This window comes from Sus scrofa, chromosome 3, assembly GCF_000003025.6.
Source record: "Sus scrofa isolate TJ Tabasco breed Duroc chromosome 3, Sscrofa11.1, whole genome shotgun sequence".
Taxonomy (NCBI): domain Eukaryota; kingdom Metazoa; phylum Chordata; class Mammalia; order Artiodactyla; family Suidae; genus Sus; species Sus scrofa.
Window position 1 is genome coordinate 132,630,031 of NC_010445.4, and position 118,400 is coordinate 132,748,430.

Genomic DNA, 118,400 nt, shown 5'->3' on the forward strand with positions numbered 1-118,400 from the left:
GGGTTCTTAGACCCTGGGAGTGAGTCGGGCAGTCTGTGCCCACTGAGCCTGCATCCTCTGCCGATGTAAGGTCTCTACACACGCCTGTGCTGTGTGTGTATCAGAGGTCCTGGCCTCTTTACTGCTGAGTCGCATCCATGGAATGATTGTGTCATACTTTTAAAATCTCTTTTCCTGTTGGTGGGTATTTGGAGTGCTCCCAGCAAAGCTGGTCCTTGAACGAGTCTTTTGTGGACAGATTCTTTTCACATATCCTGGGTGGACCCCAGGTTGTTGTCCCTAAGTCACAGCCAGATGCATTTCACCTGGTCAGGGGCTGCCAAATTTCTCCAAGGTGGCTGAGCCACCCCACCTTCAGCACAAGTGAAAATTTAAGCTGCTGCCCAGCCACCTACACATTTCATTGGGTTTTTCATATTAGCAAAGGGGTATCACACTGTGACATTAATCTATATTCCTTGAAATCTTATTTTTTGAGCACTTTTTCATTGGCCATTCAAACATATATTCTTTGGTGGAATGTCTAAGTCACTGAATCATCTTTACTTGATTATATTTATGGGTTGGTTACTCTGTTCACAAGTCCTTTGGAAAATCTATGTACTACAAATATTTCCTGCCAGTCTATGACTTGGATGTTCTTAATGATATGTTTCAAAGTTACTTTAAAATGTTGATGCCGTTAGAGCTTCTGGTTTGTTCTTCGCAGTTTAGTGCCTCTTTCATACACCTTCGTCTCTTCCTAGGTTGGCAGCAAACCCTGCAGCATTTTCTTCTAGGACTTTATGGTTTTAGCTTGTTTCTGGTATAGGAACCATATTTGGTGCAGTGAGAGGCAGAGATAGGGGTTGTTTTTTCCACATGTTTATTCTGTTTTTCCAGAATAAAAAACACTTTGATAAACCTTTAGCCAGATTCATCAAGAAAAAAAAAGGGGGGGAGATGGCTCAAATCCATAAAATGAGAAATGAAAAAGAATTTACAACCAACACCACAGAAATACAAGCAACTATAGGCCAAAATAATGGACACTCTCAAAGAAATGAAAAAAATCTTATAAAGGTACAATCTCCTGTATTTTTTCCAGGAAGAAACAGAGAAAAAAATAGACCAATTAACAGTGCCGAAATTGAATCAGTAATTTAAAAACCCTCAACGAGCAAAAGTCCAGGAACAGATGGCTTCACGGGTGAATTCTACCAAACACTTAGAGAAGAGCTAACACCTGTCCTTCTGAAACTATTCCAAAAGATTGCAGAAGAAGGAACACTTCTGAACTCATTCCATGAGGCCACCATCACAATGGCACCAAAATCAGACAAAGGTTAAAAAAAGAAGGAAAGAAAGAAAATTACAGGCCAATGTCACTGATGCAGACGCAAAAATCCTCAACAAAATACTAGCAAACCAACTCTAACAATACATTAAAAGAATTACGTGCCATAATTAAGTGAGATTTATCCCAGCAATGCAAGGATTTTTTCAATATCTGTAAATCATTCGACATGCTACACCACATTAACAAACCGAAGAATAAAAATCATATGATCATCTCAATAGATACAGAAAAAATTTTTGATAAAATGCAATGTCATTTCATAATAAAAACTCACCAGAAAGGGGGCAGAGAGGGAACCTACCTCAACATAATAAAGGCCCTAGATAACAAACTCACATCTAGCACCACACTCAGTGATGACAAAGTGTAAAGCATTTCCTCTAAGACAGAGATGCCCACTTTCTCCATTTTCAGTCAGCATAGTTTTGGAAGTCCTAGCCACAGAATCAGAGGAGAGAAAGAAATAAAAGGAACCCAGATTGGAAAAGAAGTAAAACTTTCATTGTTTGTGCGTGACATGATGCTATACATGGAAAACCCTGAAGAAGCTACCAGAAAATTACTAGAGCTCAACAATGAATTCGGTAAAGTTGCCTGATAAAAAATTAATGCACCGAAATCTGATGGATCTAGAGGTGAGCATATTCAGTGGTGTCAGACAAAGATACATCTCATATGATAGCACTTACATGTGGAATCTGAAATGTGGTACAAATGAAAATTCCCTGCTGCAGTGGGTTAAGGGTCTGGCATTGCCACAGCTGCGGTGCAGCCTGCAACTGTGGCCCAGATTCGATCCCTGACCTGGGAAGGTTCACAGGCCGTGAGAGTGGCCAAAAAATAAATAAAATATGGTATAAATGACAGAGATGGACACACAGACGTAGAAAACAAGCTTATAGTTACCGAAGGGAATGGTGGGCAGGAGGAGAAGGATAAATTAGAAGGCGGGGTTTGGCATGCACGCGCCACTCTGCACGAAATAAACGACAGCGACCTACTGCACAGCACGGGGAACCGTGCCCACTGTCTTGTAGTACGTACAACGGAGAAGAGTCCAAAAAATATATAAATATATGTGTTTAAAAACAGTTTCTCCATTTAATTTCTTTAGAACTTTTGTAAAAAATCAATTTACTGTCCACATGTCTATTTCTGCACTGTCTGCTTGTTGCATTGAGGAAATTGCCTGTGTGTGTCAACACCGCTTGTCTTTGTTAATGTAACTTTAGAACAAGTCTGGGATTAGAAAGGACGGATCCTCTTTCTTCTTTCTCGCGAGAAGTAAGTGGGGAGTCCCTGTTGTGGCGTCAGGAACCTGACTAGTATCCGTGAGGAGTCCGGCTCCATTCCCGGCCCTGCTGGGCGGGTTAAGGAGCCTGCGCTGCTTTGGCTGTGATACCGGCCGGCAGCTGCAGCTCCGAGGAGACCCTGGCCCGGGCGCTTCCACATGCTGCGGAGGGTTGGAAAAAGGGGAAGCAGCAGCAGCAGCATCCGGGCTACTCCGGGTCCTTAAGGTTTCCACATCGATTTTAGAACTCACTCCCACATTTTCAGGAAAACAAGTCTGTTGGTATTTTGGGTGGGGTTGTGTTGGATTAATTTGTGGATATTTGAATTCTTAACAAAATAGAGACTCTCCATTAATGAACGTCGGGTTTCTCTCCATTTTCTTGGCCTTCTTTACTTTCACTGCTCTACGCCAGCCCTTTGCTTATGAAAAGTCCTCTTGAATGTTTTATATTCCTTCTTGACTATTATGAATAAATTTTTACCTTACTTTCCACTTGGCCAATGCTAGTACATAGCAGTACAATTAATTTTTATATTTATTTTGTGTCTTATGGCCTTGCTTGATTCCCTGGTTGTTTCTAGCAGTTATCTGCAAATTCCTTAGAATTTTCTACGTAAACAACTGTGCTATATGTAAATTAAAAGTTTTCATTTTTTTTTCCATTTTCTTTGCCTTTTTATCTCTTCTTCTGACTTGAATGCACTTGAATACTCTAGTGAAGAGTTGAATTGAAAGAGCATCCTTGTTTTGTTCCTGATTTTAGGAGAAAAGCCTCCAGTATTTCATTATTCCGTGATCTGCAGGTTTTTCATAGATGCCCTTTATCCGTTTGAGGAAATTGCATTTGCTATCATGAATGAATGTTTAATTTTGTCAAATATTTTTCTGCACTTTTGAAATGATCATATTATTTCCCCTTTATTTGGTTCATGTTTGTAAATTTATGGTTTTTCAAATGTTAAATTCATCTTTCATTCCTCGGATATATCCCTCTTTTCACTTCCAACATTTTGTTATGTTTAGGATTGCGTCCATGAGGAATACTTGTGTATGTGTGTGCACACATCTGCACACACATACATACACGCACACGTGCACGCACACACACACATGTACTGTGTCTTGTCATGTTTTGGCGTCAGGGTGGTGTGGATTCAGAAAGCATTTGGGGACGTGTTCTGTTTTCCCTACTCTCTGTGAGGGTTTGTGTAAATTTCCATTATTTCGTCCATCGTTCCAGAATTCACCATCTGGGCTCAATGTTACTTTCATGTTAAGGTTTTTTGATAACCTTCAATACAAAAGTTCAAATTTTTTTATTAGATACATGGCTTTTCAGATTTTCAATTTCTTTTTGTCTTTTTAGGGCTGCGCCTGTGACATACGGAGGATCCCAGGCTAGGGGTCTAATTGGAGCTGTAGCCGGCTGCCTATGCCACAGCCACAGCAACCTCAGATCCGAGCCTCGTCTGAAAACTATACCACAGCTCACGGCAACGCTGGATCCTCTACCCACTGAGCAAGGCCAGGGATTGAACCCACAACGTCATGGTTCCTAGATGGATTCGTTTTCTCTGCACCACAATGGGAACTCCGGATTTTTAGTATGTTTTTGAGTAAATTTTGGTAAGCTGTCTCTGTCAAAGACTTTGTTCATTTCATCTAAGTTCTCAAATTTATTGGAATAACTTTGCTTATGATGTTCCCTTATAATCTTTCTAAACTATGTAAAAACTGCGGTGATAACTGATCATTTGTATTTTCATTCGCCTCACTAGAGACATCAATTTATTATTCTTTTAAAGAAACAACTTATAGTATTTTTGTCTGTATTGTTCACGTTCCTCTATTTTACTTATTCCAGGTCATCTATTTATTTGGTTTAAACTTATCAATTTAATTTACATTGTTTTTCCTAGTTTCTTATGTGGACACATAGAACTAGTTTAAACCATTGGTCTTTCCTAATATCAGCATTAAAACTCTAAAGTTCCCTCTAAATTATATTGTTACTGCATCTATTTTCATAAAGGTCAAATATTTTCTATTTTTCTAGTGGTTTCATCCTTTATCAATGAGTTATTTAGAAGTATATTGTTTATATTCCAAGTGTTTGGGGCTTTTATAGATTTTTTCTCCAAATGTAGTTGATCTTTCATTTGATTCTGTTTTGATTGGAGAACAGAAATGGCAAGGTTTTATGCTCTCAAAAGTTATTGAGACTTAATATATGGCCCAGCATGTGGTCTGCCTGGGAGACTATTCCAGGTGTACTTAAAAAGTACATGAATACTCCAGTTGCTGTGTGGAGGGCTCTATAAAGGTAGAATTGGCCAAGGTGGTTGATAACTGTTCAAAATTTTCATACTCACTCTCCTTTTTTTTTTTGTTGTTGTTGTTGCTGTTTTTTGGTCTAGTTGTTCTATTACTAACAAGAAAGGGTGCCAAAAATCCCCAACTACTATGACTTTGGATTTGCCTATCTCCTTTTGGTTTTTTGTTAATGTACTTTTTATATTTAGATATGTTCACATTAATACTGTTACATCTTCCTGAAACCTGACCCTTTTATTCTGTCTCTGGTAATAGCTTCTGTCTTTAAGTCTACATTGTCCCGCACTAAGGTAGCCACGTCCGCTTTCCTACACTGACTGCGTGTACGTCTTTTTCCATTCTTTTACTTTCAGCATATGTCTTATTTTCTATTTAGTCACTTTGGGTAATCTCTGCATTTTAGGTGGAATATTTGACGCATTTACATTTAACATAATTGCAAGATCTAAGTTTGATGAGGCTAAGCTATCCTGATAAATGGAAAAACAGACGGAGAAGAACTTAAGAATCTCAGGTGAAAATCAGCTGGCCCTGCCAACTGTCCACAGATGAATGAGAGCCCTTTGGAGATCAGCGGGACTACCTCAAGCCAGAAGAACACCAGCTAAGCCACAGAACTATGAACTAAATAAACAGCTATGTTTAAACTGCTAAGTTTTGATTATAGAACCAAAACTAGCTAATACACTCTCTCACAGACCACTTTGAATTAATTCCCCTAACTGTCTCATCTCTAAAAGTTGGTCCAGATGTCTCTTTGCCTGTCTCATTTCCCATGTTATCTGCAGAAAATCTGTTAAGTCCACTTCTGGCTAACAAACAAACTTGTTTTAAACACTTTTTGTTTAAACACTTTTGCTAAATCTCATTCAGTAGATTGTTTCATTTGAGTATGTTCCATTGCTATGATCCCTGCCTATCTTCAAGTAATGGCATGTTTTTTCCCCAATCACCCACCTAATCAATATTCTAATCATTAGGAGCCTAATGTTTTTCTTTGATATGTTTACAGATTCTTGACCTTCCTCCCTCTTTCAAAAACAGAGAGATCCTCAATATTCCCTCAGTTAAAGCACTTTCTTTGGTCAGCTGAAAAATCTCGCCCATGTCTGTTTTTGAATGCTACTATCAAGTCAATATATAGGTGGGGCTATAATGTCCCTTTGAAAAATTAATGGTGCTAAAAATATAAATACATGCAATATCCTTGAACAATGAGGGGTTTAATCTGAGTATAATTTACAGTTGGCCTTTCATATCTGTGGTTCCTCCACATTTGAGGATTCAATCGCCAGCGCTCTATGCCGTACTGTAATATTTACTACGGAAAAATATCCAGGTGTTCATGGACTCAGGCAGTTCAAACCCATGTTATTCAATGGTCAGCTGTACGGTTGGTTGTACAGATGGTTATCCTGAGGTTGTTCCAGCAGAGAATGAACTGTCCCAAGGAAAGAAGGGGACCCTTCTTAAAAGTGTCACTAGTCATTAGCTCACAAATATTCTAAATATAATGAGTTTCTGTATATATCCCATGGGCACACCATCATCATTGCGTATCATTGATAGAATACATTAACTTCCAAGCTCACTTTATATTTATTTATTTATCTGTCTTTTGTCTTTTTAAGGCCACACCTGCGGCATATGGAGGTTCCCAGGCTAGGGGTCTAATCAGAGCTATAGCTGCCTGCCACAGCCACAGCAACGCCAGATCCAAGCCATGTCTGCAACCTGCACCACAGCTCACAGCAACGCCAGATCCTTAACCCACTGAGCAAGGCCAGGGATCAAACCCACAACCTCATGGTTCCTAGTTGGATTCGTTTCCGTTGTGCCATGATGGGAACTCCTCCAAGCTCACTTGAATCATACAACTGAATCAGAACATGAACGTGAACTATGCTACAGCTCGTGAGACGGTAATAAACCGGGGTCGTGTGTCACCAATACTTGTAGGAGTTCCGATGTGCTTACTGATCATGATATGGAACAAGATTTTGCACATAAATATTTTTAACACTTCATGTGCGAATAAAAAAGAAATGAAATTTTCAATCTAGTAACATTGTGGAGCCCCGGAATCATCTTCTAATATAAAATTCAGGATTCCAAAGAAACACCCCAGGAGACCAGAACATTAGGTACTGCTATTGGCTAAACTGTATTTGCTTTCCTGCCCTCACATTCTCAAAGCACAATGTTTTATTTATGGGAACTCTATATAAAACTTGGGAAATTGAACAAAAACAAACAGATATGGTTTTGCCTTTTTAGTCATGAGAGTTCAAAACTTACCAGTTCAACAATGTATTCACAGGACCTTCTAAAACCACACTGGAGACATGGCAAGGATGGGCAGCCTCGCCCCCCATCGACCCTTTGTGAGCCATGGATTTGTTGTCTTGGGCCTGACACAGTTGGAGTTCCAGGTTCAGCCAGAAGGAGGCACCCCAAGGGGGTGGAAAATAACATTTCTGTCTTCCAGGGCCAGGATCTACACACAGTGAGACTTGGGCTATCTGGCGGCTTGAGCGGCGCACTGCTGCAAGGTGGAAGTGGAGGAGCTGGTGCAGCGCGAGGAACTTTGCCAGGGGCCTGGATCTGGGAAGGGCGAGCTCGCCCACCTTCGACTCAGCTGCTGGCCTAACCTCAAGGCTCTAGCGCTTAGACCAGAATCAGCAACCCGAGGCTGGTTTTCACAGTCACCTTCGTGGAGGTCTGGAGACCTGCGTACAATGACCGAGGGGGTGACAACCTCCCGTGGGTGCAGAGTCCGTTACGCCATTTCCAGGCTTGTCCCAGGAGCAGGGGCCAAGCTGCCCAGCTCCTGCAGAACCGGACAACCTACGGTTAGGCAGCAAATACCAGAGAGAAGAAAGCTTAACCTAAAGCAAAGGCGCTGCCCAGGACAAGCCCCCTCTGGGCCAAGCTGTCACGTTCCGGCTGTTTTCTGCTCTCAGCCACAGGCTCCCCTTCTCTGAACACCCTGCCCTTCCTCGTCTGAGACTTAGGGGGAAACGCGACACAAGACACAAGTGGGGGCTACGGCAAACGCAGAGGATGGAAACAAAGCTCTCCTCTTTCACGTAAATCCCCACAAATTTCTGAAAGAAACTGGCTTTTCATAGCGGCTCCGCATGCCTGAGGCAAGGCTGCAGAAACAGCCCAGTTTCAGAGAGGGCTCCGGGCCAGGCAGGGGCAGAGCTCAGACCACAGTCTGCTTGCCACCACCTCCCGGTTCAGAGGAAGAGCCTGTGAGACATTAAGGTTAAGGTCTGAGGTCTCCTGTTGCCTGTGCCGCCCGGGGCCTCCCTTCTGGCACCCGCTGCCCTGCCGTCCAGCAGCTCTGCCAGCTTCGGAACCGACAGCAGCACCGTGGCTCCGGGGGAGGAGGCCCCAGCGGGCCCCCCCCCGCCCCCCGCTCAGGCTGTTCGCTGGGAAGAAGTGAGAGCTCGGACAGACGGAGACCCACAGGCCCGCAGGGTCCCCCTCTCAGGTGGCAGTGCCCTGCACCCCCGGCCCCCGGACGGCCCGTGGGAGAGACAAGCAGGTGCCTTGAGCAGGTTCCTCGAGCAGGTGCTTTGCGCACGCAACCCCGTGCTGCCTCCGCAGGGCGGACAACCTGCACCCCCAGCACACTTCCCCCCGCCGGCTCCCCGGAACAAACTGCGTCCTCCCTTTCTCCTGACCGTGAAATCAGGCAGCAGATTCCAGTCTTCTCCCCCGACCGGCCATGTCAGGACGCCGAGCACAGCCTGCGTGCACCCTGCCGGCTCCGAGATGTGACCACAGCGGCCGAGCCTCAAACTTCTTCCCATGAGCCAGCGGTCATGTCACCCCCACGGTCACACCACCCACCGCAATCGTGTCACCCGCCCATCAGGTCACCTCTGACAGTCACCACACCCCGCAGGGCCGTGGGGCGCCTCCTCCAGGTGCTGGAGGATAACGCACACCCTCTGACAGGGGCAGTTTTATTCTAATCTTATTTCAGATTCTATCTGTCCAAGTAACTGAAACCAAATTGTATTTAGATGTCACGCTGACACCCGCATGCACTGGTCTCAGTGCCGTGGCTTTGACTTGGGATCTCAGTTCCCAGAGCAGGGACGGAGCCCAGGCCACAGTGCAGAGTCGGAACCAGAGACTGGACCTGGGCCTCAGCGGTGAAAGTGCAGAGGCCAAAGCCCTGGACCACTGCGGAATTCCCAAGCTTGATATCTTTTTTTAAGGTGTTTTTCTGACTGTTCTTGGCCCGACTGAAAGGACCACACTGCCGGTCGTGCTGGGAAGGAGGAAGAGCCACAGACTGTTTTCGGCACACCAGACCCGTGTCCTCTCATCTCCCCCTGTGATAGGCGTGGTCCTGCCCCCAGCCCAGGAGGCTGGGAGTGCCAAGCTGGCCCGAGGCCACGCAGCCGTCCGCCGCCCTCCTCCTGCTCAGCCCTCAGGGACCGTCCACTCCCGCCCCTGCGCCGCCGTCTCCGACCTGCACGCAGAAGCCCCTGGTTGGCCCGGCCCCTCGGACCAAGGGAGAAGTGACCGCCCTGCAGCTGCCCTGCTCCTGGTCAGGACACCACGCCCATTTCCAGGTGCCCAGGGTGGAGGCAGCCCGGCGGAGAGCAGGCTGCTCTGTGATGTTTGCTGGCAGCCGAGCCAGGCCTTTCTGCCCCCGCCTCTGCGATCCCCCCTTCAGAGGGTCGGGGTCCACACTGGAGCAGAAAGCACTTTCTTCTGTAAAAGGGGTGAGTGTTTGCATGAACCGCATGAATGAAGCTTGCACACAGCTTCCTGTACCTGCTCTGTTTCAACAGTGACTGCAGATGAGAAAACGTCCCACCGAAAGCGTGAGTGAGACACCCGTGATCTTCCTCCTAGAGCTTCAGCCAGCAGCTCAGGCTCCGGAAGCTGTGGCCCGAGGAGGCCGCCCCCGCGGTGACCTGCCCAGCACAGAGCCAGCGAGGCCCACGTGCATCCTCAGCGGGTGGAACGTCTGCCCTCCAGACCCCCCTCGGCTCTGGCTTCCCCGCTCCGCCCCTCTCAGCACCGCGCGGGGTCTCCTGAGTGACCCGATTGACGGAGGACGTCATTGCTCCAAGACAGACGCAGGGGTGATAGCGCAGTGACAGGGCATCAGGGCAGCTGCTTCTTCCTACAAGTTTGACCGTGGTCCTTGTCGCGTCCTGCTCCCAGCATACGCGAGGAAAGAGGAAGAGCAGGCAAACGCTGACATTTCAAACTCAGCAGTTTTCACACCAGATTCCCTTCTGAAAGAGGTGTGTCCCAAAATAGCCCCAAGTGACCGGCATCCACTAGCTAGAGCCCATAGCAGGCGGCTGGCAGACGGGGCGGGAGGCCAGGTGAGTGTCCCGAGGCCAAGGCACCAGGGCCTGTGAAACCCGCACCCCGCCCCGGAAAACACCCAGGGGAGAGAGGGGACTTCAGGTCACCGTGTGAGGTCGGAGGAGGTGCTTATCCCCGGAAGGTACCTGCAGACCTTCTGGCCACCAGCAGACATGTTTTGCAGCAAAACAGGAAATGGAAAGAATCATTTTCTGCTTTGGCAAAGGAGAAAGAGCCTCCCAAGACCGTGGGCCTTCGATGGTATTCCCGCTGCTCAAGGATCTGTAAATTCTTTTCTCTTTCTCTTGTTAAAAAATTAATAAACGTTTAAAGCCAGCCCATGGAAGGGCGTTCGGAGTGGACCAGTGGTCAAGGGCCCAGCTCCTCCTCCCGGTCGGGCTGCCCCGCTGAGCCTGACTCCACGCGGCGCATCCCTCATACCTGCCCCCCAGCAAGCGAGTCAGGACCCCCAGGTCTGAGGGTGGAAACCACGCCTGCCTTTGATTAACAGTCAGCCCGCTGCTCAGTGCCCTTGGAGGACAAGCCGAGTGCAACCTAAAACGAAACCCCAGATGTAATCCCCTCGTAATTAGCACGTGCTGTGTTGATTGCATGTGTCCAGAAGCAGAGTGAGTCTGAAGAGCCCGAATTACACGAGGTCACAAGGAGCAGTGCCGGTCAGCGCGGGACGGGGGCTGGCCCCTCGCCAACCCCACTGCAAACACAGCGCAGGCTGTTTATATCTCCGAGCTTTTTCTGTCACTTGCTAAGCCACCACGGGGGAGATGAAAAATTTGGGTACTGGTGGTGCAAAGTACTTTGGCCCCGTGCCAAGGGTGGCCGGTGGCTGCCATGTGACGCTGATCGTGAAATTTTGCCTTTATTTGGTACCAGAGGAAGAAAGAAAATGAGCAAGTGAGACAAATTGAAGCCAAGAATATCTTCTTGGTGGAAAAACTCAGATTTCTTTTTGAATTTTGAGTTTGGGTGGCCAAGTGCCTTTTATCCGTACATTTTGATGCCAACGAAAGAAAACTCCTCGGCGTCCTGGTCCGTGTGTGTAGCACATTCGACAGACGTCTTGTATCAAGAACAGAATGCTTGCACAGCATTAAACAGGGACGTACGAGGGTGCCAGGCACACAGCTCCTCCTCCCCGGCGGCCACATGCCCTCAGGATGGCTCCCGCCCGGGCACGGACATAAGTGAGCCCGTCTGAGTCCTTCGCCGTGACGGCTGGTGTTTTCAGAAGGTGGGTGGAAATGAGCATTTTCTTATTTCTGCTCCTTGAAATGGGCTCCTTTTTTCCCTGACACCAGATTCCCTAGGCATCTGGTTGCTCTAGTGTGAAAACAATAAAAATAATTAGGATTCTTAATCTGGTTTTGCTCATATTATCACTAGTACAGCCATGACTTAGATTTCAAATTTATGCATTACTGAACCTGAAGGTTTTTCTCTTATAAAAAAAAAAGCTGATAAGTTGCAAGACAATGGGAAATCTAAATCTTAGAGTAGAAGAAGCCAAAAAATATTTTTTCCTTCAAAGATAGGATTAACTTTTTTGCCAAAATGACGGGGACAAGTTCTCCTGAAACCTGCATGGGCCTAGGGGCCAATCGGGTGCAATTCGCTCACGTCTCTGACTCATGAACCGATCAACCTTTCATTAAAAGAGTGATGAGAACTTGCTGGGAGCTGGGCTTGCGGCTCTGCCTAGGGCTGCCCCTCGGCTCAAAGGCTGCTCACCGCCCAAACCCTGGAGGCCCCGGGCAAGCAGGATACTGCCCGCTGGACTGATCCCGGGGCCCTCTGGCCTCAGGCCCCGGCCGAGGCAGGCTGAGGGGTCGCAGGAGTTTGCTGATCCCAAGCCCTCTCCGCGGCCCTGCCACAAGCAGACTCTGCTTTTCATTCCATCACAGTAAGTGTGCTAATTAGACCAAAGCCTCACCCTCGACTCCTGTGTGGGCTGACAGCTCTGACTGTACAACAGAAAGCGACTGAGATGAAAAGTGGAAAATGCCATTTACTTGGGTGAATGGTGAGTCATGAAATGAGACCGATGAAGCTGTAAAGAGCATGTGAACGGTCCTGGGGATCCTCTGCTTTCGGCAGCAGATGTCACATTCGAGGGCACAGAGGCCAAGCCCAGGGTCACAAGCTAGTGAGTGGTGGCTGGGACAGAAGCCTGTGCCGAGCGTGGCCCTGGCGGTCTCGGTCCCGCCCTCCTCTGCCAGAGCTCCGTCCCAGCACCACGCCTACCCGTCCCTCAGAACGAGCTCCCGCGCACTGTCCGGGGACCGACCCTAAGCTTTCTGGCAGTTGATTGTGACCCGTGCTTGGGAACACCTGGGGCCACTCAGCCGCTTAAGGTTACGTTGGCCACGCGCTGTCAGACCCGGCGGGCAGGAAAAGGACCCACTGCAGGGCACCTGCTCCTCCAGTTCTGCAACATCAGCAGAGACCCGCGCTCGTGCCCAAGGTAGCGTCAAAGCCTGTGCCGCAACTTAGGGTTAGGCATCCATGAGGTATTCATGTGGGCGGCGTTGCCTGGCAGGTATAACCAATACACGTCTATAAGGAACCTAAAGCATAGGTAATATAAAAATTCAGGGCAGAGCGTGCCTTCTTAGGAAGCACTTGCGACTGGTCCCAATCAAAGAGATGCTGCTTATCGGAATACTAACTGCTATGTTGATTAATGAGGACTTTTTGAACATTTTTTCTGTGGTGGCCCTTATAACTAACTCGATTTAAGAAGCTATTTTTGGGGAGTGCTTTCAATATCACCTACGCAAATGGTTTTGATTAGAAAAAAATGAAAAGCCTAAAATTTTCCATTCTTGTTCATTAAACCGAGTAAAGCATTGATTCTGTCACTCAGAAACATTTATGGAGGGTCTACTAGGTTTCAAATACTCAGCTGAGTGTGGCGTGGTCTGTAGGAAACAAAACAGGTACCTCCTTGTATAAACATGCCTGCGATGGGGACCGCTGGAGCCACTTCTAATCGTGTGCTCTCGCCAGAAGCCCAGCCTGTGGGCGTTTGTGTGGGCCTCCTGGTGCACTGCTGAACCCCAGCATAGACAAAGAGATGCTCTGAGGGCTTTGACCACCCCACCCCCCAGCCCAGAGGGTGGCTCCTGCCTTCAGAGATCCTGGCCAAGCCTCTCCCTTCTCAGGAAGGAGAACAGCAGGTGCACTGCCACCGCCTCTTCTGCTGCGTGTGGACCACAAGTTCATAGCTGCTTGGTCCAGAAACTTACAAGACAGCCGATTGAAGGCATTGGATAACTTCAGCCTGATGTGCGAAAAATAATAATTTTCCTTCTTTCTCCTGTTTTCAATTCAAAGACATTTTTTTCATAAAGCCCAAGTGAAAAAAAAAATCAAATAAATGTTGAACAAACACACTTAGGAATAAAAGCTAAAAACGGAAACCAAATCACCATCTCAGGCACAGCTCAGTGCTGGAGTGGCAGCCCCTTGGGTGCTCAGCCGGGGGGGGGCCTGCGCCCAGCAGGGCTGGGCCTGGGGCTGCAGGCGAACTCTCAATGTGTTTCCAATTGGGGGAGCAGAAACAACCATAAAAGCTGTAAATACTTACCGCTTGCCCTCCCCATGTCCCTGGACAGCTTTCCTGGCAGACAGAGGTGGTTTCAAGAGCTGTTAGGAGAGAAACAGGTTGGACCCTGGCTGCGGACCAGTGAGCTAATAGCCAGGAGACTTGGTCACCTGCACCTGGTGACAGGGGAGGTAAGGGGAGCCCTCGTAGCTCCTGTGCAGGCAGACATGTGAGAGAATCGAGCCCGGCTGTGCCCCAGTCCTGGGCCTCCGGCATGCCTCTGTCATCTTTCTGTTTTCCCTGGGCTCATGAGAGTGGGGGATCACTGCACATTTAGGAGCCACACTAAAGGCTATTTTCAAACTCTCCCACAAGAACAGATGAACAGATGCCACAAGCCAACCGGGGCCAAGCCCTGAAGCTGAATGGAGCCTAAATGCACACTGCCCTCCCCCAAATCTCTCTCGTCCATCTGAGCTGAATTCCAGATGTTGTCCAAGCCCAGGAGATCTGTGTTAACCTCTGGTCAGAGGGTGAGTAGTCCCTCCCGTGGCTGCAAACAGCACCCATTCGGGAAGCACTCGGAGCCGACCGTGTGAGCGCGGGCGCCCAGGAAGACCTTCGTGTAAAACTGGGCTCGCTGGAAGACGCGCTGGGAACATGAGCAGAGACACGGAGTGTGTCACCTCCCTTCTCTTCCTTGACAAATTCACCTCCTGTCTTTTCCTGCAATATTTTTATTTTTAAACACTCTGTTTCTTGTTAGACTCACAGGATTAAATTCCATTTCTGCCATTTACTCCTCGACGAGACATGGGGACTGTTCCTGGGGCTCTGAGACTGGGTTTCTGGTCTGCAAGTGGGGACAGTTGTGACACAGGCCTCAGGAGGCAAGGAGGGAGCGCCACGGGCCCTACTTCGCACCGCAGGCCCCTGCCATTGCTGGTCTTCTCCAGAGCGTTGCATCATCTGATGCACTATATATTTTATATTCGTCTGCTTATCATCATTCCCCTCTCATTAGAAATACGTCCCATGAGAACAGGGTTTTTCCCTATTTACACATTGCTCTATTCCCAGCTGCTAGTAGGGCGCCTGACACATACAGGTGCAGAGGTTTGCTGAATGAATGAACACGTGTTTCCAGCCCCTGGCAGCTACTAGCATGTCGGACACACCCTGCAAGTGTCAGCAGCCACGCTGCCGGCCCTGGAAGGCCGCCTGGAGAGGGTCTGCTCTCTTGATGACAACCAGCAACAAATAACAAAGCTTCTTCTTTTTTTTTTTTTTTTTTTTTTTTTTTTGCCTGAAATGGTCAACAAGTATTTACAGGGAGCTTCTGCACAGAAGGTTGGATGTTGTTCTGCGGAATGTGCTCTGGAACCGCCAGCATCGGATGAATTCAGGGAGCTCCAACACAGAGCATCTTTCTTCTTCTTTAACAAAAACAGGTTTTATTTCCATAATCAGAAGGTTCTAATAAAAATACTGTGATTATGCGCATGTATATGCATATGTACATGTATAGAGAGAGAGACCTCCAATTTACACCTGTTCCTACCCCTTTACCTCGTCTATACACAGGTCTGGCTGTCCATGCACACGTCCTGGGGTCTTCCTGCTGAATCTGAATTCACTGTTGACAGGAATGCTATCTCACTCTTTCACGGCATTCTTAGTTTACGTGGGGATCACTTGTTCAAGGAACACAGCACTCTGGGCCTCTCCCAGGTGCTTGGCTTCGGCAGCTCTGGGTTCACTCAGAAACCTGCCCTTTAAAACTCCCCAATTCATCTGAGGCTGGTGGTTACAGAGCACACTCTGCAGAATATGCTCCAATGTTCTGTGCAGAAGCTATCTATAAATACTTGTTGACTGCTTTGCCTAAAATTTTTTTTAAAAATCATTCTCTGTCCCTATTTACAAAAAAAAAAAAAAGAGAGAGAGAGAGAGAGAGAGAGAGCTGGATGTAGAGACTTTAGGCAGAAAAGTAACTCTTCGAAATGCGGAAGCTAGCGGAAATACATTCAAGAGCCACAGTCAGACCCTAAACCTTGGGTTGAGGGATCCCAGGGGCTCCCCTGAAAGGCGCTCCTGCTGCTGCCACGTGGTGTCTAGGAGGCTGGCCAGGTGCCAGAGGCTTCCCCCATCCCCCTCCCAGGTGGGTCACCAGGTCTGACTGAGAGCCAGCGTCACACACACCTGCAGTCTGCACCTGGAGCACCTGAGACAAGAGGGCATTCAAGATGCCTCCTGAGACAGGTGGCAGAGGTCCAGCACAGGCCTGCAGCAGTACCTCCCAGAGACCAGGAGGCACGGACTGCAGCTGAGCGCATTCCCAAGGACTCACGATGGTCCCTGCAGTCACTGCCTTCCTAAAAGGCGGGGTAGGCATCCCCATTCACAGTCAGAAATGCATCAGTCCAAAGACAGCCACCAGCCATAATCTTAAATGTGCACTGGAGCAATCAAAGAAAATAACAAGCCAAATAAACCATAGTAACTACTTGCTGCTAAATTATGGCAAAAGGTGTCTGTTTACTAAAACCACTGGCTACCTTCTTAGGATGATTAAAGTAAATAGAGCTGAATACTTTGGGGTGGTTAGAACTTTTATAAAAATGTAAAGAAATTTTAATCTTTTTTTTCTTTTTATGGCCACACCCATGGCATATGGAAATTCCCAGACTCGAGGTCGAATTGGAGCTGCAGGTACCAGCCTACGCCACAGCCACAGCAACGTGGGATCCTTAACCCACTGAGCAAGGCCAGGGGTTGAACCTGCATCCTCATAGACACTATGTCAGGTTCTTAACCTGCTGTGCCACAATGGGAGCTCCAAGAAATTTTTAAAATATATTTTGGGAGGCATATTTTCTTTCGTGGCTGTGACAACATTAGGTCATTAAAAGCTATGAGAATGATATTAAAAATAGGCAAATGTGTATAGCAAAGAGACTAAACAAAGTTGAATCCAGGTCACTTCAGAATACGGGAATCATCATTTAAAGTATATATGCCTTATATAGTCATTTGACACATTGCCTAGGTCGAGATTTTAAATTACAGGCCCAGCGGTTCCTGCTGTGCTCAGGGGGTTACAAATCTAACTAGTTTCCATGAGGATGTGGGTTCGATCTCTGGCCTTGCTCAGTGGTGGGTTAAGGACCTCGCCTTACTGTGGCTGTGGTGCAGGTTGGCAGCTGCAAATCTGATTCAACCTCTAGCCTGGGAAATTCAATATTCCACAGGGGCTGCCCTAAAAAAAAGCAAAAAATAAAAATAAAAAATACATAAAAAATAAATTACAGGCTCAAAATTTCCATGTTTGACCAATAATGCTGCTTGATGAATGCTTAGCAGATCAATTTTTGAGACGAACTTGGCTTGTCGCCAATCCATTTTGAGGAAGTCTTTCCATATTCTCTCATTATTTGGGGGAGGAGGGTAACGTTTCTGCTAAGAAGAACATGCTTTCTGTAACAACCGGCTCTCTGAAATGAAACTGGGGAGTAAAGCACGGCCTCATTCTTGGACCCCTGAACACTGTCAAGTTTCAATGCAGCACTGATTCCAAGGCAATCAACGCGCTGTGTCAAACCCACAGAACTGTACGGTCAGTTATTAGTGAAAGTAATTAATGTGTTTCCATTGGATTATTCCGAAATTCTTATGGACTTGCTTAAGGAAATGGTTTAGCGTCTCGTGGAGGGAAACTTGTACATCGGAGATACTTTCCTCAGCCAACAGTCACTGTCATTCGACATGGATTTCCAGTCTGAATGTCCCCACCTGCCAAGGAAAAGTACTGATCCCTGGATAAGCAAGAGATAACCAGGAGAAACCCTTGAGAAAATAAATGAGTTGCGTTTGATTTTTCGAAGTTATAAAAGATTCGGAGACAGAGAGAGAGCAGGAGATAGACAGAGAGCAAGACAGGAGGAGGCTGCATCCCCCCCTGCCCCCCGTTTCCATGCAGTGTGTCCAGACAACCTGGCAGGGCTCTCCAAACTGCACAGGGAGGCGAGCGGAGTGGGAGGGAGCGTCCTGGTTTACGCTGCGTAAATATAAACCCTGTCTTTCTTTTACAGAGAAAACATATTTGCATGTTCCTGGTGCTATTAACAAAACTAAAAAAAGAAATGCTCTATCATAGGACACTTTTATCTATGTATTATTCCTGAAAGTTAGCCATTGACACAGCACAATAACTATTTATACTATTTAAAAAAGGATTCAGGAGGCAGAAATGTCAGTAAGCAGAGGAATGAGTGGCTAGAAAATTCCCAGATTGAAGACCCTTGGTCAGCAGAAAGACTGAAATTGAATGCTTGTTAAAGCTCTGCTTACCAGGAAGGATAAATGAACAGAGTGGTTACCATAGCAACAAGGCGTCTAAGAGGATCACGGTCCCCACATCACAACAGGTAACATCACAGCGGATGCATCTCCGGAATACACTATCTCGATAATTCATTGCACTGACTCTCACCTGATGCATATCACCCTGTCTGGGAAAAACTGGGCCATGCAGGACCAATGTACTTTTCATAAATTACATGAAGAAATACACTAACAGAAAACACTCAATACATGTGACCAATGCCTTGTGTTGACCTCCGACGGGCGCTGAGATCTCCCAAACAGCCTCCGCTTGAAGAGGCATTCACTTCACCTAATGTCGGTGTCGAGGGGTCCCAAGCAAGCCCCGGGGCCTCGGGCGGCTTTGCGCCCATCAGCCTCCCAGCTTAGCCTCTCGGGGAGAGCGCGCGCTCCCCGGTCCTGGCGGCTTTGGCCTCCTCCTCTTCCTCCCGCCGCTTCAGAGAGGCGGCCCCCGCCCCTTGCATCTTGTACCCAGTTGGTCCCCAAGAGCAGCGGCATCTTGCTCTTTTTACACAATAGGCCTGTGTTTTGACTTTGTTTACATCGTTTTCTTTAAAAAGTTGGCATAAGGCACTAGGACCTAGTGGGAGGAGAACCGGCGTGAACAGGCGATGCCTTGATTCTGCCGCTCGATTCGCTGTGTGATCTGAAGAAACTTCACTTCTCTGGATGCGTTCCTACCAAGGTAAGAGCATGACCATGGAGAGTAATTTCCCACGTTTACGAGGCAGGGAAATATCACGCGGAAGCCCCATTTTAAAATCAGAGTTGGGTCATTCGAGGTGGAAGGGGCCTGGCAGCGAACACGCAGATGCCCCTGCGAGGCTCTCGGAGCTCTCGGAAAACTGGCCCTGGCTCCAGAGCACGTTGGTATGGCTGTGTCAACTCCACAAGGAGAAAAACGAATGCGAGTTTCCCACAAAGGCATGGCAGGCCCAGAAATCGCGCGGCCTGTAACGTGCCGGCGCCCCAGGGCTGGAGGAGAGCGGACCCCGGACGGGAACCTGGCCCAGGCCCGGGAGCTCGGGCGGGGAAGGTGCTCCGCATCCGGACAGCCCAGCTGAGACCGCCCCGAGATGCCCAAAACGCGACGGGCTGCTGGGCCTGACCAGCCCCGAAGTTCCGACCCGACCTCCGGGTGTGGGTGTAACACACACACACACACGCATGTGCTGCACATGTTGTACACGTATATTTTAAGCCACCTTTGCGTTTTCTGTTACTTAGGACCCAAATCCTTGCTAAATCATTCATTCCCAGCTTTGAGGTCAGCACAGCCAGAACGTGATGGACTGTTGGTGGCTGGGACAGAGCGTATGAGTCACCAAGTTTGAAAGGAAAAACCAGAGGCCAGATGCTGGGGTGGGGGAGGGGAAGAGGAAAAGGAATAAAATGCTTGTAGAGAAGCCGGTCCTGTATAGTATCCATAGGAGGTTAAGATTAAAGTGTACCTACTGGGAGTTCCCATTGTGGCTCAGCGGAAATGAATCTGACTGGTACCCATAAGGATGCAGGGTCGATCCCTGGTCTTGCTCAGTGGGTTGAGGTCCAGCGTTGCAGTGAGCTGAGGCATAGGTCACGGAGGCGGCTCGGATCTGGGGTTGCTGTGACTGTGGTGTAGAATGGTGGCTGCAGCTCTGATTCGACCCCTAGCCTGGGAACCTCCATATGCCACGGGTTTGGCCCTAAAAAGCAAAATAAATACATACATAAATAAAAGAAAGTGTACGTTCTGGGAAATTTCCAGGGAACCACGGAGAAATGACGGTGTTTGTTCTCAGACCCAGGAGGGAGAGTAGGTTGGAGGCAGAGCCTCAAGTCCCTACCCGCCCCCCCCCCGCCCCGACATCAAAGGACACCGTTTAAAATCCTCTCATGTCTTTAAAATAATGTCAATGAATGCTTTTCACCTTTAAGGGTGGGAGACTCAGCTGGGGTCTTACTCAAGGGCAGGCCCAGGTGGGGGGGGTCTGCGTCCCAGGGGGCGGGGCTGGCTGAGACAGCAGCAGGTTCCAGGGGCACCACTGGGTCTTGGAGTGGCTTCCAGAGCTGCGCCGTTGCCCGTGGAGAGGCATCAGGGCGGTGTTGGCTTTTTTCTGCTGGAGGCTCGATAACCTGATGGGACCCTCGTAAGTCCACACCTTCAGAAAGGACGGCGCACGTGAGAATGTGCAAGGGCCTGTCCTCGTCCTCAGTGAGGGAAGTTGTAGGAAGTCATGACGCAGCTGAAGAGCATGAGAAGAACCGGAAAAAGACGCAGCTGTCTTCACTGACACAAAGGAATTGCCGCGGGCTTTTACACGCTTTTCCAAATCCTTGCCCTCTTTCCGCAAACTCCGGTTGAGCCAGAGCCTGCTTAGAGGTGGTGAGGCCTGGCAGAGTCCCACAGCAGTTCGCTGCAAATATCAGTGTTCTTATGCAGCTTATTATAACTTAAATATTAGGATTAAAATAACTATGGTAAAAATGTAAAGAAATCAAAATAATTCTAAAGCTTTCAAGATTGTTTTAAAAATCTATTTCTATGTAGTGACATAAAGTTAAATTTACAAAAAAAATAATGAAAAGAGATTTTCCTTATGAAGTACATATTTGCTTTAAAAATAACCAGATTCTTTAAATAACAAACACTCTTAGCACATTTAGGATTCAATTCAACTTCAATTTCACCCATGTTCTCAGAGATATACATAAGTAATTACAAGCATATTCTCAGGGTCAGCTCTGCAAAAATACTTTCTACAAAATTGAGCTAGTTATTCAGATGGAATTTCTACAGATGCCAAACATTTGGAAGCATCTGAATGATTGATTCCATTTTTCAGTTTTCATCGGAATGTTTTTGCCTTTTGTAGAGTGGGTATATTGCCAAAGTATATATCAGTTTCTCAGAACTGAGTGCATTTTAAAAGATGGAAGAAATTGTAATTACCAAACCCCTACATACGGGACTCCTTTCACAAACCTGCTAATCACAAGGGTTCAAACAAACGGCAGAAATGAGAAGCGTTCTCTCACTTCTTGCACAGATTATATCAGGAAAAAGCTGGGCCTGATGAAAGCTACAACTTTGATATGAATTTGTTTCTACTATTTTCTATTACTCTGATTTTAAGGTGCTGACAATAAAAATGGCAGTTCTTCTCATTGTGGTGTGTATGTGAAATTCATCATCAGAAATAGTCAAGATTTGAGTAAGAAGGAGTTCCCATCGTGGCTCAGCGGAAATGAAGCTGACTAGTATCCAGGAGGACACAGGTTCAATCCCTGGCCTCGCTCAATGAGTTAAGAATCCAGCATTGCCATGAGCTGTGGTGTAGGTCACAGACGCGGCTCGGATCCCGTGTTGCTCTGGCTGTGGTGTAGGCCGGCAGCTACAGCTCCGATTCGCCCCCTAGCCTGGGAACCTCCATATGCCGTGGTGCAGCCCTAAAAGAGACCAAAAAAAAGATTTGACTAAGAAGACAATCAGGCAGTAAAAAGCACTGACAACCACTTTAAATATGACCTATCAATTAATTTTACCAAAAAATCCCTTGGAAACTGTTTCCTGCTAACTCTTCAACGAGAAATGCTTTTAAAAGGACACCGGTCATTCCAGGTTGTTTCAATACAGATCTCAACACAGATCAGTTCTGGCCTCTTTAACGTCAGGGTTTTTGGTGACATTTGCTCAGGGCCTACCTGAAGAAAGTTAGATACCCAGGATTCTGAATTTACTGTATTTACTTTCTGCTCTTTACGTCCAGCTACTACTTGATAACATAAATGCAACATAATGGGAAAACAAAACACCCCTTTTAAAGGCGCTCTCTCTCGTCAAACCTAAACGTTCCCAGTCTCTGGGAGAAAGTAATCCCCGCCCGCCCTCGGCTTAAACCCTGGTGTGCAAAAGATTGTTCACGCTGCCGCTGTGGCACCGAGGGACTAGGCTCGTTTACTTTTACTTTGATGATTTTGAACGGGTGTTTTTATAACATCGGCAAGGCTCGCGGCTACGACACGCGGGTTTCCAGTCGTGCCCAGCAGCACAGGCACTTGGAGCCCAGGGAAGGGCGTTGGGTCAAGAAATGATCCGGCGCCAGGGAGTCAGAGGGCGGACCCCGGCGACCTCAACCTCCTTAGTCTTTAAAGCCTCCGAAAAGGGTCCGTAACAGGCATGATGATTACAGGACTGCGGCCATTCGCTCGTAGAAAGAGGGAAAGAGGTAGGAGTGACACGGATCTTTTCGGGATCTTTGTGAGTGTGAGCCACGTGGGGCCAGCACACCAGCTGCCAGGATCCTGCAGCCCCGTTCGGGCAGAAGCAAAAACCGCAAGGTCAAAAGTGAGGACGTGCACCCATCTGACTGTAAAACACTCGCTGTTCAAGAGCGATGGACCAGCACGTCCCAACCCGTGAAGCAATGTGAATTTCAACTTGAACACGTGCAGAAGTCACCTGAATGTGCCTCCTGCCTGTTACCGATTTTGTACCCCTCAGCACCAGAGCCTGGGCTCTGAGAGAGATGCGCCCACGCACGTGGGGGCACGGGTGGCCGCTAAACGTGGGCCAATACTGTGGTGAGAACGAGCGTGCACATGCAGTGACGCTTTGGCACAGTTGTCATGGCCACTCCACTGTGACAGGTCCTAAGACAGACAACAAAAAACAAACATTGCCATGTAAGGACAGTCACCAAAAAGGGGGATTCAGAAAGAACAAAAGCCAGGACTGTATTTGGTCAAATGCAACCACATCATGACTAGCAGGAGAAAACAATACTGCCTGCTGCTTAGTTTACAAAAAAACATGGATCTGTTACCCAAGTAACACGTTGAAAAGATCTTTGTCCTAAAAAGATCATCTCAGGAATTAAGAGCCGAGAGGTTAAGGGACGAGTCTTGGCCTCGGGGCCCATGTTGTCAGAGTGAGTGCAGCTCAGCCGTCTGCACGCTTCCCTGGGACTCTGAAAGTGACACACAGAGTTTTGAGCTAGATTCCAGCAGAAGAGAACAAACAGGCACATTTAGCCATCTCTGAATCACGATGAAGACAACCTAAAAAAGCACTTTAAGGAGAGGGAAACTCAAACCCACTGCCGCAAGATGCGGCCCGAGCCATAGGCACGAACCGTCCAAAAGAGCTTGGGAGGAGTCTCGGGCGTTCCCTGATGACTTCAGGGACGACAGAGCAAAGTCCAGATGCTGGAGGACAATCCGAGGCTGGCTGGGCCTTCCTGACAGCTCTCCAGACCCGGAGCTGAAGGGCTCTGGGGTCCTTCCAGCAGTCCTAATTTTGTTCTTTCAGGGCGAAGCTCGGCACACGGTGGCCACGGGGTGCCACACCTGGTGGCCTCTGCCTGTGCGCAGTCCTTAGCCACAGGGTCGCCTCAAAATGAGCAGGACCCCAGGCACAGCAGCAAAACGTGCTCAGGTGTGCCACTGTTCCCCCATGCCACACAGAGCCGGGGAAAGTAGGATGAGTCTTTTATGCAAACCTTCATTTTGTGTTTGTTTTTATGTCGCTATTTTTTTCTAAGTAGGCTAACATCGCTTCTTAAACCTAGTAAGGAGAGCTGACTCTGCACGCTGAGACATCCCTAACCCTGCCAGGCCTGTGTCCGCGTGTGTCGGCATGGGGAGCTCCATGGACGAGAGGTTTACCTCATGGAGGCGTGAACAGTTCCCAGTTCAAGCTGACTTTCCTTCTTTCTGCTGTATTTTAAATGCAGGTGTAGAGCCTGGCATCCCTGGGGACACGACCTCAGGATGAAACAATAAAGAAAAAGAAGAGCCAAGAGGCCCTCCTCCCCCGACGCCCTCGCTCTGGCTTCTCTCACTCGTGTTGCTGCCAAGTGGCTGCCAAGTTCTTCAGATTTCCGTTCAAGCACCCCTCTTCAGAGGCCTCTCCAACCACCTTATGAAATGGGGGCTCCCTCCACCCCTTGTCATCCCATCTCTCTCCCAGTATTTCTTTCTTTCTTCTGCCCTTTTTATAACTTGGCAGCTGTTCTTCAGTCATCGCTCTGCTGGGCTGAGAGGGGGCAGCACACCTGCACAGCCGCGCAGCTCTGGGCGCAGGCTGGGGGCGCACGCTCTGCGCGAGGACGGGTCGCCTGGAGGATGCCGAGCGACAGTGAAGCATGGGCCTCCTCACTGGGCCACCTGCCGCTGGTGAACCCTCTGGGCCCCTCCTCCACCTCCATCCCCAGCCTGACACGTGGAACAGCAACTGCTCGGCCCTTGTCACAGACGGCGGGAGAACGGCCGTCCACGGGGCTCAGAGTGGCCTCTTCTCTTGCCTTTCTCCCTGGCTCTCTGCTCCCGAGAGGCGCTCCTCAGCGCTTCCAAACATGGGATGAGCTTTTAAACGTGGCCGCCCTCTCCCTCCTCATCCCCTTTCCATCTGTGAGCCGCCTGGACTCCAGCCCAACTCGCATGCTCGCCCTCTGCCCTGCTCTCACTAGCTGGCGTTTGTCACAGCCACAAACCCGGAGTCTCAGAGGCGGTCTCACCTCTAGGCCCTGTGCTCCGGGGGGCTCACAGCTGCGGCAGCTGAATCCGAGTTCCAGCTGCTCAGCATGAATTCGCTTCCTTGGTGGAAGCATAGAACCGTTTCTGTTTGATGTCTTTTAAACTCAGAGTCCTGTCAGAACTTGGAATCAGCCTGTATTTGGTGGGTACCAAGAATCCCAACCCCTCTCTGTCTGATGATGGCATAGAGACGTGGCAACATATCGCAGCAAGGGGCACCGCCACGTTCAAACACTCCCAGGACTGTGAGTGAGGGCCGGGTGCAAAAAATGGACTGTTTCTTCTGTTTTCACAGCCCTGGCCAACCCAACCTGCCCGTCGTCTCCGCAAGGGCGCAGACTGTGCCGCCTCGGACAACAGCAACCCTCGCCGCTGGACAGAGCGCACCCGCTAGACCCCCGCGCCCACTGGCAGGGTCCTCGGCCTCCGGAGGGAAGCTTTGCCCTCTGGACAGCGTCCCCCCCCCCCCCCGGACTGAACCCTCATTCACTGGTCCGAATGCTGTCCGGTCATATGGACATTTAGTGATTCAGGATATTTCAGTCTACTTTCTAACTATAGATGTTCTGTGCAGCTGTGAGCTAGTCATACAATTCCGCTGCCCCAGACGCGCTAGAAGATTTGAATGATGCTCTCATTCAAATATCTATGACATATTACAAGAAATGATGAAATATAGAAAAAAAAAGACTTTTAGGAGAGTACAATGAAACAGAAAATTTTTATCAGTTTTTAACATTTTTAGACATTGTACCAAAAGGTTAACATGCTTTATCTTGTTTTAATGTTCACAAAACTCCTGCAATTACAGATTCTGCCATGTCCCTTTAGGACAAGAAGAAAGGGGGTTTGAAGGGCAGGCCTGCGCAGGTGCATACATGGGGAGCGGGAGCCAGGACGCACTTCTCTGTCCTCCCCGGCCCTTTGCTCAGCAGAGCGGACTGTGCCTGCTTCCCTGCAGTCCAGACTCGCTGTGATCCTGCGCTTCCCCCTTGGGTTCATGCGTGCAGTCCCGCAGCCCAGCATCGCAAAATGCCATCGCTCAAGTGCATGGCAAATGCCACTCTTCCCGCAGAGTCTTCTGAGGTGGCTTCAGCGGGATATCATCTTTTGCCAGGAACGGTACTTTGGTCATAACTTTGCTGTATGATCAGATACTTTCTAAAGAAGCGGTCCCCATTCCAGTCGTCTTTGTCGTTCTCCGGCGCTGGTTTTCATAGAGTAGGTGCCTGATAAGCATGTGTTTAAGTCATGTTTTGTGAGCACCTATCAGAAAAAAAAAATGCAAAAACAGTACCTCTATTAATCTTTTCAGAAATACATGCTTTCGTGTGCACAATGTTCCCTGAATGATACTAAGCACTAGGGAAGTGAAATAGCTCCTGGCTGCAAGACTACGACGGTCTAACGAAAGACACAGAAAAATGACCCAGGATGTCTCTAAAGCCGAGTGGAGCGAGGTTGGTGGGTGACAGGAAGAAGCAGGGAGGCGAGGCCTGGGGGAGGGGGGTGCGTGGGGCGTTTCCAGGAAATCATCCGCCTGAGTTGAGAATTAGGATGAGTTGCTGATGAGCAAGAGGGAGAAGGAAGGGAAGGACGTCCTGGGCAGTTTAGGTGAGGGTCCCGGAGGCAAGAGCTTATGAACAGCTCTGTGTGGCTGAAGCACAGTCTTGAGACCGGCGTGGCTTTGGGGAGGCCCTGTAGTCCTGCCTTTCTGCTTAACGAGGGGACAGCAAGCCTGCCGCCCCAGGCTGTCTGCTGACACGCACCTCCCGAGATGGGCCGGCGCCCCAGAGCCTTGGCCAGAGTTCGGTTTGTTTCGTCCCGACCTGCTCAAGGGGGGAGAAAACAGCAGCGCTGGTTTTCCGACCATGCCTCCTGCTCACGCAGATTCGAACCCACCCTCCGTGAGGGAGGGGCTGGCGTGTTTGGCCACGACGACGTGCTGACCCACAGAAGGGGCAGAGGGCCCTGTGCCACCTCGTGCCCTGGTCCTAGGACTGCCCTCAGGCCAGACGCAGAGGAAAGGCAGAGCCTGAGTGAGCACACAGACGGCCCCTCCCCTTCACGTGTTAGACTGCGACCTGAGAGAAATAAAGTTTTACTGGATTAAGCCACTAAAGCGTACGGATTCCTTGTCAGCAGGCTTACCTTACCCTAGAAAAAAGTACTGTAGGTGTGGGAATATCTTTGGAATCTGGAACCTTTGAGGGGCCTTGGAAGGGCCTACACAACCCCAGTTATTGCCCGTGTTGCTTTTGATCAGGATATTTGTTCTCCTGGAGGAAAATATATACAGAAAATAACATACAAATGTGGACATAGTGAGTTGCTCCTCAGCAGGACCGTACTTTGCACAGATCTTCCCGAGGACAAATCTGACTGTCTCTACAGTCGAGAAGGGCTTTTTACGAAGTAGGAAGGTCTTTTATTGACTTGTTGACACACGGTGTGTACATTTAAATATATTGTCATTGATGTGGTCAAAAAGTGCCAGATGGGACTTCCCGTCGTGGTGCAGCGGAAACGAATCTGGCTAGCATAAATGAGGACACAGGTTCGATCCCTCGCCTCACTCAGTGGCCTAAGGATCCAACATGGCTGTGGCTGGGGTGTAGACCTGCACCTACAGCTCTGATTTGACCCCCAGCCTGGGAACCTCCATGTGCCGTGGGTGCAGCACTAAAAAGACCAAAAAAAAAAAGGTGCCAGATTGGAGCCACAAAGGGCAGAAAATTGTCATCGAGCCTTAAGAGTCTTTTCTATCTGGATTTTACAACTAAACCAGTTCCTAGGAATGAGGCAAGGTCCGTGCTCCCTTTAAGCCTGTGCCCCGTGAGGAATCCTCTTCAGTTTGGCCGTGGACGAGGACCTTAGCAGGAAGAAGTCAGACTTTGTCACACGCCCAGTCAGTGCACAGCCTCTGGGTCCCATGGCTTCCGGACAGCTTGTGGTGTGGTTCTGCAGATACAGAAGCAGGTGTCGAGGAATGAAAGGGGCTGGTTGACCTACAGAGCCTTCGAGTGGCCTGCTTCCTCTCATGTCTGAGGGAAAGAACTAGGTCGGAGCTGGAGTTGTTCATCCCGAACACATCGCTAGCTAGCATTGCTACTTACAAGGGGTTACGTGTATTACGTTTATACTAAGAGAAGTCCTGCAAGAAAGCTTGTCTCTCCAAATGCTTTAGAGGTTTCTAGTACATTCCTAATATACTAGCAACACACTAACAGTGAAAACACTAGAACTGACAGAAGTTAAAGAGTAAGCAATATTTCTCTAGAGCATGCAATATGATCCTTTACAAAAGGTGACTGTTTTCTCTCTAATAGGAGTTTAAACTACTACATAATCACCCTAGTGTTGAACAAATATAACAATTCATTTTTAAATATGTAGTTAATTAATGTATATCTACTTTGGAAGTCTTTGAAGGTAGTTCATATTCATCTCAAATAAAATATATTCCTTTTTAGGGAAAGAGAAAACTGATTGTAGTTGAAACATTGGAGTTTTACACTGTTTATAAATTAAAAAACAGTAACTTCTCCATCTCACGACATAGATCTACAGTAAAAGCAGGTTGCATACAACCCTTCCCTCTCTGGCTAGTTTCCTTTCTAGGAGCCAGTATAGCTTTCTCAAGAAACTAAATCAATTCTAGCAAAAGAAACTATTAGTTATTTTTGCCAATAACGCTAGAATGTAGTGTGTTGTCTAATTTTAGCTCTCATCTCTTTTGGGTGCCTCATGGCAGGAAGTTGTTCAGTTACTAAAGGAGGGAACTAAACTACTTAATAAGAATATAGCGCCTCTTCTTGCCTGAAAACTCATAGTGATTAGCCTCCAGTTTTGTGCAGGAATTGCCTTCTGTTGTTTTTGAACTTTGTTATGACAGTTATGGAATTATAGAGCTTTAGACTCAGAACCCGTAGTGTTCAGTCATCTCCTTTAATGCAAAAGAAGTGGACAGCCTGAGTGATGTGCAAATATAGTTTCACCTTTTCATGTGAGCTGGTTTGCATATATGTCAGTTGGCCTTATAACGAGCACAACTTAATGTAGCCAAACAGATTGTGTTAACAACCTGTATGATACACATATTTCTGATGATCAGAGAGCGCCAAAGAGTTCATTCAGACAATACCCCAAATTTAAGAGCTCAGTAGAGATTCTAAATCAGCACACTCTTGTATGAAGTTGAAAAAGTCTGTAAAAGTGGCTTATTCAAAATGAGGGCATCTAGAGATGTTTCAGCACAGAGCTTTGCAAAAATGGGTGAATAAATACATGAACGGTCTGATCTTTAGTTGCCAGATCTCATGAACCTAAATAACAACCAAGTTCCAGTTTCGCCCTGTTGTTGAAACATCTAAGTATTCAATAAGTCCGGCTCAAGTGTCGGCATGCGGAATCGGGCGGAACTCATTCGAGGAATCCGTCTGTACCATTAAAAGTGGCAAAATAAAAAAGGGTACTAGTGATTACTCGCCAGACTTCTTTGGCTGGTACATTTGGGGGCGATGGAGGAAAGCTCTTTCTTAAAAAGATCTAGCTTTTGATGTGGTAAGGTACTATTAGGAAGGGGAGCTTACATGTAAATTAAAATCCCACGTGATTGAGAGAATTTCTTTTCAGCAAGATTTATACCAAAATATCTTATAATGGATGCTTTGCATGCGTCCATTATGCTGGAAACTGGAATCGGTCTCCAGCAGCCTGAGGGGTGCTGGTGAGCGCCGGCAGGAGGAAGGGCTTGTCGCTAGGCGGCGCTCTCCCCGGAGGAGCGCAAATGTCCATTGACACACGGCGAGGAGAAAGGGAGCAAGGAAAACGACCTCCTTTCACCTACCCAAGATCAATTGGATGAGAATTTTCCTTCTCTCCGGAGTATCTCTTGATAGAAACGCTCACATTGGAGTCATTGCTTGAAAAAGAAAAGCTCCCCGAGAAATCGAACCCCAAAACGTGTGTGCAGAAGAGGGGTGGATTTGGACGATTACCGGTCCGGTTTAGCCCACCGCCCTCTGCCAAACACGTCGTCTTCCGCAGGAAACGACCCAAGGAAAGGAGGGAGCGGCAGAGGCAGGGAGCCTGGGCTGCGCGGCGGGGGCCTGCCTGGGGGCCTCAGGGCCACCCGCCCAGCCCAGCCCGCAGCGACCTCACCATCCACTATGCGGCCGCCCTGCTAATGGCCGAGGCTTTTAATTCCGGCCCCCGAGCTCCCTTTCGGGCATTGTTCTCAGAACACCTTTCCCAATCACAGCGCCAACTTGGAGGCCGTCCAGCTCTTGCCCAGAAAGCGCCAATAAAATGGGAAAGAGCGCCATTGATTGATAATACATTTTACAAGAAAAAAAATTAAAGGAGATGAATTGGCGAACTCTCACAAATGTGCTGCCTACACCCGAAGAACCAAAACTTTCTGAAAGACGGGGGCCGGGAGGGCGGTGCCCGGGGAGGGCTCCCGCCGGCCTTTCCCGGGAAGGGCAGCCGGAGCACCTGAGGGCTGAGGGTGCCGACCGAGGGCCTTATGCCGGGCGGGGGAGGGGGCACGGCGCGGGCGGGGAGCCGCGGCGGGTCCCCTCGGGGGGCTGGCCGGCCCCTGCCCTCTGGGCTGCCGCCTGGGGGGACCGGCCTGGGGCGAAGCAGACCGCGGTCCTGAGCGTGGCCCCCGGGCTCGCCTGCAGACTCCTCCAGAACGCAGAGACTCCCATTGACTTATTAAATGTCGAGGCAATCAGGCAGCTCCTTTTTTAATAGCCCAAGATCTACATTTAGACAAAAACAGATCCGAGTTCCTGGTAAAGGCGTTTCTTCTCATCCTGTCACAAGTGACAGGAACGGAGGGAAATAGACTGAGGGAGAGAACGGGGCGGGGGGGGCGAAGGGGAGGGAGAAAGGGGGGAGAGGGAGATGGGGTGAAGGGGGAGGGGGCAAGGGGGAAGGGGGAGGGGAGGGGGAACGACGGGGTGGGGGAGGGGAGACGGCGCGGGGAGGGGGCCGGGGAAGGGGGGGAAATGGGGGGGACGCGGGGGGTAGATGGAGGGGGTGGGAGAGGGGAGAGGGACGGGGTAGGGAGACATGGGAGGAGTTGGGGGGGCCAAGGGGGGGTCTGACGAAGATCCGCGCGGGGATACGAACACTTCAGCGGCTTCTAATTAAAGCCCCGCGCCAGGCCCTCGGGGACCCGCCTGACGTCGGCGGCCGCGGGGATAAGAGGCGCCCCGAGGTCCGAGGCGCGACTCAGGCGGCGGCGGGTCCCCAGCTCGGCGCGGTCGAGGCCCCGCGTCCCGGTGCCAGTCCCCGCGCGTCCAGGGCGCTCCGCCGGCGCCGGCGCCCCGGGCATGGAGTAGCGAGCGGGGCGCGCGGCTCCGGGGCGCGGGGACAGACGACAAGAGACGCCCGCGGCTCCGGGGCGAGAGGACAGGTAACCCGGCCCGGCTCCTGCGCACAGGTGGCCCCAGGCTTGGCGCCCTGCAGCGGCGGGCTCGGCCCCCTCCCCAAGGGCCGAGGGTGTTCCCCGCCCTGGCCCCCCGGAGCGAGGGTCCCCGCGCGGGGGCTGGTCGGCGGGCTTCGGGGACACCAGGAGGAGGGGGCGACCGCCACACAAAGGCGCCGCTGGAAACTTGGGCGCAGCTGCCGGGCGGGGCGCGCGGCCCGTCTCTCCGAGGGAGGCGGTTGTGGGCCGGACCCTCCGGACGGCCGCCGCCCCCGGGTTTCTCAAGGTGACGGAAAGTTGTGCGGGCGCCGCACGCGGCCGAGCGGCGGCCGCTGCGCCATTGCCATGAAAGTTCCGCGGCCCGGCGGCGGGGGCGGGACGCGGGCGGGACGAGGGCGAGGCCCGTGCCGCCCGGCGCGCGGAGGGCGGCGGCACCCGGGGCTCGCTCGCAGCATCACCGGTGGGGCCTCGGCGGGTCCCCGTGCAGACCGCGGCCCGGGCGCTCAGCGGCCCCTCGTCTGCTCCCGCCCCCTCCCCCCGGGCCGGGGACCGTGCAGGGCGCCCCTCCGCCGGGTCCGCCGAGGTCCTCGGGGTTCGCGGAGGTCCGCGGGGGGCCCTTGGGATCTGCCGCGGTCCTTGGGGGTCCGCGGAGGGCTCAGGATTCGCTGCGGGCCGCGGGGACAGCGGGGCTGGGGCGCGCGGTCCAAGGGGAGTGGCCTCTCCCCGGCGTCCCCGCCAGCCGCCGACTGGCTTTCCGGGTCTCCCCGCACCCCTGTCCCTCCAGGGAGCCGAGCTCCGGAGCGCGTCGGATCCGCCCAGCCCCGCCGAGCGCAGGATGCGCGGACCCGGGCGCCCCCTCCTCGTGGGGCTGCTGCTCGTGCTGGGGGCGGCGGGGCCCGGCCAGGGGGTCGCGGAGCCCCGGGAGGCCGCGGACCCGCAGAGCCTGCTGCGGCTCATCGTGGAGATCGTCCAGGAGCTCAGGAAGTACCACTCGGGGGAGGCCAAGAGGCTGCAGCTCTCCGGCCGGCAGGACGACAGCCTGGGCCGCAGGGAGGTCGCGGACTACGGCGCTTACGCCGAGGAGCAGAGAGTGGGTGAGTGTGCCGCCCGAGCGGCCGCGTGGACGGAGGACCCCTTCCACAGGCTTCTGGGGTGTGGGCTGTGCTGGCGGAGCCTCCAGCACGTCGGCCTGTCCTGTCTCAGGAGTCCCCAGGGCTTGCTTGAGAATCGAGTTGGCTTTGAGAGAACACACGTATTTTTGAGCTGTAAAAACGTTTCGACTGTTTATAAAAACTGGAAAATATTTTTTAAAAGAAGGAAATAGGAAGGCCATGAATGATGCCTGGCGGCAGATAACAGGTAACTATCCCTCATCCACGTCTAAGACCTGCGGGTCGCTACCTAGGTCCATAATTTCAGCATAGTAGTGCCATCTCTTATTTTGCAAACGGAGATATTTTCAGCAAAGCAGTTTCAACGGAGAGACAGAAATGTTTTAGATCCCACCCCTGCCCCCATCGCGGAGCCTTCCAGAGTGGCTGCCCCTTGGGAAATTTCCAAGGAAAGCGTACAAGCTCTTAATGCTTTGATGACACAATTAGGTCAAATATGATAAGGTCAATTTTATATAGACCGACTAAAGTTAGTTGCAAATGAAGAGTGACATTTAGGAGTTGTCCAAACTGTGCAAGTAAGATTTGATGGAACTGTGCCCTCCTCAGATGGGAATTGGTAGCAAATGTGAGCATATGCCATCCCATCACTAGCGCAGAACAGGTGAGTGCAAACAAAACCAGATGACTTCAAAAGCCAAAACACGGCTGACATCAGAAAGGTCAGTCGAGGTAGTTGCCAACACAAACGAGGAGCTGTGCTCCTTCAGGGGTCTTTCCCTAGGAAAGTGCTCTCCCCTGATCCTCCAGGGCACCGTCTGTCTCCACGCATTCACACCAGCCTTCATAACAGGTGGCTTGAAAAATGGCATCTAACCCTTTTTCTAAATATATACCTGGAAGAAGTGATGTTTCATGGCAAAGTTTTTGTTTAAAGGATCCGATCAGGTTTTCTTCCTAGAACTATGGAGAGGTTGTGGGTTTTGATTCCCAAGCTCTTCAAGATGAAGTGTCTAAGTGATTCATTCACTGGAAGGTAACTGTCTCTCACACACACACACACACACACGGCTACCTTTCTTTTCCTATAACTTTACGGTCACTGCCTCCATTCTAGTGGCAGAGACCCGGGAGATAATGCTGAAGCTTGGAGAGTAGTTAATGCTATTTGAAGAAAATGTGCCTGGATCACCAGAATTCACGTTGTCACACATAGCAATCAAGGGACTACTGTGTTTAGAGCAGTTTCCAGTACCTTTGAACATTCGCTTTGGGTCACATGAAAAAAAAAAATGCTTCTTTCAGGCAATACAATAATTAATTTATTTCCTCTCAAACAGAAATTGTTCCTCGAGATCTAAGGATGAAAGACAAGTTTCTGAAACATCTTACAGGTGAATTTTCTCCTCATTCCTTCGCCTTTTCCCGGGTCCTTGCATCCAGCGGGCCCTCACCAGCTGTTTCTTCTTCCCCTTCCAGGTCCCCTTTATTTCAGCCCAAAGTGCAGCAAACACTTCCACAGACTTTACTACAACACCCGAGACTGCACCATCCCTGCATGTAAGTGACTGCATGCACCCGCGTCAAACATGCCAGCACAGCATACAGGGGCCCCCCTCCCCGCACCTTGCCCCCCTTCTGCACCCAGACTTGCCTTGCTAAGGCTTCCTCCCTGCTGACCTTGCAGTTGGGGCCTGGGCTGACCGGACCGCTGCAGAAGAGAGCGACTTCCAGCAGCAGCTGGTGCCCGGGAATGTGATTTACACGCCCCGGGATTAATCAGCTCCTGGAATGGGCTGCGTTCTTCCATTCACGGTCTTGGTTAATGAATTCTGGCGCAAGGCCTGTCCTCGTATCTCAACTCTGACAGTGGAACAAACATTGAAAATGGGTTGCTAAGATAACTACTACAGGATGTGAAGTATCAATGGACAGACCTGGGCCACCCCCACCACCTCGGCCAGAGATTTGTTTCCACCAGTAATCATAACCCCCTCACCCAGAATTTTGCGCTCCTTAAAAACCCTCTCTCCTGCTGGCTTCATCCCTAGTTCAGAAATGCAGGAGCTCCTCTCCACCTGGCTCTCCGCCGTGACTTCCTGGTTTATCCACAACAAAATGCATTTCATTTCCCCAAAAGTGGTCCCTTGTGCTTTTCACAAAACATGCAAATGACAAGCAGCTTGTTAGCTAGAGTGGCATTTGCTAGAACCCTAAAATCCATTTCTTTTCTTTTTTGGCGGGGGCACAGCTTTCACTTAAGACTCCCAGGAAGAAGGCTGTGCAGATCAGCGGGGTGTCTTAGTACCTGCTCTCTGGACTCTTCAGAGGGGAGCAGACCAGATCTGCTGTCCTGCTCACAACAACAAGGCCCTTTACATGCTGGGGACGCTGCTCTGTGTGGGCAGCGGTCACCTTACAGACCCTGGTCTAGCAGGTCCCCGGACAGGGAGGAAGGCAGGGAGCACCTTCAGGAGGGAGCTGAGGTGCCCCTGGTTACGACTGTTACAGGAAGGGCAGGCACAAGGCAGGCACCTTGGCACCGACCCAGGGCAGGTGGCGCCCATGTCCAGGAGCTCCATGCCTCAGTCCCATCCTCTCATCCAGGACACATGGGCCTGGGACACGGGATCTCCTTTCCTTCCTCTGAAATGGAAGTACCTTCTGTTTCAGAATTACGTACCTGCTTCCAGGGGTCAGGGAACCTTCTCGTTTTGGGTTTAAATGTGCATATATTTCTAGGTTAAATCTTATCTTACAATAATGGGATTATAGATTCTAGGTTTGAAAGCGACCCTTAGGGTCATAACCCTTCATTGATGGGTGAGCAAACAGACCACACACTTAAACCACGTGTGCCCACCACTGACACCAGACTTCTCCAGGACCCCCGGCCACATTCGCCATCTCCTCTGCTGATATAACTGAGGGGGCAGCCGCCAAGGCTCCTGGTCACCCGTAAGGTTAGTTGGCGGGACCAGGACCAGTCAGAGATGCTCCTGGGTCTAGAGGTAGATCTGCGCACTGGATAAGCGATTTCTTGCCTGGTTTCCACCTCTCAGCCCACATCTGCAGAGCCACATCTGGGCCACCTTTGTGCTGCTCTAGGTTTGTATGACAATTCCCAGAATCTGGCAGCTCAGAAGGAAGCAAAGAGCCTTCTCCCTCAAGGTGTGGCCTTGGGGGTTCGCCTTGGAAGAGCACGACTTTTAAGTCCTCCAGACCCGCTGAGCAAGCCTGCACCTTCACGAGACCCCCAGGTGGACATGGGGGCGGGGAACATGTGGCTCAGTGGGGTCAGGGTCAACCTCAGGGCCTCAGGTGTGTGGCAAATGCAAGTGTTCCCTGAGTCCACACAGTCCTCACTGCATCCGCATGTGATCTGCTTAGAAAAACCACGTCCTAAAAACCTGGCGCATCTGATGAAGCGCAAAGCCAGGATCCCGATGACCCTGCTTCTAGCTGTCAGATCATTTTTTCCTTTGAGCCTCAACTATTACACCCTCTAAATATTTAGGGGGTGTTTTTAGAAGAGTTAACTGCCTGTCTAACAGGTGCGTGTTTATTGTTGTCAGTTGACTCATTCACTCAGAATTTCAATTAGGAGTATGAACTCTATTTTTAAGCAGGATTTTTTGACTTTTGAGAGTAACCTTCAAATTGAGGAATCCCTTTATGGTCCTGATTGCTGCGCCTCCGAGGCAGCACCCACTGGAATGAAATAGGGAACCACGTGAGCTTTCTAGAAGAGCAGTCTGCCCTGGGCAATCAGCTCCTGCTTCCCTCCAGCCGGGGCTCTGGCTCTGGGGCTTGGCTGCTGACCCACCATCTTCGAGTTTTCAGGTGGTTCTGATGAGCTCAGGCTGCAGGTGACCTAAAGTGAAGTAACAGGGTGGGGCTGTCTGAGGCCCCCAAACTGAAGCTAGTTCGGGGGGCCCCTGTGGGAGGAAGACGGCAGAGAGCCTGGGGGAGGGGGCACTCTACCCCCACGGCCTCTGTAACGTCATTTAACTTCTGCTGTATGACGCTGAAGGCCCTGAGGTGCCAGAAATGATCAAATCAACAGCTTGGAGCCATGACTGCAGGGGAGAGTCTACAGGCGGCTTCCAGGGAATCCAGAATAGTTACGGAAATGAATGGCTTTAGCAGTTGATATGCTTGTGTAAACTGAATGCTGCTTATTTAAGCTGCTGAGATACTGACAAGGGTCTGTGATTATTTCTACCGCAGACTATAAGAGATGCGCCCGGCTTCTGACGCGGCTGGCTGTCAGCCCGCTGTGCGTGGACGGCTAAGGTAAGCGGGCAGCCAGGTCGCACTGGCGCACACGGCGGAGACGGGATCTGTCCGGGATGTGACAGATTCATGGAGTTTAGAGACACTCACCCTTTGGCAAAAGCAGCCTTACTCGGAGTAAGGCTGACATAACACTCACTGCTGGCTTGACTGCAGCATGTGACGTGGTGGGTACCTGAGGTCACACCCAGCTACTTGGAGGGTTTCGTTCAAACACTGAGAAATGAGTACACGACCAACTGTACAAATTTCAGAGACATGTCTGGCAGCTGTTTGAGGTGAATTCCATCCTTATGCCAATATACTTACGAAGAACAGCTAAGAACAGCTATCACCTTTCAATGTTTCTATCAAAGTTATTCTTTTTTTTTTTTTTTTGTATTTTTAGGACTGCACCTGCGGCATATGGAGGTTCCCAGGCTAGGGGTCAAATCCGAGCTGTAGCTGCCAGCCTACGCCACAGCCCACAGCAACACCGGATCCTTAACCCACCAAGGGAGACCAGGGATCGAACCCATGACCTCATAGTTCCTAGTCAGATTCATTTCTGCTGCGCCACCACAGGAACTCCTAAAGTCATTTAAAACCTCACGTCGAGTCTGTGAACTCGGGTTTTTACCGTGGCCTCTCGAGGGCTGGCATTAACACACAGCACCGTCAGCCAGTCAACGGGGGTCTGAGACAAAGGCCACGGTCTAAGCCAGTCTGTACCTTCATGACTGGACCCTTGCTGTGCCAAATGCCAGGTCTGCCCCCAAGTGAGACCTGCTTCTGGCACACAGACAGCCCTCCCTTGTGCCGTGTGCGTGGAGGAGGGGCCAACTCACTGTGGACGGGGCTGTGCGGACCAAGGCTGGGCAGGTGCTGGGGTTGGCGTGGCCTGGGTGCTGCTGTGACACCATCCTCGGGCTGCTTCTCCTCAGAAGCCCCACTAACAAAGGGGGCGTCCCACAACAAGCGGTTGTGGAGCCCGGGCCCCACGTTCTCCTCGGGCTCACTGACCTGCGGCGCTTTGATGGAAGTGAAGGCAGTTTTTAATGCCAAAGCTGAGAACTGTCCCGCCTTCCCTTCTCATCTGAATACTGTCCAGCTTCCCTCCCACCACCCACCTGGCAAACAAAAACCTTATTTTTAAAGCAATGAATGGATTCTGCTAAGTCTCCCAAAGTACCTGCTAGGGGAGGTGACAGTGTTACTTTTATTAAGCAATTCTTTATCATTAAAGTATCACTGTTTAGAGGTGAATCAGGCACATCCTTGGAGAACAGCCTGCTCTTGCTTACAAGTGGGGAGACCACGTGCCTGCGTCCACACCCACTGGCAGAACCACTCAGGCCACAGGCTTCCTGTCTCTGTGCCTTTGAACTGACCAGCTGCTCCCCCAGTGGCCGTCCATGCAGACCACTCTCCAGGGGAGACAGCTGCACCCAGAGGCAAGGAGCCCAGGTTGTGGACTCCTGAGTGTGGTCCTGCCTCTGCACCAGCCTCAAGACAGGCAACCAGGGCTTTGCTAACACAACATGCAGACTTCTAGGAAGACAAAAGGGCGCCACGCTCAAGGTCACACTTGTCACCACTGTAGTAACTGCTCATTTTGGCCAAGAAACGGGTACTTTAAAAATATAGATGTTTCTGCTAAAGTAACTTCATGACATTTTTAAAGATTAACTTCTTCCAATTCCAGTCCTAAACTGCAGCAGCAAACTCTTCACTGGCTGGAACAATGACACAGGCCGTCAAGGGTTTCCCTGCAGCCTGATGTCCTGGGGGCCGGGCACACATCCAGGGTTAGCAGTGGGTTTTCCTCATAAGCTGTGTCCAAACACCTTCCTTCTGCTGCCCTAACACTCAAGACTGTCAGGGCAAAGCTGCAGGATAAGAGTCCTCTTCCTACTGCAGAAGACAGCCTCGGCCTCTTGCGGTGGGTCTTCCGAGGGTCTGGGCACAGGGCCCCCTGCTGTGACCTCAGAGCAGAGCCACTGGCTTCCTTCTCTCTTAAGCTAATTTCTCACCTCCCCCCCTCCCCCCCAATCCCACTTCATCGCCTGGACGTGCCCCTCAGGGAGGTGGAAGCCTGGGCTCTGGGGTATTTTCAGAGAAATGGAGTTTTGAGAAACAAGGACCCAGCTCATTCCAGAGTGCAGCCTCGTCGGAGCAGGCCAGGACAGCCCCAGGTCAGGGAGACCGAGTTCCTGAGGACATGACCACAGACACACCAGCACTGGGCGCGGCTGGATCCTCAGACCCCAAGGAGCCTGAGTCTGCATCTCTGATGCTGTTCACCCCTCTGGCCCTGGAGGCCCGTGGTGACCAAGTCACTGCCCACGAGAAACCCCAGCACCCTTTCTGGAGCATGAACACACGCAGACTGAAATCCTGTCTGTAAACACATCGTATTACCTGTAATGCGTGTGCCGGTCCAGCAGAACTGATGGGAAAGTGAGAGAATGTGTTTGTTTCCAGCAGTGAGCAGAGCCGTAAAGGACCGATGGCCCAGGAACCTTGAGAAGTGCCTTGGAAACCAACAGGAACCAGAACCTGCTACCTTCCGAACACACCCTGTGAACCAGAGATTTATTTTTGCAGACAGCCTCTCCCGTAACTCCCTCACCTTGAGTTGTGTGTGTTGTTGGCACAGTGTGGACACACACCCAGTACGCTGGGGTACCTGACAGTAACACAAGAGGAGGCTCCACATTTGCTGTGAAATCCCTCATTTTCCGGATTAGGTGACATCACAAATATTTCTTTAGAAACATAAACAGAATCAGTAAAATCTGAAACTATATTTTCATATAGCATATGGTATTATTTAATATTTTTTATTACTTTTAGAATTAAATTCCCAGAGTATTATTTGGAACTGCATGAAAAACAAAAATAAAAAGCTTTCAGCTGTGGAGATATTGGAGTGTAAACCTGTGAACCTATTCAGGCTAATTTCATTTGTCCTTTGTTTAATAAATGTAAAATAGTATCCAGATATGTGCAATATGTAAATACTGTAAATAAAACGCAAGTAATAAACACAGCGTTTGTTATAATGAAGACTCTGAAGTGACTCTCTACTGCTGAACGAGCTGACTGTTGGCAATTCATGACTGAGAAACCCATGGAGAGACTGAAATACTGGCAGGTCACAGAATATAAAAGGCATACATAACACGGGAAGGGTATGAACTTTTTTTTCTTGTGGTTGCATCTGCGGCATATGGAAGGTCTCAGGCTGGGAGCTGAATCAGAGCTGCAGCAGAGGCCTAGGCCTCGGCCACGGCAACACCAGATCTGAGCTGCATCTGCGACCTGTGCCACAGCTTGTGGCAACACCAAATCCTTAACCCACTGAGCAACGCCAAGGATGGAATCCGCATCCTCCAGACTACGTTGGGTTCTTAACCCACTGAGCCATGAGGGGACCTCCCAAATTCTCCTAAGGGGCAATTAATCAGCATTTTTAGAGTGGGGCACTACGTACGGTGACATATTCCTTAAGAGAGAACCTGACTTAGCCACAAATTATTTCAGATCAAGCTGCATCTGTATTTCCTGTATGAGTGTAATGGAAACGCTAAACTGAGAGGGAGGGGCCTTGAGACGTCTAAGCAGCTTCAAAATTTTACAGGAAAGTATGTTTTGAACAAATCTGATTGGATCTTATTTTTACCTATTTATTTTTTTAAGGGCCTCACCTGCCACATATGGACATTCCCAGGCCAGGGGCTGAATCAGAGCTGCAGCTGCGGGTCTATGCCACAACCACGGCTATGGGGATCCTTAACCCACTTAGTGAGGCTAGGACTCAAATCCGCATCCTCATGGATACTAGTTGGGTTCTTAACCCACTGGTTGCTTTTAAAAGACAAGTGAATTCAGCAGTGAGTTTCTCTGTTCACATGTCCCTGCCTAGATACGACCACAGGACAGAGTCAACTTGAGAACCCTGGGGTTTGTCTAAGGATCTGTATGTAAGACACATGTGAGCATTAAAGAAAACAAACTACAGAGCTTTATGAATGTCAAGGAGCAGAGATGAGTAAGAAATTTCTTCAGCTGAGATTACTAAGCGGTTATTGAATGACTAGGGTACAGCAATAAATTCTGAAGTGCTTTACTCAATGCTATTTTCTAGTTGTGGTTAATGATTTAAACTTTTCCCCCTCAATTCTTTACTTTTGAGGGCTGCATGCTTAAATTCCCAGTATCTTAACCTCTTCGGTATTCTGGGAAAGGACCACGGAGAGACTGCCCAGGCCGCCAGACCCTGTTTGGCCCATCTTCTAGCCGTGCCCGGCAGGAGGCCTGCTGGGAAGGCAGCTTCAGACTCAAGCGAGCTCTGGCCTAACCCGCCCCAGGGACCTCATGACACTGAGGACTGGGAGCCGATCCCTGGGCTCTCCCTGCTGCGGGCGACCGTCACTCAGACTGACCTGGGACTCTGAGTCCTCCCAGGACTTTGGGGGGAGACAGAGTGTGGAGGAAAGCTGCCCCTCATCTAGCCTCTGGGGGGGCCTGGCCTGGGGGGGGCTGGCCCCCAGGGAGGGGGGTCTACACTCTGCTGCGGGGGGGGGGGGGTTGGCAAGGCTGCTGTGGCCACAGGCCACCAGCTTCTTCCATGAGCACATGACGCCAGCGGCAGCAACAGGGCAGACAGAGGAGACAGACACACTGTAGACAAACCATCCACAAGGGGCAGGAGCGGCCATGCACTGACGCTTCTTCCCTGTCGGCGACAAAACAGGCCGACACCAGACTTGCGTCTTAGCTGTATTTTTATATTTCCCCAGTTTACTGAAAACAATCTTTTCTGACATTTATCCATATGGGGAATTTTAGTTATCTCAAAGTACACAGAAATTACCTACATTTGTCCATAAACTAAGCACTGATAAAAAATACTTAACATAGCAACATTTAAGCATCCAACAAAGAAGAGCTTTTTCCAAGTTATAATTTTTTTCCCACCTGAGCTGAGCGATATTTGACATCCGGGTAGATAGATAGATAGATAGATATATGTATAAAAGCAGAGGCGTCCCTCAAACTGACCGTAAGATGAACCAGCACACAGATTCCTTCCTTGTGGATAGAACTCAAGTTCCAGACGCAAAATGGTTCAAATGGGATCAAGGAGCTGACTTCCTTAGGAAACAAACCAGACAGACGCAAACTAAGGCGGAGCAACGAGGCCCACGATCAACCCGCCCATCTTCGTCTTTCTTATCAGGAGCAGACACGTGTGCACCCTGCGGGGAATGGACTTCCTCCCCAGGCCCCGGCATCAGGAGGCAGCGCAGGAACGGCCATGGCCACACGGGTCAGGAGGCAGGGAGGGCGGGGGACAGGCAGCAAGAGGCTCAGACGCTGACTGGGCCACTGGGTCCCACGCTGTCACTCTGCTGTTCTGTCTGCTCCTCCGTGTTTGTAACTGGGACAAAGTGGGGCAACTCTTCGAAGAACACTTACCCCATAAACTCGATCAAAAATTTTATTTACTAGTTTCTGTAAAACACAGCTGATGTCCATCTACAATGGTCTTTTAGGGTAAGAAACAGTGAGTCGACAGAGGAAAGGGCTGTGACCCTGCGCTGGGGGCAGCTCGCCGTGCCACTGGACTGAGAAGGGGCCGCGGCGGGAGGCGGCCGGCTCAGCGCACCTTCTCGAGGAAGGCTCTGCAGCACCGCACGCACTGCTGGTAGACGGCCTCGAAGTCGGAGTCGTTGCCCTGCGAGCACAGGGAAGAGGAAGTGACAGACGTGCCATCAGAGGTCTGAGCCAACGTGCGGGCATAGCCCCGAGCACAGACGGGAACGTACTTACATAATAGGGGTCCTCAATAATGAGCTGTTTTTGTGGATCGTAGCTCCCAAGTAGCTCAATTTTCGCTCTGCAGTTTTTAACTTGATTACCTTTTCTATTCAAATCTCTGCGAAATTGAAACATGAACTTAGTTTTCTGAATCATGGTTTCGAGCTAAACGGGGACATCTGCTAGGGTTTTACAAGCATCCATAGCAAGACTCAGAGACAGTGACCTGATTTAGAAAGGAAATCAAAAGGCGAGCAGCTCTGCCCGGGCCCCGGCGGCGCAGTCACGGGCAGGGGAGCTGCAACGGCACAGGACTTCACCCTCTCTGCCCAAACATGCATCCTTGGCCAGAGAGTGAGTATGTGTCCTCTTAGCAGCCCATGTTTCTGAGACTAACAAAGGTGACAGAATGGAACTCAACAAGATGTTGTTGATAATACGGAAAAGGAGCACACAGCCAAAGAAATGCCCCCAACTTCCTTTCTGCAAATCCATGCCCCTGGGATCAAATGCACAAGTGAGGCCACATGGCACAGTGGTGACTCACAAGCCTCCAGGAGCCCAGGCTAAAATTCCACCACACCCGCGGCAGCACCAGTGAACCTGCCTCAACTTCTTTGATAAAGTGGGGCAACAGCGAGAATCTCTAGAGGAAGTGCTTTGGCTGCGGAGCACAGGACCCACAGGCATTTGGTGAGCCATTTGTATCCAATACCTAGTCTAACAACTTCTGTCTTTTAAATTAAGACAATCAACAATCTTATTCTATTTTTTTTGTCTTTTGTCTTTTTAGGGCCGCAACCGTGGCATGTGGAGGTTCCCAGACTAAAGGTCTAATTGGAGCTGCTGCTGCCGGCCTATGCCAGAGCCATAGCAATGCCAGATCCGAGCTGAGTCTGGGACCTACACCACAGCTCACGGCGATGCTGGGTCCTTAACCCACTGAGCGAGGCCAGGGATCGAACCCGCAAGCTCATGGTTCCTAGTTGGATTCGTTTCCGCTGCGCCAGATGGAACTCCTCCAACAATTTAAATAGAGTAAAAGGTTTTCTTTTTCGTCAGTCTTTCTTCGGGTTGGGGGTGGGGCAGCAGGAAAGGGGAATGAAATGAGAAACAATAAAACACCACACTCTCCAGGAACCCCTGCAGCAGGAAGAAACTCAAGCTCCCACAAAGCATAGCTCAGTATAATCAGACGATCCTTGTGCAAGGGTGTGGCGCAGTGGAAAGGTCCTCCCACTCTCCACGAGTCTCTGGATGCCAGGCTACTCTAAAGAAGTAACTGTACATCGTGATCATTATTACGTATGTTCCATCTTTAAGGCAATAACAGTCATTTAGGACAACAAACTGCCTGGCCTATTAGGAGCTGAATTAAAAAGAAATACCCTTTCAAAATGTGATTACCTCAGGTTGCTTTCATCCATACACAGTATGTAATCAAAAGTGGCAAAGTCTTCTTTGGTAATCTAGAAGTGAATGAGAAGTCAAAAGATAATGTTTACATTTAGACCAACAAGCCTAGAAGATCCAAAACAGACTTAAAAAAAAAAAAAAAAAAAAAAAAAAAAGGCTATACTTGTCTGCTACTCACTAAGAGAAATAATTTAGGGTACTTCAGAATTAAAATAGAATTACGCTAACTTCCTGAAACTGTATTACAAAGAAATTTTATACTACAAAGTTCCTTGGAATAATCATGAAACAGTGTAATATGTAGATGCAAAGGTTAGACTTTGATTTCTAGGAAACAAAGTATAATTCAGTTAACTTATTCAAATGTCCCATACAGAGCCCTGTATTTCATGGCATAAGCACCATCCTGAGCCCAGCAACGGGTACTGACTGCAGGACTGAGGGACGGCTCCCCTCCTGCGGGGCCAGCAGTTCACGGAGGCACCAGGGAAGCAGGGACGAGTCGGGGAGATGCCGCTGCAAGCAGGTGCTCAGGAAGACCCATCAAGAAGGAACTTGAGGAACTAGTCTCTAGATCGTCCTCATTCGAACTGAATTATCCATAATCAGGACAGGAGGAGAGGGCCACTCGCTATTTTTACTGATTCTAACCTAAACCCTGTGTTGTTTCTGGCATCATTTCTAAATATAAGCCCACTAAAATACAAATGAAAACTACTTCACAACTCTTGAATATTATAAATAATGACAGAAAAAGAAAGAACTCCATTCAGTATCTTTAATAATCTATAATGGAAAACAAAAATAATAGATACATATTTATATGTATAACTGAATCACTTTGCCATGCATCTGAAACTAACACAACACTGTAAATTAACTATATTTCAATCTAAAAAATGGCCCATTTAAAAAAGAGGGAGAAATATAAACATGACACAAAATGAAGGTAGAAACAATTTCTAAGAATGCAATTTCAATACTCCTCTTCCTCATTAAAAAATCCTCTAAAATTTAGTGGTACAATGAAGCTACAGAGAAACTCCCAAAAATCCAGTTAAACAGAAGTGTGACACTACTACAATCAGGGTGGCAAAAGAACAATAAATATACTCATTACTCTGCTAAAAAAGAGCAAATCTTGGCGTTCCTGCCATGGCGCAGTGGGTTAAAGATCCAGCACTGTCTCCGGCGTGGCTCAGGTCACTGCTGAGGTTTGGTTTCAATCCCCAGCTCTGTACAGTGGGTTAAGGATCTGGAGTTGCTAAAGCTGTGGTGTAGGTCACAGCTGCAGCTCAGATTTGATCCCTGGCCTGGGAATTTGCATATGCTGCAGGTGGGACCAAAAAAGAAATAATAAAATTTGGGTCTGGCTGTGCGCTTACATTAATTTTTAGTGTAGCAAAGTACTGGCACTAAATTTTGTCACTGTTCCTAAGGCACTAACTTATTTTAAAATCTATTAGAACAAATACAAGCTATTTCCCCAAATTAGTTGTTTGGGAAATATCCTGGGATTAAATATTAAGCACTGCTGTTAATGGAATGACTTCAATTGCAGATCCTCAGAAAGACTTAGTAACTGACAGCCACATGTAGCTATGCGATGTCTGGATGCTAAAATAATTGAGAAAGGAAGGGAACAGCTACAATCAACATCTTCTAAGAAAGCGCATGGTAAAGCTCTTCTCGCAGCCATAAATCAAATAGTTTGTGGCAAAACAACCCTATTGCCAAAAAAGTTAGAAAAAGCCCATCAAAACCAAACACCTCTGCACAACCATTAACCTGCTCCCATGACAGCCAGACTCAGAAGGAACAAAATCCCAGGCCACAGAAAGATAAGAATTAGTTTAAGAAACAATGGCCCAAGTTCCCACTGTGGCTCAGTGGTTAACAAACCCGACTAGCAGCCATGAGGATGCAGGTTTGATCCCTGGCCTTGCTCAGTGGGTTAAGGATCCGGTGTTGCCATAAGCTGTGGTGTAGGTCACAGATGTGGTTCAGATCCCCCGTTACTGTGGTTGTGGCTGTGGCCTGCAGTTACAGCTCCAATTGGACCCCTGGTCTGGAAACCTCCATATGTTGCAGGTACAGTCCTAAAAAGACAAAAAGACAAAAAAAATTGTGATCAGTATTGTTCAAGAAAATTCAGGACAAGATGTAGGATTTCACCAGAAAGCTGGAATCAACTTTTCAAAAATCAAGTAAAGAATTAAATACAGTAACAGGTACCATATTCAATGAACGGAGGCTTAACGGACTGTTTAAAAACATTAGAAAAATTAGTACATCACAAAACAGGTCGGCAAGAAATCTCAGACTGCAAAACAGAGAGTGAAAAGGATGGAGAAAGTAGAAAAAGAAATTTATGTCCAAAATACACTTAGGCTGAACTTCAGAAAAATGAGGAGAAACAAACTATAAAAAGAAAACAGCCCAGAATTTTCCAGTACTGATGAAAACCATCAAGGCACAAATTCAGGAAGCAAATTCGACCACATAAAACTGCTGGAAACTACACACCAAAAAAACTAAAGACAGAAGAAAATGCTAGCAATTGCAGGAAACCACAAAAGACAATGGGTTAGGTGAATCCTTCCAAATGATTAAAGTAGAAATACTATCATTGACAAAAATTTTAAGAGAAAGGGGAGCAAGAGCCAACTGTTCTACGCAGCTGCTCCACTCTGACAAAGTGTAATATGTCCCACCTGACACAGTGTGTGACGCTGGGTGTGTATTCAACAGAACTGCACACGTATCAAAAAAACTCCCAGAAGACTCAGCCCCAAACTAGAAACGACTCGAGCGCATGCCAGGAGTAAACCTGGTAAACCTCGGCCTGTCTGTGCAGCAACACTGACGCCTTGAATGAAGCTGACCAGCCCTCTGTCGGGAGCAACAACATGGAGCCTCTCACAGGGAGACGCTGGCAGGAAGGTCCACACTCGAGGACCCCAGTGCCACACAGTCGAAAAGGTAGACGCATTTCGCATTTCGTGGTGGCCTCTGGAGTAGAAATGCGCTGGTCATGCTGTAAAAATGCACTGAGCACACTGACAATCTGTGTAAGTGTCAAATAAAGTTTACTGCAAAGGGGAAAGAATGTCTGATAAGATAAACATCCCGCAGAGCTACCCGGATGTGGAGAGGTCCCAGACTCGAGAACTGAGCACATGCATTAAGAAGAAAAAGCACCCTAAACATATTTTATCTACCAAAAGCAGATTTAATAGAACTATTACCAAACAGCTCTCAAGTTGCTGACACGCACTAAAAAGGAAATCTGTAAACATTAGAAAAATGCTAAAAAACAGCAAAGATCTGCTGTGATTCTGACTATAAAACACATCTTACTAGGACTTCGACATTTCTTTCTTTTTCTTTCTTTTTTATTTTTTGGCCAAACCCTCAAATGCGGAGAATCTCGGGCCAGAGATCGAACCCGCCACAGCAGTGACATAGACTCTGAAATTTAAAAAAAAAAAAAAAAGGTTGAGAAAACAGTCTTAGAAGCGACAGGAAAAAGAAAAGAAAGAAAGAGAGAAACAAACAGATAATGTGGAAATACTACTTCTAAAACTGGTAATTACATGTGTTCTTAAACAATAAAAAGTTTCCAGCTTTTAAAGACATGTGCACTTAAAATACTTCAATAGCATCCCACTTTTATTATATACTTCTAATATATGAAAAAATATGATCTTAAAAATAGAAAACATGAAAGTATGAGTGCTCATAATTCTAAAGGATTATTCAAAATAAATCTACATTATTTTAAAAAATAGAAAGTAGAAATGGGCAAGGTATAAAAAACCCCAAAGAGACTAGAATGGAAAAACGATATAAAAAATGTTTAATCTCTGTCCAATGAAAATTCTACTTAATAAAGGGCGAGGTCCTTAAAATAGTTAAATTTTTCTTTTTCTTTTTTTTTTTTGTCTTTTTGCCTTTTCTAGGGCCACTCTCGTGGCATAGGGAGGTTCCCAGGCTAGGGGTCTAACGGGAGCTGCAGCCACTGGCCTACACCAGAGCCACAGCAACGCCAGATCCGAGCCGCATCTGCAACCTACACCACAGCTCATGGCAACACCAGATCCCCAACCCACTGAGCAAGGCCAGGGATCGAACCCGAATCCTCATGGTTCCCAGTCGGATTCGTTAAAACCGATTCCCTAAAACAGTTAATCTAAATAGTAAATTATTAACATGCAGAATCAACTGAAATAGCCAGAAATTAGAAGTTCACGGATCTAAGGGTAAAGTTATCTAAACCACATAATGTGTGTATTACAAATTTCAGAAACATTATTAACATATTAAAAGTTATTTCTACGATAATTTTGTGAATTTCTTGGCTCACACTTCTCAATTTTTTTTTATTTTTTATTACTTAATTATTTATTTTTGTCTTTTTAGGGCCACACCCGTGGCATATGGAGGTTTCCAGGCTAGGGATCTAATTGGAGCTGTAGCTGTCCGCCTATGCCAGAGCCACAGCAATGCAGGATCAGAGCCACATCTGCGACCTACACCACCGCTCATGGCAACCCCGGATCCTTAACCCACTGATCGAAGCCAGGGATCAAACCCACAACCTCATGGTTCCTAGTTGGATTCGTTAACCACTGAGCCACAACGGGAACTCCTTGAGTTTTTTATGAAACAAATACAGAAACCTGTAGTTAAATCCTAGTTCTACCACTTTGCAGCTGGGTAACCTTCAGTAGGTCATTTATTTTCTCTCTAGAACTGTTTCTTGATCTGCAAAATGGGTTTACCAACTAACTACTCACTTCCGTAATTAATAAAAATTGAGAGGAGCAGAATCTAAAACATGACATCGTGTGGCAAAGCAACCTGGAAAGTTTTAAGTAGACAAGGTTTGCTGTAACAATGACGAAAGAGCCTTTAGTCTTACAAAAAATTCTGATTCAAGCACTGATATTGCCACCCACACTTAAAAGCATGCACTATGTTTGACGACTAATTTTCAAAACACTTGGCTTCTCACTTTGAAGCCTTAAAAGCTGGCTCATCTCGGGACATGGCCTTTTGCTTGGCCTACAAAGCTGTAGGTTTCCTCATGATGGATACAAAAGGAAGTTAGACTTTAGCTGGATTTTTTACAAATCTGGTTCAAACTCCATTAACATGCTGCTAAAAATCACGGTCCCTGCAGAAAAACGTACCACATCCTCTGCATCGGACAGGGAGCCGACCCCTTAGAAGCTGGTTCCTGTGGTTCTGGAGCTCCCAGCGCAACACCCACAGCTCCAAGCCAGGGAGGGGGGCGGGGTACCCGCTCTCCAGCCATCTCACCACAACTGCTACTGTGAGAACCTCAGCCCACAGCCCCCCTCTCTGGTTCCATGAGCTAGAACCCTGCAGCCCAGTGAGGTGCCCACTAGACCAAGTGGCTATTGAAGTCAGTTCAAATTATTCGTTCAGCCTCTGCCACACTGGCCACATCCCCAAAGTGCAAGAGCCACAAGCTTGTGGCATCTGTAAGGGACAGAGCAGATAAGGCATACTATCTTTCCCCCAGACACTGCACTGGGCTGCGCTCCAGAACCCAAACCCGAGTATTACTGCTGGTCTGCGGGCTACACATCCCTATCAGCGTTAACCTGTATTTCCAAGGCGCATCACTGCTGAAACTGTTTTTGAACTTAAAGCAGAACTGCCTTTGAGCAGTAACTTTGTAGTGGCAGCAGCCTAAGTCACCATGGCTTAAATGTTTAAAGACCACGCAGATAGAAACAAAAAGGAGACCACACCTCAGGTCTTCCTGCTCGTAAGCAGGGCTCTCTCCCTATGCGTTTTAACCAGTAAATTCCAAGGCCACATAAATCCTTCGGAACTGTGGAACCAGAACGATGCACTGTGGCTGGGTATGCTGACCCTGACTACACACAGTCCTTACAGGTAAGCCTGATTAAGCCTCTCACAACCGCTCAGGTTATGGAATCAACGTATTAGAAATTAAACAAGGTCTCTTCTACCTGTCTTGCTTTATGGGCTGTGTTAATGCCATGATGTCTTAGGCAGCTCACAGCTCTTGGATCTGGTGACCGGCCCACGTTCCAATCAGAAACAGCGCTGCTGTCAATGACCCACTGCAACACAAAACACACAAGGATACCTTCAAGGTCAAGTACGGTACCTGCCGGGCAATGTGACTCATGGGGACACCATGCCTCTTCATGCAAGCCTGCCCCCGGTAATCAGGAGGGTTTCCTAGTTCATACGTGGACGTCGCTGCACTGTCTATCCTCCACTGCAGGAGAAAAAAAGAATTTTTTTCGAAATTTCAACCCAAAGGCATTCAGGTTGGCCTCCTTAAGAAAATGAACAGTACTTACATTATCTGAAACGTTTTGATCAGTTACGAGTTTTCTGAAAACCGCTTCTGCGATGGGTGATCGACAGATGTTACCTTAAAAGGGGGGAGGGAGGAGACAGAGCGTGAGTGTCAAGTCTGACGGAAGGGCGGGTGCTGGGTTCCAGCACCACACAAGCCGTGAACGACGTCACACACCTGGGGCAGCGAGGAGAGTGAGGCCAACATGTGTCTTTGAGGGGCTCGCCCTGCCAGCACATGGTAGAACCTGCGCCAACAGCGGACCAAACCCCGCGCAATGATTTCACGCCAATGGCTCAAGCACTCACAGGCAGACGAAAAGACACCAGAACAACCAGAACGGAAAGCATCATCTTTCAGTTTGCTATCACTGACCCAGAAGGGAGCCATGTAATCAATGAAGTGGGTTGCAACTCGTCTATTTTAAAATGAAATACCACAGAATCAAGTTTAAAATACATATTTCCAAATATACTGCACATAATAAAGATGAACGCTGTTTCACAGAATACACAAGCAAGTGTGTTTGGGCGTAACACACAGTGCACTTTGGACAGTTGTACATAAACTTCTACCACGAGACCTGTGCAGAGCCCTTGCTTGAACGCCGTGACCCGGAGTCAGCAGCTGGGGTGGCGACGATCCTCCAGGCCGTCCACTGTGCCCAGAACTTACAGCAGCAGTGGCAAGTTCCCGGATCCCTAAAGGCTACCCTCTCTTCAAATCAGCTGGCCACAAACAAATTCGGGGGCCTTCAGAGGTTCAGTATTACTCTAGGACTTCAGAACTCAGGAAAACCCTACACTTACGATCAGAGTTTTATCATCACAAAAAGATACAGAGCAGAACCAGTCAGAGAGCACCATGAAGATTCTGGGAGAATTCCAAACAGGAAACTTTCTGGTCTTACGGGACATGCCACCTTCCCATCACCATGTGTGACAATACTGCCAACCCAGGATGCCCACCAGAGCTCCAGTGTCAGGATCTACTGGGGCTTCATAAGTAAGCACAAATAGTTGAATTACTGGCCTGTGGTTGGATTCAATCTCCAGCCCCCACTCCAAGAGACCTCCTCAGCGTACACTGTGTAGGGGCTGTCCCTGAACCACAGGACACTCCTATACTCCAAGGGGATTCCAAGGGGTTTGGAGGGTACCTCCCAGGAGACAGGACAAAGGCAAGACTCTTCACTGGATGAAGCCACATTCCTTACTACAGAGGGGAAAAAGATCAAAGACGAAATTGTCTTTCCAAATATTTCCATCACATGCTAAGCAAAGTATTCACAGGAGATACAGAATTAGCTATAATAAAAACAAGAGAATAAATGCTGACAGACAAGCAACATACTATAGGAGCACAGGAACAGATTCTAAAAAGCATAACGATAATAAGAAAATTTCTTATCAGAAAAAAAAAAAACCCAATTATGGATGATCTTTAAGGGACAAAGGGTATTTAAACACCAGTTGAAGGAAAAAGGTAGTCTGACACCCTTAACTGGTTCTCATCTCCCACCCACTGGCTGGGACACTACTTACGGCACACACTCTCTAGCACATCTCTCACGAAAACCTAAAACACTCAATGATCTTGCCAAAATAAGGACTTCTATTCTCCTCTGCCATTGCCTTTACCAATGTAATACATTTAACGGCTTCCCTGCACTTCAGTGTGAAAAAAATCCAAATAAATGTTCTGAAACAACAAAACTTAAACATTTCTGAAATACTGTTCTTACTGTCTTGCATACAGGCTACCATGCGAAATGCCACAGTGACCCCAAATCTCTCCAGAACTCGACATCTGTCTCACCACCTCCACCAGCAAAGCTCTGGCCCAACATACAAGCTCTGCACATGGCTGGTCTCCCTCCTGTGGCCCTCGCCCCCACCCCTGAGTCTAATCTCAATTACTGAACACTGCTCTCTAATCATCCCACCTCTGCTCAAAATCCTCCAAAGCCTCACCAGACCTATCCCCCACAGGACCTAAATGTGGGTCCAAAAAACTAGGGCTCAGGACCCACCACTTTATACAGATCTTGATGCTAAAAATCAATTTCACATTTTTAAACAGTTGGAAAATCTCAAAAGCAAAGCATCTTGAGACATGGGACTATCACAGGGAATTCAAATCCCGGTGTCCACAAGTAAATGCTTACAGCCGAGCACAAGAGTCTACAACTGGCTAGGCTGCTTTGGCACCACGCCTTTGGCAGGACCTGTTCTCTGGCTCTTTGCATAAAAAGCTTGCAGATTCCTGCCCCAGAAAGCTCACTGCATGTGAGCAAGTCACTTCTGCCCTATGCGCCAAGAATGGTACTAGTTATGAATCCACCGGACACTGAGAAAGCAGTTGCGCACATTATCTCTGAGTCCCGAGCTACAGACGAGGGTCTGGAGAGACAGTACTAGGTCACCCAGGCCCACTTCTGTAGCTTCCCTGTCTTTCTTGAACACGGCCAGCCCCCTCATTTCAAAATCTTTCAGGCACTTTCCTCTGGATCCAAGAAGCTTTTCTGAAATAACTCATGCTTACTTCCTCTCCTCTTTCAAGTCTTTGCTCAAGTGTCACCCTCCTGATAAGTCTCTCCCTGAACACCTTTCTTAAAACTGCACCCCACTCCCACCGCCTTTCCTGCCTTCCTGTCCTTACACCAACTGACTGTGTAACCAAGTACTTGACTGTTGATGACAGAATGTGAGCTCCGGAGGTGCAGGGATTTTTGTGTTTTGCTCACTTTCTGAAGCCCTCAGAACAGTGCCTGGCACCATGGCAGTTGCTAAAAAAAATAAAAAGTTAAAGTACTGAAAATAAATATATACATAAATACATGCAAGCAGACATCTCCCATTAAGAGCCACCGTGGCGCATTATGTCAACCTAAGCAACAATACTAAGTGAAACAAACAAGGCCTTGGAACTCCATGAGATGCCCAACCTGAACTGAACTGCCCTTTAATAAATGTGTTCACACCATCCCTCAGCCTTCAGTGGAGGGCTTAAAAAATGAATGATGCCTACTGTCAAAACTTACTTTTCCCCTCCTAGAAATTTAATGCTGCAAATAGCTAGTGAGCATCTTATTTTGTCCTACAGCTGGAAATACAAAGAAAAATAAGCCACAGTTATTGCCATCAAGAGGGCTACATCTAGCTATAATCTGAGGAGGCTAACAAGTAATCATAATAAAACCTGAGTGAGGAAAGGTTATCTATAAAAAGGGTCGCAGGAACAACTCAGCTCCACTTAGAGGATCTGGGAAAAGGAAAGAAGGGAATACTTGGGTCTGACCTTTTGGAAAGGCTTTTGGGTATTATGCAAAATGGACTTCCACGAGGGAAGGCCCATGCAGAGCATGTGAAGTGCTAGAAACGAGCAAGCCTGAGGGTGTGGGTGAAAGAGGATAGTGGGGAGACCAGGCAGACTTCTTTGGTCTTCCTGAAGGGGCACCTAAAAAGGAGTGGAAGCGCTATTCTGCAGGAAACACACATATGGGAAGATTCAAAGTCACTGGACTACTGACCATTCAGGCCTTCCTCTCTGAGGAATGAAGGAGACAGATGAACGCACCAAGGAATAGAACCCTGTGGTCTGCATCAAAGGAATACTCTGGAAAGCTTAAGGGAAAGTGCACTTCATTTTGAGTAAGGGAGGCTAACTGCTGAAATCCTAAAAATCAAAATAATTCTGAGCTGGAAGTTACCTGAAGAATTAAAACATTTTAAAAATTCTTTATTTTCATGTATAGGAACCCCGGTACACGGGCTGTCATGGCGACCTGGGGAATCCGGCTGCCTGATCTAGCTGTTATAACCAAATCCTAAACCCTCCCATTCCATCCGCCTTCAGGTCAGATCCACTTGTGGGCAGTGGCCAAACAAGCCAACAAGCCAGTGTTGTCAGGGGTTTCCGGGAATCAGGAGGCCCTTAAGAGACAAATCAATCCAGCGGCGTTGGGTCTATGGGATGAAGATGAAAAAGGGATGCTAGGCCGGTGCAATGCCTGGAGTGCAGGTACTCCGCGCGGGAGGGGCCTCGGTCTTGGGGAAAGAGCTGTGCAGAAGTGAGAGGCCCAGGCCTGCACCGAGGACCGGGCAGGGGACAGGGGATCCGACGTGGAGACAGGACTGAACAGGGGAGAGGGGACGCCCTTGGAGAGAGAACCCGGCACGTTAAGGAGACCCCGCCTGCAGAGCGGCCAGGGCAGCTGCGCGACGTGGAGAGAGCGCGGCGCCCCATCCGACCCTCAGGTCTCCCCTCTCTGGCCTCCTCCCCTTCACCGTCCCTGCCCAGCGGCGCAGCCCAGAGCTCACGGAGCCCACCCCAGCCCTCCAGATTGGGGTTAGATCAGCGGCGTCTCACCCAGACACACGAACAGCACCGACTTAGTCACCTGCTCGGCCATCTTCCCGCGCGCAAAGAGGCGCCCAGTAACCGCGTCGAACTGCTTCCGGCGCGGCGCAGGCGCACTGCCAGCAACCCGCGCCACGCGCCTGCGCAGTCCGACCCCGCTCCGCCTAAAGAGAGCGTGCGGTCTCGCGCCTGCGCATTCTGGCCCGAGCGCCGAGAGAGGGAGGAGGAGCCGAGAGCCACCTGCGGGGGGTGGGGGGACTAGGGGCGGGGAGGGGGCGGGGCTGAGGGCCACCTGGAGGGGGAGGGGCTCAGTGGGGACGAATTCAGGTCACAGGGCTCGGTGACGTGACCACCCGAGGGCGGGGGAGGGCGTAGCCCCGAGCTCCACCCCAGAGATTAGGGGCCACAAACTGAAGCCTGAGAGGCGGGGCCTCATCGGTCCCCAAGGGTCCTCGGAGAGTCAGGGGTCAGTCCTGGGGTTCAGTTGAGCGTCCCTCACCCGGGCCGCGCGGCCGAACGTGCGGCCTGCTGTCAGGGGTGGGCGGGTTACCAAGGGCGCCTCCCGGGGCCCCTGGACCCTCGACCCCTAGTCCCCCGGTCAGAACCGCCGCTCACAGTTCTCTCTGCGACAGGGCGGCCACCGGGCTGCCCAGTCGTCAAAGATGGGCTGCTTCAGGAGCAGCCCTGGGACCCAGGAAGGGGAGCGCACACCCTCCCTAGCTGCTGTTTTTGTCCTGCGAATACGTATAAAGTAGGTGCTTTGCCCTGGACCAAAGCGGGTGTTTACCTGCTCCCTCACCTGTCTCAGGTGCGCACCTCGCTAGACTGGTCCCTGCCCTGGGAGGCGGAGCCGAGCAGGGAGCGCCCTTCCTCTTCCTGGGTAGGTGTCCGCAGCTCGAGGGGCGCCGGAGCGGAGGAGGCTCGGGGTCACAAGTGAGTACAGGTGTCGGTGACGCCACTGAACCTCACCTGGAATCGGGACCACCCCTCTTATCCTGCTTTTAAAAAGTTTTGCTGGGGAGGGCAAATCTTCGGTGAAAGAGGGAGAAATGATGTCTTTGGGATTTTTTGCTGTTGCACATCTATTAATACTTAAATATCCCACAAGATGTCAGAAGTTAAGAGCTCCCTGGACTCTCCACAAAGGTGGCTGATTCAAGTGTAGCCCCAGGCGATTCAATTTACAGAAAACTTCTAAGGTTTTAATTTTAATCATCATAACTCATTTTTTGTTATTTGCGAATATGTAATATTTGAAAAGCCAAGTATTAGTTACTATCTTTTTCATTCCCATCTGTTTCAGTAGAGGTTCTGGTCCTTTTTTAGACAATTTGGGTTTAGATGCTTCTGACTGTGGGGCAGGAGTCATGGTCCCCCTGAGGTGAAGGGCCCAGGCCCTCTGCAGCTCACCTGGCCCTGCCTGTGATCAGCCATGGTTTCAGAAAACCTCTCGGGGCAGAGTGGCTGCTTCCCTGGGGCTGGGAGCACTGGACCACGTTGCTGAGGTGGTTTTCCCTTGCTTAAAAAAATGGGAAACTGCTCTGAATTGGTAGATGACCACAAGGTAATGAGATTTACCCTGCCAGCTGGAAATGTGTCATTCTCACTTCATTTCAACAAATAATTCAGTGTTACCCCTGCTGCTGCTGCTGAGGCTGAGTTGGAGACAGTGACACAGACAGGGGGCCCCTGCCCGACAGGGAGTAGGAAAGATGGTCCTGGAAGGTTCTACCAAAGGGGAGAAGTTTTCAGATTTTCTTCTGTATACAGAACACGAGTGTCCTGCTTTCTTGTCCTCATCAGAGTTTTTATTGAGTTGTGGAAGATGCTTGAATTAATAACGGGTTAGTTGGGAAATCTGCACACACCCACCTCAGCAAAATAACAGGTTTCCGTAGTACTGTTGAGTCCTTTGTGTGACCTGCTATTGGAAGATCTGTGCAGTGACCAGCTGGAGGTTAAAATAAGTTATAACTTCATCCTGTTTATCATGCTTAAATTAAAGAGGCATGGTGATATGGTTTACGAATGTTCTGCTGAAACAAAATGAGTTACTGCTACCTCTCATTTTTGTAAAATTAAAACAATTATTTAAAAGAAAGAAATCTTTGCTCATCCAGAGTGATTTGATGCTTTTATTCCATGCAGAATGTTTTCTCAGGGGATTTCTCACTGTTTAGAAATAAGGGCGCGGTGTCTGGGAAGAAGAGAATGTTGACAAGTTGAGGGGATGTTGCCACCCTGTTGCCGAATGACCAATGGTCACAAGTCCTGCACGTTGCCTTATGTGCAAGTGTGTCCTGATAAGACATCCTCCTAAGAGCAGGGAATTTTTGTTTTCTTTGGAAGGAATCCATTTTCACACTAAATGATCAGCCTGGAGTGGCAGGTGTAGTCCTGCTCTGAGTCTGAGAAAAAGTGAAGCGGATATAAGTCAAGGGTTTCCTCATGCCCGAAGTCATGCAGTCTGTCCTCTCATCCGAAGCCTGCGGTCAGGGGGACAAGGAAAGAAGCGCAGGTCAAACTAATGTTTGGGTTCAAATGATCAGTTTGAAGTTTGGATTAGATGGTTAATGACCTGACCAGTGAGACCTGTTTTGATTTCTAGAACTGACAAACGTTGTATCCTTAAGACAAAGGAATTAAACCCAGACCACAGAAAGATAAGAGTTAGTTTAAGAAACAATGGCCAGAGTTCCCGTTTGGCGCAGCGGAAACAAATCCGACTAGTATCCATGAGGATGTGGGTTTGATCCCTGGCCTCGCTCAGTGGGTCAGGGATCCTCTGTTGCTGTGAGCTGTGGTGTAGGTCGAAGTCGTGGCTTGGATTCTGTGTTACCGGGGCTGCAGCTTGGATTCTGCCCCTTAGCCTGGGGACGCCCTTATGCCGCTAGTGCGGCCCTAAAAAGGAAAAGAAAGAAAGAAAGAAACAATGGCCATAGTTATCAGGCAGTGGTGTCCAAGATGATAATGTTCTAATAAAGCTAAAGGCAACATTTCAAAGTCTTTTATTTTTGGCTAAGATTTATAGCCAAAATAAAGATGTATTTAAAAGTTCCTATAGATAGCCCTCTCATAATTGAGAGTCCATTGAGGAAAATAATATAGTAGATGTTGCTGACGGAAGGAAAGTTTGGGAAGCCCTGAGCTCGGAATGATGAAGTATGAGGGGGGGCTTTCTTGACCTTGCTTGCCTTCCAGACCCCATGAGGGCTAGACTGGAAACCAGTCGGTTTTCTCACCCCAGATGGCAATTTACTCTAAGTAGGATTGGAATGTTGCTGTTGGCCCAGTGACCCCAACCCTGAGTGTATTGCCCTTTGATCAATATGGGAACTACTTTCATATATTAAGCTCATTTAAAGCTTTTTCAGTTTCTAAAGTAAAAATTTTGTCCTAGTATTGTACAGTTCTTTTTTTTTTTTTTTTTGTCCTTTTGCCATTTCTTGGGCTACTCTCACGGCATATGGAGGCTCCCAGGCTAGGGGTCAAATCAGAGCCTACACCAGAGCCACAGCAACGTGGGAACCGAGCCACTTCTGCAGCCTACACCACAGCTCACGGCAATGCCGGATCCCCAACCCACTGAGCAAGGCCAGGGATCGAACCCGAAAGCTCATGGTTCCTAGTCGGATCTGTTAACCACTGAGCCATGACGGGAACTCCTGTACAGTTCCTCTTAATTAAAAAAAAAGAAGTTTTGGAGTTCCTGCCTGTGAGGCCCTAAAAGAAAAAAAAAAAAGTCAATTAAAAATTAAGAAGTGAAGATTTTGAATATCTTAGTTACTTTTTAAAGAAAAATTTACATCTCTTTTCTTGGCTTGAGGTTTGGCAGCCATCCTTCTGTTAGAGGAAGTTCAAATATTTATAGATAATTTGCTTTGCCTTGGAATTCAAGAGAATTAAGACTTTTTTGCATGTTCAGATGCAAACCATGACTTAATAGTGACCTGTATCTTCATCACTTCAGCAATGTAATGACATTCACAGGCTGATCAGACCGTGCTCGCTCCAGCTCACGGTATGGCAGGGGCACCCACTCCGGCTCATGGGACAGCAGAGGAAACGTGGACGAGCCAGATGCTGAGCACCCGAATTGGGGCCCATCTCTAAATTGTTACTATTATTTGTTGGCTCTGACAGAGAAACTAATCAAAGCAACATGCTTTGATTAGAAATTTAATAGGATCTGATACTGTTCAAACACATTAGTCAGACTCTTTCGGAGTTCAGCTGAAAAGTCTCCTCGCCACCACCAGCCTTGTGACACCCAGTTTGCAGGGACACGGGGACCAGACTCAGGCTTAGTGATCAAATGTGTGGGCTGCAGGCAGCCTACGCTGCATCTGAATTCCCCAGTCCGGTTGCTTTCCTTCCCCTGTTTACAAAAGAGGCTCTGACTGTCCTTACACAGGATGTTTGCAATAGCAACTCTCAACTGTGGAATTTGCTTATTTGACTGGTTTAATTCTGCTTGGTTGATAGAGTTCAAAGTAGAAAGTCTGTGGGGTAAGATTTATGTATCATTGACGATGCGTTAGTTGCAATGTGTCAGAAAATCTGATCCAAATTGGCTTTAGCAGAAAAGGGTTTTACTGGTCCATGTGTTTCAAGAGCCCAGAGTTCCCTGTGGCCCAGCGCTGGGCTGGGCAGCCCCAGCAGAGGCCAGGTTTTCTCTCCAACTCTTGCCAAGGGCTCCTCTGCAGGGCTTTGTGCTCAGGCTCCCCCTTGTGGAGACAAAATCTTGCGGCAAGTTCAGACAGAAAAGCCTGCAAAAGAGGCAGTTCTGACAGCTGCCCCGAAAGCCCCCAGTCCGATGCTGATGTGGGTCAGCTTTGGTTACAAAGCTCTTCTGTGGCACAAGGTGGACCCTTGTTCAGGTTTCGCAAACAGGGCACCTGCTCTACTACAGGGGCAGCATCGGCAGAAACGGAAAAGCCATGCTAGATCTGACATAAAAGGCAGAGCTCTTCAGCAGGAAAAGGACAAATTTCCCCCGCAGTTGAATCCAGGCCAGTGAGATGTACTGAGCATCTGGGCGTATGAACGAGCCTCTGCTTCTGGCCACAAAGGCTGCAGGAAAGAGGAGCAGAGATGTGTGGATGTGGGTCCAAATCCCAGGCTCGAGTGCCAGAAATGTAAGCACCGTGTTCCGAGCCCTCGTTTCAGTCCCTTTCCAGGGAGGGTGTCGAGAAGAGGGGTCAGACCTGTGCCATCTCTGCCCACTCAGATTTGCTTTTGGTCTTCCGTTACCAGTAATTCCGAAGCTGATCCTGTTGTGTCGCAAGGTATTGATGGCGCTGCAGCAGAGTTTCCTCCTGCAGGCAGGGGCTCTGGCCCTGCTGTGCCTTCGGGCTGGAGGGGACGCTGGCACTGAGGCTGGGGCAGCCTCGACACTGGGGCCGCTTGAGGTTTCGGAGATGACTCCGCTTGCTGCTCTCCTGCACTCAGAGCACCTTAGCTTTGCTCTGGTTTGGTCTGGTTTTGTCCACCCTTTCCTGGGAGGACCTAGAAAGGACCCTTCAGGGTGCTCTTCCATGAGCCGTGACTTTGCTTCCAAGGTCTAGGAAACACCGCAGAGTCCGAGAGGCAGAATCTTGCCAAACCTCAGCCCTGGGCTAAGATTTCAGTTACTCAGAGGGCTTCAAGTGGAAGCTGCATTTAAAGTTGGTCTTGAAGAATGAGTGGTATTTTCAGAGGTCAGAGGTCAGAGGTTGGCTGATGTGTTTTCTCCTTTCAGGCCAGATAGCCCACATGTCAGGCTTTGGGGGCCAAGAGGCAAAACGGAGGATATGTGTTGACACTCACACGAAAAGAGAGAAAACAGTCTTCCAAAATTTTTATTGATGAAACTGAATTGGAATAATAATTGAGAACTTTTCTGTAACCCAGTCTCCTGGTGGCTAGACTGTGACTCTCACTACCCGAGAACATTCCTACCTGGGTTCACTGTGCAGAATCTTTACCACACAACGGATGACGAATGTCCAACTGTTCTCTTTGAAAATGTGTTCTCATGCAAAATGCCATGCTTCTTTTGGTTTACTTTTTTCAACCACTAAAAATGTAAAACTGCCCTCAGGTCACAGGCCACAGGAGGCTGGATGTGCCAAGTCCCCGGGGCCTCTTGGCTCCAGACGCCCCTTTGAGGCCAGCACCGGATCCCCTAATCCCACTTATTTGAAATGGGCCCCCGGCTGAGCTTCCTCAGGAGGGACAGGCAGGTCATCGCGTGGCCAGAGCCCACCTGGCCGCAGGCCCTGGAAAGTGCTTCCCACAGTCCCTTCCGCTCAGGAACCAGAGCCCCCAGAGCTGCGAGGACCCCGCCCCTGCTGCAGCCAGGCTCCCGCCACGCCCAGACCCCAGCTGCCAGGCGCCAGCATCCCGAGGGCCCGGCCTGGTGGGACAGGGCTCTGTCCCCTGGGCTGGGCCTCACCTCCCGAGGGAGCGCTGCAGCCCTTCCAGACACCCTCCTGAGGGCTGCCTCGTTGACGGTGCCGTACAGGGGGAACACGCCGCCTTTAACCTGCTCTGGGTCCCCGTCTGCTGCACTTGCTCCAGGTGAGCAGGGAGGTTAAAGCCAGAGGAGAGGGCGCAGGAGGGTGCCCGGGAAGAGTTCAGGAATGTGAACTTGTCTTGAGACACACACTAAGGGGGGCACTCAGTGTAGCAAAGGTTTAACTTTTAATGAAAAGGCAAAACCACTGCTTTGCTTTTTTTTAAAAGAACTTGCAAATGGTCTATTATGAATACTATGTAATCAAAGGGAAAGCTATTAACATATGGTATATTTGATAAGTGCTTTTAACCATTTTTCCACTGCCCCAAACTAATTAAGTGATTAGAATGTGTATAAAAACATGTCAAGTCTAGTCCTGAGTTAGAAAATGAAAATTACAAATGCTTTTCCATCTTTCTTCTTCAGCAAATGCGATGGAGAGATCAGAAATAATTTTTTGAGTATAATAATTTGGGTAATGTCAACTGCAATAACAACCCCCTGAATCTCATTTCCTAGCACAGTAAAAGGAATGCCTCCCTCATGTCCCGGGCAGTGGGCAGCTTCCCCCATGTGCTGGTCCAGGGGTTTTGCATCAATCCCACTTGTGGCTGTGCCCCGGAGACCTCCTCAGCCAGGGACAGGCAAGGGCATGGAGAACGCTCTGCTTTTCACTGTTGTGGCACCGAAGCAGTGCATACGTGGGCCGTGGGCACACACGGGTGGGTGGGAATTTCTCTCCCGACCACAGAACTGATAAAGTGGACCCTCTGCATGTGCCTTATTCATTCTGTAGAAAGTAAGGTCAGATCAGCTTAGATACCAACAAAAGCTAAGAAAACAAAGGCTGTGTCTAGTCGTAATGTAAAGCATTAATGCATATGTGCCTTGCAAACGGACAAGTGCTGTTAGCCAGTTTGCTGCTTATGGCCCAGTTTGCCTCGCGCCACCTGCCAGCTCAGACCTCCCCCTGTGCAGCAGTCAGATGGGGGTGGACCTGACCCCCTTCGGGTCTCTACACACCGGTTGTGGTTTTCAAAAGCTGTCCATGTGTCAACACTGCGTTGGAAACTTAGATGATTGGAAATGTCCTACTATGCATAATTTTTCTCGATCCCTGTGGAATACCAAAAGCTGCTGCTGATGCTCGTCAAGTCATGACCAAAAGCTACTTCCAAAAAGGCCCGAATAGCTACAAAAGGATATTCACCTGGAATTTTTCTAGCTTGTATTTTGTTGACGATCTTCTAAATGCAGACTGTGTAACCAGAGCATTCATAACGGAGAAAATGTAAAGGCCACGAGGAAACTGACTTGATCTTAAATGGACGGCTCCTGATTCCCCATTTAACAATGACGTGCTTCTGAGGATTTGCCTGTGTTCATTTCTGTGCTTCATATTCACCACTGCAAGGGAAAGCAGAGCTCCTGGAGTGTCAGCCCTTCGGTATCTCAGTACCGCCATCAAAATGGGATGGTGGGATTTTAAACAAACACATGATTGAGAAGATGAAGAGCAGCTTTGTATTAGATCCTAAAAATTCAAATTTCAGAATTACCAGTGAATACAAATGCATATAGTAACAATTCAATATTTAGTGTATAGCCTCTCTCCAAATCCCTGTCCTTTGATGTGTATGTGCATGCGTGCGTGTGTAAGGGCAGAGGAGGGGAGGCTGTGTGTGCTCTGTTGTTTGTGTAAAACGTAAGGATACATTTATCACTTTTCTGTACCTTTTCATGCAAGACATGTTGGCTGTGAGAGGTCAGATTTTAAACAAAAGACATCTTTTGGAGTAATCAGTCATAATTTCTTTTTTACAGCTGGAGTCATACATTACCACTAATATATTAGCATTTAATTATAAAATATTCAGTTTATGCTGAACAGTATTTGTTATGCAATATTTCAGACATACAAGGGACTAATGAGAATAACAATTTACACCCACGACTTGCTATACACAGTCCAGGAGAAAGAAGTACAAGTTTCTAGTAAGTCTCCTGGATAAGCCTTCCCCAGAGCCACCTCCCAAATCAAATACATTATTATATATATATATATATATATATATATATATATATATGCATTTCTATAAATGTTTACCTAAATTGTGATACTCTATATATCTTTATACAGCTTATTTTTCTTCTCAATATTATTTGTATTTTCCTATGTTGATGCACGTTTATCGAGTTGAAGTTCTGTATAGAATTTGTTTTTTCTTTCTTTTTTTCTTTCTTTTTTTTTTGGCTGCCCCGTGGCGTATGGAGTTCCCAGGTCAGGGATCAGATCCAAACCACAGCTGCAACCCACACCATGGCTGTGTCAGTGCCAGATCCTTTAAGCCGCTATTATTAAAGGCCAGGGATTGAACCTGCGTCCTGGTGCTACAGAGATGCCGCAGATGCTGTTGTGCCGCGGTGGGAAGTCCTATACGGAATAGTGTTTTACTAGTGCACCAAACGGGATATATCCCTCCTCCTCTTGAGGGCAGTTTATTTCCTGTTTGAAGGTATTTGTTTTCATGTTACTATTTTGCTGTTGAAACCATTGCCGAAGTGAGCGCTCCTGTACACCTTGTACTCCATTCCTGGGCTGCGTAACTAGTAACTAATTACCCCAAAGTGGTTGGCTTGCAACCAACATACGCTCTCACAGTGTGAAGGCCACACGTCTGGGTGTCCGCAGGGCCTCCAGGAGTCCCTCCTTTCCTCTCCGGGCCCCCGGGGGCTCCACATGGTCCCGCCTCGACGCCTCCGTGTGCTGTCTGTCTGTCTCTGCGAGCTCTCTGTCTGCGGGAAGGGTGCCCATGTGGGGTGCCCATCTGGCTTTGAATTCCATCAGCAAAGACCCTTTCCCCAAATGAGGTCCCTCTCCCAGGGTCCAGGTGGATGAGGCTGGGGGGCAGTGTCTCCGTGAGCCTGTCCGAAGTAGAACAGCTGAAGCCTCCTGCTGCCCTCGAGCAGCCTGGCCCTCCGAGGGGACGTGGGACGGAGGCTGCCTCTGCCCCCCGCAGCCTACGCACTGCTGCAGGCTTTCCAGGAAACGTAAGGCAGTGTGGCCTGGCTTTGCACACCCCCGGTTTCTAGGGAATTTGATAAACTTTTCATATACTTATTGGCCATGGAGTTCCTCTTCTGCGAATTAATTGAACACTGCCCAATTTTCTTTTGTGATTTCATATTTTTATTGATTTTCAAAAATCTTTACATAGTCTGGATTCTAAATCTGTTATTTATGTTTATGACATATTTTTCAGTCTGTGGCTTATATTTTTGTTTTTTCAAACGTGTGTTTATACAACGTTTTAAATGCTAATGTAGCTGAATATACCTGTAGCTTCCTTGTTTATGGGGTTCCTCCATCCTCAAGTCATAAAGATATTCTCTATTATTTTTATTCTAAAAGTACTAAGTTTTTCTTTTAATATTTAGGTCTTCAGTTACATTGAATTCCTTCGCGTGTGATGTGATGTTGTAACCTCATTTCATTTTGTTTTCCACTGAATGACTCGAGTCGTCCCAGAATAATTTATTAATCTACTCTGTCATCTCTGTTGTATGTTTTAAAATAGAAGAGCATGTATTTCTTGCTTATGTCATGAAGGTAGCATTTTTAATAAGTGCTGTGGATTATTTAATAAATTTTGTTGTGTATTTAAAAAAAATAAGTTCTTCACATCCCATACCAGTAGGTCAAATATTTGAAGTAAAATCTCTGGAAGAAGAACTTTAGAATAATAGGCGTATAATTTTTTTTAATTAAGGCCTTTAGTCACAATAATAGAAAGACAACAATGGTCGAAAGCCCAGAGAGGTATTGCTATATAAGTAAAAACAAATACGAAAAGCAATACGTAAAATATAAGAATAAGAAGCTGAGATACAAACTTGTGACATGATTGAAATTATAGACAAAATGAGTATGGCAACAGAAAAATAGGGAAAGAACATGAGCAGAAAATATGCAAAACAGAAAATGTAAACAAACAAAAGAAAAACTCGCTAGTATTCAGATCAAGTCAAATAAAAACTTGTCCTTCTGTCCCTTTGATGTGGGCCCTGTGCCTCTACCAGCCTGCCCAGTAATGGGACAAGTTTTTTATGGTACTACCTAGTGGTTCTAAAGTTGGGTAGTGATTTCAGAAGGTGATTTGATAATGGGATAAAAACCTAAAATATTTTCTGGTTTTGAGTCATTAGTAACAACTCAAGATTCTATCTCAAGATACTTAGCGCCCAACGGTGGCATCTGAAAGACTAAAAATGGAAGTCATCTATTTCTTCAGCAGCAGAAATCAACGCAGCCACACTAAAGTGCCGACAGTAGTACTGGTGAATATTAGAAGCTGGGGTGCCTTTTCCTTCAATATTTAAAGCAGCTATCCTTTTCCCTGTATTTTTACAGTGTATTGATGTCATAATTTCTGATTGTTTAAAAATACAGAGCAATTTTCATCATAGATGGGCCTTTTGTCCTATGACTTTAAAAGGCAATTCTCCCATTATTTCTGGCTCTTTTATGGGATGACTTTTGGCGTTTTAAATCGTCAGTGAATTTGGAGTTTATCATTATGGAACTTGAAGCTGTGGATGAATTTTTCTCCCAAAAAGACAACCATGTATTGTGTAATAGAGTTTTGCCACTTTGATTTGAGGTGCAATCTTCTTTATATATTAAATTCGTTTATACATTTGGGCCAATTTTTGAATTTTCTGTTTTGCAAAATTGACTCTTCTGTCTGTATTTACTTCAGCATATGTTAAAGCCCCAGGAAAAATATTGCCCATCGTTATCCTTCTTTCTCACTTTTTCCTCTAGCTTTGCTTGGCGTATTTTTCCATATGAATTTGAGAATTACTTTGTTTAGTTAAAAGACACTTGTTAGACTTAAAAGAGAATATGAATTTGATTTCTTTTTTTATTTTTAGTCTTTTTAGGGCTGCACCCATGGCATATGAAGGTTCCCAGCCTAGGGATCCAATCGGACCTGTAGCTGCCAGCCTACACCACGGCCACAGCAACCCCAGATCCGAGCCGCATATGTGACCTACACCACAGTTCATGGCAACACCGGATCCTTAACCCACTGAGTGAGGCCAGGGATTGAACCTGCTTCCTCATGGATACTAGTCAGATTCATCTCCACCGAGCCACGACGGGGAACTCCCTGATTTCATTTTTTTTCTTTTTTTCTTTTTTTATTACTCAGTGAATTTATCATATTTATACTTGTACAATTATCATCACAATCCAGTTTTATAGGCTTCCCATCCCACAACCCCAGAGCATCCCCCCACCCCCCGAACTGTCTCCTTTGGAAACCATAAGTTTTTCAAAGTCTGTTGAGTCCATATCTGTTCTGCAAAGAAGTTCATTCTGTCCTTTTCTCAGATTCATGTCAGTAAAAGCATCCCTGATTTCATTTTTAAGGAGAAAAACCATCATAAGAAAATTGTAAAGACAAATGACAAAGAGGAAATCAATATTTGTAATTCATTTTCTAGAAAAAAGGTTAATTCCCTCATTATATAAATCAATAAGAAACAGAGAAATACCCTCCGTAAATGGACAATAAATGTGAAGAAGATATGACAGAAATAGAAAGATACTCAATTTTACTTATCTATCACACAAGAACAAATTAGAAGTACACAGGAAGCTTCTGGAGAAAGAATCTGGTACTGGAATTGCCATTTGCCGTAAACAGCGAGCAACTGGGGAAGGTACATGGAGCATGTGTTTCGCACGTTGGACGACAGGCGAGGGGGTCTAGGTTCCCAGAGGGCAGGGGAACCTGCCTGGAGGCACTTCCCAAGCTGCAGCCCAGGGAGGCGAGCCCACCTAGACATCTGCTCCGTCCGGAGTGGGCAAGACTGAGGCGACTGCGGTTTGCGGAGCCAAGACAGTGCGTCAGAGACCTCTGTCTGCAGAGGGACCCCTGGCAGCCTCGGCTGAATAGGAAGCCAAGGCAAAGAAGAGCTATCAGGCAGCTGGCACAGAGTGGGGGCAGCAGTTCCAACCAGCGGGGGGAGAGCCAGGAGTCACACTGTAGCCATGGGCCTCGCGTTCATCTCCAGACACCCAAGCAAAACATAACGGCAAGCCTTGAAAAGACAGAAGTGATCTGCTAGTGTTTCTGGAATCCGGGTTCTTGTTCTCAGAGCCGAAGAACACACTTGGTGAACACACAGGCGGCAGAAGCAAGATCTTCATGACAGGCCGGCAGACAGCTCCCGGCAGGGCCCCTGGGAGGGGGGAAGAGTTCCCGCCCTCTAATCTTGGAAGGAGCTTTGGTCCCTTAAGACAGGGGTACCAACGTGGGGTCCTGCTCTCAGTTCTTCTCCCTGCTGGCCTGGCCCAGCACCTGGATCGGCCTCGTCCCTTAGGGGCTTGGAGTCAGGATACGCTCCGCCCGCGAGCTCCAGGGTCCTTTGGTTCTTCTTTCCCTTAGACTCAGTCGCCCTTCTTTACATCCCTTTTCTAACAGCCAGATGTGTAGACCAGAGGCTGATGTCTACAGACGCACTTTCAATAGCTAATCTTCCAACAAGCCAGGTTTATCTTGATCTCTTTTCACAAATCTTAAACCACGGACACTGATCAGGGAACACATCGAAGCCCAAGCTCCTACTCTACCTACCGGAGTCATTCTGCCTCACAAGGCGCTCACCGCCTGCCAGCACGAGCCGCAACGCGGTTCAAAGACCACAAGATCTTACACAACACAGCACATCAGCTGTATTCTAATTTAACAAACGAAGCAAAATCTGGACACTCAGGTTGGTGACGCTCACAGTGTCCATAGCAACCAGCCAATCTCACTGGGAAGAGGCAGAAGCAACAAAATATAAGCTGTGACGGGAGAAAGGACAGAGGGATGCGATTGTCAGACCAGATGTACAAGCACTTTGAACAACGAGCTCGAGGATTTAAAGAACAGCAAGCCACAATCAGGACAGAAATGAAATGAACGAAACACAACCAAATGGAACTTTCAGGCCTGAAAACAGTCTTTGAAAGGAGCACTTCCTCTGCTGGTCTGAACAGCAGATTTTACGCTGAAGCCTCTCGATTCCGCTGGTTCTCCTGGTTCCTCATCCTGAGATAAAGGAATGATCCACCTGACATCAGAGCTGGAGAGAGTATGTGAGCACTGCTGGCACAGAAAACCTTCAAGCGAGTTTAGAAACACATGAGCGCTGCTGAAAACATAGACTGCTGTTCAGACGCGCGTGTCCGTCACTCAAGGTGATGGCTCAGCTCCTCAGTCTACTAGATGCTTCCTAATAAAGGAAATCTTTGCAGACAGTGCAAACATTTTCCGAGAAAAATAACCAGATATATTAAATGCTATATTATCTCTTATAGACAATTGTAAAATACATCTTTTGTTAATTCTTAAAATTTTAATGTTTTTATTGATATTGAGGTGAGTTAAGAATTACGGAGAAAACACATAATTGAGAGACCGGACCAGAATTTAAGATCCTTTAGAATGCCATGGTTTTGTAATATCCAAGATTTTGAGAGTTTAGGATTTCCCAACCTCAGAGTTAATTTAGTTTATTAGGAAAAAAAGAGATGAAATTGTCAATAAATAAGGATCTCCAATTAATTTCCTGTGTCTGGAAGGATGCAATTTGTTAATGCTTAATTGTATATGAGAAAAATGAAATTACAACAAATTTCTGATTTTAGTAGATTTTTCCATCAAAACTATTATTTTCTTTATCTTTTAGTGAATAACCCTATACCTTCCAATTTGAAATCTGAAGCAAAGAAGGCTGCTAAAATTCTAAGAGAATTCACAGAAATAACTTCCAGAAATGGACCTGATAAGATCATTCCTGGTAGGTAAATAAGAGGCGTCATTTTCACTTCGGTATCTGCTCTGTTTCCTAAATTACCTTTGCATCCCTGGACCTCAGGCGGTCAACCTGACCGCCTTCCTCCTCTTGGCCCATCTTTCCCGATGCGTCCTGTGCAGCCTCCCCCGCCCCTCCCCTGGGAAGACTCCTCCTCCTCCTCTCCCACCCTTGGCCGTGAGGACCGCGGAGTCCTTCTCTGCTTCCACTTTCCTTGCACTCAACCGGTCCTGTCCTCAATTTCTGAGGACTTTGCTAGCTCATCTTGCAAACTCAGTAGCTAATTGCATAAATAAGTTTTTATTTTATGTTTTCTTTTTCTAGGTAACATAGAATTTATAGTAGTTTAAGACAACATCAATCACTAATTCCCAACACAGCTGTACATCATTAAAGTGCAATTTCTCACCCGCCCCCCCCAAACCTGCTAAACCAGACTCTGGGAGCAGAGCGGCCAGGAGCACAGATTTTTAGCATATTTCTCGTATGATTCTCCTGCACTCAGACTGACCACTTGAGACCTGGTTCGGAGGTGAGCCCTGGGAACCTGCTCATTACTACCAGCAGTTATTTCTAAAAGGTCTTTCCCAGGAGATTTGGCTGAAGCAAAGACTCAGCTGCACACTAGCTCGGGCAACTGCACACGCATTTCCCTCTTAGTGCATGACTCCCATCCTGTGTTAATTTCTTCAGCCAGATTTTCTGAAGTTGACAGAACTTTAAACGTTTTTAAAATATCGAATCTGTCGTTGTTATAATAATGTTAATTGCTGTTATTTTGGCCCAGTCACTCCTTCCATCTTAAGAAAACAATGCTTCCTAGAGTCTTGCCACTCAAAGTGCAGCCTGAACCACAACCTGGGAGCTTGTTAGAAAAGCAGGACCTTGGGCTCCCCTTAGGCTTAAGGGATCAGAATCTGCATCTTTCCCAAGATCTCTGGTGAGTTAAGTGCATGTAAAAGTTTGAGAAGCGTTGCATAAGACTTGAGGAAAATTCAACCAGAAAAACTGGATTTTCTCTATCACTGTTCAGAAGCAGGAGCTGGAAGACGTTTTTGGGGAGAAATACCAGCATCTACGTACATGTCAGGCTTGCCCAGTTTATGGATAAGCTGTGCTTCCTGCTATAAAACTTCTGGGTATGGATTATATCTCATGGATTTTGTCCAGCAAAATTCTGTCTTGCCTTTATTCTACTTGCAGTCAAAAGCCACTCAACTTCCTTTCAGAAAACGCAAACCCGTTTACACAGCAGCCTGAGTAAAAGCTGGGGGCGGGGGCGGCATAGAGGCTGTGTGAGGGGGTGGGGAGGCAGAAGGCCCCACCGCTGCTGAGGACCAAGCCTCTTCTAGAGCCTTCCTTAGGATGAGGAGGGAGGGGCATTATGTTTACTTTAAAAGTAGGGAGCTCCACTAGGTAATAGAAGGTAAAATCTGCAAAACTTTTTAAAACGAAATGCCTAGACCTTTAGACCTCCTTAGGGTGCGGCTTCCTCGGTGTCAGGGGCTTTGAGATGTAAATGACACTAAGTTTGGAGACTAAATCTGCAGTCAGCACACTCTACCTTGTACCTGAGGAGCTAATTGGAAAATTATCTAGGGATTATTTGTATTTTAATGTCCCTGAATTTGGCTGGATAAGGTATAACACGCCTGATGTTTAAATAGGTTTCCTTAAAAAAACTTATGCTTTTATTATATATCACGTTTCTAGAGGCATTACTGGCTGCAAAAGCACCAGGTGAGAAGGGAGTTTGAGGTGCTGTGTCGTAGGAACAAACCTGGCTACCCAGGGGCCTTTCGCATTATTACAACGTATTATTCCTTTCGAAACTTGAGCTAAGGCACACCTGGCAGACTAGCATTTGAGAAGCCAGCCTGACCTCCTATTGCTTCAGTACCAACAACTCAGGAAGGTTTTTGTGCGTTAAATTGCTGAGAGTCTGTTGTTCATTTTCCAGTTTTTGAAATGGAGTGTCTTCCTGCTAAGATTTTTGTGTATTTGAGTACCGTGTCTGACTTGACTGCCTCAACAGAATATCTGATGAAAATGATGATAAATTAAATTACTTTAAATGTGATATTGGGGTCCAAGAATAATTTCCACCATTTAGGCTTCCTTTGTTATTTGAAAGATGTACTATTGTGTGAATAAATCCACAGAACACGAGTTCCCTCGTGGCTCAGCGGTTAACGAATCTGACTAGGATCTTTGAGGCTGAGATCCAGTGTTGCCCTGGCTGTGGTGTAGGCCGGCAGGTATAGCTCCGATCTAGCCTCTAGCGTGGGGACTTCCTTATGCTGCCTGTGCGGCCCTCAAAAATAAATGAATACATAAATCACTAAATCCACAGAATAGTGAGGCACCGTATTTAGTGAGTACCTAAGTTAATAATCATCTTTTCATGTAACAAAACGTCCCTGAAATGCGAATAAACCAATATTTTATAAATTAAATTGTATTTTCAGCACACCAGTAATTATGTGTTATTTGAATACCGAACAGATCCCTTCATAAAGTTAAAACACTTTTTGTTTTTCCTTTTTACGGCCGCACCTATGGCACATGGACGTTCCCAGGCTAAGTGCTGAATTGGAGCTGCAGGTGCCTGTCTAAGCCACAGCCGTGACAGCACCAGATGTGAGCTGCATCTGTGACCTGCGCCACAGCTTGTGGCGATGCTGGGTCCTTAACCCACTGAGCGAGTCCAGGGATCAAACCTGCATCCTCACAGAGACAGCCTCGGGTCCTTAACCTGCTGAGCCACAGTGGGAACTCCTTAAACACTTTTTAAAGTGGCAAAAATCCCTGAATTTTCCTGCTACTAGGTATCGATGGAGTCTCACCCACGTGTCTCCGTATTGTGGCTGGTGCAGGGTTCTGGACAGGCTTCCCAGGGAGCCCGGTCCAGTCGGGCAGGCCGACCTCTGCCCACTGGTCTGTTTAGCTTTTACCTGTTCCGCGAGCTCACCTGCCCGTCGCCCTCCTCTTCTGCAGCCCACGTCATCGCGAAAGCCAAGGGCCTGGCGATCCTGTCTGTGATAAAGGCTGGATTTCTGGTCACTGCCAGAGGAGGCAGCGGGATTGTGCTGGCGCGTCTTCCAGATGGAAGTAAGTCAGGTTCCTCCCTTGGAGGAGCAAAGAATCTTCATCCTTTTTTGCTTCTGTTCCCACTTTGAGCACATTTCATAGGGAGGCAGGCAGGCTTTCCTGGGCCGCCTGAGTTGCCCGGCATCCTCAGGGCTGCTCCCTTGCTGTTGGCCGGAGGTGTCCACCAACCATCGAGCCTTCTGGTCTCCTGGCTCTTGTCCGTCACAGCCTCAGAAGAGACTCAGCGGGTGGACAGGCCTCTGTCTTTATACAGGTTGTCGCTGTCCCTGGAGCAAACACTATACACTGACATTGCATTTCTGCTGTTAAATATGAATTCTTATTCCTCAGCTTCATGGTGCAATTGTTTTACTTTATGGAAGTTGATAGGTATAAGGGCCTTCTGTAAGCATTTTCTCCTCGTTCCTGTGGGAGACCATAAAAATGGAAACATTTTAAGGAATATCCCCAGGGTAGAATCATATCAAGATCAATATAATTTGGTTTTATTTTCTAGGGTGAAATCCAATAATTTTTCAGACATGAAATCAAAATATATTTGCCTTGAATCCTAAGAAGCAACATTTGTGATTATTTAAAATGCATGTTGGTGTGTCATAACCAATGAAAATTCTTTTTATATGAATTTAATGTTTGCTGTTCAGTTATATAATGGGACACATTTTTCTGTTAATAGCTATCTTTAGTGTTGACCATTTAATTTTATTTTAAGAGAGAGTGTGGGATATCCATGACAGTAGCTACATCTGGTTATTTGGGGGGGTGCATGGCCCTTGAACACATGGCAGTGGGATTTACTGTCCCCTGAGAGGTGTCCCCAGTCAGTGAGACTTTGCCTTGAGGCTGTGGTTCAGATTTCATAGCTTCTCGCTTGGCTATGAAATAAAAGTGACAAAATTCTCTTCCTCTCAAGCCTTGCCCCAGGTTTCATGGGCACATTCCCAGCAGTCCAGCTGGGCAAGTAGAGGCATATTCTGATGGAGTCCACTGTCAGACAGGCTCCAAGTCTGTAAGAAGCCCCTGCCTTGCAGGTCGGCGTGGCTGTGGACAGGTGACTGTCAGAAAAGGTGGAGGAGCTGTGGACCGTGCGGCTCCTCTCAGAACCACAGGGGGAGCTTCCTACTGGGTTAAATACCGAAATTTCTCTCTTCCTTCTTCCCAAGTAGCTACTACTCACTCTGCAGAGGGCATTTAAAAGCCACCCAATGAGGCCACCCCCCGAGACCCTGGCCAGGTGGGCGACCTGTAAACAGGCACAGTCCCTGACATAGGAAATGGACAACAATTTGGGGATTGTGAGACAATATTTTCTGGAATCCCACTCCTCTAACCCCGGATAGATCAGTTCTGGAGTCGAGCACTGTCCTGCCATCTAGAATATATGGTAGCAAGAAAAACTAGGCTTGGGAAGCTCATGTGCATTTTTTAGAAAGTACTTTATCTAGGCGATCTGCCCCCAGTTATTTTTTCCCGAACTTAACATAATTGTCTCTACATCAGGAAAAACCAGCACATGATAATACTGAAATGTACCATATCGTGGCAAAGGGAACTATTGTACTTAGTTTCCAAAGGTAAGGAATGTATATTGTGAGAATTTTAGTATCTTGAATCTATAGCCCACTTCTGGTGCCTCCGCGAGGCACGGAGGGCGTCAAAATAGCGTTTGCCCTCAGATATCTACCATAGAAACAGTTTAGTACTATGTTCCCTTAGGAGGGACATAATAAACTCTTTTGGAGCCTTTTGCTCTCTTTTCTCGGGGATAAAATTCTAGCTAAAGACTAGAATTTAAGCCCATCTATTTTGTCAAACATTATAAATATGGATAGTTCAAATTGTCAAATGCTACGTTTGTGTAGTTGGTGAGAATTCGGTAATTTGGTATCATGCAAATACTCATAGTGAATGTCTAACACCTTTCAAATATCTTCACCTTAAAAATTATGTATGTTTATTAAAGAGCATTTAAAGACGTAGGCAAAAATGCCGAAGTGTCATTATTTTAAAAAGAAACATTATTCCTTCACATGTTCGCGCTTTTCCCCCTCCTATTTGAGTGCCCGTGAGCTTTAGTGCTGGAATAATGTCTGTTTATTTGTTTCTATTAGAATGGTCTGCACCTTCGGCCATTGGCATAGCTGGGCTTGGTGGAGGATTTGAACTAGGAATAGAGGTGAGTGGTGATGTGTAGACACACGCTGTCTTCTCTAAAAGCAGCCGATGATGGGAAAGTCGGAGGTTCCCACTCTTCTTGTTTTGCCCCCTACAGAAGTGATTCCCTAGTATTTTCTTGAATCTCTGTGGCAACTATGTCATGTTTACTATTTTCTCCTTTCCGTCCTCCCTCCCTTCCTCTCTTCCCTCCTTTCTTTCTTCTTTTTGGCCACACACTTGGCATGGGAAGCTCCTGGGCCAGGGATTGAACCCGTGCCACAGCAGCAATGGAGCGCTGGATCCTTAACCCGCTGCACCACGAGGAAACTCCCCCTCCTTTCTTCCACCAAGAGCGGGATAGGATTTCCCTCATTCGCTGTCTCATCTGTTTCCACCTCCGGCACATCTGCAGACTGCTCTTCTGAGATGTGTCTGTCAAACGCCAGCGGCCGTTTGGGCTCCCATTGCGGAGCTGTGGCTGCGAGCATCTTCAGGCCACATGCATCCTTTGTGGCAAAGTCCAGTGTGTTACCGCACATGTTCAAATAGCTTCAAGCTCTTTACGTGAAGCTCGACTGTGCGTCCTTTCATTCTGCAGCCTTGTGCCAGGTGGCTGTGGTTTCTGCCAAAGGGACTGGAAATTACACCCGCACGTGCGCATTGACGGGCGTCTCTTCCGCAGGAGCATCTTCTGCGAGATGCTATTAATCTTTCCTCTGTTGCTTTGTTGCCAAGCAACTGATCATCAAATTTAATATTCTCAAACTCATTTTCTCCTCAAGTTTCAGTCGGTTTCTTCCTAAGCTATCCTTTTATGAATTTGCTCTGTTGCCATAGTTTTAAATGCCTGTGGCCTTATTGGGAGGAAGTATTTCGGCTCCTGCTCTTGTCTTTGTTTGACCCGTATGGCTGCCACATAAATCTGGATTATAAAGAGAGAAACATATTTTCGATTTGCTGTCATAACTGTCTTTCTGTTGTATGTTCGACTGAACCGTAGCCTTAGAAATACCGCACTCCCGTGGAAGGCGTGTTTTCACAGCCCCTGCTCACGCCCCTTGCACTCAACACAGGTGTGCTGCTAGTGGTGCCCAGTCACAGCTGCGCTCCGTACTCTGACCCCACGTGAGGCTGGCTGTGCTTTGGGGCCCCCTTTCGGGTAGTGTTTACTTTTAAATGAGTGAGTGTCACACACTGAAGAGGGACAAGCAGGGTCTCTGTGGTGAGAGCCCTTGGTTTTTGGCCAGAGGCACGTTCACAGCCTGGAAAACCAAGTGAAAGTCAATACAGGCCTGTCACCCAGTACGTGAAACAGGAGGAACATCCACTCCTTATTAAAATGACACATTTGATTGTCTGCCAAGGGTCGCGAGGCACTGCACTGTGACGTAAGAGCAGAGACCCTGGTGCCACCCTGGTTCAGCGGTGACCGGCCTCCCCGGGCTGCCTCTCTGCCTTTATCCGTAAAACGGGGATGAAAGAGCCCTCCCTCTGGCTTATTAAATAAATGATTCTACGTAAAAATACTCAGGTGGCACAGACCATCGTATTTTTGCTGTTAAGGTTTTATGTTTGCATTCCTCATTTCCACTTGCCATTCGTGGAAACGGAATACATGACCCACCCTCCCGGCCACAGAAATTAACTCTGGGATGCCATGTAAATATCGTACATGGAAGATGATTAAGTTTTAAAAATATCCCTTTCAAATAGAGATTAGAGGACTGTCCTAGGGTTTGTGCCTCCTGAACGTAACCTGACTTTGCCCGTCAAGTGCAGCGTGGCGGTGGAACGGCTGCCACTTCTCCGTGCTTCCCCAGGGAGCATCTCGGCCGGCAGGAGCGGCCTCCACCTTCGGGGCACAGCTCAGCTCTGACTCGGTGCTCCTGCCCATGGGAGAATGTGGAAGCTGGGGAGTCTGTGGCCACGTGCGTGGGGCACCGCCCCAGAGGGTCTTGTCAGCCCAGCTCTGGCTCCATAAGGCAGCAGGCCCGTGGCTGATGGGAAGCAGGACCGGTGCCCTCCAGTCTGCAGCCACCCAAGCTGACCCAGCTCCCCTCTGGCATGCTTCCTCCGCCAGATGCTTGCTCCTAACCCGATGGAGTGCTTGACACGTGCAGCCCCCGGGCGTCTTCTGGTCTGGCCCCCACCTAGACCGAGAGTGCTTCAGACCTGTGTCCTCAGGCTGGCCAAGGGTCAGGTACCAGCAGACAGGCAAATCTGTCTCTTTAAAGCACTGGCATCATTGGTTCAGACTATTACAAATTTGCTGGGTGATTACCTGCCATTTTAATTAGAATGGAATCATTAGCAGTAATGGTTAACATTTTCATAAAACCTTCACGTGGATTCTCATGGAATCATTCCCACACCGTAGCCACGAAGGGGGGCTGTCGATGCATCATTTTGCAGACAAGATAACTGCATTATGTGACTGCTCCAGGAGACAGCCAGAGTGACAGACTGGTCCTTCAGGGAGGCCTCTGGCCCCAGGCCCAGTCTGCAGGTTGTTTGCAGCACTGGGTGCTGTTCCCCTTACTGGGGCCTCCGCAGGCGAGGAGGAGCTGAGCTCTGTCTCCTTGCTTCCAGGGGCCCCTTAATGTAGCTTCCACCTGCCTAACACACATGGCCTTCAGGGCACACGTGAGGCAGGCAGGGCACATGTGATTATCTTCAACGCACAGAGATGCCAAGCGTCTCGCCAAGGACCACAGAAGAGGTCGTGCTGTCTCTAACTGGGTTCACTGGAGACAGAGCCTAGACAGACTCTGGGTGCACCTGATCTGTTGAGCAATTATTCTGGGGGAAAAGCTCCAAGGGGCTCAGGGTTGCAGGTTGAGAAGGGGAAGAAGGGCGCAGGAAGGCTCTGGCCCCAGGTAGATGTGCCCTGCCTGGTCTGACGACAGGAAGAGAAGGCCAGCCGTGTGACCAGAGGCAAAGGGGCTGGAGGAGCCCTCACACTGGGACCAGACCGCTCCTGAGTCTAGGAGTGAGCTCCCACCTTCATGCTGCTGCCACAGGGGGTAACATCTTCAGTACATGTGAGATGTGGATTTGGCCAGGAACTCTAGATTTAGTTCTGCTCTGGAATTTAGACAAGGTTAAGTTCAGAAGGTATCCGAAGCTAGGGACTGTGTCATCTCTTGATAGGATCTGTTGGTCCTCATTAGCTTGGACACGAGTTAAATATAGATTGTGTGGCACAGGTTGCTATGAGAACTGCTGAGAGTCCCCAGGGTTGCATAACTTATACCTACTAAACACAAAAACAGCACCAAATAAAAGCTTGAAGTCAGTGTAAGGGAAGACAGTGCTAAGACTTGGGTTAAACATCTGTAATCTTTTCTTTCCAGGACAATTACAGCAGAGCCCAAGGCTCTGAAAGCTCTGATTCATTGGACTATCCAATTGCTTATCTGTTTACCAACAGCCAGACTCCACACTGGGCCATGAATTCTGGTTAACCTCAGATGGTAAAGTGAGAAAAACGGCTCAGCTTTTTCCAGGAGAATTTGGATAAACTTTTCTACTTTAATGATGAGGCGGGATCTAGGCTTAAGTTGGGAAACTGTTAGAGATCAGAGTTCAGTTTCTAAGGCCCTAAGACCGTGGTGCGAGTGGAAGGGGTGGCCCCCCTCAAATTCGGGTTGAATTCGAGACTGATGATGCGGCATTGAGAGCCTGGAAGCTTGCTGCCCACAGAAGGGGCTTTCTGGGGAGCAGGCCGGACTCCCAAGCAGAGTGCATGAGGAAGAAGAGGATGGGAAAGCAGCCTGTCCCTGCCTCTGGGAGGCAGAGGTGGGGCTGGAGCCTTATCTCCCTGGGAACAGAGGAGGGAGCCCTGGCCGCTCTCACCAGGTTGCCTGATGTGGGGCCTGCAGGGCCTCAGCCAGGGGAACTCAGCAGCTTGCATCTGAAGTGCGAGAACACCTAAGAGGGGGATGGGCGGTGCATTTGGGGCCAGGGTGTCAGGTGAGGAGAAAACCGGTGGTTCCTGAGAATGGTTCTCCTCCAGCTTTTCCTGCATTCTAGTGTTTGCTAAAATTCTCGTTTAAGAGTTGAATTTAATCATAAAACTTCATCTTTTTTACAGCTAATTGTACCTTAATGCAAACTTCTTAAGAAGCCTTTGTCAAATTCTCAAATGTCTGTCTTTTGCTGTTTATTTGCACCATTGCTCCCAGTTTCTTTCAGGAAAGAAGAATCTGTTTTGCTTTTTATTCTAAGCTGCGCAAATAAACCTAGAGCTGCTGTCGTTACTGCTGCTCTTCAAACTGGGTGGTGTCATCAAAGAACACAGGATTATCCCCCTCTTATTTCAGGAACATTTGACTAAGATCGGAGAGAAAATTAAAGGGTTAATTTAGTTTAACTGACTCGTGCAGCTTTGCCTTACTTAACTATACTAAGATGTGCCAAGCCGAAAGAGACATGACAACTGAGATTTATACTGAGTGCATACATACCAAGCAAAGTCATTTCATATATGTTACCTTGAAAATTACATAAGATTTGGTTATGCAATCATTGACAAAATTGCTTAACTTTGCATGAGAAATGCTAAATATTTCTGTGTCATTTAACAATATGATCCTTAGAAATATTCCATGTATAAAATGGAAATAGCAGTTGACATGAGTCACAGTGAAATGTTTCGCATGGGTCAGTTAACTGGCATTTTTAGTCTGTCCTATGGAACTTGAGTGTACTTTTTCATGAAATGATTCAAATTAAACTGTGTCAGAAATTCCACTGGGCCCTTCCAAGTACAATCACTTTTGGTAATAATTAGATTCTTCTGTCAGATGAAAAAACATCAATTTGAAAACACTTTAAAAATGATAAAGAATGGAGTTCCCGTCGTGGCGCCATGAAAACGAATCCGACTAGGAACCGTGATGTTGTGGGTTGGATCTCTGCCCTCGCTCAGTGGGTTAAGGGTCCGGCTTTGCTGTGAGTCGTGGTGTCGGTCACAGATGCACCTCGGATCTGGCGTGACTATGGCTGTGGTGTAGGCCGGCAGCTGCAGCTCCGATTCCACCCCTAACCTGGGAACCTCCATATGCTGTGGGTGCGGCCCTAAAAAGACACAAGACCCCCCCCCAAAAAAAAGAATGATATAAATGCTGCATATACGTATACAAATACATATTTATTTATAAAGGTGGTTACTATTATTATACCCATTTTACAGAGAAAGAAACTGAGGCTTTTGAGCTGCTCAGTCATTGGCCCAAGGTCACACAATATTCAAGAGGCAGAAGTAGAATTCACACCCAGATGATTTTGGAAGTTGGGTATGGTTTGGATTTTGAGCCCAGCTTCCCAGCCTAGCATTCTCCAGGCACTGCCACGGGGGCCTGACCCTCACGGAGGTTCACGGGGGCCAGTCTCCTTGTAGGCTTTAGCTGTGAGAAGGCAGGGGGCCAAAGGCAGCCACAGACCCCGGGTCACCCCGTGCTGGCAAGAGAGCTGGGTTGACACTCTCGCCTCTGTCGCCCCAGAACCTGGCCAGGCTGCCTCTCCTCTGGCGGTCCTGTCACAGCGCAATGACTTTGAAGAAAATGCTTTCTCCATGGGCACCTGCCAAGAGCATGAACTCATTCTAGTTTTGCTCTAACTTGGAGAAATCATTCTTGGTAGCAGGCATAACGAATGGTAACTAGTCTTCTTCCCGATAGTTGGAATGTGACCTAAAATTAGTGCGCAGCTCCCCGGGGGGTGGAGGTGGACTGGCCGGGACGTGGGTGCCCATGGGAGCGCCCCCGCCTCTGGCCGCCCTCTGCGTTCTTTGGCTTGGCTTTTTCGAAGGGCACTGTTTGAGGGGGCTTTTGCTCTTTCCCACCTTCCTGTGTTGGACCCGTTCTGGTTGGCACTGGGACAGTTCACTTAACGTCACTAGGCCGTGCTCACCGCCACCTCCATCGCAGGTTGGGGAGGAGATAAAGCAGGTGCCCCTGCTCGCTGCGGGGTGACGGCCTCCGATTACCTGTGGGAATGTTAGCTGCTCACATCCTCACCTGAAAAAAGATAAGACTCTCCTCTCATAGTCTTTCTCTGACTAGATTGAAATGCTCGCCACATTATATATAGCATATTCAAGTTTTAATCAACATGTGTTTTAAATCATATTTAGACAAAATTATTTAAAAATAAATGGTTCTCTACATTCCAGGTGTCAGACTTGGTAATAATTCTGAATTATGGCAGAGCAGTGGAAGCTTTTGCGAAAGGTGGCAACCTAACGCTCGGCGGGAACTGCACCGTGGCAGTAGGGCCCTTGGGGAGGTGAGTGCTCTCGGGCCCTTGGTGAGCAGCTACTGGACAGTGAGGGCTCAAAACTGCATTGTGTCACATTGAGAAAAATTAGAATGAGGCATAGTTATGATGTATATATCTTCCAGGGAGTTTGAGGTTGCTTTCAAATAAGAAATTTATAAAACACAACCAAGTATAATAAAATGAGATCATCTGAAACTAGCACACGCAGAAAGAAATGAAGTATTTCAGAAATACAGGCTGTGTATCTGCTGGAACGGCACATAACCTATGCCTGTGTAAGCTCTGAAGGAGCCGAGTCAAATCCGTTTTAACTGAGAAAGGGCAGCATTGATCAAGAAGGAAACCTTTTTTTTTTCAATCTGAATTGTGAAAAATTGAAGTGTTTCACTGGAGTGATGTCCACGATACTCGCAGTGTATTTTCCTGATTATTATTAATGAGTAACAGTCTTGAATGACTTGAGCAATTAGGTATTTTAAACCCAGACTGTTTATGGAAGTGACACAGTAGAATCATTCAAAAATGTTCTGCGTTCCATGAAGATACTCACTGTGAAAGGAACGGCAGTCTTTCACTCTTGAGATACGTTTCCCTGTCTCAGGAAAGGAAGACACGACTTGAAAATAGGAAATTCACACAAGGTCTCTGCAATGCATCACGCCCTCTGTGACATCTTATGTCCCGGCGGTGAACTGCCCTTCCTCTAGGTGACTTTGAGCACACCTAGCTTGGGCCAGCAGGAAGAAAGACATGTCAAAACAACTGTAGTGAGTGCAGAGCAAGACTGTCCTTTGGGGTTAGAGTACTGTCTAGTCAAGCAGTCACCTTTAGCTGGAGCCCACAGTCCTGTGATGCAAAACCTTCCATTTTGCAGGAATTTAGAAGGCAACGTCTCCCTAAGAAGCTCAGCTGCTGTCTTTACATATTGCAAATCACGAGGCCTCTTTGCTGGCATATCTTTAGAAGGTAGCTGTTTGATCGAGCGGAAAGAAACTAATCGAAAGTAAGTGCCAGGCAAATAATTTTAATTGATTTGAGGAGTGTGTGATGAGAACATACTACTTCATAAATTCATATGCTCTTAGGAGGGTACAGAGGGCCTCGGTGCAGGCAAGTCTGTCGGCACTATTTTTCCAGCAGCCTTTGCTCACTTGGTGTGTCTCCATCACCTTTTGATAACTCTTGCAATGTTTTGACATTTTTCATTATTATATCTGCTGGAGTGATCTGTGATCGGTGACCTTTGATGTTACTGTTGTGCTTGTTTGGGCACCAGGAACTGCATCTGCATGGGACGGAGAACCTCGCCCATCGCCGGGTGTGTGCGGTCTGCTCCCTCCCCTCTGCTCAGGCAGCCCCATCCCCTGAGACACAGCGGTATCGAAATGTATCACTCTGCAAAGACCTCCACGTGTCCACGTGGAAGGAAGGGCTCCACATCTCTTATTTCTAATCAAAAGCTCGAAGTGCCTGAGCTTAGTGAGGAAGGCGGATCAAAGCTGAGACAGGCTGAGCATGAAGCCTTTTGTGCAAAACGGGAGCCAAGCTGTGCACGCAGAGCAGAGGTCTTGGGGGGAAGGAAAAGGGCTGCTCCGGGGAAGACATGAATGCGAAGAAACAACCGTTTGAGCGGCATGGAGGGACTTGGAGTGTCTGGAGAGATCACATCGGCCCCACATTCCCTTAGGCCAGAGCCCCACTGTTCAGGGCTGCGAAGGCTGACGGGGGAGGAAGCTGCAGAAAGAACCTGGAAGCTGGCAGGCTGGTTCCCGAGGTCAAGCGAAGAAGCCGTCTGGGTAACATAAAGTTCATGTGCCTCGTGATGAGAGACATCCTGTCACCACACTCAGCCTTTGTCTTTCTTCCATAAGTTAGAGACCAGTTTTGGTGTTAACAAGAAAGAAAGAAAGAAAGATTTGGAAGTGCCCTAACAGGTAACGAGAACCGTCCGCTTAAACTGGCATCTGAAGGGCCTCCTTGCCTGCCCGCGGGCATCTCTCATAAGCATCCTATCTGAATAAATCTGTTTCTTGCCTATCCAAAAACAAAAAACAAAAACAAAAAACAGAAAACTGACATCTGGCTAATGTTTTCCAAAATGGTTTTCCATATTTCCACTAAAACATGCCTAATTTCCCAGAAAAAGTTAAAAAGCCAAGCCTGAGAGGACTGCTTCTAGAACCTGGCAGGGATCCCACCAACCATGCCCCTGACGGAGCTAATCCTGCTGGTGGCGGACACAGCCGCCCCTCTGGGGGAGGTCACGTCTGAAGACCCCAGAGCCTGGTGACCAGACCCCACAGCACGTTCGGCCACGGTCAGCGCGAAACGCAATGACTGGAAAACAGGAGGGATGGGGAAAGCGAGGTTTCAGACCCTTCCTCTTGTAAAGTCAAGAGAAATGTTTTGCCTTCTGGTTTTATTAATTTGAAATATTTAAGAATGCTTTTAGAAATTTGTGATTCTAGGCCTTCGGAAGACTTTCTTGCTAAAGTCCACCTAAATCCTGGATAGGCTAAAACAAACATACTTCTTAATCAGGTACAGGCCTTCCAAACATGTAAGGCAAGTCCTTACATAATTTTGATACGAAGAAACATTTTGAGGAAGTTACGAAGCCAGTTATGTTGGCACCATTTTTAGAAGAAAATTAAGAAGTAAAAACCTACAAAGATGTATGTGCTTGGAGGTATATGTGCCTACATGTTTTCAGATACATGTTTATGTATGTGCATTATATATATACATGCTACGTGTATGTTTTTATGTATAAGTGTTTGTATGTATATGGGAGGCGCTTTTATATCATTGGGAGAAGGATGTAAATACCAGACCATGTATGGTGGTTGCCTCTAGAGGCAAGCTTGGGGGAGAATTTGGGGGCTCATGGGCTGTGGCTCGGGGTCAGCGTCTGAGGAGTACAGGCGACGTTCTCTCTATGAGTAAGGAAGGCACACACCCACACAGGTGTGTGTCCTACACTTAACTCTGGAAAACAGCCGTGTCTGCAAAGACGTGTTCTTAATGTGATGTTTCTTATTAGATTTTATTGTCAGGATGTTCGAGCTTATGACATTTTATTTGGAGATATACCACGACCTGCTCAAGCAGAAGATCTTTACGAAGTCCTCGATTCCTTTACTGAAAAGTATGAAAGCGAAGGACAACGAATCAACGCAAGGAAAGCAGCTCGGGAGCAGAAGAAAGCTCAGGTCACGCCTGGTTTGTTCATTTTTCTTAGTAGTCCCGGAAAATGTCTTTATATGGAAGACTCTGTCCCTGATATCAGGTTCCCGATAACCCCCTAAACTGCTCTTGCAATGTCATTTACGCAAAGTTCTTGTGACAGTGTCGGGCAACCCTGACAATCTTCCGCAAATTTCAAAGAGAAACATGGTTTTCTGGGACCGCATTTCCGCAAGGATAGAACTTAACAATATGAACTCATGACGCTGATAACAGCTGCCAACACCGGGGCTTTGACGTGGGGAGGGTGGTGCTGTGTGCCCAGCTCACCTAGTTCCGCAGCCCCGGTCAGAGTCACCCTCCGCCTGCGCGGTGGTCCGAGGCGCGGGCCAGGGAGGCTCCCGGTTGGAGAGGAGCGCCCCCTGCCATCCCCGCGTGGTGTCCACTTCAACCAAAGGCGGCCCGAAGCGGCACAGGCGATAACCTTTGCCATAACATTTGCCACGTACTTCAGGAGAGGGAAAAAAAAGCCGGATATGCTCCTTAGTAAAAATGGGGTTTTAAAATCATGTCCTTTTTTTTTTTTTTCCCTCGTCCCTCCCAGGCTAAAGAATTGCCTCCAAAACCATTGTCAAGACCCCAGCAATCGTCTGCACAAGTCCAGCTGAACTCTGGCTCTCAAAGTAAGTATTTTCCTTGCAACTCAAATACAATTGTAATTAAGCAGTTATGAAATACGGTTAAGAAGTCAATTTACATTTAATAATGTCTCCAAAGTTATAACTTAACAGTCAAACGGGACATCTAATGAGTCTTAAAGAGAGAAAAACAAATGCTTGGCCTCTTCCAAACCCACCAGGCAAATTCTTATTCCCGTAATTTATGAAAACTTCTGTTCTCATTCAGAAAGTTCTCTTTCCAACTGACAAAGAAATTTATCTTTAAAGTTTTTCTTTTTTGTCATTTCTCCCCAAGACTGTTATTCTGCCATTTGAAATGGAAACAGAATAAGCCTGTTTTCCTCATATACTCATAGATTTATACTTCAGAATATTAATTTTACCATATGTATTTGGGACCTCAGGGTTTCAAAAGGTGGCTTTATAAATTTATAAGGCACCAGGTTTTTGGCCTTTACTCAACTCTTTCCATTACTAGTTTTTAATGACAGTTACTCTTAGAATTCTGCTTTTCATGTCTAGAGATTACCAGTAAATAGCAATGTATTAAAGTAGACAGTTTTTCGTATTAAAATAACTATTATGCAAGTGGTACTGTGAATGATGATGAATCTGACTTATATTCTGCCTTTAAAGAGCTTTCCGTCGAGGAGCAGGGATAGCAGAAGAGTAACTGCAATTACTGGAAGGAAGTACAGTTGACACCTGCACAATGCAGGGTTTAGGGGCATCAGCCCCCCACCCCTCTCGGTCAAAAAATCTGTATGTAACTTTTGACTCCCCCTAAAGTTTACTAAGAGCCCATTGCTAACCAGAAGCCTTACCAATAACATGAACAGTCACGTAACACATTTTTTGTCTGTCATGTATGTTACATACTGTATTCTTAACTAAGCTAGAAAAAAGGAAACATTGTCGCCATATGTTTACATTGTCTGTTTACAAGGCGAATTGACTGTCAGTACCTACATCAATAGTGTCTCACATGACGCAAAACGGTGTGAACAGTATATGTATTACTAACACTAGACATGAAAAATGAAACACAATGTGGAAAAGAAATTCATATTTACAGGTATGCGTCGATTAAAAAAAAGCAGCAATGTGATTGCTTCATGGTAGCCTGGCCTGTGCACTAATGAATGGCTATACAATTTTCAGGGCACACAGAACTACAGCCATGTTACATTTTTTAAAATCCACTTATCCTTGATGAAGCGTGATACACACACACACACAGAGGCATACTGTAGAGTAGCGTCATTCTTTGAAAGCAAAGTTATAAAACAAGACTAGCACGTTACTGATTTTATATTAAACACGCCTCGCCTTATGCGTGTACCGGGCATGGCGTTGCACTTCTCTACGCGCCTTGCACATGGTGATGTTGGCCATGAACAAAGAGTGAGTAGATTTTCCCCTGAGGACCCTCGAAGACACACAGGTAAGTTTATTAAGCAAGAGGCCTGATGATTACCTCCTGTTCATCTAGTGGGGGTGGGTCACCAGGATCTACCCGTCCTCCCGGTTATCCGCACGCTGAGTGGGCTGAGGAGGAGGAGCAAGAGGAGGGGCTGGGCTTGCTGTCTCAGGGGTGACAGGTGGAGGGGGCGCAGGAGAGGCAGCCTCAGACGTGCAACTTTATGGAAATACACTGTAATTTCTGTCTGACTTTCTTGCTTTTCCATTTCTCTACGAATATGTCTCTGTGGTCCCAGCCCTTCTTCCACGGTTTGCTTCAGTGTCAGTGCCCCTACGACGCAAAGTCCATGTTGCAAAAGGAATCAGACACAGTCTTGAATAACGGGAACCCTCTCGCAGATTGCCTGACGTCAGATTGTCTCTGGCGCTGCTGCCGTGCCTCTTTCATCACCGTCTCGCGCTGGTTCGGGCGCTCATCTCCATCAGGCTGTCTTCTGTTGGTTCCTCTGCTGTGGTGTCTGTCAGCTCTTGGGACTCTCTGAGATCCATAGAAATCCTTCACCACACCCCTCCCTGCCCCCAGACTGCGCATCTTTTTTGCCGTATCTATAATCTGTTTCATGATTTTCTTGATTGCCTCTTGTAAATGCTCTGAAGTCATGCACATCTGGAACAGTTTTCTCCAGCAGGAATGTGTTGTTTCAGGCTTGATGGCTTTCGTGGCTTTTTGTATAAGAACATGGCACGTTTTGCGGTGTAATCTTCCAGGCTTTCATAATGTTCGGTCCATCAGCATCCTCTTCCGTGGCATCGACAGTCCTTTCTATAGGGTAGCGTGTGTAATGAGCCTTACACGTCCTCAGGACCCCTGATCTAGAGCCTGAAATAGAGATGTGTTTGGGGCCAAGCACCCACTTGGTGTTCTACTCACGGGCTCCGGGTGGCCAGGGGCTTTGTGTGATACCCAAAGAATTTTCAGAGGCCTCCCCTTTCCGGCAAGGTACTTCCTGACTCCAGGGACTGATCTGGACGAGGTTCTCGTGGTCCAGGCCTTCTTTTTGACCAGAGATCGGCGGCTTGTGTTTGTCTCTTCCCTCCCAGGCTTGGAGCTAACAGGCTTATAGACGAGACCATAAACTCGACTGCACTCACACAAAGCAAGAGAGTAGGTCTAGCTTTTCCTGCCTTAAATCCTGGCGCCTCTCCTCTCTGCTAATTTTTGCTGCGTTTTTTCCCCCCAGAATAGGGTAGATTCATCTGCATTTAAACCTCTTCACGAAGATGTCCTCTCTCCTCAGTGATTTTCTTTTCTTTTTTTACATTTTGCTGGAGTTTGGCTGATAATGTACTGTGTCGTGTGTCGGCTCCACAGCAAAGTGGATCAGTCATTCTCATTCATACACCAGCCTCTGGGAACTCATCTGCTGCCTCTTGGTCGGCAGGAGCTACTTCTTTAGCTTGACATTTTTAAGCCAAATCTGTAACTAAAATCATCAAACCAACCTTTGTCAGCATTTAATTCTCCAGCTCTAGATCCTTCAGTTTCTTTTTGCTCCAAGTTGTCATGTAATAACTTTGCTTTTTCTCGAACCGTATTAGAGTCTATAGTGATCCTGCACCCACATACAAAGCGCATTTTCAGTGCAAGATAAGAAGGTATTTCACAAGAGGGGCGAGGCCGCTGGGCCTGCTGGCGGAGCTGCAGCCACAGCTTCAGGATCTCCTTTCCTCTCCTCGCCGCGGTCCTCACCCTGCATTCGTGGTGCACGCCGGCCGGGTGGCAGCCACAGCTGCACACGCCTTGGTCCACAGGCCCGCCAGGCAAGTCCTCCTCTTCTTGGAGCGACTTTTCAGGGCTTCTCAGAAGCACTTCCGGGACCACTCGTGGTCCTTTGCATGGGGCCCAAGGAGCTATTCCGGGTTTACAGTATCCCATTGACACGCCGTGTAAAACAGCCCAGAACCAGGAGGTCGTTTATGATGTAACACAGGTTGCTGGAGCGGAAGCTCGTCACGAGGAGACGGTTGCCGTCGTGGGGCATTTTCAGCGGGGACTTGCCACACCCGAGCTCTGGCTGCAGCGACAGCAGGGAGCTGTGAGATGATCGCCCCAGCGTCGTGGGCACGTGTGCGCATGAACAGGCAGTGCTGGCATCCACGCCCCGGGGACTGCGCACTGCAGCTTGACATCGGGTTGCGGGTCTCTCCGCTGCTGACGGTGCTGTGTGTGTGTGGCCTGTACGTGTGCGTGTGAGCACGCCTAAGTGCTGATACATTCTAACTTTTGATAAAATAGCTGTGTATTTTTATGGTGATTAATGATAAAATAGAGTGCCTACATACATTCTATGCATTCACGAAATATCTAACTTTTTCTTAATTCTTTTGATATTTCTCGGCTGTGAGCTTTTCCAAATTGTCGCAGACCTCAGACAAGTTTTCCAATGTATTTGTCAGAAATAATCTGCTAGTAAGTGGACCCACCCCGTTCAAACCCGTGTTGTTCAAGGGCCAGCGTTTCGGGCTGTTCAGGGAGGAGCACTCTGAGCAGGGACATCCTGCGAGGACAGGAAGCGTGTCCGCCCTCGGTCCCTTTTGGTGCCACGACTGCGACCCACAGCCCCGTGCTCATCCCGGGCTCTGCCTTCAGCTGTGCCTGCATCTACCTGGAGGACCCTCAGGAGCTGGACATGCTTTACTGCCCGGCCCACACCTCCCCCGGCCCTGCTCCCTTGGTGCTGCTTTCTTCTTCCAAAACCGACAGTCTCTTTTTCATTCACGTTCCAGTGATCAATTCGCTTACACCCTTATTTCCAGGAGCAAGTTGTGAGCCTTGAATCCACTTTTATTTTAGAGCTGAGTGATTACCTAAAATTTGATCCATCTGTATATTTTACAATACGTAGTGTTTCTAAAGTTTCTTCACTAAGAGAACAGGTGTCTGTATCACACTTACGTAAAAATCCTGTGTTAGTTGTCATAATGTCCTTGTCGACGTAGGTTACGAAACTACCTACCTTAGCTCAAGACATTCCTCTCACCTAACAGTGGGACAGCCTTGGAAGATGTGTTTCCCTTGCATGTTCCCCATGGGAAGGGATTTGCAAGTCTCCCCGTCGTCTTCGGTCCCCGGGTCTTGCCTGTGCCAGGCTCAGCCGGTCGGTCCCGCGGAGGCCGGTGGTGCTGCCGGGCCGGGCGGAGTCCTCGCTGCCTTCCCCTTTCCTGTGCGCTTTTCCGCAAAGTCAGTTCTGTTCTCCAGATGTTCCTGTGAGTGTCATCCTTCTCTGGACTTTCTCAGCTTCATTGTTTGTTGCTAGATTCTCTCTCTCTCTCTTTTACATGCACGTCATCTTTTCTCAAGCAACGCATCACCTCCAGTTGTGAACGTCCACTTTTGATTCAGTAAAAGGAAAGGGCACAACTGGTATCTGATTTTAACTTTTTATTTTAAATCTGATTTATTTCCAGGTTTTTTATTAAAAAGCTAAATCTTAATTTTCAACTTCTTATACACCCTCACATACATCATTTTACATAAATGCACATGTGGTACATACAAGTGGTTTTGAGAGTGTTTTTTCTTTTGAGTCGTTCCTTTTCCCCCACTGCTCCTCTGTCTTCACTCAGGTGGCGCCCTCTTCCGCGCTCGTTGCTGCGAAGCCCATGTTCCCAGCATGAGCTGTGTTTTCCTCCAAGGCTCTGTCGTCCTACACACAGGAGCGTGGACATCTACATGGGCAGAAAAATGCTGTCCTATCGCCCATGCTTTCCTAGAGCTTGTTTGTTTGTTTTGCTCGACAACACCTCATGGAAATCCCTGAGTCAACTGATACAACTCTAAATTTTTTTTTTGATTGCAGCATGTAATGGCTTGATGTGGGATCTCAGTTCCCAGACAGAAATTTAACCTGGTCTGCAATGTTTAAAGCACTGAATCCTAACCACTAGACCCCCAGGAATTCCCTCTAATTCTTTTTAATGGCTATTTAATATTCCATGGTGTAGATGTCCATATTTTACTTAGCCACTCTCCTATGATAGGTATTAACTATCCGTTTTTTTTCCCATGAGAAACAATGCTACAATTAAAATCTTTTAAAATTATCTACATATTGGCATTTTTCTTTTTTTTTTTTTCCTTTTTTTTTTTCCAGCCACACCTGAGTCATATGGAAATTCCTGGGCCAGGGATCGAATAGGAGCTGCATGCAGCTGGTTCCTACACCCCAGCCAGGGCAACACTGGACCTGAGCCACATCTGCACTGCCTACACTGCAGCTTGCAGCAATGCTAGATCCTTAACCCACTTGAACAAGGCCAGGGATCAAACCCACATCCTCACAGAGACAACATCAGGTCCTAACCCACTGAGCCACAGGGGGAACTCCATGGCACTTTAAAAAAGATAATTGCTAGGAATAGACATGATAGATCAAAGGATAGATTTCTAAATTTTTAGTGGATTTGGTAGATTTGCTTTTTAAAAGTTTTTACTACTTCAGAGTTTCATCACTCATTCTCCACTATGACACCTCCCACTGCAACACCCCCCCCCAAAGCTTTCCTCTCATGCACAGTCCTCACCACTGTGAGTTGGGAGTCTCTTGAAGTGTTTACCAGTTTGAGGGTTGGTTATAGCTCCTTGTTAATTGGATTGTGTTTGCCTTTGTCTATAATGCTTTAAACATATTTTCATACAACTGCTGGCATTGGGGATTTAATTTTGTCTGAAAAGTCTCTGTATTTCATTAGTTCATTTTTTCCTATTGGAAAACTTGTTGCATTTTCAATTTGTAGGAGTGCTTTGTATATTAAGGGCTTTGTGCTTTGGGTTACAGTTTTTGCTACATGTATCATTTGTCTGTGGATCTTATTTGTCATATCTTTTACTATATGAAAGTTCTAATTTTTATGTAAAAATATGTCTACCATTTTTATAGGTTTCGTATTTTTAGCCAGAGTATGGTTCCGTCTTCTCTCCTGTCCGAGAGCCTGTGTTCATGATGCCCGCATTTTCTCGTAGGAATTTGTTCTTTGCAATTACTGGACACGCTGCCTTCAGATACTTTAAAGCCTTTTTACCAATGCTGCCCTCAACCCCAATATGCAATTCTGGCTAAAATAATATTACGTAGTTAAAGAATTCTATGATTTTGGGATAATAATTACCATAACAGTACATGTATAAGCTAATGAATATGGCATTTATATGATAATCTTCCCATTTTATGCTTTCCTTTTGTTGAGATGTTATTTTGTATCTTTCCTAAGATTTCATGCTTTCTGTGCCTTTCTCGTTAAGTTTATTCCTAAGTACTTTGTAATTTTGGTTTGCTGTGGTGAATAGACTATGCTTCCCCATTTATAGTTCAGAGTGCCTATTTTAATAGTTGAGAAAGTCTCAGTTTGCATATTTTTTGTCTTATATGGGTCACCTACCCCAAATCTCTTTTTTCTAGTCAGTTTTAAAAAATAGATTCTCAGAGTTCCTGTCTTGGCCCAGCGGAAATGAATCTGACCAGGAACCATGAGGTTGTGGGTTTGATCCCCGGCCTCGCTCAGTGGGTTAAGGATCTGGTATTGCTATGAGCTGTGGTGTAGAGCACAGATGCTGCTCGGACCTGGCATTGCTGTGGCTGTGGTGTAGGCCGGCAGCTGTAGCTCCAGTTGGACCCCTAGCCTGGGAACCTCCATGTGCCGTGGGTGTGGCCCTTAAGAGCAAAAAATAAGAAGGATTCTCTTGGCATATTTCTACTCTCTTCCCCACCTGCCAATGCTTCTTTCTATATTTTTATGTTCATAAACTTCTTAGGTCCATGGCCTTCAAAGTGGTGCACCTCTACCCTTAGGGGTACGTAAAGGCTGGGAAGGTGTTTGCGGGCACAGGTAATTTAAAAGATACGGATTTTCCCAGATCTTCAGTTTCCACACGTGTGAACATGACGTGCAGAAAGCCTCTCCTTTCTGTTCTCTCTCCTTTCACAGTAGTTTTTTCCCACATTTGAATAAGAAAAGCAAACCCCGAACCGTCTTAATCATACTGTACTACACTGTCCCCAAAATGTGAGGACAATGATCCAATTTGAAACATGGACACTGGTGGTGATGTGGTTAGTAAATCTGATAGTAGTAAGTACTTTTGTAGATTTTAGGTGATTTCTGTTTTTTTTGCTTTCGAGAAAATTGCAGGGGAACCTAATAGCTTTGTTATCTGAATGTATGATAAGAATAGTAATGAATATTATCACTACATATTATTTTTTAAAATCTCATAGCTATCACCAAAATAAAGTTATAATAGTAATAGTTTGTTAATTCTTAAGTACTATTTTATTATTGCTGTTTTGATGAGCCACACTTTGTGATTTTCTTTTTTTTTTTTTTTTTTGTCTTTTTTTTGTTGTTGTTGTTGCTATTTCTTGGGCCGCTCCCGCGGCATATGGAGGTTCCCAGGCTAGGGGTTGCATCGGAGCTGTAGCCACCGGCCTACGCCAGAGCCACAGCAACGTGGGATCCGAGCCGCGTCTGCAACCTACACCACAGCTCATGGCAACACCAGATCGTTAACCCACTGAGCAAGGGCAGGGACCGAACCCGCGACCTCATGGTTCCTAGTCGGATTCGTTAACCACTGCGCCACGACGGGAACTCCACTTTGTGATTTTCTTAAACCTCTAAATTAGAAGGGATATAAAAGAATTATGTTACAGTGCTATAAAATCTCTTTCTTGCCCTGTCCCGTTTTTTTGTTTTTTGTCTTTTTTTTTTTCTCAGGGCCGAACCCATGGCATATGGACGTTCCCAGGCTAGGGGTCAAATTGGAGCTGTAGCCACCGGCCTACACCACAGCCACAGCAATGCAGGATCTGAGCCACATCTGTGACCTACACCACAGCTCACAGCAATGCTGGATCCTTAACCTACTGAGCGAGGCCAGGGATTGAACTCGTGTCCTCATGGATGCTAGTTGGATTCATTACTGCTGAGCCACAACGGGAACTCCGCTTTCTGTTTTTTTTATAAGAACCATCTTTCTTAGCACCTATAAGAAAGAACACTGAAATACAATTTTATGTTGAAACTATGTTATTCCAGACATAATAGTCACCCTGTGTATATGTACTAGTTTTTAAAAGTCTTGGGAGTTCCCGTTGTGATTCAGCAGAAACGAATCCGACTTGTACCCATGAGGACACAGGTTCAGTCCTTGGCCTTGCTCAGTGGGTCGGGGATCTGGCTTTGCTGAGAGCTGTGCTGTAGATCCCAGACACAGCTCGGATCCCGTGTTGCTGTGGCTTGGTATAGGCCGACTGCTGTAGCTCCAATTCGACCCCGAGCCTGGAAACTTCCGTATGCAGCAGGTGTGGCCCTAAAAAGCAAAACAAACAAGCAAAAACTCTTGTCTATCTTCTGAGATGCATTGCAAATAATTTTACTTTTGTGTTTAATAAATTAGCAAATTCATAATATATTTAAAATTTTGCACAGTGTGTGCTAATAATGATTACAATAACTCAATCTGTAATAAATTATTTAATAGAGGACTGTGTTACATAACATAAAATTTTAAAACTAAATGTATGTACAATTTTTTGTTGTAGAAACACACATATAAGTACAATATTAATACATTAGTAAAAAAATCTTTGGAACAAATGGAATGAAAATGTGATTTGAAGGTAAAAATGAATGTTACATAGTTTCCAATTATTAGAAACCTCTTGAATTTCTTTACTGATGATGTGGGTTCCGATGACGATCATATTTAGACCCTCCTGTCCCGAAAGGGAGAGGGACGATTATTTAAGTAATTGATGTCGAAATATGCTAAAAAGTATAACCTTGAGTTTCTAGTTAACGACTTTGGATATCGATTTAAAAATATACAAGTGGGAGTTCCCGTCGTGGCGCAGTGGAAATGGATCTGACTAGGAACCATGAGGTTTCGGGTTTGATCCCTGGCCTCGCTCAGTGGGTTAAGGATCTGGCGTTGCCGTGAGCTGTGGTGTAGGTCGCGAATGCAGCTCGGATCTGGTGTTGCCGTGGCTCTGGCATAGGCCAGTGGCTACAGCTCCAATTAGACGCCTAGCCTGGGAACCTCCGTATGTCGCAGGTATGGCCCTAGAAAAGACAAAAAAATAATATACACACACACACACGCACGCACGCACGCACGAGTGAATGCCTGCTGTTTAAAACTTGTTTTTTTTTTTTTTAGGACTGCACACACAGCTTATGGAGGTTCCCAGGCTAAGAGGTCAACTTGGAGCTACCGCTGTGGACTTACACCACAGTCGCAGCAACGCGGAAGCCGAGCCACGTCTGCGACCTACACCATAGCTCACGGTAATGCTGGATTTAACCCACTGAGCGAGGCCAGGGATCCAGCCTGCGTCCTCATGGATGCTATACTAGTCAGATGCGTTTCTACTGTGCCACAACGGGAACTCCGTTAAAAATTATTTTAGGTGTTGAGCCAGCAAAAATGTTTAAAATCACTGGCTTGGGGATTACAAGTTTTCTTATTCAGGCATTTTATGATCACTTCTGGAAAACGTTGGTGTTTTTGGTGAGTATGTAATTGCAAGCCCAAGAGATGCAGCTGATGTGTATCTGGTCACTCGGATATCAGACGTGTAGCACCTGCCTTGTATTTGGTCTGTTTTCTGTGTTTATTCAGGGATTCCTCTTGATATAAAGATGGTAAAATAAAGATATTTCTGTCAATTGAGGTGGTTTAAAACATTTGCTTAACAAGGATAAGATTTGACATTCTTGGGTATTTTATAAGCTATATACTAATAAGTTTTCTAAATGTTCTCCCTCTTTTATTTATCCATTTACTTTTTTTCAGGTAACAGAAACGAATATAAGCTCTATCCTGAACTTCCCAGCTATCATGAGAGAGTTGGTAAGTAAAAAAAAAAAGAAATCTGTTTTAAGGATGATCCATAACCGTCTTATAAACTTCCTGATTAATCTGGCAGGTTGTGGACATAGGTGGGAAATTTTTCAGCACCCCTTTTTAATTTCGAGGATATCTGCGTTTTTTGAGAAGTACTTCATTTAAACATGCTCTGCACAGGGAGGCCGATTAACCTTGATGCGGTCGCCGAAGGGCTGCACTTGCTCGGGGGAGGGCCCCTGTGGGGCTCCAAGGGATAAGGGACATGGGGACCATCGAGAAGTCGCTGTGGACCCCCCAGGAAGGCCTTGGAAATGTGACTCTGGGAACCAGAGTTCCTTTTCTCGGATTTCTCCAAAGTCGGTACCTGTAATAAATGCCGCAAGTATCTCTTTAAAAGCGGTGTGGGAAAATGTTTAATAATAAGGGAAAGCGGGGCTCTGGAGAAGCGGCTCAGGTTTACACCCAGTGCTTTCACCAGGGGAAGACATTCCGAAGATGGCATTCCTGCCTGGTTGGCTGTTTGGTCGGGTTGTGTTTTTGTATTTGAGGGTAGGACAAGTTAAGTGGTATGAACAGCAGGTACTAAGTTATTATTCGTATTAATTTATTTCAGTCCTTTCTTAAAATACAAGGAATTTTGAAGAAGAAAATGCGTGTGAAGATTTAGTCTATTTTAAAAATAAATCTTACTTTACTGTGTTTTCCCAAAAAGCAGCTGTGAAACCAGTTAAACCCTTCCCTGCACCCTGGTCTATCGGCCTTGCAGAAAAAATCACACATGAGCAGGACATCTGGCCGCCCACAGGCCAGCTGGTCAGCCTGTCCCAGGCCACGGGTGAGCCGCAAGTGCAGAGGCACAGCCATAAGTCTCCAGGTCTTACGGGCTTTTGTTTCGCACCCTTCGGAAGCTCCCACCACCCAATCCTCTGGCCCCTGGGTGAGGCGGACCCTGAGAGTCCACAGACCTGTTTACTGGGTTTTCTCATCACCAAAGGTCTTGTAACCCCTCCGCCAGCATCTGTCACCGTCTCCTCAGCCACCCTGTCGCTGGCAGTGGCACCTGGGTGTGTGGGCGGGCTCGGCAGGGCCTGTGGACTAAGCCCTACCCGGGCGGGTAGTGCCCTGCCCCAGCTTGATGACCACGAATGCCCCAGATTTGCCTTCGAGAACCACTCATCTGTCAGCCTGCCCTGGTGGCCTCATCCTGCTCATTCACCACTGACATTCACACCCTCCAGAGGACGGGGTCACCAAAGTTACAGCCCCCACACGTGGCCTGGGGGGACGCGGGTTCCAGGACCGGGCCAACCACCCAGCTCCTCACTGCAGTAAATGCGAAACAAAACCAAAGCTGTGCTCTCTTACTCCGGGTTACTTCTTGCAGGGACCTTCCGAAGGCTGAGCTGCTTCTTCTGACTCTTGTCTGGGGTCAGATGTGTAGCCTACATCTGGGTTGCATTATGCAGGCTCCACTGAGAAGCAAAGTAGCGACTTGCTAATTAGGAGCCTCAGAGCAGCTGCCAATCACCAAAGCTGATTGTAATCTGTTTCCTGTTAAGTGTAGCCCTGATTTGGGAGGGGAAATGTCCTCTATTTGAATTAAACTTGAATATTATGGTGAAAATGACCAGTTGCTTCAAAGACCCTCCAGAGTGGCTTTAAGCGCAGGAAGGTAAAAGCTGAAGGCGAGCAGCTCCGCGGGGAGCCCGTCGGTGGGCGCGGGCTGTTCTTGTCCCCGGGGCGTCGCCTCGCGGTCTCCACGGGGCTCTCCCTTCCTGGAAGGACAGGCCTCCTTGGCTCCCCTTTATGTTTTCCCCTCACAGCCGTACCTGCAGCACATGGAAGTTCCTGGGCTAGCGGTCGGTCAGAGCCACGTCTGTGACCTGTGCCACAGCTTGAGGCAACGCTGGATCCTTAACCCACTGAGTGAGGCCAGGGTTTGAACCCACATCCTCAGGGGTACTATGTTGGATTCTTAACCTGCTGAGCCACAGTGGGAGCTCCGGCTCACCATTTTTTTAATGAACTGTTTTGTGGGCATTAACTCCTTGTGGAAATTACCCCTAATATTTACAGTAAAGAGGAACTTAAAGTCATTTGGAGCAAATCGAAGAAAGAGCATCAGCAGGGTGGGCACCCAGGAGCTTGTGAGCTCCCTGCTCCCTCGTGGGCGCACCCGCCCTTCCTCAGGCCGCTCACTCCTTTGTTTTCATGAACTTTCCCACAAGCCCTGAACGCCTGGCGCGCCTCTGCTCCTCCCGGAGGCGAGGCCGAGGGTTTGCCTGACGAGTGAGGTGGGGAGGAACGCTGGCGCTCTTGCCGCTGCCCCTCGACGCCGCACGTCACTAGCTCCACCGGCGACGGCCCCGTCTGTCTCAGCCGTGCTCAAGGCTCAGAGGGCAGAGTGTTGGATCTGGGCCTCGTCACGCACTGCAGCCCTGCCTCGTCCTTCCCACACCGCTTTAGCCTTAGCTCACTGGAAACTGCAGTGCAGAGCACATGCTGCTGAAACGCAGCCTCCGTCTACTAAACAGAAAAGTGGAGACAGAGTTTTGGGTGAAAGACAAAGGAATCGCTTTGACTGCTTTGCCAGGCAAAGGAGGCCACGGCAGACCAACGCCCTCAGAACTGTGTCCTGCCTTGAGAGGGGTGGCAAGGGGTATTAAAGTTTGGGAGTGAAAAATGGGGCCACAGATAAGGATGGGGTGGATGAAAGCTTGCATTCTTCTTCAGAGCTGGTGCCAGGCAGTCCTGGGACGGGTTCTGGTGGCCCTTGAGGTTCTCCCACCAGGACCTGTTTCCTGAGTGAAGAATGCTGCTGCAAGGAGTTAACATCTTCTGTTCTACAGCAGAGCTCAAAGATGTGGTGATGTCTGTTCCTTGAGGGGGAACCAGGACCCTGCCCCAAGGCTGCGTTGTACTTCTGGACTGCTCCCTGGCCTCTGCATCCCCTGCCTTCCCTGGTCAGCCACTGTCTGAACCTGCCCTTTGGGACTCAGGGATGGTCCGGGGTGGGGGGGAGGTGAATGAAGCCTGTTTCCTAAAGACAAGGCATGAGGGACACAGAAAGGGTTTTGTGTCCCAAAGCCCCACAGGGCCCTGCTTGGTTTCAGAAATTAGACAAGCCCTAATGGGAGGCAGGGGTTGAACCAAGTCTGTGATCCCTCTGTCTTTTCTTTTGTTCATAATGTCTTTCTTCCTGTAATTATTCATCATAAAATATATTCCTAAAACCACTACAAACCAATTCAGTTATCCGTGATTACCAAGGATCATCGGCACCATATATTCTTATTATTTGTGGTCTGGATGACTCCAGGAAAATACACCGATTCTCCTGGAAAGTTGGCCCAACAAAAGTAAAACGCCCCGACGTGTCTACATTCAGTCTGTTGAGTGCAGTGTAAGATTTGTGTGGCCCCGGGGTAGAATCTCAAGAGTGGTGAAGATTCGCCTGGAGGCAGATTTCCGAGATTCAGATGTCACTGCCTCGGGCACCTCACTCAACTCTGGCGAGTCTCACATCCACATTCCTGAAGCGGGCCTGAGGGAGCCTCCTCCTTGGCGGAGAGGCCCGAGGGGGAGCCGAGTGACCCCTGTTATCCAGTGGGCATCACTCCTGTGCATCTTTATTTTCCAGCTGGTGTGACAAGTGTTTACGTGTATGGCAGCTAAGACGGCTGTGGCTTCCAGAACATTCCCTGATATCCACAAGCAATCTTTTACTTGCTTCTTGCTATTATCCGAAATATCTGGAGGCAAGAGGGAGGAGGACGAGTTCCTTAAGGATTTTCACTAAGTTGGATTAATCGACATTGATAAGAAAATGGTTTTCAGAATGATTTCTTTAAACACAGAACATTCTTCTGATCTAGTGACATTGAGCCCTGGCTACGTCCCGTCACAGTGAGGTGTTGCTGCTTTTCATGGTACATGGTAACAACTGCTCATTAATGTGTGTCAGCAGTCATTTAACTGGTTTTGATTTTACCCAGGCTACCAAAATTTTATTCTTTTGGTGACATACTTTTAATCTTATTTCTTAAAATTAATAGGATAAAAGTAAAGGCAGTATAAAATATATTGAACACTTTTGTAGAGAAAACTATACCAGTGATACCGCTAATATAATTATATTAGTTAGTATTAAGGTTATTTCTGCGGGAGAACTCGACTACTTGGACATATGCCTTATGAAAAGAACTGTAGCACCATCTCGTGTGAGACAGAAAGGCAGTGCTTTGGTCAATGCGGTTCAATTAGAATGTTGACTATTTTCATTTCTTCCTGACAGGACAAGGTATTTTATTTATTCCTATTATTATATTATTATAGGCTCAGACAAGCAATCAGATTTAGAGTTGGGTTATTTGTATTTCCGTATATCTGTGCTTAGAGGCATTTAACAAACATCTAAGTGCCTACTTGAGGCACAAAGTTGTGTGAACGATGGGAAGACTGACTTCCACGTAGCTGCGCACAGAAAGGATGTTTCTTTGCGTTTCCCATGATGCCACACAGGTCACAACATCCACTGTCTTTTGCTCACGTTACCCTCTCGATTCTCTAGGTGCTTTTCCCCAATTGTGTTGAAGTTCCGGTTAAACTTACGTAGACATTCTTCTTGATGTGCTAATTGGAATTCCATCTCTCTTTTGCGAGAAAGGATCAAGGAAATGAAAACAGCCATAAAAGCCTGAGGAAATAAATGCCTGCTGATGAAACAGAAAGTACCACTCGAGCTGGAACCCTCACTATCAATGACCGCAGAGCATGGTTTTTTAATTGAATCTTTTATGATACAATCAGGAGCATAAATACCAGCTTTTATCTAATAGCTATAATTCAGTGAAGCTACCGTAACTGTGCTATTAAAATGGGAAAATCTTAATAGTATTTCCTATAGATTACTCAAATTCAAATAATTCACATTACCACAAGTATCTGCTAAACACAAATTTAAGTACGTAGTAATACACAGTTTGACTTGTGTGGATTTAGAAAATGTTATTAGCAAACATTTGCTCTGTACAAAGAAGAAAAACGTAGGATGAATAACATAATGAAAATCACAGAGACCAAATCTTTTGAGTTGTAGTGGCTGCAAGACATCAGAACACATGCCCCAAAGGGTTCATTTATGTCTTACCTCCGCTTACTTCCAGTTTTTCTCATAAGCATGTGAATGATTTAAATCCTTTCTTCTTGTTTTAGGCAGTTTGAACCAACCCACAGAAGTGACAGCCCTGTATTCTTTTGAAGGACAACAGCCAGGAGATTTGAATTTTCAAGCTGGAGACAGAATCACAGTTATATCAAAAACGGATTCACATTTCGATTGGTGGGAAGGAGAGCTTCGAGGTCAGACTGGCATTTTTCCAGCCAACTATGTCACCATGAATTAAGGTTTATATTGTTTTCTTCTTTGAAAAGTACAATAAAATGATTGCTACGCTGGCAGGATTTACTCTTCAGTCAAACAATGTTTAATATATATTTTTAAATACTTCTGTTTGTTCCATAAACCTTAATCAGTATGTAAAAGTTTCTGGTCTTCTAATATAAATAAATGGTTAACTTACAGATCCTTAAATCCTTTCCACTGGGAGCTCCTGTCATGGCTCAGAGGTAACGAACTTGACTAGCATCCACAAGGACTGGGTTTGACCCCTGGCCTCGCTCAGTGGGTTAACGATCCAGCGTTGCCGTGAGCTGTGGTGGTAGGTGGCAGACAGCTCAGATCCCACATGCTGTGGCTATGCTGTAGGCTGGCAGCTACAGCCCCGACTCGACCCCTAGCCTGGGAACCCCCAGCCTGCAGCCCTGGGAAGACCATAAAATAAAATAGTGCTTTCCACTAATTGTTATCACATATACTATTTAATAGCTAATATCCTCCAATTATATGGTCACATTTCTTTTGTGTTCATTTTCAAACTTCACCGAACATTTGATTTGACTGTACCTGGTGACTTTAACTTGAGAGTCTCGAGAGGGGTATAAATATCAATTCATATATTTGCAAAGCGAGGAGGAAAGAAATCAGCTTAAATGGGGCTAATTAAGTAATACTTGGAGTTATAGGTATTAACTAGAATATTAATCCTTAAATGTTGTCTCTATACCTTCAGACATTGCATATGCATGTATATATTAGAACTCTGTTGCACTGTAATTCGACGACCACGCATTAAAAAAAGACATCTGTTAACTCGCCTTCTTTATGAGGTTGTACTTGTTCATTTGTAGCCGTAGAATAAACTTATGTTGACATGGTTCCAATGTCCCTACATAAGTGTCGTTTTTTAAATGCTAAGTTAATGTCTTGATTTTGTTTTTCTTCTTTTCTTTTTGTAAAGTAACCAGAGGTCTGTTGTTGGTCTGCAGATTAAAGCCCAACTCAGTGATCGTGCTACTAACTTCTTTTTTTCCCCCAACTTTATTAACATATTATTGACAAATAAAACCGTAACTTATTTAAAGGACACAACAGGATTTGAAATCATATGTATTATGAAAGGAGTCTCACTTTGTTAATTAACACGTCCATCATCTCTCATGCTTTGTTTGCCTCCCCCCCTTTTTGGTGCGAATAGTTAAGGTTCTAGCCGCTTAGCCAACTCCCTTCAGGCAGTGCGGTATCACCAGTTAGTCACCACACTGTGCATTACATCCCCATGACGTGTTTCCTTCAGAAACTGCAAGTTTGTAACTTTGACCAGAATCTCTTAATTTCCCCTACCTCCCACCCTGACAACCACCAACCAACTCTCTGTTTCTATGAGTTTGGATTTTTAGATTCCCGTATGAGATCCAGTAGTCTTTGTCTTTCTCTGACTTATTTCACTTAGCACAATGCCCCCAAAGTTCATCCACGCCGTTGCAATCCCAATAGTTTCTTCTTCTCCTTACACACATCACGTTCTCTTTATCCATTCATCTGTTCATGGACCCCCGGGGTTTTCTGCACATAATAACACACCATCTGCAAACAGACAAGGCGCTCCCTCTTCCTCTCCTCCTGGATGCCTTTCTCTCTCTTTCTTTATTTCCTCCTGTCTTTTTTCTTTTTTGCCCAATTTCTCTGGCTAAGGCTTCTTGTACTTTGCCCAACAGAGATGGTGAGAGCGGGCATCCTGTCTGTTCCTGATCTCAGAGGGACAGTTTCTCTATTTCCACGATTGTGACGTTAGCTGTCGGCCAGCGATATATGAGCATGTCGGTCTCTCTCCCCATATTATTGAATTTTCCAGTTTTCTTCTTAGAATTGATTTCTAGCTTCATAGCACTGTGATCAGAAAAGATGCTTCGTGTGATTTCAATCTTCTTGAATTTATGAAAACCTTTTTTTTTTGGTCTAACGTAGGCTCTACCCTGGAGAATGGTCCTTGGGCGCTGGAGGAGTATTACTCTGCAGCTGCTGGTCTAACATGTTATTTAAGGGCAATGTTTCCTTATTGATTTTCTATCTGGATGATCCATCTGTTGATGAAAGCGGGGTATCAAAAGTCCTCCCACTATTATTGTGTAGCTGTGGATTTCTCCTTTCAGATCTATTAATATTTGCTTTATATATTTGCCGAGACCAGCTCAGCAGGATGGGGCTGAAGAATGGGTGCTGTGGAACTTAAGGAAAAAAAGTTAACATAAAACAAGACACAGAGACATTTATCTTAAGTAAAGGTGGGACCTGGGGGACTCAAGGTCTCAGGGACCAAGAGCCCTGCCTCAAGAAACCACACTGCTTTTATTGTGCTCTTGAGGATTAGGTCAAGTGAAAAGGGGGTTGTAGGTGCAGGATATAGGTTTTTTAAAATTATTTTATAAGTTCTTTTATTATTTTAAAAATCGCTTAGCTGGTAAGTGGTTAAATTTTTTACTCTAAACTTTAGGCATTTAAGAATCATTAGCATTGGAGTTAGCGATCTATGCATAGCCTTTCAAAGAATCCTCCCTGTGCTTCTGCAAAGGGCACGCCAATTTGCGGCAACCCTGAGTGCCTAGGTTTGCACCTTGGCTCTCTTTGCTGATGCATATTCTGCTAACGACCCCTCATAAACCACTTGGCCATGAGGTTCCTCTTTCTCTTATTCTTTAGAGGACATATCATGCTTGTGCAAATGGCGTGCCAATCTGCACAGGTCCAGCATGCCTAGACCAATGTATTATGTCCTCATTCAGCTGACCCCGCGAATCACCCATGACCTTAGGTTCTTAAGCTTGAATCATTCACCATCACCGTGACTGTTTCTCAAGCAGGAAGACAGACAAAGTAAGGAAGGATAAGATGGAGTTTTCAGCAAAGAGGCTAAGAAAATATTATAAAAACATGTCTCGCAACATATATTTAGGTGCTCCTATGTTGGGCACATAAATATTTACGAATGTCATAGCCACTTGTTGGATTGACCCCTTTATCATTTTATAATGACCTTCTTTGCTCTTATTATAGTATTTGGCTTATGGTCTATTTTTTTCTAATATAACTACCTCTGCTTTCTTTTGGCTTCCATTTTTATGGAATATCTTTTTCCATCCCTTCACGTTCAGTCTGCATGTATCCTTAAAGCTGAAGTGAGTCTCATGGAGGGAACATACAGTTGTTTTTTGTTTTTTGATCCATTCAGCTATTCTGTATCTTTTTAAAAAACTTTATTGGAGTATAGTTGACTTACTAAGTTGTGTTAATTTTAGGCATACAGCAGAGTAGGTCAGTTATACACACACTCATATATATCCATTCCTTTTCAGATTGTTTGCCCATATAGGTTATTACATGGTATTAAGTAAATTTCCTTTTACCATACAGTGGGTCCTTGTTACCCATCTAATTCATATATGGTAGTGTGTACGTAAATCCCAACCCCCTAATTTACCCCTCCCCCCATGTTTCCACTTTGGTAACCATAAGCTGGGTTTCAAAATTTTTTGAGTCAGTTTCTGTTTTATAAGTTCTTTTTTGTACCGTTTTCATTAGATCCTACATATTAGTGATCTTACATGATATTTGCCTGTCTGTCTGACTTCACTTAGTATGATAATTTCTCAGTCCGTCCATGTTGCTGCAAATGGCATTATATATTCTTTTTTATGGCTGAGTAATATTCTATTTTATAAATGTACCACATCTTATTTATCCATTCCTCTGTTGATATGCATCTAGATTGCTTCCATGTCTTGGCTATTGTAAATTGTGCTGCAGTGAACATTGGGGTGCATGTATCTTTTTTTTTTTTTGTCTTTTTGTCTTTTGAGGGCCACACTCATGGCATATGGAGGTTCCCACTGGCTAGGGGCCTAATCGGAGCTGTTATGCTGGCCTACGCCACAGCCACAGCAATGCCAGATCTGAGCCACATCTGCAACCTATACCACAGCTCACAGCAACACCGGATCCTTAACCCACTGAGCAAGGCCAGGGATCGAACCCACAACTTCATGGTTCCTAGTCAGATGCGTTTCCTCTGTGCCGCGATGGGAACTCCTGCATGTACCTTTTCAAAGTATGGTTTTTTCCAGATATATGCCCAGGTGTGGGATTGCTGGATCATATGGTAGTTCTAAATTTAGTTTTTTAAGAAGTCTCCAGACTGTTCTCCATAGTGGTTGTACCAATTAACATTCCCACCAGCAGTGTAGCAGGGTTCCCTTTTCTCCATATCCTTTCCAGCATTTATTGTTTGTAGAAGTTTTGATGATGGCCATTCTGATTGGTATGAGGTGGTACCTCATTGTAGTTTTGATTTGCATTTGTCTAATAATCAGTGATATGGAGCATCTTTTCATGTGATTTTTGGCCATCTGTCTGTCTTTGGGGAAATATCTGTTTAGATCTTCTGACCATGTGGAAGTTTCCAGGCTAGGAGTCGAATCAGAGCTGCAGCTGCCAGCCAAAACCACAGCCACAGCAAAGCCAGATCCAAGCCATGTCTGCAACGTACACTGCAGCTTGCGGCAATGCTGGATCCTGAACCCACTGAGCAAGGCCAGGGATTGAACCCACATCCCTCATGGATACTAACTGGATTCTTAAGCCGATGAGCCACAGCAGAAATCCCTGGGTTGCTTTTTGACATAAAGCTGTATGAGATGTTTGTATATTTTGGAGATTTATCCTTTGTTGGTCATTTTGTTTGCACAGATTTTTTTCCCATTCTGCAAGCTGTCTTTTTGTTTTGCTTATGGTTTCCTTTGCTGTGCAAAAGCTTTTAAGTTTAATCAGATCACATTTGTTTATTTTTGGTTTTATTTTCATTACTCTAGGAAGCTGATCAAAAGAGATATTGCTGAGCTGTATGTTAAAGAGTGTTCTGCCTATGTTTTCCTCCAAGAGTTTTATCTTATCTGGTCTATGGTTAAGTCTTTAATCCACTCTGAGTTTATCTTTGTGTATCGTGTTAGGGAGTGTTCTAACTTCATTCTTTTACATGTAGCTGTCCAGGTTTCCTAGCACACTTACTGAAGAGACTGTCTTTTCTCCATTGTATATTCTTGCCTCCTTCGTCTGGGTTTTCTATGCTGTTCCACTGATCTATATATCTGTTTTTGTGCCAGTACTATACTGTTTTGATGACTGAAGCTTTGTAGTATAATCTGAAGTCAGGGATCCTAATTCCTCCAACTCCTTTTTTCTTTCTCAAGATTGCTTTGGCTATGCGGGGTCTTTTGTGTTTCTATACAAATTTTAAAATGTTTTGTTCTAGTTTCATGAAAAACGGTCATTTTTCACATTAGTAATTTAATAGGGATTGCACTGAATCTGTAGATTGCCTTAGGCAGTACAATCATTTTGACAATATTGATTCTTCCAGTCCAAGGTCATGGTATATCTTTCCATTTGTTTGTGTCATCTTCAATTTCCTTCACCAGTGTCTTATACTTTTCAGAGTATAGGTCTTTTGCCTTTTTAGGTAGGTTTATTCCTAAGTATTGTATTCTCTTTGATGCAGTGGTAAATGGGGTTGTTTCCTTAATTTCTCTTTCTGATCCTTCATCGTTAGTGTATAGAAATGCAGTAGATTTCTGTGTATTAATTTTGTATCCTGCATCAATTCATTGATGAGCTCTAGTAGTTTCCTGGTAGCATCTTTAGGGTTTTCTATGTCAGCAAACAATGACAGTTTTACTTCTTCTTTTCTAATTGGTATTCCTTTTATTTCTTTTTCTTCTCTGATTGACATAGCTAAGACATCCAAGACTATGTCAAATAAAAGTGGTGAGAGTAGACATCCTTTTCCTGTTCTTGATCTTAGTGGAAATGCTTTCAGGTTTTCACCATTGAAAATAATGTTAGCTGTGGGTTTTCACATATGGCCTTTATTATGTTGAGGTAGTTTCCCTCTGTGCCCACTTTCTGGAGAGTTTTTATCATAAATGGGTTTTGAATTTTGTCAAAAGCCTTTTCTGCATCCATTGAGATGACCATATTGTTTTTATTCTTCAGTTTGTTGGTGTGCTTGTGCTTTGTGTATTTTGAAAAAATGCTTGCATCTCTAGGATAAATCCCACTTGATCGTGGTGTATGATCTTTTAAAGCATTGTTGTAATTGGTTTGCTAGTATTTTGTTGAGGATTTTCGCATCTGTGTTCAAAAATGATATTGGCTGTGGTCTTCTATTTTCTGGTATCTTTGGTTTTGGTATTAGGATGATGGTGGCTTCATAAAATATGCTTGGGAGTATTTCTTCCTCTAATTTTTTGGAAGAGTTTCAGAAGGATAGGTGTTAACGTCTCTCTAAAATTTATTTTTTTTAGAGCTCTATGGAGTCTTCTCTAAATTTTTGATAGGATTCATCTGTGAGGCCACCCAATCCTGGATTTTTGTTTTTTGGAAGTTTTTATTTTTTTATTTTTATTTATTTATTTGTTTATTTTGTCTTTTTGTCTTTTAGAGCCGCACTGATGGCATACAGAGGTTCCCAGTCTAGGAGTCAAATCGGAGCTGTAGCCGCCGGCCTACGCCACAGCCACAGCAACGCAGGATCTGAGCTGTGTCCAAGACCTACACCACAGCTCACGCCAAGGAGTGAGGCATTGCTTTATGTCACACTGAGTCATCTGGCTTTGAGACTCAACCCTGTGTCAGAGACGCTTTGACAAAAGACTGACACATTTGAACAACTACCCCTCAATGTCTCCAATATCATCAGGCCACTTCTTTCTGCAAGTCTGTCCTAATTTTGTTTCCATGGGCTTGAAACAGGATTTCCTGAAAACATCTCCAACAGAACAACCAACCCAACCAGTCAGGCAGGAGAGGGATGGGGGCAGGAAAACACCAACAGCACAGCCTGTGGTTGGGCAGTAGGACAATTCGTGTGGCTGAGCCAAGAGCTCTGGACAGGGAGTGCTGTCCACATTAGAAGTCAGGCCATTCTGCCTTTGAATGGGGCATATTTTAAATCCGACTGCCACAGAGAATTTAGGAGATGGTCCCTCTTCCCAAAAGTTTGAAATGAGAATACTGGTCCTGGTCAGATTCCTTGAGGCTTGGCATGGTTTCATGGGTAGACAGTAGGCTTTGGGGGCTCGTCCTCTGTCGTGGCACTCAGACACTTACCTGCTATAACAGCTTGGCACCCCACTCCTGAAGACACCAGCTTGACAGGGTCCAAGGAGGCCTCCATGAGCAGGGCCAGGCCCCTTATGAGCTCAGGATTAGCTTCTCCTCCCGGGTCAGTCCCGGCTGTTGTCATGCAACTTCCACATCAGAGCGCACACCCCTCTCCGTGAAAATGCACAGATTTTTTTTTTAGCTAAATTGAAAATTGAGAAAGTAATATTTATGTTGTATAATGAAAAGCCTTGCGCTTACCAATGAAATGTGCTTCTTTACACATTTTTACATCTTTAATAGCAAACCCACTATTCCAGAGCCTCTCTCACAATCAGATTCGCCCAAAAAAGGTAGTCATAAAAATGAAATGAGAGGGGCAGTGTCTTCTAACAATTCATTCCCTGGCTTAAAAATAAAAAATAAAATTTACAGAATGACAAAATCCAGCTCATTCATTAAAATAAAATGCAATTGTAACAAATGTCCCAGACTAAGGCAGGACATTAAAAATGGGGGAAACGGGGGTGGGGGTGAAGAGGAATTTGGACACTCTCCATACCAGTAGCTCAATTTTTTTCCTATAAACCCCAAACTGCTCAAAAAATAGTCTTAATTTCAAAATGTTAATAGCTGAGGAAAATATAATTTCCATTTTTATACAACAGTATTAGCCCTTGTTTTCAAGATTCAAACATCATTATATTTATACCGTGTAATTTGAGCTTTTCGAGAAAATCAGAAGTTACAGGCTGAGAATATTCTGGGAGAAACCACACGACTTAGCCTTCGCATCGACAAGAACCCTTGAAGGGCACACGAACGAAAGTGAGGATTTTGAAAGAATGTTCAGCTCCATGTGAACCCGGATCCGTAATGGAACTTCTGCGTCTCAGTAAGGTTTTTTCATATCCATGTCACAAGCTTTTGGGAGACTGAACCGAGTTAAGGAACGTGAAGCCCGGAAAACTCCGAGGACGAGGGTGGCAGTGGGGAGGAGCCGGCGACACCTGTTCCTCCCTCTGCTAGTCAGCCAGGGGTCTCCCCACCCGCCACCCGAAAGCCAACACTCCGGAGTTTTCCTGTCAAGCCCTGTGGACCCAAGGTAGGAAACATGCTCGTGAGGCTTTGAAACGCTATTTCCCACAAGCATAGGGACAACGGCTATTGTTTAATTTCACACATACTGGAAGAACTTCAGCTGAAAGTTCCCACTGAAATCATCCAGGAGCCAGTTGATTGCTACATGGTGGGGGCACTGCCCCCGGCAAACACAGAGCTGTGATTCAGGTCATTCCCATGGAGATGGGGCCCCGCTGGTGGGCAGGAGCCAGTCTTCCCCCAGTGATACTGTCAGCACCTGTCCTGTACCAGGTGCTTCTGTGACAGGAGTGAGTCCAGGACTTCAGCCTGCCGCCTCTGGATCAGCCCCCACGACTGGACCTCAGACCATGTCTTGTCCTTTCTAGGGCTCAGCTGCCTTATGACTGATGGCCGCACAAAGCACTTGGGACCGTGCCCAGCACTGCAGTGCTCAGTAAATATTAGCAGTTACTGGTCTATTCCTTGCCACCAGAAACGTGTCTAACCGACACAGTGGCTTAACCAACGTTTCCAGGTAACCACTTGTACTCACAGTTTAGATAAGATATGACAAAAAGGGACAAAACAACTCCCTCCTGCTGCAAAATGTGTTGCTGCTGGTAACTGGTGAGGGGCCGGCTTCTTAGATGCCGATGGAGAGGTTTCCTTGAGGTCTGGCATTCACGACACTTCCTCAAAGCAAAACCCTGTGAAGCCAGGGCCTTCACAGGCTTCATTCCCGTAGGTTCCTCCCGCCCCCGCTGGGTGAACCCCTGAAGGAATGAGGCGTCAGCACAGGCGGCCTCACGTGTGGCCCTGTTGGCAGGGCCACCTCCCCTTCCCTCCACGTGAAGTGGGCTGATTAGAGCTGCAAGGTGGGGCCGGTCCCAAGGCTCAAAGGGGGGGTGTTTCCTGCTCTTTGGAGCTCCCCACATTAATGGGTCACATGGGAACCAACTCATGCCATCAGTCAACAAACTTCTATGAGCGCCTACGATGTTCGGTGTTGTCTGCAGTCCTGGGAATACTGGGCTTTCCTAAAAGAGCAGCCCAATTCCAAAGAAAAACAAACAACCGCCATCATTGCAGACAGTCACAAATGCTACAAAGAAAATAAAGCTGAGTTCTGGGGTAGGGAGGAGGGTGTTCAGTTGGGTGTCAAGAGACCTGAGACTGAGGTGAAGTGTTGAAGTGAGAAACGAAAAGTGCAAAGAAAGCATCATGGGCGAGGTCTGAATGAAGGGTGACACCACCGGCAATGATTCATCAAAGCTGTTCCACCTGCCTTCAGTTCAAGGTTGTTGTGAGTCTTGCGTGTCCTCCAAGCAGTGCACAGCCTAAGCAATAAGATGTCTGTGCAGGTGGAGTCAACTCTCTGTATTTCGAGCTGCCCTGGTTAAGGCTAAATGAGACCACCAACCCTCCAGCCGGGCTTGCCAGAGTGTCTGCTCAGTGACCTTGGACGTCAGAGGGCGGAGAATCCCACCCTCAGATAGTGCTCAACACGCCACTGAGAATTGCAGAGGCCTGCCTAAGTGCACCTGCTCACAGCAGCCATTCCAGCTCCTTTCCCCAGTCGCCTAGTAAGCACTAGTACTGAAAGCATCACATATAAGTCATAAGATGGCTACGACTACAGAAGAGGCTTAAAAATACAAGCAGCCAAGAGACAAAGGAAGCATGTCTTAAAATGAAACTGGTAGAACGTCTGTAAATGAGAAATGTAAGATTTGAAATTTAGAACAATGGGTACATTCAGCAGCAGATTAGACACAATTGAAGATGAATCAGGAAACTGGAGGAGATGCCAAAGTAAATTATTCAAAATACAGTCGAATAAGACAAAGAGGAGACACAAACATGTGTGAGAAGTGTGTCCGAGCGAATGGGCTCGATGTATGTTTAAAGAAAGTTTCAAAGGGAAAAAGGAGGCGGGGTCATGACACTATTTTAAGAAAGTTTGCTTAGAGTGTGTTCAGTATTATTGAAAAGGCAGCACGTGGCTTCAGGGAGCCCAGTGTAGACTTAACATAATATAGGAGAAGGAATCAGTGCCGAAAAAAAGTTACGCCGTCTCTCTTGCCATGCAGTAAAATGATTCCCCAAATGAGTCGTAAATGTAAAAGCTACAACTATGAAATGTTACAGGAAGACTAGGAGGAACTCTTTGGGACCTAGGGTTAGGCAGAGACTCCTTAGATGAAACACTACAAGTGCAATCCACAAAAACGAAAATTGATAAAGTGGACTTCACCAAAATTAAAAATCTCTGGATTTTGGAATACACTGTTAAGAGAATGAAAATATAAGCCACAGACTGAGAGAAAGCACTTGCAAATCTTATATCGGATTTTATTCAAAATACATAAAGCAACAAAACACAATAAGAAACAAAAGTCGATTCAATTGGAAGAAATCGGACAGTTTACTGAAGACGTGCAAGTGTTAGATCAGCACAGGGGAAAACGCTCGTCATCCGTAAGCAACCATGAAAATGGAACCAATACAGTCAGAAACCAGCGACATTGCACTTCAACCGTCAGACGGACTGGAACGATCCCGCTGCCCACACCAAACGTGGGCCAGCGTGTGGAGACACTGGACTCTCCTCGCAGCCGCTGCTGGCAACGTAAAAGAAGCCACCACCTGAGGCAGCAGCCGACACTTTCAGAGGCACTAAGCCCCACACCTCCCATTCCTGTGTGTTTACTCCAAGGAAAGAAAGGGGACGTCCATGCAGAGACTTGTATGGAAATGTCTATAGAATTTTTACTTTAACCAAGAACTAGGCAAAAATGTCTATGCTAAAAGAATAAAAATTCTGGTGTATTCACACAGTGGAAATAGAATAAACAATACATACAAGCAACAACACAGATAAGTCTAAAAAAAACGTTGATTACAGTAAGTCAGACCAAAAAGAGTTCACACTAACGATTCCATTATGAGAAACCATAGAAAATGCAAAGGTATCCCAGAGCAGCAGAGAGCAGGTGAGTGGTTGCTGGAGATGAGAGTATCAGAAAGAGCAGGAGGGAGATTCCAAAAGCCGTACAAACACTTAGGAGAAGCGAATCGAGAATTGCGGATTTAAGAGCGCCACACGCCTTCCGCAGACGTCCCTCTGCCACCACCGCTAGCCCTGCGCTGCTCCCCAGCCGCCTCCCCCAGCGCTGCCTCTGCCGTTTCTTGGGCAAAGCTCTGCTTCTGCTCCACCTGCGGGAGATGCGTTTCATCGCCACGGAGTCTCGGTTTTCCGATGACCCTGTTTAGGGCAGCAACCTCCCTGCCTCCCTCTGCTTCGGGTTTCTCCATAGTGCTTACCAGAAATCTCTGGAAAAGTGTTAAGTAAAAGGGAAGGTGGCTTTTCTAATGTGGAAGAAAATTGCGAAATTACACATAAATGACTAATTGTTTGAGAAACAGCGCCTTAGGGGATAAAGGCACCTGTTTTTAAGAACTGTGACAAGTATCTGTGATTCATGTGATTCTTTTTATTTATTTATTTTTTTACTGTCTTTCTGTCTTTTTTTAGGGCCACACCTGCGGCATATGGAGCTTCCCAGGCTAGGGGTCCAATCGGAGCTACAGCTGCTGGCCTGCACCACAGCCACAGCCACAGCCACAGCCGCGCAGGATCCCAGCTGCCTCTGTGACCTACACCACCGCTCACGGCAATGCCAGAACCTTAACCCACTGAGCAAGGCCAGGGATCGAACATGCAACCTTATGGTTCCTAGTTGGATTCATTTCCGCTGCGCCATGACAGGAACTCTTCATGTGAGTCTTAAACCTGGAATTACATGAGAAAGATGCTGCTACTGCAGTAGAATTGTTTAGGGAGATTTTATGAAAGCAAACACATAGATCAATGCGAAAGTCAGGTGCAGTGGTTCAGTGTTTGATCTCTAATCTACAGAACAACGCTGTGTACAGTCAGTAAAACATCCTCAATTTCTTTTCATTTACGTTAAACTGAGGGGACTTATAAAATGAACACAATCTGAGAAATGCCATTCCACAGACTAATGTTATGCTATGGAAAAACTGGAATAATAATTACCCTTCCTGACCCTACTTCTACTCAGACTTTTCATTAGCATGTTGGATTTTACTATAAAAGTCTTGGTTATCACGTTTTTAGATTAAGCAAATTTGGGAGGTATTACAAAAATGTAAAATGACAGTTCAGTATCTAAATGTGTTTACAGACTAAAGTAAAAGGGCAAATCTAATACAATCCAATTATATTAAGAACAAGCCTCAGCATTCTTTCCCCGGCCTGTGGCCCACTCCCCAAGCGGAATAAACACCAGTGGCAAAGGAATAGTTTGAAAAAGCAAACATGGTGATTCAAGAATTTGTCTGCTCTCAATTCACAGTCAGTCTTCAACAAAACAGCTGTCTTAGGCAAAGGAAAGTGGGAAATCCATCTTCCCCAAATGTGCTTTTCTATTCTTGGGACCTGAGAGACAGGAGCCAGCCTGACCCTCCCTCCCCGGAATTTTATTCTCCAGCGGTCAGCTGCTAAGTGGGGCCTGGCTGCTGACAGTACAAAGCACACGGATCAAAGTGTGTGGGCATCTCGGGCTTCGCTGGGGTGTGGCCAGGCGAACCTGGGGCTGTCTGACTTAGACTCTCCTGCAGCTGGATAGGGTTTGTGCCTGTCTGGAACATAACCTCTGTCACAGTGTTTTCAGAAATGCCTCTCAATATGCAAGAACCCAAACAAATCCCTAAAGTGCCACTACCTCCTAACATCCACCCCCACAAAGGGGTTTTCCACTAAATTTAACAGCAGTCTTTGGAGACCCACTTTGTAAATAAAGCATCGCTTTTAACAGTATTAAAGAAACATGAAAGTGACATAAAATGAGAGGAGAAGCTACACTGAACCCAGCTGTATTATAGGTGAGTGACTAGAGGGACAGGAAGGGAAAATGCCAAAACCTAAGTAAGTAACTTTGGCAGGATATCGACTGGAAAAAATTAGATCATACACAAGTCCTGTGCTCTAGATGGCGGATTTGTTCCGTGGTGTGGGATGGCAGTAACAAAACAGCTATGTGGGATGGTAATTATAAGACAGCCGTGTCTAGGATTGAACAGGAAAGCACGTCGTAAATAACGAAAGCCACGCTTCTCGTCCTCAGAAAAGGAAGTTACGAGCACGGCAGGGGACAACCCAGACCGAGCCCTCGGGTTGGGATTGGGCTCAGAGGCGTCCATCCGAGCTCACAGTTTTTAGCACACATCCCGATAAACGGATATGGGCGCCTCCAGGTATTTCCCAGCGCTGTCCCCTGAGAGGGCCCAGAGCCAACGACAGCCTGACTGTGGCGAGCCCACCCAGCCCCTAGATCCTGGTCTTGAAACACTGTTAAAATATTCAGTATCGATGAAAGGAATCGGGGTTCCTTGGAGAACTGGTCAGTTCCAGGGCTGGGGTTAAGAAAAATACACGACATGCCTGGGCGATCTTGGGGGCCAGAGAGCAGGAGATGCACCGAACGTGACGGGGACGGAGGGGGAGAGTCCCACAGGCGGCTGTGGACGAGGGACCGCAGGTAGAGAGGGAAACCTAGGGGACTTTGGGAGACCACGGTAAGGTAACAACTGCTCCAGAAAGCCATCCGAACAGGCAGCTTGCAGGACTAGTGGAGGCGGGAGATGTGCCTGAGGTCACTGGGTGGGGGACGGGGTGGGGCCTGCATTCGGGTTCAGACCAAGGGCAGGAGTTTGAGAAGTAAGCACGTGACAGTCCTAGTCTGACCTTACAGGGTCAAATATTCTCTTACTGGATACCCAGGAGGAGCTGCTACTTTGAGAAAGAGGAAGAGGCGGTCCCCCCCCACCCCCCACCCCCGCAACACACACACTTTCCCTGGAGGATAAAACTGGAGCCCACCTAATCTTTGGGCAGAGCCTCCTCGCCCGCCCACTAGTGTCTCTCACAAGCATCTTGCCTTAATAAATCTATTTCTTGCCTATCACTTGGTCTCTCAATGAATTCCTTCTGTGCTGAGGCACCAAGAACCTGAAACTCAGTAAGTCCAGACACCAAGTGAGTGAGTCTAATTTAAAAACCATGGGTTTAAGTCCCAATCTGGGTTTAGGCTGGGTTCGAGTCCTGGTTCGTGGGTTCAAGTCATAAGCGCTGTCAGTTTCAAACTGATCGGCAAATGCAGCAAGGTGCACAGAAGGTCACTCAAGAGAGGCCCCCGTGACCTGAGCTTGAAAATCTGAGCAACCAAATAGTGAACATTTTCTAATTATTATTATTATTATTATTATTATTTGTCTTTTTGCCATTTCTTGGGCCATTCCCGCAGCATATGGAGGTTCCCAGGCTAGGGGTCGAATCAGAGCTGTAGCCACTGGCCTATACCAGAGCCACAGCAACGCGGGATCTGAGCCACATCTGCAACCTACACCACAGCTCGCGGCAACGCCGGATCCTTAACCCACTGAGCAAGGCCAGGGATCGAACCTGCAACCTCATGGTTCTTAGTCAGATTCGTTAACCACTGAGCCATGATGGGAACTCCAACATTTTCTATCATAACCCCAGAAAGTAGACACTCGTGGGTCCATACTGATACAAATAATTGAATAAAGACATAATCGGGGGAGAAAGGCAGCTCTTCCTTGGGGAAGAATCCAATCATAATGTCAAAAGAATCAAGGAAATGGGACCCTCCATCAGAACCGCAGCAATAATTCCCACAATAATTTGCGAGCTCCACTCTCAGATGCAAAATCAGGGGCAAAGGAGTCACGCATAGCTTCAAAGTATCCCCCAAGATATTGACTAACAGGGAGAAGCCCAGCAGACAGCGCTTCATGGAGTGAAGAGCCCGTCTCATCAATAACGACGTTTTGGGAAGGGTCTACACAGCATCCAGGCAGCCCTCGCCAGAAGGGCTTCCTCAGGACGAAAGGCGCGGAGAGACTGAGAAGTGTTAGGTGCTGAAGGGCCGAGAGGAGCCCCAGAGGCCTCGAGGGAACGGGAAATCCAGCAGCATCTTCAGGTTTGATGACTGATAAGGTGCTAAGAGCAGAAGCAGGTGGGTGAAAGCCATGTGGAAAATCTATGCAGCATTTTTGCAAGTTTTCTGAGTCTAAAAATAAAATAGAAAATACACAATTGCAACTAACTTGTGCATAGACTCTTTTTTTTTTTTTTTTTTAAGGTTTTCATGTTTTTAAGTGTTACTTGAATATGCCTTTAAGGCCCCAGTCTCCCTCCGTGGCTTTTTTAAGGGTTAGGGCTAAATTGTTGTGCTTGGCTGGGTCGCTATTGTGTTTGGCTTTTCTGCATGTTTTTATATGAACGTTTACATTATTTCATAATTGTGTTTTTATTATCATAGCAGAACAAACAGAGCTGTCTGTTTTCAGACGCCCTTCTTGGGGGATTACATCGGCAAAGGACGATGGAAAAGACGGTGGAAACGGAGGCAGGAGACTCGGCCTGAAGCAAGGGGTCCTCGCTGAGCTTAGCAGGTCACCTGGAGACGCTCTGGGTCCGAGGCTTCCATGTGTGGAGGAGGTGAGATTTCTGGGAAAGCCACCAGACTTTGCCGTTCATTTGAAATGAAAAGAAATTGGTCCGGAGTGATTTTCCTTCTCCTGCTGGACACAGCTGTGCCCTGAACACACTGCTCCTTGACCAGCTGTTCTGCTGGCCGTTTCCAGACCCCCTGGTTTCCATGCGTGGGTAAGGCTCACGTTCAGACAAACTCTGCGGGGCCGGTTAAGTGTCTGATAGACAGAGCCCTCCATCAAATACCGCCAAACCCTCCTTGGTCATAGTGTAAGCTGACATGACTTGTGTCATGCTAAGAAGAAAGAGATTAACGAAGTGAGTTGAAGGAGTTCCCCGGTGGGAAGGTTAGGGATCTGGCGTTGTCACTGCCGAGGCTCAGGTTGGATCTCTGTAAATTTGCATACTGTGGGTATGGCCAAAAAATATTTAGTTGAAAACAATAATAAACAAAACTTTTAAAACCTCCTATAATTATTTTTTATATTAGGTCGAAAAGTTGAGCAATGTTTTTCTCCAACAGGCTAAAATGTCCGTATTTCATTTAAGTCAAATAACAATATTTCACGCGTATTTCAGGTGTCAGGGTTACCAGTGCTTTCAAAACCACTGTTCCTTCCCTCCGCACGTCTGAGCACAGGACCACCGTGCTCACCGTGGTGATGAGGAAACAGGGTGTCCTGCCCCACAGCACACCGCTACGTGGCAGAACCAGAGCTCCACACCAGGCGGACGTGCCAGCTCCAGAGCCACGCAGAGGCTCCTCTCAGCCCCGAGGCTGCAGGGAACCAGCTGTCTCGCCAGCGGCCCTCAGCCACCCACCACCAGGGACCCTCCTACCATGTCCTTCCGGGGTCCTGTGTTTGCAGTAATTTAGGCAGAGCCACGTGAACTTTAACTCAACCTGAGCAGCTGGACTTAGCCTGCCAAGCACCGTGGGTCAGCCCCGGACCTGGACTTACTGCCTGGGTTTGACTCTGGCTCTGCTGCCTGTGAGCTGTGTGATTATGTAATGAAACAAGATGATGCAGGTGAGGAACCTCGCTGAATGCTGGGTACTTAGGAAATGCTCAGTAGGCTTTACTGAAATATTATTGTTATTATTGCTATTGCCACATAAACTTGGCCGCCGACCTGGTGATCACCACTGATCAACGTGTCTGAGCACAGCTGGGTGCTCAGACCTCAGCCACCTGTAGAGGCATCGTGCTTTATTTTGCTTTGACCACTTTCTGGCCTGACCAACCACAGCCTATTTGCATCAAGGAACTTGAATGTGGGGGCTTGAGTACCACTGTGCTGCTCATTCGGGGGTCCCTGCACCCAAGGGCTCTGTGGGCACCTTCTGGGCACCACTGTGCTGCTCATTCGGGGGTCCCTGCACCCAAGGGCTCTGTGGGCACCTTCTGGGCACCACTGCGCTGCTCATTTGGGGGTCCCTGGGATACTGGAAAGATGGTACCAGAATCCAGGTTCTTGTTCACGGCAGTTGAAGAATGAGCCCCGCGGACACACAGGCAGCAAGCAAGCAAAGTCTTCATTAAAGACAAGCGAATAGCTCCCAGGACAGCTGGGAGGGGGAGAAGAGCCCCCCTTTCTCTATTGTCCTTTAGGGGTTTTTATTCCTTAAAGATGGGGGTACCAACGTGGGGTCCAGAAAGCTGTGGGTTTCTCCCATTGGCCTTGCTCCATCACCTGTGTCAGTCCTTGTCCCGTAGGCGTTTCAGGGTTGGAAATGTCCCCAGAGTTTTAGGGCTTTTTGTCCTTTTCTTTCCTTAGATTAAGTCACCACTCCTCTCATTCCTTTGTTATCGTTGAGGAGTGGGCTAGAGGTTCTCGCGGGAATGCGCCTTTCCTACAATGAACCAAGGCCGTGGAGGCGCTACTCCCTGGAGCCCTTAAGCCGCAAAGTTAATCAGCATCCACATCAAAGGAACGTACGGAGCCCAGGCTCCTCCACCAACTACCGGAGTTAATGTGCTGCCTCACCTGCCCCCGAGGGCTCTGTGGGCACCTTCTGGTGCCAACTGTAGTTTCTGTGGCATGTTTACTGAGTCCAAACCACGCCTGTCACCATCGCTGACAGAGGCTTTGTCATTGTGCCCTCGGAGCTTGGTGACTAAGACCTGTGGTGACTGCCCGCTGGGAAAGAGAGCCCGCGTGAGCCGAGCGGTTTGCAAGGTAACTGGGCACCTGCGTACATACGAAGACCACGACTGACAAAATGTAACACAAGCCTACCTGCGAGCTGTCTATTCAATCAGCTGTAATTCAATCAAAGTGGGTTTATTGAATATAAACACATAAATGGCGCCAGACACCGTTTAAGGCAGAGAATGAAAAGGATGACTGGCCTACCCGTGTGCAGTGGTGTGCGAGGTATTGATGTATGGGTGCAAAAGAGAAGGTGCTGGCTCCCCTGTCACTTTCCCGGGCCCCGGAAAATGGTGCATGTGTACGTCCACAGCAATGTTTGGTACACTGACCCTTTCTGAGCCCTACTGCGGAAGAAAACTGAAAGTCCTCC

At 47.2% G+C, this 118,400-nt stretch overlaps 3 protein-coding genes across 14 annotated transcripts; 2 read left to right on the forward strand and 1 right to left on the reverse strand.

Annotated features, from left to right (window-relative positions):
- On the forward strand, nt 31,123-41,240 carry ALKAL2 (ALK and LTK ligand 2). Of its 4 annotated transcripts, none has more exons than XM_021087957.1 (6): nt 31,123-31,204; nt 32,001-32,310; nt 33,669-33,722; nt 33,808-33,888; nt 36,559-36,624; nt 38,687-41,240. In XM_021087957.1, the coding sequence occupies exons 2-5, from the start codon at nt 32,052-32,054 to the stop codon at nt 36,621-36,623; spliced, it is 459 nt and encodes a 152-aa protein (XP_020943616.1). In that variant the 5' UTR covers nt 31,123-31,204; nt 32,001-32,051; the 3' UTR covers nt 36,624; nt 38,687-41,240. The 4 variants fall into 4 exon arrangements, with proteins under 4 accessions (XP_020943616.1, XP_020943614.1, XP_020943615.1 ...); XM_021087955.1 differs by having other exon boundaries at nt 39,088-41,240; XM_021087956.1 differs by having other exon boundaries at nt 39,091-41,240.
- Nucleotides 41,378-54,763, reverse strand: ACP1 (acid phosphatase 1, soluble). 4 transcript variants are annotated; one of them, XM_003481310.3, is made up of 6 exons: nt 54,584-54,762; nt 50,214-50,287; nt 49,854-49,967; nt 43,837-43,898; nt 42,442-42,547; nt 41,378-42,346 (listed from the first exon to the last, which is right to left on the reverse strand). In XM_003481310.3, exons 1-6 carry the CDS (start codon nt 54,624-54,626, stop codon nt 42,269-42,271), a joined length of 477 nt encoding a protein of 158 aa, XP_003481358.1. In that variant the 5' UTR covers nt 54,627-54,762; the 3' UTR covers nt 41,378-42,268. The 4 variants fall into 4 exon arrangements, 3 of the variants coding, with proteins under 3 accessions (XP_003481358.1, XP_003481357.1, XP_020943613.1); XM_003481309.3 differs by lacking the exon at nt 49,854-49,967 and adding an exon at nt 50,015-50,128; XR_302730.2 differs by having other exon boundaries at nt 41,379-42,346; nt 49,854-50,128.
- On the forward strand, nt 54,806-100,973 carry SH3YL1 (SH3 and SYLF domain containing 1). Of its 6 annotated transcripts, none has more exons than XM_021085717.1 (12): nt 54,806-54,823; nt 55,383-55,507; nt 60,657-61,135; nt 68,820-68,930; nt 71,943-72,056; nt 74,168-74,232; nt 80,389-80,501; nt 81,370-81,498; nt 83,539-83,707; nt 84,286-84,364; nt 94,638-94,694; nt 99,906-100,973. In XM_021085717.1, exons 3-12 carry the CDS (start codon nt 60,760-60,762, stop codon nt 100,094-100,096), a joined length of 1,404 nt encoding a protein of 467 aa, XP_020941376.1. In that variant the 5' UTR covers nt 54,806-54,823; nt 55,383-55,507; nt 60,657-60,759; the 3' UTR covers nt 100,097-100,973.

Coding starts and splice junctions, on each gene's coding strand:
- ALKAL2 (XM_021087957.1), top strand. CDS start 32,052: ATGCGCGGACCCGGGCGCCCCCTCCTCGTGGGGCTGCTGCTCGTGCTG. Junction 32,311..33,668: donor CGCCGAGGAGCAGAGAGTGG/GTGAGTGTGCCG, acceptor CCTCTCAAACAG/AAATTGTTCCTCGAGATCTA. Junction 33,723..33,807: donor GTTTCTGAAACATCTTACAG/GTGAATTTTCTC, acceptor TTCCCCTTCCAG/GTCCCCTTTATTTCAGCCCA.
- ACP1 (XM_021087954.1), bottom strand. CDS start 54,626: ATGGCCGAGCAGGTGACTAAGTCGGTGCTGTTCGTGTGTCTGG. Junction 50,129..50,213: donor ATCAAAACGTTTCAGATAAT/GTAAGTACTGTT, acceptor TTTCTCCTGCAG/TGGAGGATAGACAGTGCAGC. Junction 42,548..43,836: donor ATGGATGAAAGCAACCTGAG/GTAATCACATTT, acceptor TCAATTTCGCAG/AGATTTGAATAGAAAAGGTA.
- SH3YL1 (XM_021085717.1), top strand. CDS start 60,760: ATGGGCCCCCGGCTGAGCTTCCTCAGGAGGGACAGGCAGGTCATCGCG. Junction 74,233..80,388: donor GATTTGAACTAGGAATAGAG/GTGAGTGGTGAT, acceptor TCTACATTCCAG/GTGTCAGACTTGGTAATAAT. Junction 83,708..84,285: donor GGGAGCAGAAGAAAGCTCAG/GTCACGCCTGGT, acceptor CGTCCCTCCCAG/GCTAAAGAATTGCCTCCAAA.